The sequence below is a fragment of the Micromesistius poutassou genome (genome assembly GCF_964030765.1).
Source record: "Micromesistius poutassou genome assembly, chromosome: 8".
Classification (NCBI taxonomy): Eukaryota; Metazoa; Chordata; class Actinopteri; order Gadiformes; family Gadidae; genus Micromesistius; species Micromesistius poutassou.
Window position 1 is genome coordinate 7,608,909 of NC_140278.1, and position 112,588 is coordinate 7,721,496.

The following is a 112,588-nucleotide window of genomic DNA, read 5'->3' on the forward strand; positions in this document are numbered from 1 at the left end:
AGTCTCTGTTTATCCACAGGGATGCCCACCGACACAGCGATGTGCTCCTTGAATTCCTTCACAGTCAGCTGTACATGATAAAATACACACTGGGTCAAACATCTGACTGACACACAGACACACCCCCTACACACAGACACACACCCACACGCGCACACCTACCTGGCCGGAGACAGAGTAACTCCTGCTCTGGGAGTCCAATGTCTTCACTGTCACCTCGATCTCCGTAGTCTGCTCTTCCATGACCACCTTCTTCTTCTTCGTATCTAGCTCTTCATCATAGAAGGACAGAACAATACAGAGTTCATTTGGGATTCAACTATTGGAAGTGTTTACTCAATGATAAGCTAGCAAACGTGGCAATAACCACGAGATAAACCATTTTCACAGTAGGAAAACACAGGTGTAGCTCATTCAGTTACTTAATGGGTGTTAATGGGTCCATTTGATTTAGATACGGCAGTGTACAACTATAGACCATGGACCATGTTACGAATGACAAGAATAAAATCCAGCTATCCAGCTATAATATTACGGGAACAGGAAGGGACTTTATCCTTCTATTGACGATCTGTGAAATGGATCAATTGCCAGAGGATTTGGTACACATTTAACTTAGTTTTAAATGGCATAACTGTTATCCTTAAATATGTCATATGAAATAGCACATACATCCAGCAGTTCATAGGACGTTACGTAACTGATTGATGTAGTAACATATGTAATACCCTGGGAGTCCATTAAATAGTAAAGTAAAAATAATGAATACTATGTTGGCCTATTTATCTGTTCCAGCAGCTAAGAGAGGCTAACAGGAAGCTACAAACCGTCTTATTAAACTAGCTGGCAGATGCTGTTAAGATTATAGATTATGTCATATATTCACCAATAACATAATCTATACTAGATGTGATTAATAGTCCGTTTTACCTGTAACGATAAAGTAATTTGCAGCGTGTCCAGTGTTAATCCAATAGTTTATTTCTAAACGACTCGCAACATTTCTGACACCAGCTTCCGGAACTGTAATAGCAGGACGTGACGTAACAGGACAACAGGAAGCGTTCAAATAACTTCCGGTAGCAGAGTGACCGACGAAGAACATGGCGCAACTACAACAAGTCACATCTCAGTCTCAGTTTGAGGAGTTATTAAAGAAAGCCGGACGATGTCTGACAGTCGTTCACTTCCAGGCGCCCTGGGCCCCGCAGTGCGCCATGATGAACGACGTCATGTCGGAGCTCAGCAAGGAGCACACTACCTCCTCCTTCGTCACGCTGGAGGCGGAGGAGGTGCCGGAGGTGTCAGAGAAATATGAAATCTCCTCCGTTCCGACCATTCTGTTCTTCAAGGGAGGAGAGAAGGTAGACCGTCTGGACGGAGCCCATGCCCCCGAGCTGAGCAAGAAGGTGCAGCGGCTAGCTGTGTCCGGCGGCCCGGCAGCGGGAGAGGTAGCCCCCCGGCGGGATCTGAATGAGCGCCTGAAGGAGCTGACCAGCGCGGCGCCATGCATGCTCTTCATGAAGGGCTCTCCCCAGGAACCCCGCTGCGGCTTCAGCCGGACCATAGTCGGCCTGCTTAAGGAGCACAGCATCCAGTTCAGCAGCTTCGACATCCTGTCAGACGATGAGGTGCGTCAGGGGCTGAAGACCTACTCCAACTGGCCTACCTACCCCCAGCTATACGCTAACGGAGAGCTGGTGGGGGGAGTAGACATTGTCAAGGAGCTGGCGGAATCCGGGGAGCTGGAGAACACGTGTCCCAAGTCCCTCAGCCTGGAGGAGCGGCTGAAGGCGGTGATCAACCGTGGTCCCGTGATGCTCTTCATGAAGGGGAACAAGCAGGAAGCGCGCTGTGGCTTCAGCCGACAGATCCTGGAGCTCCTCAACGGTGCAGGTGTGGAGTACGACACCTTTGACATCCTGTCAGACGAGGAGGTGCGTCAGGGGCTGAAGACCTACTCCAACTGGCCCACATACCCCCAGCTCTATGTCAAGGGGGAGTTGGTGGGGGGAGTGGACATCGTCAGGGAGTTGTCGGAGTCTGGGGAGCTGGAGGCTGTGCTGCGCGGAGACTCCTGAGATGCTACAGCTAGTTAACTAAATCACGGGTAGTTGACAGCTAGTCAACTACACCCCAACTTGTTAACTACTAGTTAACTTCACTGCAACTCTTAATTAATCACAACTAGTCAGCTAGTAGTCAATCAATAGACAACTAGTTGACTAGTTGTCCAACTAAACCACAACTAACGCCACAATACGGTTGTAGATCAGTAATCTTCTGTTTGAGTTGCAGGTTTGAGGATAAGAAACTTCGAAAGCAAAATAAATTGTTTTCTCTTCAATTGTTGACAAATTTTGCTGTCATCCTTCTGTATTCTCCTCAAATAAAATAATGCTTTATTCATTTGGAAGGGGAGTTCATTGGTTTCGGTGTAATCTATCCCATAAATACTACACATGTAGAACCGCTACGTACTGATGCCTTCATGCCGTTTGCTGTTCTATCCAGGACACACCTTAACTCACTGTTTAAATTGAAAAAGGTTTAAATGTTTTCTTCTAAACTGATATCAAATACATTATCGAGAGCGGTATCATAATGACAGCGTGGGTGTCTGTGGTGTGTTTACCAGATCTGGGTTCATCAGACTATTGATTCAGTGTGTAACATGGGGCAGCCAGTCGGGATTTGACCCCCACCTCCTTCCCATTTTAACTTTCTAACCCTTTATTACCCGGTTATTATAATCAGGGTTTTACTTTAGGATTGATAGAACGACCAATGAGCCCGATCCGAATCAGATACATTATTTTATTCTTTCCAGACAAAAAAGGACAATCAGACAAGATTGGTGGTTGGATTCCAACAGAGTGATGGGTTAATCAGTAACTTCCTAAGCTAGGGGGGAATCATGCAGTGGTCATGACACACTAACCCACCAGAACTCCAAACAGCTCAGAGTTCCTCCAGTGTCTGGACTAGGCTGTAACCATGCCGACAGAACTGGCCTCGCTCCTGCTCTACGTCTACAGCTTGTGGTCTGCAGTCGTCCAGCCATGTCCAAACTACACCACCCTGTCCGCAGGCAGCCTCAACCCCAAGGAGGTAGGACTACCCACAACACACATAATACACACACAACACACAGACAACACACAACCTTAAGACAACTGAACACTATTAACACACTCCACATAACACACAGACCACACGACGTACACCATACAGACAACAGACTACTACTCTTAACACACACCACATAAAACAACCATACCAAACAACACCCACATATATATATATATATATAGAGAGAGAGAAAAAAAGTATATATATACATGTATACCTTTTTTTCCAACTTGGATTTAATAGCTAGATATATTCACTTGACCTGGTATCTCAGTTTTTAGAGTTCCACCTTTCACCTGACCTGCGTGGGTCCTTGCGTCTGTTGTCCTTATGAGTCACATCGGCTAATACACTGAGGCTAAGGGTTGTGTGTGTCTGCATATTTGTGTGTGTGTGTGTGTGTGTGTGTGTGTGTGTGTGTGTGTGTGAAGTACCTTGGGAGGTGGTATTTCTCTGCAGCTGTGAGTGGGAGGGAGGAGGAGCTCCAGATGTTTAGGATGATGGACAGCAGCGTGTTCACCATGCAGACAACCGCTGTCCCCCAAACCATACTGCTGAACGGGGACATGCGCATGTACGCAAACACACACACATGCACACATGCACACAGGCACACACACACACACACACACACACACACACACACAATTGAGACATTTGAGCACAGACACACACACACATATGCACACACACACATACGTATGTGTGTGTGAGATACACACGCTCACACCAAACACACACACATACACACACACAAATATATACATGCACACACTCATACACACATGCGCACACAGACAAACACACACTATACACACAAGCACACACTCACATGCACACACACACATTGAACTTTAGAATACTTTGGACAGTACTTCCTGTAGTCTAAAGAGGATACATGAACTGTACTTCATGAGGGGAAGGAGAGGGGAGAACTGAACTGTACTTCCTGTAACCCGTCTAGAGGGGAGAACTGTAAGAGAGCTTCGTGGACCTACAACACCGTCTCAGGCAGAGATGACCTGCAGCTACAAGGTGAAATATTATCATAACACATGGCACATCATACAATTCGATGTTTGATCATACTATATGGTACACATCATAATACAATATAGTGTATATCATTCTAATATGATAAAGTTATCTGACAATACGATACATATAATACAGCAGGTGCTTAAACTAAATCTCAGGAACCAAAAAACAATTCAATGTGTTCAATGTGGACTCCACCACAGCACACACTCTCAGAGTTCTCTGGGTTTGGAGTTTTTTGTCAGGCCACGACCCACTGGATCATGAACCATTTCTGGTGTCCCGACCCCAACGTTTGAGAGACACTGTAACATATGATATGATGACGACATGAACATGATAAACATGGTCCATTATGATACAAACAGGATAAAGATGTTAATCTGGGGGTGTTGTTGCGGGGGGGGGGGGGGGGTAGGACGGCCCCAGCGCCAGACGTTCCTCTGGAGCGGAGCGCAGCACAACTGCTCCGACTGCATCGTCCTGCAGGAAGTAGAGCGTGCACCGGCCGCGCTCAACAGATACATGCTCTACGGTTCGTCTCAGAGCTCCAAACCTTACTCTACACAGTTATTGTAATACAGTATGGATTATACCACATACCTTTTTTATTATATGGCTTATTATACTACAGTTTTTATTTTTCTACAGTACTTATTATTATACTAGAATAAGTATTAATATACTATAGAATAATAGTACTGTATTTATTATTATACTACAGTATTTATATGAGCAATTTGTCTTGTGCAGGTAGAGAGCAAATCGTACCTCAGGGCGTGATTAAAGATTTCCAGGAGATGTTTGCATGTCGTGGAATGACGGCGTTCGTCAAACTTCCTCAGAGCCAAGGTTGGTGTCTCAGAGACCAGGAGGAGCCCTGAGGAGGAAAACTTAACTGTAAATGACGAATGAAAACCCTGCATCAGTCAGCACTGGAATTAATATTTATTTTCTGGTTGTCTGTCATGTATTACTGTAGGATTGTATGATTTATCAACGTCATTATAGTTTTATTATTGTATTTTCTGGTCATATCTCTAAATACATGTATGGTTCTGTTGACAGAGTTGTGCAGCTAAGCTCCCTCACAGAGGTAAGAATAATGATAATGTTCTCTTTTTCCGTCCAGTTTTAACCATTCATTCAATAGATTGACACAAAGAGTAGAGACTGATGATGAGTTCTGTTTCAGGATGTGGTATGCAGACCACAGAAGGCGTACCTTGCTTCTAAGGAAAAGTACAATTCAACGAAACATTCAATTAATTAAACTGTCGCCATCGAAATAATAACAAAACCTTGAATTATTTGTATATTGTTGTCTCATTTTCTGCACTTTGTCTCTGTCGTTTCTCTTGTATTTAGCCTTTTATCAGAGATTTTAATGTTAATCTGTTGCGTCATAACATGAGTCTTGATAATAAGTGGATTACTGCGAGCCGGCCACGCGTGACACGGTTTCCCCCATCCTGCAACTCAGGAACACAACCTGGGTTACACATGAGGAACTACAGCTGCAGATCACATTAGAGATCTGTGGAGATAAACATTTGCCACTTAAAACTAATTTACCGGCTTCTATAAAATTACTGAGAACCAACATATCAAATGCCATTCATTCATTCTAATTACATTGGTTATATACTATATAAATGTATATATATATATATATATATATATATACCTTTGTACCAATCTACCAATACATTCTGAAATTATAAAATAATCAATGAATTAATGAATGAAAGTTCAGCGTGTTTAATACATTTGACATCTTTTTAAATAGTGGCATGTTATCTAGAAGTTGTGTTGGGGGTCAAAGGGCAGCAGGGCATTCCCTGCTGTGACGTCATCAGCTCTCCGTTCCCCCCATGAAGAGAGGCCATTGTTCTCCTGGAATCCGGAGACACGGCGTGACGGCACAGGTGCTACAGGACTCAGGAGACCCAAACACACACACACACACACACACACACAGGTGCTACAGGACTCAGGTACCCAAACACACACACACACACACACACACACACACACAGGTGTTACAGGAGACCCAAACACACACACACACAGGTTCTACAGGAGACCCCAACACACACACACACACACTTACACAAACACACACAGGTGCTACAGGAGCCCCCCCCCCACACACACACACACACGCACACACACACACACACACACACACACACACACACAGGTGCTACAGGAGACCCAAAAACACACACACACACACACACACACACACACAAACAGAGACACAAACATGGGCAGTCTATGTCCCTGTGTGTGTGTGTGTGTGTGTGTGTGTGTGTGTGTGTGTGTGTGTGTGTGTGTGTGTGTGTGTGTTGGGGTTGATCAGGTCTTTCCAGATGTTAAAAAACAACAGCAGTTAAAAATAGCATTGTGGGGTGTGCTTCCTGGTTTAGGAACTTCCCTCACTGGTCTAGTCTTCCTCCAATGTGCTGACATGCAGAACCGATTCCAAATGTCCCATATCACCAACACCAGCAACTCAGACAACAACAAGGAAGTGAGAATGTCATTGAAAAACCTGTTAAGGTTTGTTAAGTTTGTCCAAAGATAGTGAGAGAGATAAAGTGAGTGAGTGAGTGAGTGAGTGAGTGAGTGAGTGAGTGTGTGAGAGTGAGAGGGAAAGAGAGAGGGAGAGAGGGGGGGAGTGGGGTTGAGTGAGTTCGAGAGAGATAAGGAGTTGGTTTTAGAGAAAGAGAGAGAGAGAGATTGGGGTTCACAAAGAAAGAGAGAGAGACAGAGAGAGAGAGTGAGGTTGAAAAAGAGAGGGAGAGAGAAAGAGCGAGAGAGGGGGGAGTGGGGTTGAGTGAGTTAGAGAGAGATAAGGAGTTGGTTTTAGAGAGAGAGATTGGGGTTCACGAAGAAAGAGAGAGAGACACAGAGAGAGAGTGAGGTTGAAAAAGAGAGGGAAAGAGAGAAAGAGAGCGCAAGAGAGAGAGAGAGTGCGGGGTTGAGAGAGGGATGGAAAGAGTGGGGTTGATAGAGAGGGAGTGGGGTCTCTCTCTCTCATTGTTCTCAAGTTTCTCTGCTGCTGCTCTTACGACGTCATGACCTCACTGATGACATCACCGGGGAATCCCCACACACAGCATAAATACTACTCGCTCCCCAGCACCTGAACACACTTCACTACTGCACCAGGCACAGCCAGAGCACCCAGACACACACACACACACCACCCAAACACACTCAACCACTTGGCCACACGCACACACACACGCACACGCACACACACACACACACACACACACACACACACACACACACACACACACACACACATACACCACCAGAGCACCACATCTTCTTGTTCCATTCCAGACCATCTCACTGCGTGATGGAGATTGGGGTGGGGATGGGTGCCCCGGGGCTGGGGGAGGGGATGGTGCTGGTGGTGCAGAAGAAGTCTGCTCTCAGCTGGACGTGGAGGGTGTGTGTGGCCACCTTCATCCTGGCGCTGTGTGTGTCCGGAGCTCTGGTCCTCACTCGCTACCTGACCGGTCGACCCGGGGTCTCGGTGAGAAACTCATCCTCTCCTCCTCCTGTCCTCTCTCCTCTCATCCTCCTCTTCTCCTCCTCCTCAGCTCCTCTCCTTTATCCTCCTCTACTCCTCTTCACCTCCACTCCTTATTTCCTCCTCTTCTACTCCGCTCATCCTTCTCTCCTCTTCTCCTCCTCTGCTTCACCCCATCTTCAGTTAGTTAACTTACCTCTCTCTCTCTCTCTCTCTCTCTCTCTCTAACTCTAGGTCTCCCCTGAAGAGCATGTCGTCATGGAGAAAGACACAGGTGAGCCTGGTCTCTAGTCTGAAGCCATGAGAGTGTGAATGAAACATGTGTAAATGCGTTCCTTCCCTGACCTGTGTGGATGTTCCCTCAGCTCCTCAGCTGTCTCTGAAGCGCCTGGGCAGCCGGTCCAAGCCTGCCGTCCACCTGGAAGGTAAACCAATGTCTCCTCTTTACTCTGCACCTTAAAATAATAACAATATTAATCATAATAACGATAATGGCATATGATAATAACTCTGCATGTCAGACAGCTGGGCACGTTAAAGAGACCATAGAATGTTAGCTATGCATGTTAGCTTAGCATGATAGAGAGAGAGCTTAGCATGTTAGCTTCACATGTTAGAGAGCGTTGGTTTTTGGTTGAGTTCATAAAGCGTGTCATTCTGTCTCCAGGCCACTATGACGAAGGGGTCGATCAGTGTGTTTCAGTCTAGTCTAGTTGAGTTTAGTCTTGTCTAGTTGAGCTAGTTATGAGTGTTTTCGGTTTAGTTGATGAGGTGTGTATTCTACTCTCTCCAGGGCACTACCAGGCAGGGGCCAAGGGGGGGCAGGTGGAGTGGAGGCGGGATCAAGGGCAGGCCTTCCTCCAGGGGGGCTTCCAGGTGAAGGAGAACCAGATCCTGGTTCCTCGGAGCGGCCTCTACTTCGTCTACAGCCAGGCGTCCTTCCGGATCGCCTGTGAGGACGGGGACCAGGCGCGCGTCACCCCCCTCAGCCACCGCGTGTGGCGCTTCTCGGACTCCGTGGGGGGCCCGTCTACTTTGATGAGCGCCGTGAGGTCGGCGTGCCAACGGCCCGCACTCCGCGGCGAGGGGTGGTACAACACCATCTACCTGGGCGCCGCCTTCCAGCTGCACAAGGGGGACCGGCTGTGGACCGAGACCAACCAGCCGCGGCAGCTGGAGTACGAGGGAGGAAAGACCTTCTTTGGAGTGTTTTCTCTGTGACTCCGCCGCGGTAACGCCAGCTGCGCTGTAGCTTTAAACTGCCATTTGTGTTTTGTGGCTTTAAACGTGTTCTGTAGTTTAGGCAGGGTTAGAATGTGTTCCACAGATTTAAATGTGTTTGTTTGCTTTAAATGTGTTCTGTAGCTTTAAATGTGTTCTGTAGTTTTAAATGTGTTCTGTATCTTTAAATGTGTTCTGTAGCTTTAAATGTGTTTGTTTGCTTTAAATGTGTTCTGTAGGTTTAAATGTGTTCTGTAGCTTTAAATATGTTCTGTAGTTTTAAATGTGTTCTGTATCTTTAAATGTGTTCGGTAGCTTTGAATCTGTTCTGTAGGTTTAGATGTGTTCTGTATCTTTAAATGTGCTCTGTAGGTTTAAGCATATTCTGTAGCTTTAAACGTGTTCCATGTCATTCCTATTTGATATCTCAGTACAGATGGACTGGTTCAACAGACCATGGCTGAGTATCTCTTGAACTGCAACAGTTTGCAACAATACTGCTTTTCAAGATTGTACAAAGTACACAATGACTCTCTCCAATACTACTACAAGTACTAACTTCAGTGCAAACAATCATTATGATATCTATTTGTATTTATTTGTATTTATTAATTGTACATATTACACATATTAGCTGTCAATTGTAACATTGTAAAACATTGTATATTCTTTGTTTATTAATATTGTTCTTAAATACTTGATGCAAAACAATGTATGTGTTTATGTGTGTAATTCTCTGCTTGTGTGCGTGGGTTTCTGTAACTGTATGTGGTTGTATGGTTTGTGCTTGTGTGTGTGTGTGTGTGTGTGTGTGTGTGTGTGTGTGTGTGTGTGTGTGTGTGTGTGTGTGTGTGTGTGTGTGTGTGTGTGTGTGTGTGTGTGTGTGTGTGTGTGGTTCAGCCAGTGATGCTTATTCATCAAAAAGGGTTGCAGTGTTATTTTGGCGGAGCCACAATCTGGTTCCTGACGCAGTGCATTCTTACTGTCTGAGCTCAATGACATCACAGGGGATTCCCCTGTCTCACAGTCACCACCCCCCCCCCCCCCACACACACACACACACACACACACACACACACACACACACACACACACACACACACACACACACACACATTGCGTGGGGATAAAAATGTAATTAATAAAACAAAAGTGGCATGTTAAAAAGGGAGTTTTGACCCACACTTAAAATAATAAAAATAACAATAATAGTTATAATAATTATAACATAACAGGTCTGTTCTCCAGTGAAAAATCAACAGCTTTATTGAACCATATATTTGCATACATATAATTTGAAGTATTATAACATTTAAAGTTTGAAGATACAGTGAATACAAATATGTTGAGATCCAGCTATACCTTTATGCATGTGCAATATTAACTAACAGGTCATACATGTTGGTCAAGGGTAGGGTTTGGATGGGTTGGGGGTTGGATGTTAAGGGGAGATAGGGTTATGTTTAAGTTGAGATATGGCCTAGGGGGTTACGGTTATGGTTAAGTTAAGATATGGCCTTGGAGGTTAGAGTAATGGTTAATTTGATCTATGGCGTAGGGGGTTAGGGTTAAGAGATATGCGTTAGGGGCTTACGGTTATGGTTAAGGTCAGCTATGGTTTGGGGGTTATGGTTATGGTGAGATATGGATTAGGGTTAAGGGTTAGGGGTTAGAGGTAATGGGTATGGGTATGTGTGAAAAAAAAAGAGGTTAAGAGCTAGGTGAAGGGGTTATGGGGTTAGGGTGAGTTGGGGTATGGGCGTAAGGGATTAGGGTTAAAATGAGCTATGGAACAGAGATGGTGTGGCTTCTATCTCCAACCCTGAGCTCCATGTGGTCCAAACTATGAGATTGTGTGATTCTGTAGTAAAGTGCTTTATGAAATATAGTTTAATAAAGTCTAATAAAGTTTGACCTTTCCTGTCAATATCGCCATCAGGTATCATTGCTTTATATTTCAGGGAAACCCCAGAATAAACAGAGCAAGAGAGAGAGAGAGAGAGAGAGAGAGAGAGAGGGAGAGGGAGAGAGAGATCCTCATAAAATTGCTGTATTGCACTGTATACATATATATATTTATATTATTGTATATATGTATTTATTAATTACATTTAAGTGTTGACAAGAGTAGAGAGACAAAGTTTTCCCTGTCAGAGTTGACACACATGTACAGAGATTGTCAGTTGTGGGACCAAACCATAGTTCAGGGGTCTATAAAAAGATGAAGAGGAACAGACTCACGTTTAAGGCCCGGATATACTTAAAAAGAAATGAGCATGTTCGCATGGACTAAATGGCAGGTTTGCAACCAAAATCGAAGCGCCTCATTTGGCTGCGATCCCATTGGCTAAGCCGCACTCATCACACATTCCTCTTACACCTCCCAAATACACCGCTGCCTGCATCTGGTCAACAATACGATGTGATGATTGCATCTCGTCTCACCGTGACTCGTGTCCTCAGACAAACAACCCACACATTGCGTTGACTATAGTGTACCCTGTCCGGATCCCAGTGTCGGACATCAGTTCGACAGCCTGTGCGAACAAGTTCAACTCAGTTTAAAGTATATTGGGGCCTTTAGACCAAGGCTGGTTGTGCTTAATCAGAAGGTGGACAGGTGTGAGCTGCGCTGACCAGGGTTGAGCCCGGCTGAACAAGGTCCAGCCTGTACTCTGACATGTGCTGCAACTTGGACCATGGCTTACTACTGTTCAGCTCTTTATAAAACATCTTTATAAAAAAAAACTTTCCAATGCCAACACAATCCGAACGGTATCGAGACATCAATATTATTACAATATTATCTGATCCCAGGCTTTGAATCCAAAAGCTGTGCCAAAGAGAGGTTTAAACCAGAGGTTAACCAGATCTTAACCCGATGTTAACCCATTGATAACCAGACAAGATCTTCCACTGTCCTCTCATACAGATCGGACTCCACTCTTAGGAGAAGGAGTAGAACGAAACATTGGAAAACGATACATTGATTTGTCCGTAGGTAAAATCTATTACTTTCCAAAAGTAAACAGCATTTTGTGACTAACAGATATTCATACTACAGAACAATAAAACTCTACAATCAACAAAGTTTCAGACAAATGTCAAAGATAGCAATCACACACATCCCTGGTGTGTCCTACCTAGTCGTGGTGTTTTGCTGGGCAGTGTCTATGTAGCGAGTGACAGGTGAGGTGTCTCCAGGTATAAAACACCAAAACAAGCTCAGAAAAACCTTGTGCTACCTGCCCCAGCAGGTGTGTCCCAGTACATCATCCCAGTACACCCCAGTATGTCCCAGTTAGTCCCTGAATTCCCAGTATATCCCAATATTCATAGTATGTTCCAGTACGTCCAAGTATATCAGTGTATTCCCTGTGTGTCCCAATATGTTCCTCTATTCCCAGTATGTCCCAGTATTCCCAGTTTGTCTCAGTGCATCCCAGTATTCCCACCATAGCCCTGTATTCCCAGCATGTTCCTGTATTCCCAGTAAATCCCAGTATGTCTCTGTTTCCCCAGTATGTCTATTATGTCACTGTATTCTCAGTATGCTCCAATATTTTCCCATTAGGTCACTGTAGTCCCAGTATGCCCCAGTGTTCCCCAGTATGCACCTCTAGGCCCCAGTATGCCTCTGTATTCCCAGTATGACTCCTAGTATTTCCCAGTGTCTCCCAGTATGTTCCCAGTCTCTCCAGGTGTTGAAGAATGTCCCAGTATGTTTGAGTATGTCCCCTGCATGTTACCAGTATGTGTTACCAGTACGTTTCAGTATGCCCCAGTATATCTGTGTCCCAGTATGTCCCAATACGTCCCCGTATGCCCTGTATTCTCAGTTTGTGTTACCAGTATGCCCCAGTTTGTCCCAGTATGCCCCTTTATGTGCCAGTATATCCCAGTATGTCCCCAATTTGTTACCAGTATGTGCTACCAGTATGTCCCAGTAGGTCGCTGCATGTCCCCAGTTTGTCCCCAGTTTCTAACCAGAATGTGTATTTCCAAGCATATCCGAGTATGTCCCCAGTTTGTAACCAGTATGTGTAACCAGTCAGACCCAGTACGTCCCTGCATGTCCCCAGTATGTCCCCAGTTTGTTACCAGTATGTGTAACCGGTCAGACCCAGTAGGTCTCTGCATGTCCCCAGTATGTCCCCAGTTTGTAACCAGTATGTGTTACCAGTCTGTCCCAGCAGGTGGCCGTGTGTCCCCAGTCTGTCCCCAGTGCGGGCTACTTGTACAGCAGGGGGATCTGGCTGCTGTGGCAGTGGTTGCGGCTCATCTTGCCGTCGGCGGTGGGGTAGAGGGAGGTGGGGGGGGTGGGGGAGGCCGGGTACCCTGGAGGGGGGAGCATGGACTTGGGCTCGGTGGTGGAGGAGGGCGGGGGCGCGCTGTGGTTCTGGTTCTGGTTCTGGCCGGCGGACGGCCGGCGGCGAAGGGCTTGGCGCTCGGCCAGCTGGTTCCGCAGGGCCGAGACTCTTTCCTCCTTCTGGAACCACAGCAGTAGAACCATTCATCAATAACCAATCAAGAATCAATAGAACCGATAATCAATAGGGCCATTCAAAAATCACACATCCATGTAACTGATAATCAATAATTTTACAATATCAATATAGCTCCCATGGCATGAAAATTTCACTTTATGGGGTTTTCTAACCTTAATATGAGTTCCCCTAGCCTGCCTATGGTCCCCCAGTGGCGAGAAATGGCGTTAGATGTAAAACGAGCACTAGGTATCCTGCTCCGCCTTTGAAAAAATTAAAGCTCAGACGGGCCAATTTGGAATTTGCCCCATATGTCGTCATAAGGGGCCAGGTTACCTCCCCTTTCTCTGCTTTGCCCGCCCAGAGAATTTGGCCCGCATGAGTGCCACATGTGTGTGTGAGCGCCACATGTGTGTGTGAATACACACACTGTAAGTGTTCTTTCACTTCTCTGTTATTTGCATAACCGTTCTGCTGTTGGTGTTATGGCGCATAACACGCAACACAATAACGCAAGCTTGCATAAAGCTCCCATTTGGTGAAAATGGTGGGGTCAGGTGTAGTTACAGGTGAGGTCAGGTGAGATTACAGGGGAGGTCAGGTGAGGTCAGGGGAGGTTACTAGCGAGGTCACAGGGGACTTCATGCCAGGTTAAAGGGGAGGTAACAGGAGGGGTCAGGTGAGTCCATGTGTGCCAGTACCTCCTGGATGATCTTCTGCAGCTCCCGGTTCTCTCTCTCCAGCTGTCGGGACTTCTCCTCGTCGTTGTTGTTGGTGGACGAGCCCGTCTTCAGCGTGTCCTGCTGCTCCGACTGCCACTCGCCCCGCGTGATCAGACGACGCATCTGGACGCAAAAATAAACAACAAATAAACAAATATACAACATTGAATAAACGACACAATGAATTAAAGACAACACAGCCGGCAGAAAACAGAACAGAACGGAACAGTTTGTGAGGCGGTGGAGGGAGGAGGGGCGTTACCTTGGGAACGAAGAGGACCACCAAGGTGATGTAAGAGGAGAAAACGGTTGCCATGGAGGCAAACGCAAAAGAAGCGTCTTGTTGTGATGACAGAATCATGGTAATCGGGGCGGTGATCATACACAACACCTGGAGAAAGATAGACATAAACAGATAGAGTGTGAGTAAGAGAGAGAAACAGAGACAGAGAGAGAGAGAGAGAGAGAGAGAGAGAGAGAGAGAGAGAGAGAGAGAGAAGAGAGTGACAACCTAGCATATGACCCATCAGGATAAGCTTGCATGACTACCTAGCATATCTCCCTTGCGATGTAAACCTAGCATGTAAACCTAGCATGTCAACCTGAAATGAAATCTAGCATGATAGCCTAGCATGTCATCATATGTTGGTGTGGCCTAACTTACCGCCACGTTGTATATCGCCATGCCGACGGCGCGGTGGTCGTTGATCTTCTCCGTCGAAACAGATTTTGTCTCATAGGCCAAAAATATCCCGAGCAACAGCAACAGTCCCTTATAGCCGTACACTACACCTGGAGAGAGAGAGAGGGAGAGACATTTATAAATTATTATACAGAGAGAGAGAGAGAGAGAGAGAGAGAGAGAGAGAGAGAGAGAGCGAGAGAGAGAGAGAGAGAGAGAGAGAGACACACACAGAGAGACAGAGAGAGAGAGAGAGAGAGAGAGAGAGAGAGAGAGGAGCAAGGGAGGTCAGGAGGAACAGGAGGACTTACGTACCGAGCCAGGTGTTCATCTTCTCAGAGCTGCAATGCTCAAGCAACGGTTGGATCAGAACATCTAGATCGCCTTTAGGAGCTTCTCTGGTAAACTTCTGCTCAGAGAGAGAGGGAGAGAGAGAGGGGGTTAGGGGTTAGGGTGTTTGGGGTTAGGGCTAGGGTTAGGGATTAGGGGTTCGGGGTTAGGGCTAGGGTTAGGGGTTAGGGGTTAGGAGTTCGGGGTAGTGTACCTCCACAGTGATGTGCAGCGGGTCTACAATCTGCCAGACCAGCAAAGAAATAAAGTCCACGGCCAGCAGAACCCCCACCGTGGCATACAGCTTCCAGGGCTCCAGAAGCTGGCGGGAGACAGACAGACAGACATGGACCAACGGCAACATCTGACAGCGCTATGCCAACCACTACGGTGTGTGTGTGTGTGTGTGTGTGTGTGTGTGTGTGTGTGTGTGTGTGTAGGGGTCTTTATGTGTATGTGTGTGTGCAGGCCCACCACTGACCCCTGAGCCTACCTTCTTCTTCTCCTTCTTCTCCTCCTTCTTGGTGAAGAGTGTGTGGACCCACCAGATCTTGGTGAACATGCTGCCGTACGCCAGACTGAACCCTAGACCCAGCAGCCACAGTCTGAACTACAGGGCGAGAGGGAGACAAAGGTTAAACATAAAGGTCCAATCAAATTCACCTTATACACAGCGACCCTCTCCATCAACCGTTCCCATGGTTACCTGTCAGCCCCTTGGTAACCTGAAAGACCACATCCCCTGGTTACAGGGTTACATGACAGATCAGGCCCCCTGGTTACCTGGTTACCCTACAGAGGTAGCCCAGGTGACCTGGCAGACCCCACTCCCTGGTTACATGGTAGCCAGACAGACCACGCCCTGCGGTTAACCTGACCCGCCGGTTGACCACACACCCCAGGTCCGGTGTCGCCCTGGTTACCTGGCACACGACGGGGAACTGCGAGCGGTGGATGTGATGGCCGTCGATGCCCAGCGGGAACACAGCCGCCAGCGCCATCATGCAGCCCACAGCCGTCATGTTGTTGAGGTAGGGCTGGGAGTTCTGGATGTAGCTGGGGGGACATGGGGACCGTCAGCACCAGAACCACGACCAATACCACAGCCAGACGAGTCCCCAACCGCAGGACCTAACCTACCCCGCCACTCTTCCTTACTCAACCCCCTAACTCCTCCATCCTATCTCCACCCTCCTAGCGCCTGTATCCTCTTCCCTAACTGTGCGTTCACACCAAACACGACGGGGAGCTCTATATATAATATTATATCATATTATATCATATAATATTAAATGTCTATATAATATAATATATAATATCACAGCCAAAAGCTGTGTGCACCTCCGGATGATATTATGAATAGACTGCGTCGGGATGTTCTATGAACATCCTCACTGTACCGACAGCGATATATTTTTTCACTTTCTTCTGACAAATGTACTTATTGTAAGTCGCTTTGGATAAAAGTGTCGGCCAAATGCCCTAAATGTAAATGTTAATGTAAAGAGAGGCGGTGCTGCTGAGCTGACCAGCGAGATCCTTTTCCCGGCTACGTCTGCTGGTGGTGCTAAAGAGAGGGAGACTGACCGCACGGCTCCGTTGTAGATGTTGAAGGAGAGACAGAGGAACCCCAGCAGGATGCCCAGTCCAGCGAACACAGACACCACGGAGAACAGCTTCTGAGACAGGAAGCGGAACTCCTCTATCACCAGCGTCCTGTCAGCTGGAGGTCCCGCCCCTGGAGGGTGGGAGAGGGCGAGAGAGGGAGAGGGCGAGGGAAGGAGGGAGAAAGGTAAATTGAATTGAATTGGGAGAGAGACAAATAGATAATTATAACAATAACCAATTATGAATTAATTAATTATATTAAATTAATAAAACAATACCGATCCACACGTCGTTCCCAAACCAGGACAGGTTCCTCTGTGAGCTGTCATAGTAACCAATCTGCTTATAGCTGCCACCTTGGGAGAAAGACATAGAGATACAGAGAGAGAGAGAGAGACACAGAGAGAGAGAGCGAGAGAGAGAGAGAGAGAGGGTTGAATCCTATCTTTCTATTCCACAAGCAGACGGGGAAACTGATAGTGTAGATTGATTACCTTGGAGCTGTTCAATAAGCGTCATGGCCATCCTGGAACCCTGAGCGTCAAAAACCACATGACCCTACACACACACACACACACACACACACACACACACACACACACACACAAACACAAACACAAACACAGACACAGGTGATACACTCTTGGATATATTGCTTGAGTTCCCATCCGTTTCTGTTTTTGCTCGCTGGTTCGTGTACATTATCAGTTGGACATGCTATAGTATCCCCTTGTGTACACGTTAGTGGAGGTCAAAATGCAGGCAGCCATACAAAGATTTGTGTCATATCTCTGAGTCCGGATGTGGATCTTCGCAAACAAGGGGTCTGCAGAACAGCGAATTTAGCTTCAGAGGGTTAGAGGTTCAGGGGATAGGCTGAGAGGGTTAGAGGTCAGGTTTAGAGGTTCAGGGGATAGGCTGAGAGGGTTAGAGGTCAGGTTTAGAGGTTCAGGGGATAGGCTGAGAGGGTTAGAGGTCAGGTTTAGAGGTTCAGGGGATAGGCTGAGAGGGTTAGAGGTCAGGTTTAGAGGTTCAGGGGATAGGCTGAGAGGGTTGGGGAGTCTGGATTACAGGGTAAGAGGGTTATTGGCCGAGTCTCACCGAGACCCCTTCAAAGGAGCTGCTGTTGAGGGCCCTGTAGATCTCGGAGGTGATGTCGTGGTTGTTGTAGTTGAAGTCCTCCAGGCGTCTGCCCTTTGCCTTGAGGGGGGCCACAGTCTTGTTGAGGGCCAGAGCCAGGGCCCACACTGCGTCGTAGGCCAGCGGGGCCTCCTGGAAGCCCCCCGTGTCCTCGGGGTTCATCCCCCCGAGACGTGACATCAGAGCAGCGATGAACTCCTGAGAAGTCTGTATAAAAGACCATGCTATCGTCATGACATCATCGAATCATAACATCATCTCATCGTTACGTCGTGTTGTCTGAGAGCGTTAAGACAGCGCTCTATTTATTACATCATCTAATCATGACATCACCGAATCATTACATGATCAAATCATTACATGATTTAACTACGACTTCTAACCCTTCTAACCCTTATATAATATAATCATTACATCATCTAACCATGATATCATCCAATCATTAAATCACCTCATCATTACCTTGTGTTATCTCAAAGCACAGTCTCATTATGACATTGTGTAGTATTGTGGAGTGTAGTGTAATATTTGTAGTTGTTTTACCAGATTAGATGCTCCTTTAATGGTCTCTGGGTTGAGCATCACTATCTCCGTGGTAACGTGACCCTCCACAGCCTCCGTCATGTTCTCCACGGTGCAGTTGATGGCCGGGTCTTTGATCTTGAACCAGTTGTCAGCATACCAGCCAATCAGAAACCAGACAACCTTCTTCCCATACAACTTCTCCTTAAACACCTGCATGGGAGCGAGAAGGTAGCGTGTTAATAGCCGTAAAGGTTAGCATATTAGTGGCACAGGTTATTGTGTAAATGGTAGAGGTTAACACGATAGCTGTACAGGTTAGCATATTAGTGGCACAGGTTAGTGCGTGGGCGGTACAGGATAGCTTGCTCTCACCTCGCAAAACACCTTCCTGGCTTCTGTCTCATAGAAAAGGCCCACAATGATTCTGGCGTCCTGTCTCTGTAATAATATCAATAAACATAGAAACATTAATATTAGCATACATACAGATTCAATGTTACATTTAATGTTAAATTTGTATGTAGGGACAAAAAACAACAAACAGGACAAAAAACAACACACTTCTCAATAGTGGTGACGCATTAATGTGTCTAAAGCAACTGCTAATTTAGACAACTATGTGACTGAATTTGCTAATGTAATGTAACCAATGCTAATATTGCCTAGTCTTATGTGGCATATGCGAATAACACAATGCTATGTTAATGTAGAATTTTGAAATGCTTATGTAGCATATGCTAATGGTCAGGTAGCATAGGCTAATGCTATCAGACAGGGAGTATGGGGAACCTTGAGGTTCTTGACGGCGACGGCCGGGTCGGTGAGGAAACTCTGGCGAACGCTGATCTCAATACCAGCCTCCTTCGTCCTCTCCTCCAGGTCGTCCAGGGTCTGGAGAGAGAGAGAGAGAGAGAGAGAGAGAGAGAGAGAGAGAGAGAGAGAGAGAGAGAGAGATCATTGACTGATAGAACGGATGGAGAGAATAGAGAGAATAGATGGAGAGAGGAGGGGTACTGACGGAGGTGAAGACTTCAGTGGTCTGCTGGATGGTGGCGATGCGCGTCCACTTCCACTTCTGGAAGAGCTGCACGCGGGTGGGGTTGTGCAGCGTGGCGGAGGGGTGGGTCCGGAAGAAGGTGGGGAACCGCAGGCGGTTGGAGAGAGCGGGCGAGCTAGAGCCATACGACAGCTGGAGAGCAAGAGAGAGTGAGAGTGAGTGAGTGAGTGAGTGAGTGAGTGAGTGAGTGAGTGAGTGAGTGAGAGAGAGAGAGAGAGAGAGTGAGCAAGAGAGAGAGAGAGAGAGAGCGAGAGAGAGAGAGAGAGAGAGAGTGAGAGTGGATGAAGCCAAACTTGTCTAAATGGATAGATAGATCAACTTTATTGATCCCCCATGGTGAAAATTAAATGGCCACCACACAACAGAGGAACAAACACACACACACACATACACACAAACACACACACACACACACGCACACACAGACCGACTACATAACCACACATTAAGCAGCGCAGTCATTTACACTCAAGAACCCAACGGTTTACAGTCTTTAAAGACACTATGAAGAGGCTAACTTTCACGTGCAGCACAGTCTACAGCTTCCTTCTCAATCTCTTTTTAACGATGTGGTCAATGGGTCCACGTTGAGGCCAAAGATGGAACATGTTTTTTTAATGAGTTTGTTCACTCTGTTCCTGTCATCAGCAGTGAGGCACTTTGAGGACCTCACCACATACATTACCACTCACCACGATGTGGACCTGAGAGAGGACAGTCACCACTATGAGGACCTCACCACATACATTACCACGATGAGGACCTGAGAGAGGACAGTCACCACTATGAGGACCTCACCACATACATTACCACTCACCACGATGAGGACCTGAGAGAGGACAGTCACCACTATGAGGACCTGAGAGAGGGCACTCACCACGATGAGGACCTGAGAGAGGACAGTCACCACTATGAGGACCTCACCACATACATTACCACTCACCACGATGAGGACCTGAGAGAGGACAGTCACCACTATGAGGACCTCACCACATACATTACCACTCACCACGATGAGGACCTGAGAGAGGACAGTCACCACTATGAGGACCTCACCACATACATTACCACTCACCACGATGAGGACCTGAGAGAGGACAGTCACCACTATGAGGACCTCACCACATACATTACCACTCACCACGATGAGGACCTGAGAGAGGACAGTCACCACTATGAGGACCTGAGAGAGGGCACTCACCACGATGAGGACCTGAGAGAGGACAGTCACCACTATGAGGACCTGAGAGAGGGCACTCACCACTATGAGGACCTGAGAGAACACCCCTCACCAATATGAGGACCTGAGAGAGGACACTCACCATGATGAGGACCTGAGAGAACACCCCTCACCAATATGAGGACATGAGAGAGGACACTCACCAGTATGAGGACCTGAGAGAACACCCCTCACCACGATGAGGACCTGAGAGAGGGCACTCACCAGTATGAGGACCTGAGAGAACACCCCTCACCAATATGAGGACCTGAGAGAGGGCACTCACCAGTATGAGGACCTGAGAGAACACCCCTCACCACGATGAGGACCTGAGAGAACACCCCTCACCAATATGAGGACCTGAGAGAGGACACTCACCACGATGAGGACCTGAGAGAACACCCCTCACCAATATGAGGACCTGAGAGAGGACACTCACCAGTATGCGGACCTGAGAGAACACCCCTCACCACGATGAGGACCTGAGAGAGGGCACTCACCAGTATGAGGACCTGAGAGAACACCCCTCACCAATATGAGGACCTGAGAGAGGACACTCACCAGTATGAGGACCTGAGAGAACACCCCTCACCACGATGAGGACCTGAGAGAGGGCACTCACCAGTATGAGGACCTGAGAGAACACCCCTCACCAATATGAGGACCTGAGAGAGGGCACTCACCAGTATGAGGACCTGAGAGAACACCCCTCACCACGATGAGGACCTGAGAGAACACCCCTCACCAATATGAGGACCTGAGAGAACACCCCTCACCAATATGAGGACCTGAGAGAACACCCCTCACCAGTATGAGGACCTGAGAGAACACCCCTCACCAGTATGAGGACCTGAGAGAGGGCACTCACCACGATGAGGTTCCACATGCGCGCGGCCTCGGCCACTAGGGTGGACACTCCGCTGCAGCCGGGCATCAGGACGATCTTGATGGGCTCTGTGTAGAGCAGGTCATACAGCAGCTTCGTGGCTTCACCAGGGTCACACTGGGGGAGAGAGACCACGACATGTTTTAGTATATTCATTACACTTTGTAAGTAAGTAAGACAACGAAAAAAGGTAATTTAGCAACCCTGGTAACTACATGATTACCGGACCGCAACCTGATCTGGTCTAGTCTAGTCTGGGCTAGTCTGGTCTTGTCTTGTTAGACCTGGGCTTGTATTGCCAAGTCTAGACTTGTCTGGTGTAGTGGGGTTAGACCTGGTCTGGTCTGGTTGGGTTGGATCTGGTATGGGCTGGTTGGGTCTGGTCTAGTCTAGTCTAGTTAGGTGTAGTGTGGTCAGACCTCGTCTGGTCTGGTCTGGTCTTTTCTGGTCTGGTGGGACCTGTTCTTGTCTGATCTAGTCTGGTCTGGTCTGGTCTAGTCTAGTCTGGTTGGACCTGTTCTTGTCTGATCTAGTCTGGTCTGGTCTGGTCTAGTCTAGTCTGGTTGGACCTGGTCTGGATAGACCTGGTCTGGTTGGACTCACCATGCTGTCATAGTGGATGAGCTCCAGCTCATAGTCTGGCAGGATGTCGGTGCGGTTGTTGACCAGGTCCAGGGCCATCTGGGCAGAGGGGAGGCAGGCCTGACCCCCTGGCCAACCACCGCTCATGGGGAACAGAGCTCCGATGTACAGCTTCTTCTTACCTGGGAGGGGGAGCCGAGGGAGGGGAAGGAGGGGCAGCATGTATTGCACCATACCATTGATCATTGATCATTGAAACTAGATTTTTATGCTGTGTCTTACCTGTGTAGTTCCTGTCATCTGTGGAAATACGGAAAAGTAATAGAAAGATAATTAGGACAAATAAGATTACTAATGAAGCCAGTTGTTTACTTTATTTACTTTACTTTATAACGTTTTTTCTTAAGTCACCAAAAAGTTCCTTTATTCTATTATATAGCTCCATTATTTATAAATTAATTATTAATAATTTAATTATAGAATATTATGATTATTACTATTAAGATCATAGGGTTAGGGTTATGGTTATGGTTAGGGTTAGGTTAGGTTAGGTTAGGGGTTAGGGCTAGGGCTTATTATTATAACCATAGGATTTAAATGGAATATATATTTTTTTAAATAAATGCTAGTAAACACATACTACTATACACAATACTACTATTTATTATGCGTATTACGATGTTGATAATGATGATTAATCTCCATATGTGGGTGGTCTTACAGATACACGTGGGTTTGGGAGAGTCCCATTTCCCCAGCTTGGTGCAGTGGCTCAAGTTCCTCCCCTGCAGCAGGAAGCCTGCGTGGCAGCTGTAGTGTAGAACAGCACCCTCTACTGGCACCCCCGCAGGCTGCACCATAACGCGACCGTTCTCCAGAGACGTCCACACCCTCGGGCACAGCAGCACTGAAAGAGAGAGAGAGACAGAAGGAGGGAGGGAGGGAGATATAGGGGAACAGAAGGAGAGTGAGGGAGAGTTACAGGGAGGGAGGAAGACAGAGAGAGAGGAAGAGAGAGAGAGATAAGGGGACAGATGGAGAGTGAGAGAATTAAAAGAGAGAGGAAGAGAGAGCGAGAGAGAGCGAGAGAGAGAGAGATAGAAAGAGAGACAAGTTAAAATAAACAGTAAACAAACAAGCCAAATTGGATGATGTTCATGAAGATAAAAATGCTTCTGCTCATAATGATGATGGTGACGATAACGATGATGATGATGATGCTGATGATGAAGGCTTACAGCATCGGCTGTGGTGTGAGATCTCTGTCCACGTTCCATTGGGCAAACACTTGCGGACCTTGGGTCCCACGATCATCCTGTTACCCCGACAGATGTACTCAATCTCGTAGTCCACCGGCAGGATCTGCACACTCCGGATCTGGAAGACACTGAGACTCAGACCTCTCTCCCTCCTGGGGACCAGGCTGGGTGTGCAGGATAGAGGTTTGTGGGGTCTGTGTATGTTTAGGGTTTGCCGTGTGAACAGGGGCTTGTTGGGATAATGGTTTGTGAGGTCCAGTGTGTAAAGGGGCTTGTTGGGGATAATGGTTTGTGAGGTCCAGTGTGTAAAGGGGTGTGTTGGGGATAGTGTTTTGTGGGATCCAGTATGTGAGGTTTATTGAGGGTTGGTGGGGTCCAGAATGTGAGGTCTGTGTTAGTGATAGTGGTTTGTGGGGACCTGTTCCTGAGTCAGTCCTCGGTAGCGGATTCCTCCATCCCTGGGGGGCCGGATGATGGCACAGCCTGAAAACATAGTATTACACTAGTATTATAGTATTGGTATTATACTAGTAATACAGTATTTGTTTTACACTATTATTATAGTATTAATATTAAACTAGTATTATAGTAAAAGTATTATAGTATAAGTAGAATTATTACAAATAATAGTACAATATTAAACTAGAACACACACACACACACACACACACACCTCCTGATGAAATGTTGTGAATGGGCACAACCAGAGCAGGAAGAGACTGGAGAATGATCAGGAATAGAATTCCCTCCATCGCTCGATCTGAAAGAATACACTATACATATAAATGTAATACAAAGATACTAACAATAAACATAGTATTAACCTATATATACCTACCGGTACAATATTACCCTGTTTACCATTTATTGTGCAAACCATTGAAATAAGAGTCTGTTGACAATGCTTTGAACATTGTTAATGTCATTAACGGATATTAGAAATCCCTGTGTAAATTCCCTGTTATATTCTATATAAATCAGAACTCATTGGAATGCCTCTTGTCCAATCAAATCACTAAGTGATCACAATATTATCATGTTATAGGCTACCTAGCATGTAGGCAGAATATAGGCTAGCATTAAAACAGGAGGCCTAGGCTGGCCTACTGTTTAGTACTACGTCTATCAGTATCCTATACCTTGTACTAGAACGTGTGTACAATGTGTACAGTATAAATTGAGTGGGCCTATGTGTAGAGTCGTATTAACAAGTGTATACCGAGTGTGGATTTAAGTAGGGGTTGGATGTGCTCGGTTCATGGGTATATGTGTGCGTGTGCGTGTGTGTGTGTACATCTAGAGAGTGGGTATTTAAATGAGAGAGGGATAGTAAAACAAACATCCACATAAACAGCAGCACGGATACCACACACACGCACACGCACACGTACACACACACACACACACACACACACACACACACACACACACACACACACACACACACACACACACACACACACACACACACACACACACGCACACTATACGTCACTGTCGAGGGTCCGATAGAAGCCAGTCGGTTCAGCACCGGACAGCGACACGGTGGAGTTCATGTTCCTCCTTCACAGCCGAGTCCTAATGTGTTGATTGCGGCCCGGTTTGTGTGTTAACGGCCGGGAATCATCGTCCCCGGTCTATATTAAATTACAGGTAGGCCTACTGATCCAGTCTCCATCTGCTATTCTACCGGCTGCCAGGTGACTCGGTACAGTGATTTGAGCAGTGGGCGCCTGGAGGAGGATAGCAGTAACCTGGGTACGGTGCTGGCAAGGGCTCAGACGGGGCCTGCAGGCCGACTGTATTTACATATGTCGTCCCGGAGATCTGAACAGCCCAACTCACGGCGTTAAAGCAGATCCCATCCGGTCGTAGATTCTTCCAAGTAACGCGAACTGAAATGGTTATTGACTCCATATGAGGCCATATGTAGGGTATTGAATAATTCGATTGTACCCATACCTGCCACTGAGATGAGGGTAGGATATTCGGTATAATAATAATATTGAAGCGGATCGTAATTGAGACCTACCGTGAGTGGGGTCTTCGGCACGACGCTGGGTGGGAGTGTTTGGGATGCTTCAAATATCCATCTTCCAAAATAATATGTTCATATTCAGATGACTTTAAATCTTAAATATTACCGCGCTGCAAGGGCAGGTAGGTCTACAACCGATTCTTCTTTTGATTCCTATTTTCTAGTCACGCGCACCGGAGACTATAAATGACTCCAGTGTGTATGCACTATATACAAATCGATCCCCAAACGATTCACCAAACTCCCCTCCTCTTCCCCATCCCCCCACTACAATCTTCAGCTCACTCACAGTGACGTCATCGTGACGCGTCCGCCCCTCACGCACCGGAGGAGCGACGACAAGGCGCGTGGATCTGTCACGCAGTCTGGTCCAGGCCAAATTTCAAAAGTTATGAAAAACAAATTGATCTCTATGCCTCCGCCCTCCAGCTCACTCCCCCTCCTCCTCTTGTCAGCCCGCCACCCCGGGCCCCACCCATCTATCTCCCTCCTTCCGCCTCCCACCCACCCTCCCTCACGCTCTACCCCCCCCCCCCCCCCCTCTCTCTCCGACCTCCCTCCTTCATGCATCTATTCCTAGAGCAGCTTCGTTTATATTTCATATTCATATTTCTCTGCTGAATTATTAAACCTCAACTTTCGTTTCAGAATCCTCTAAACCATAATTTCACCTCTAATCGTGCCTGGTATTACATATGCATATGCAGCATTACACTAGTTATGTTTTTTTAGTATCACACAGTATTTATGGAATGAATCAAGCCTGTATAACAAAGTATTACTACTGTACAGTATGATGTGTCGACAGATCTTTATTGGAGTTACAACACAGCTCGACACAATACAACTAAACACACTGCAACTGTACAACTAAACAGTGTATAATCTAATTTAGGAAGCATGGTTCAGTCAGGCAATAATTGTATAACTACAAAGCTCATCTTAACATAAAAAAACTCTTCAAGTGTTTTACCAGAAACATGTCTTAATCAAACTAAATATTAGTCACAACTTTGTTTTGATGTTTAAATTAATGTGTGAAGGCACACTTCCAAATCCAACAAAAAGGCTCAATGTGATTTAAATACTATTGCCATTACAATATAAAATAATATACATTATACCGCAATATAAAATGATATATACCTTTATAATATAAAATAAAAAAACAGAAAAATTAAGAGGGTCAAGAAAGCAGCAGCAAAACCACTAGGACACACATCATCAGTCTTTGATCTTATACTGCTGATGAATACACCTGTGGGCATATGTAACTGTAGCTACACTTATACACATACACACCAGTACAGACACCTGTATACACACACCTGTAGAGACCCACCTGTACAGACACCTGTATACATGCATCAAACAGAGAGAGATATATATATATATATATATATATATATATATATATATATATTCACACACACTAAAGATATTGGATGGCTAGGAGTTATATACACTGGAGGTGTAGGATTAGCAGGGAGGATATAAACACTAAATATTATAGGGTTCATCAGCGTTGTAGTCTTCATCATCATCAGCAGGGATCATGGGAGTTGTAGTCTCCATTCAGCAGTGTTTGTGGGGGTTGTAGTATCCGTCATCAGCAGGGATCATGGCTAGTTGTAGTGCGTATCTGGGCTGCACAGATGGAGTACCAGTACTATTACTACCATAGGAGGTAGTAGTAGTACTAATGCTAGCATAGATAGTTGTGGTACTAGCATAATGAGAGTATAAGCATAAAGATAGCGACAGCAACAGTACTGGTTTAGCACTCTAGTGTTACAGACTGAAGCTGCGGTGGTGCTGTTTGGAGAAGTGTAGCTGCCGTTGTTTGGCAACCGTTTGGCTAGGGGCCTCCTCCCTCTCTGCGTCTCCGGTCGTGCTCCCTCCATCGGTCATGCTCCCTCCATCGCTCATCTCTCCCAGGTGCTCTACAGAGTCCACCTTCCCCAGGTCCGATACGATGGTCTGGAGGCTGAACACCGACGCAGAGTCCGACCCCGCCCGCTCCCTCGCCCTCTCCACCTCTCTCTCCCTGCAGGCTGCCAGCAGGTCACTCCCTCCAACGGCCCCGCCAACATCAGCCTCTGCTCCGACGGGGGAGCTCCGCCCTCCGCAGGCAGTGATTGGTCCTCCCACAGCAATCCCCCGCCCCCTCTGGGCGTGAATCTGCTCACTGATTTTCTCCAGGTTGTTCAGGGCGACGGAGTACTGGGACTTCACCTTTGACACGCTGTGCTCCAGCAGCATGACACGCCCCTTGTGCTCCTACAGAAGAATACCAGCAGGGGTCAGTAGAGCAACATCACTTACTTATTTCTTACACCCCAGTTATGCCGCTTTTCCACTGACAGTACCAGCTCGACTCGACTCAACTCGACTCGGATTGGTTCCAGGCACGTCACGTTTCCATCTAAAAAAGTACCTCTTCAACGTGGGCGGGTCGTAGAAAAGAACCTCTCCAACATGGGCGGGTCGTCATTAGGTTTTAATCACGGGAGACGCGATTCCTGGGAAATCTGAATCTGATCAAGACTATTTCATGATTCCCGGGAAAGATTACGATGGGAAATAAAATAAAATAAAAAGCGCAATGACTGCACGTCTATTGTTGTCATACGGTAACGTTGATGGAGGCGAAACGACACAAAAGAAACAGCGAAACGCTGATCCTCCGGAGCCGGTCCGTGGACTCCAGCCACGCCGGACACACAACCACGCCGGACACACACATCCACGCACAGCCTAACTCTAGCCCCGGGAAAGGAGTGACACACACGGCGAAACGCTGATCAGTGTCCCCCTCGGGAGCGGGTCCGTGGACTCCAACCACGCCGGACACAACTTAACTTTGAGTGATTATTTCCATTTACAGCCGCTGGCCAATCAGTTGCCAGCAGCCTGTTTACGTCACACAAAAGTACCTACTCCGCTCACTTGGAACCTCGATGGAGGTAGTACTAAAAAAAGTACCCGGTACTAAGTACCGGGTACTTTTTTTGCCAATGGAAACGCAAAAAAAGGCGAGGCAAGTCGAGTCGAGTCGAGCTGGTACTGTCGGTGGAAAAGCGGCATTACTGTACCATACTGATACACTGTGTTAAGGTTACTTTCATACTAACAACCATCATATTGTCTACTGATCGACGAGGACAGTAGAGCAGTAGTTTCTTGAACTTTGAATTATGACCCAATTGGAGGTCGGTCACAGCCTGACAACATACAGAAACACTCAGAGGACACCGGAATACACCACACCAATTCCTGTGCGATTGGGACTGAAATCCTTTACTGTAGGTTACACTATGGTGCAGATGCTGTACGGAACTGGTTACACAAAAATTATTACTAAATTAATCACAAATTTAATGTTATACTGGTTATACTATAGTAACATTACCATCCTACCATCAACGTCACAAATACCACATTTCACAGCCCTGCAGACTAAAAGTACTTGTTACCTCCAGTACTCCACTAGACTATATTGTTCTCTGCGAACCTACTAGTTATCCTACTTATCTTCGCTAGACTTCCTGTTTTCTATTGTTCTCTCCACTAGACTACCAGTTCATCCGAGTTACCTCCAGGATGTAGTTGAACTGGGTCTTCAGTTCAAAGTAGGGCCTGGACTTGACGATGGCCCTCTTCAGGGACTTCTGGAGACTCTGGACACGAGCCTCTGCCAGCTGGCAGGCGTGGGTCACCCTAAGGTGCTCCCTCTCACTACGCAGACGCTCCTCCTCTGCCTCATTAACCTGTAGGCACGCACGCGCACGCACGCACGCACGCACGCACGCACGCACGCACGCACGCACGCACACACACACACACACACACACACACACACACACACACACACACACACACACACACACACACACACACACACACACACACACACACACACACACACACACACACACACACACACACACACACACACACATATGAGTGTGTGTGCTCTCTGGGGGGGGGGGGGAGATGCCTGGATAGGGGGTTGCCAGGGATAGAGATTTCTAGAGTGGAGGTTCCTAGGGGAGTCGAGGAGGGCATGTTACGCGAGGAAGAGTTGCTAGGTTAGGAGGTTGCTAGGGGTTGCTAGGTGAGAAGGGGGTTACTGCTAGGTGACCTTGGAGGTAGCGTGGTTGAGCATCTCCTGCCACGTTGGGTCCAGGGTGTTCTTGCCATCAGCCATGAGACCCTGCTCCGCCACATACACCATCTCCCTGGCCGCAGAGTGCATGGAAACAGCCCGTTCGTAGCTCAGAGCTGCCTTCTGGGTCTCCTGCTGGGCCTGCTCAGCCAACCACAAATCAGCCAACAACAATCAGCCAATCGCACACCGAAAAGGACAGTTGGTCGTATAGGGTTGTGAAGGGTGTGTGCCTACTTCTTTGGGAAGGCAATGGGCCCCGTACTACTGTGGTGTAGTGTAAGGTAGAGAAGTGTAGTTTTTAGGGGGTGTTGTGTAGGGTAGGGTACTGTTGTGTAGAGTGTGTGTGTAGGGTGTGTACCTCCTTGGCCAGGCGGCGTGCCTCATAGTATGGCCTTGCCTTCTCGATGGCTCCGCCCAGCTGGGAGCTGTGGGCATTGAGCTTCCTGGCCGACTCTGTCAGGATCCTCCTGTAGCCGGATCGCGCCTCCTACACACACATATTCATTAATATAATTGTTGTACACGTGTAATGCAGTTCTATATAGTGTGTCATTATGGGGTGTGTAGTCTACTTACATCTAGTTGTAGTTCTAGTTTATTGATTTCTGCACTGGCTTCGTTCAACTGCTCCAGCTCATCCTGCGTATCAAATACAATCATTTCCTCCGTCACAAAATGTAAACTACTATTATAGCCTACATAATATTCTATTTCATATTATATACATAACGACATAAACCCCCTGCCGTCAGGATGAACGACTGACAAACTCTACGACTTCCAGTGGAAGTATTCATCTTTATTTTAGTAACCTGATCTACTGGAGTAAGGAAGTAAATACCTGAATCCGAGGGTCCAGCTCTTCTTCGTAATGAATCGGTGTTTGTTCTTTCTGTTTAAAATCACCCTCTTCGGTCGCTTCACCCTCTCCCAGACCCGTCTTCACCTCCGCCTCCACACCACGGACCTCTTCGCTCCACTCCCCGGCCTCTGAGGCTCCGGACCCGGCCGGACTCTCCCGCAAACCCCCGGGCTCCATCCCCACACAGGGATGCAAGCCCAAGGCACCTGCCTCGCTACCCGGCTAGGTAGCTAGCTTACCTTCCACACAATCCTTTTAGCAAAACATTGATGCGGTTATGTCATCTATTAATATTATCTATACTGGAAGGCCAATAAAAATCAAATGAATTGGATACGATTTTAAAATAAATCGAAAGTACGCAGCAGTGCTAGGCTAGTGGGTCCACTCGTTATATACTAACGCATTATCACCAAGTTGTATATGTTGGATTGTAATACAAGCTGGTATATGTAGTAAGTAAGCGAATGCCTATCGACGTGTCCCTTTATTAGATGGATCCAGTCTTCCATCTCACATCTGCGATGACTTAAATCTGTTAGCTCGACCAGCTAGCCGCCTAGCCATGACTCAAATTTAAAAAGTAAACAGCAGAATGGTCGAGGGAGGCTTCCGTAGATAAACCCTACCCCTCCCGACAAAAGATCGACTCTGTATCACGGATAACCAGTCATCAAATATTAGAACTGAAAAAAATAATTAAGAAGTAATTGTATTTAAAGAAAAGAAAAGGCCACATACATATTTTGCATTGCACAGCAATAAGAGCATAAAGTGTCAACTTTTTGGTAAATTGTAGAGCTAATGTATGAACAGGAGCTTTAAAACAAGAACAATTAGATTGTGTCATTACATTTCAACGGTTATAAGCCGAATCCCATCACCATTAGCAACCAAAGACATATAAACACATTTAGACAGCTGCATGTAATCTCCCAAACATTTCATATAATTTACAGTCACAAAGGCATGGCATTTCATGCATTGATTCACTTGTGCACAATTAGCAGAGTAGAAGGCCCCTTGTGTTCGTAAAACTATTTTAACATCATGAAGAATTCATGAGTGGTTTTGGCACTAGAGATGAAAGAGTTCTCTCTTTCCCCCAAAAACACAAAACATCAGAGCTCTAACAAATCAGATCAGAGTTCATACCAGTGTTCTTTGGTCTAAGCCCCGCCCCAACTCTGTGCTTAGCTCCATGTTGGATCATAGTTGCTCCACCCAGGGGGCGGGGCCAGGTAGACCCTCTGCCCTCGTGTCATAAAGCTGACCACACCCCTGTAGCCCGTCCTGGGTACTCCAGACTTGAGGTCCTCCATGACCCCCAGGCTTCGGGCCAGCCGCTTGAAGCTCTCCTTGCTAGAGTACTGCAGACGAAAAGGCCCCGCCCCGGTCACCTGACCCTGCTTCAGCGTCTCGTAGCTGACCAGCGGCGCGGCATACACCTCCTTGTCATAGTGCACGCTGTAGACGTCTTTCTGCAGGTAGGCCAGGTCCAGGGTGGTGAAGGGCACAAACTGGGAGTTCAGTTTGATGAAGCGGAGGTAGCTGTCATAGAACTGGCCCAGACTCACTCCTCTACGGCCAAAGGTCATAGTCCGAGAGATCTCAGGCCGGATGCAGGCACGATCGCGGCGCTGCTCCGGCTGACGCATCCAGTCGTCCCAGAAGGCAGCAGGCCACTTGGGCTCCAGTTCGTCCCAGAGCTGCCCGAGCATCATCCAGCCCAGACCCGGGAAGAAGTCTGTCCTGTAGAGCCGTGCGGCCTGGCCCGGGTCCACATAGCCCTCCCGCCCGTTATCATTCCAGGCTGACACACACCACAGGCTGGAGTCTCCCTGCAGGAGCGGATACAGAGCCTGGAAGTACTCAAAGAAGTCTGGCGCCACCTACAGGAGGACCAGCACACAACAAGGTTACAAGTTGTAAAATAACTCACTCTTACCCTCACCCAGTCATCATCTCATACATAACCATAACACTGATACACAAATCTAACCGGAGAGCTAAACTGAACCATTTGTAACCTAATACCTATATCTAAACATCTCTAACGTACCTATTTCTGTCCATCTCTAACCTAACTATAATTGTCCACCTAACCTGAAGTCAATAGCTAACCATCTCTAACCAACTTGTATCGGTCCATCTCTAACCTTAGACCAGTAGCTAACCCCTACCTTTATCTAACCATCTCTAACCTAAATGGGATGACCCATGGGATGTGATAAGGTACCTCCAGATCGTCCTCTACAATGATGACGGCTTTGTGTCCGCTGGTTCGGAGGACCTGGCTCAACGCCCAGCGGTAGTGGCGGGAGATCTTGTAGTAGCCTTGGAACTTCCTGTGCTCAGATCTCACCGCGATGTCCGATAGGTCGGGCTGCTGCAGGTGAGTCACCTGGTTACCATAGGAACGGATGACCTCTGCTGTCTCCACGTGTCCACAGTCCTGGCTGACTATTATGGGATGTCGCTGTGCGGAGGGGCGGTACTCCAGCAGTTTGTCCAGGCAGCGCTTCACCGTGGGTCTGTTGCACGCCATGACCAGCACAGGGATGACAGCCATGTTGTTTTGGAGGGGGGGTGTGGCCTGCAGCTGTCCTCCCCCTCCCCACAGCGAGCGATGGCTCTGGATAACTCGTAGGATCTTCTTCTGCTCCTCCAGCCTCTTCTCAAATGTGTCTGCCATGCGCAGCACATCCGCCACTACGTCCCCTAGCTCCGCTTCCCCCTGGTCAGAGAGCTTCACAGCCGCCTCGTCCCCTCCAGGACCCCCCCCAGCACCAGGGGTGATGGGGGGGGTCCGGCCCAGCAGAACCAGAACCAGGACAGCGTTCCAAGAGACAAAGAGGAACGCACCACAGATAATCATAGAACCTCGTTTAAAGAACATGGTCTAACCAGCAGGGAGCATCACAGGAGGAACAGGAGTTGGGAGTTGAAGGAAGAGGATGTGAGAGAAGGAGGAGATGGAAAAGGAGGAGCTGGGAGGAGGTGAGATGAATGGAGGTGGAGCAAGAGGTGGGAAGAGGAGGAGGGGGTGGGAGGAGGAGGCGGGAGGAAGGCTTTCAGAGGAGGGCGTCCATCCAGAGTGTTCTACCAGCCTCCATCTGAAAAGAGAAGTTGGAGCTCAAAACTGAACATTAAACAAAGCCATTTAAATGGTCACATTTGCACACGATTGTTAAATAAAAATGCAATTTCATAAGGTAATTTGATTAGTATTAATAAAGTAGTATTCTGTGGAGAATTATAATGAAGTAGTATTCTGTGGTGGAGTATTATAATAAGCAGTATTCTGTTGAGTATTATAATAAAGTAATATTATGTGGAGTAGTATTAATAAAGTTGTATAATTGCTGTGTAGTATCATAACAAGTAGTATTAATATTAGTATTAGTATATAATATAGTATTAGTATTAATAAAGTAGTATTCTGTGGATTATTATAAATAAAGCAGTATACTTAAGTATTATTAACAAAGTAGTAATATTCAACTTTAAAGTAATATTTAACTACAATATGGGGGCTGGGGGTCAGTGAACTAGCGACCACTGTCGCGATCACCTGTAGATCGACTGACCCCAGCTTCTAGAAAATAAGTCCTGTTAGAATACCAAGCATGCTATTCGGTCGAGTGATTTGATCAAATGTCTTATATTCAGATTTTATATGTTAGAACAAAAATAACGTGTTGAATGTCAAGATCGTCTGGAGTGGACTGAATCGATACCTTACCTTAAAGAAATCGAATTTCTTCAGCAAGCAGAGTTAAACTGGTGGAACAACCAGAACCAGAAGCAACTCTTTTCTTACTTTCTCAAAGATAAAAACAACTCAATGTCTTCCATTTCACCTGGTAGGTCCTGGAAGACAAAACTAAAGAGTGTATAAACTACAGACTGTATAAACATGGGTCCAACTCCACTAAGGACACGACATCCGGATGGGAGAACGAGGAAGTCCCTCCCCCAGAGAAAGCCCCGCCCACATCAAGATGTTTTATTTTATGTTGTTTTATTTAAGTTCAACTAGTTACACAAAATGACATTTAAAGATCAGTTTTCACATAAAACTCCCTCGTTGAGAAATAATAACACACTTCTGCGCCAAGTCTAGGTTTGCGCCAAAACATGCCCGGGGGCAAGAGGAGGTACTGCAACAGTAGGCCAGAAAGCCTTTTCCCCACAGACAGATAACCTAGAAAAGTACACGACGAAATAAACTGGTTACTCATCAAGTTGAGAATACAAAGTTTGTATTATCGAACCATGAGTCATTGGGTATTCACCCAACAATGAGAAAGACTCTAACAGAAACAACACACGCAAGCACACACACACACACACACACACACACGCACACGCACACGCACACGCACACGCACACGCACACACACACACACACACAAACAGACACAAAAAGAAACACTACTGACAACTATTTTCAGTCAGCTTGGAATTGGATGTTTATTTGGGCATTATTAGTTAAAGTCTATATATTATTATTATTATTATTATTATTATTATTATTATTATTATTATTATCAATATTGGGCAATATTTTTCCAACTTGTTGTGCATTCAAATCTCTTTTATTGGAGCCACTGGACATTTTAATATTACCGCCTAATATTTAATAAATAATATCAAAGATCCACTATGGTCATTTCCACTGCACGTGTTCAATGCAAGGTACAGAAGACAGTACAGTTTTACGTGTACAACAAGTACACAAGAGAGACTGGAAATCAGGGCTATGGAAATAATTGCTACTCTTACGAGAGAGGTGGCTAGTGTGCAAAGTTTCAAAGTGTCTGTTTAAAATAACTCAACCACAAGCCTTTTGGTATGTTTATTGGTTTTAGACATGACGGCCGGCCTCCCCCATTCTCTCAGTCCAACAGCATTTCTGACCCTGAAGGTTTCAAAGATCACAGCATAACATTTGTTCTGCAAACCTTGTGGACATGAAACTACCATGATACTCCTCTCTGTTTATCCTGTTACCCGGACATAGTTTCAGGAAACACACACTCCAGTTAAACCCAGTATAAAGCCCCAGGTCTGGTCAGACCAGTTGTCTTTGGTTCCTGTCCGCCCCTGTGCTGTCTATGGAGGTGGTTGGCGATTGCTCCAGCTTCCGTAAATTCCTTCCCATAGATAACATCGTCAAACAGTTGAGTGGAAAATGCAAATAAAAACAATGAATGGCTCAGCAAACATTATGAAATGGATAATTTTTCACTATATCCTGCTTTGGGGTAGGTAGATACAGAGTTAAAAAGACCAAAAATGTGATTTAAGATATTTTGTAACATTGCTTTATTAAAAGTTACATGAGATCAAATGTTTCGATATTTGGATATATACATTACATACACATATAAACATATATATTTGTATATATATATATATATATTATATATATATATATATATATATATATATATATATTTATAAAAAGGTGCAACCTATAAATATATATAATCAATCTGAAAGTAATTCATGTGCTATCTACAAGGTTGTCCATCCTTCATAACCTTTATTTCATAATTTACTTCTTATTTACCTCTAGATTTAGACATTTTAAAATACTCCACATTGTCAGTGTGGCTGTAAGGTGTGACGTAAGTTATAGAGGACATTAAAATCAGTTTCATCTTCCCTGAGTCTGCTGATTGTTGTTTGTAACTGAGTCTGACAAATAGCATGACCCTTGGTCGGTAGCAGTGTTAACAGTATTGGCAGGATTATTATTGTTGTCGAAGAGCCACGTCATGACTCAGAGACACAAGTTGTAGCCATGACCGCCTGCTTGTGAAATCCTGGCAGAAACAACTAACATGTAGTTCCTTCCTCTAACAGCCCATAGGGGACTTATGGTGGTTGGATGCAAAAGACGTGCCACCATTCAAAGTCACTGAGAACAAATAATAAAAAACATTTAATTATCTTAATACACAGCAAGTATGGCAAATAAATGCGTCTGGTCAATTTGAAATATGTAGAAAAAGCAATATTCCATGTGAAAAAAATCATGTATAGGTTCTGCAGAAAAGAGGTTGGTAAAGCCCAACCAACTGATAATACAGTGTATTGATTTCAACGCTTACATTCAATTTATTCTTGTGTTTGGCGAAAACGATGAATTAAACAACAATTAAAATCACTCAGCATCATGAGATATAATTCTTCAGTTGTACACTTATTTTACATTGCATTATAAGTAATGCACATTTCGGACAACACTACAAAACGGTGATGGCCCAAATAGTACACTTTGTAAAGAAGAAGTGCAGGATTTCGAACAAGCCCTACGTCTCTGTGAGTTTGTTACTTCTAGTCAGGGTCCGGGGCTCGGAACTCCGGTTGACGTGGTCACAGTTTGATTCAGAGGCCTTGGAGGGTTGGGTTGTCCGACTATACTGGGCACGATGACGAAGGCCAGCACCCCCACCAGCATCAGCGCCACAGTGATGGTGATGATGGCCGCCACCGCCGCGTTGTAGCAGCGGTTCGAGTGGAACATCTGCCGCAGGCGACCTCTGACCCTGCTGGGCGGCTGGCCCACGTCTATCACTGTGGCCTCCGGGGCCGCGTTCTCCAGCTCAAAGAGGCCTGGCGGGGGGCCGCGATCCGAGGCCACCTCCCCGTCCGGCGTCTTCTTCTTCCTGGGCAGCGTGACGCTGGGCCCGGCGGCCTTCCTGAGGAAGAGCTTCCCCTTGCTGCGCTTGAAGCGCACCGACAGTGCGTGCTGCATGTTGGGCGGCAGCCGGCGGAACACGTCCAGGTTGTTGCTCAGCTGCGGCAGGTCGCGGCCGTGGGGGATCTGGGTGCTCTCGCGACACACGGGGCAGGTGAGCGAGGTGATCACCTCGGAGGAGACGTTGATGCGAGCCAGACACTCCAGGCAGAAGGTGTGGCCGCACGCCAGCAGCTTGGGGGTCTTGAAGACGTTGTCGTAGGAACAGAAGCACACGATGCACTCGGTGTCCAGCACGTCGCCGTCGCCGTGCCGCGCGGAAGGCTTCCCGCCGTCCTGCTGCGCCGACGGCTTCCTGCGGTCCCGCGCCGACGCCCGCCTGCGCTCCTGCGCCGACGTCTTCCTGTGGCCGTGCAGCGGCGCTTTGGCGTCACGGCGCCTGGCCTCCGCCTCGCTCCTCCTCCTCCCGCGCTCCTCCTCGTGTCGCTCCCTCACCCGCCGCGGGGCGGCCCCCCGCTCGCTGCCGACGCTCAGCGACCGGCGGACCCTCAGGGACAGCCGGCCGCTCTTGCCGCCGTCGGGGCGCGGCTTGACGTTCTGAGAAGGGCCGGGGGAGGGGGGGCGGGGGCGCTGCTCGTGGTCACTCATCCTAGCACAGAGAGGAGGGGCTTAACAAGCTGTACTCTGACAGGAGCTACAGGGTATCGTGCTCAGGGCCCGTACGTCGTGACCTCATAGCGCAATGACCGCCTCCATTTGGGAAGCGTAGGAGAATAGGAGTGCTACTGTTAGTGTTGACATCTTGGTCATTGTTTCGTAAGTAGTCGCAAAATGATTTGTCATTATGCAGCAGAGACAGTGTGTTTGAAGCTGCCACAGCGTTTCTCATGTGAGACGTGGCAAAATAAAGATTTCCAACAGTATAGTTAGTATCTAAATAAGTATAGACAACTAAAAATAATCAACGACCCAAAATCCCATGATGTATTCTGTTGTACAAGCCCTTTAAACTTGCATACATAGTTTATATACCACGTGAAGTATATTATAGTATGAAGTATATAAACTACATGTAGTATATTCTTGTGTATTGAATGTACACTACATTATACTGTGCTATATACAGTATATATATATATATATATATATTTTGTATGGATACTACAATAGTACCAGGTGAGCTCTGTCATTGTTTTCCTATTGACATAGTGGGAGCAGTAAACATACCTGGAGCACGTAGACCTCTCTTTATTTTTTCCTTAACTTTAAAGATTACAGGCCTCTTCTCTCTCACTATAGGAAATATGTTCTCTCTCTGTCTCTATGTCTCTGTCTCTCTGTCTGTCTCTCTGTCTCTCTCTCTATATATATATGATCAGTTATCTCTCTCACAAGGTTAGATCAGTTCTCTCTCTCTCTCTCTCTCTCTCTCTCTCTCTCTCTCTCTCTCTCTCTCTTTTTCTCTCTAATCAGCCGAGATCTAGTTCTTCATGGTTAACAAGCGCTGACATTCCATCACACTCCTCATTGACTCAACCCTGCAAGAATAACAAATCCAACCCCGGATCAACACTATCAACACGTACTGTCAGTCATGACGTACAAACGTACATATTTAATATGTATAACAGTTCTCTAGCAAGCATTGTTTGATTAATCGGTCGGTAGCCTATGCTTTTTGGTGAGAGGTAGGACATGATGAGGTTATTTACCTGTTGTTGAGATCAGGCCATTAGGCGTATTCCAACATGAAGCATGAACATCTGCAGACCAAGTCTTCTCCTCCACCGCCTCTCTTCTCTCTGCTTGTGTTCCCCAGCTCAGCCTCTCACCTGAGATAAGGACAGCACTCCTCCCCTTCACTCCCGCCCTCCCTCCCTCCCTCCCGTCCAACCTGTCCAACCAGTCTCTAGTCTGTTTGGTTGGCTTTCGGATAGTGCTTCATGTTCACAGTGTTGTAGTGCTCTGGCCCTGATGACCTACATACCTCAACATATAGCCTACAATAAATATATACAGATATGCGTTATATATACAGCATTTACATTAAATACGTAAAACATCTTACTCATGTTTTCTTCCTCTGGGTTTGGGGAGTTTTTTCTCTTCAATGGGTTAGGCGGTGTCACATATTGTGACATGAAAAGCCCTTTGACCTGGAACTTTGAATATGGGTACTGATACCATTTACTTGACATGAAGATAATATATATACACATATTACAGCATATCATTACCTGAATCTTACTATCGAAAATAAGTGTTTCATTACATGGAGAATAGACAAGTTACCCTTTCTCCTCTCTCCTAACCCTCATACTTCTTTGGCCCTGATCCTCATGTTTATTTTGTCTCCTCCCTCTTATCCCTGACTCCTATCTCCTCATGTAAACTGTCGTAGCCTCAAGTCCTGTCTCCTCACCCTCATGTTTACTATCACCTAACCACCATGTCTCCCGTCTCATTAGTCTCTTCAGGGGAAGAGGTTTCTTCACATTATTACAACATTATTAACCTACTGGGTGAAAAACTAAGGGTTGTTTCATTAATATTTTCAGTGTGCTAAGTTGCCTGTGTGCTAAATATAGCAGGAGAACACTTCCTTATGGACAATTCTGATGAAAACAGAAATACAGACATTCCAGGCAGACACCGGCTTGGAAACGTTTATTAGCAAAACAATCAACGAGGACATATCAATAATAACTAAGCTAAACTGTGCTAAACTAAAACCTTGTGTAAAAAAAGATTTTTCTCGGCCTGGTTGGGAGCGTTCCAGGAATCAACCACTTCTGGTCCAACAACTTCTGGTCATGTGCATGTTTGGGGCGCACGTGAGTGCCTGTTGATAGAGGAGGATCAGATTTCTACTTCCTCCTGTAGAACGGGCTGCTGTGCTCCTCTTCACGTTTAACCCCGAGAGGAGGCGAGTAGTGGAGGAGGAGGAGAGGAGAGTTATCCCAGCTCGTCCTTGCTCTTGCCCTGCTTGCGAGGCATCTTCTTGGAGCTGCTGTCCTCCAGCTCCTTATTCTTGTAGTAGTGCGGCGCCACCTCCAGGAGCCAGGCGCTGTCGATCTCTATCACCTGGAGGAGATACAAAGGTGATGAACAGGAGACACCAGGACAACATCCCCGTCTCCATCACCTAGTTATTCCAACAATCACAGATACGTGATCACTAACGCATACCCAGTCCAGATCAAGTATCAGTGTTGCTCAACTTTAGTGTTGCTCAAAAGTTAATTAGCGTGTTATGTTGGTGTAAAACAGACCCATCTCATGGACTCCTTTGTGATAAACACCAGCTTGTGGTATGTGAGCCTTTAGCATGTAGCATGTTATTGTAGAGTGAAGCAGTGTAGCAGACCTGTCTCATTAACTCCTTGGTGGTGAACATCAGCTTTAGCATTTAGCTTGTTGTGTTAGCATGTAGCATGTTGTAGTAGCAAGTAGCATGTTGTATTAGCATGTAGCATGTTGTGTGAGCATTTCACTTGTTGTGTTAGCATGTAGCATGTTGTGTGAGCATTTCACTTGTTGTTAGCATGTAGCATGTTGAAGTAGCGTGTAGCATGTTGTGTTAGCATGTAGCATGTTATTGTACAGTGATGTAGCAGACCTGTCGCATGAACTCCTTAGTGGTGAACACCAGCTCGTGGTAGAGCCTTTAGCATGTAGCTTGTTGTGTTAGCATGTAGCATGTTGTAGTAGCACGTAGCATGTTTTGTTAGCATGTAGCATGTTGTTGTAGAGGGATGGAGCAGACCTGTCTCATGAACTCCTTGGTGGTGAACACCAGCTCGTGGTAGATGAGCCAGCGCGTCTGCTCGTCAAACAGCGAGCTGTTGGGGTGGACGTACACCGTCTGCTGGTGCTTCACCGTCTTGTAGCCCCCCTTACTGAGCCGTGCCGTGTGGTAGAAGTACCCCGCCGTCACCGCCTAGGGGGAGGATGGCACAGTTAGCCGCTGTTAGCTGCCTGCCTCACAGCTAACGGCCCACATTCATTCTACCTTGTCCTATAACATCATACTTCCTGTGCGGTTCCTTCCTTCACTTCCTATATGGTTCTACCTCTTTCTATGATGTCCTATATCTTGCTATAAAAGGTATTTCTTCAAATAACATCTATTACTTCCTACCTCTCCCTAAAATGTCCTATAACCTCCTACCTCTTCCTAACAGGTCCTAAAGCCTCCTACCTCTTCCTAAAATTTCCTATAACATCCTTCCCTCTTCCTATAACGTTTTATAACATCCTACCGACTCCCTTAATTTCCTATAACATCCAACCTCTTCCTTTACCAAACTATAACATCCCATCTCTTCCAATAAGGCCCTACATCCTAACCCAAGGCGTTTCCCTGCAGAGAAACAAAGCCCTCTGTTATCTCAAGTGGTTTAGTGGAGCGTTCACAAACACCGTCTGATAGGTCCTTCTAGATACTGCAGCTCATGACTGGAGGTGTTCAGCGTAATCTGAACTGTAGGGTGTGGATTAGATGACGCCTCTGGTGCAGAATAACCAACCAACCCAGCAAGGTTTGCTTCAAATTAAACGTTGGGCAGGAGACAGTTTTTTCTGTTATTTCAATCATAATTGAATTATTTATCCTGTCTTACAGAAAAAGTTTCATATAATGGCTTCAATGAGCAGGTAGTGGTTAGGTCATCTTGCTCTGAGAGGCCTACATGGTCGACTGCGGACAATGGGGTACTGACCTTGCGTATGGGCATGGCCTCCCCCTGGCAGCTGACCACCTCCACCTCAATGCGCTCCATCAGCCCCTCCAGCTGGTCGCGCACGTCTCGCGCACGCTTCATCGACCGGAACTGGATGAAGTTCTCGTAGCACCATTGGGTGGAGTAGCCACTCTCCGTCCACTGCAACCGTCAGCAGGTTACAGACAGTAGGACACCGTGAGAGACAGTCGGTATGATACAGTCGGTATGATACAGTCGGTAATACAGTAAGATACCGTCGTAAGATACAGTACGTAAGAAACAGGCAGTAAGCTGTAGAAGAAGACTGCAAGAGAAGATTTACATTCTGTAAGATACAGCCTAACCTCTCCGTCAACTTAAAACACTCCGCAAGATACAGTTGGAAAGATACAGTCAGCAATAGCTGACAGTAAGACAACATCAGGAAACATCAGTCATTAAGATAGACAACCAGAACCAGTCAGTAACAGCAGGCTCTCCTAAGGTGGTGTTTTGTACGCTCTCCTCACCTGGGTGTAGACGTTGAGCAGCACCAGGTGGTCTCCTCCCGGCACCACAAAGTTCATCCTGGCGTTGTCGGCGTGGACCACCTTGTCTTTGGGTCGGTAAAAGATGGAGTTGTTCACCGAGAGCATGGCGGAGATGGTCAGCACCTCCTCCGAACACTTGTACCTGGAGAGGGGAGCAGCAAGCCCTTTATTTACATTCACATCCAGGGCCTTTAGCCGGCCGCGTTATCCAAAGAGACTTACAATAAGTACATTTGTCAGAAGAAAGAGAAACAACAAAATATATTGCTGTCGGTACAGAAAGAATGTTCTTAGAAACAAGTGGCAAGCACAACGATAGCTAGGATAAGATGCTACACAATGCTAAGTACTATTTTTAAGTGCCAGGATGTAAAAACAAACAATAAGTGCGTACATAAATTGCCAGGATGTACGAACATACAATAAGTGTGTAAGAGGTTGTGTTTTCTTTTGGAGAGTAATGGAGGAGGGGTGGGGGGGGGGGGGGGGTAAGGAGGGAAATTATTCAAAGTCCAGGTGAACTCTGAACAAGTGAGTCTTGAGTCTCTTGGGGAAGCTGGAGAGCGAGTTCCTCTGGCAGAGCGCTCGTTCAACCATTGCGATACTAAAACAGAGCAGAGTGGTGACTTGTGACAGTGCGTGCGTGCGTGTCTTACTGCTCAGAGGCCAGAATCATCTTGCTCAGCATGGGGTCCACAGGGAGTTCAGCCATCCTGCGGCCGAGCTGCAACACACAACCTGTTCCTCAGATAAGGTGAACAAATACAGGCACTAGCTAGGTGGAGCCACTGACTAGGTGTATCTGCTAGCCAGGTATAGCTGGTTTCTATTGAGGTATAGCTTAGCCAGGTGAAGCCTAGTCAGGTGTAACCTGGCCAGGTATAGCCGACTAGGTGTAGCTGCTAGGCAGGTGTACCTTGGTGAGCTCCCCCAGGTGGTTGAGGGCTCCCAGGGCGTAGAGCTGCTCCAGGGCCAGGACCAGGGTCTCATGGGGAGGAGGGTCCATGAAGTCAAAATGAATGAGGTCATTGATGCCTGCAGGACAGAACCATACATGAGTCTCCTCTGGACCAATGGAAACATAGAAGAGCCTCCTCTAGACCAATGGAAACACAGAGACTCCTCTGGACCAATAGAAACGTAGAAGAGCCTCCTCTGGACCAATAGAAACGTAGAAGAGCCTCCTCTGGACCAATGGAAACACAGAGTCTCCTCTGGACAAATAGAAACACAGAGTCTCCTCTGGACCAATCAAAACACAGCGCACTCTCTGGACCAATAGAAACACAGAGCCTTCTCTGGACCAATAGAAACACAGAGCCTTCTCTGAACCAATGGGAACAGCTTCATGTAACCCACAGGAAAAGAAGAATACATCAGGACCAGCATTAACTCCCAGACTCTAGAGCAGCAGGACTGTGTTATACGAGGTCCTACCCAGACTCTAGAGCAGCAGGACTGTGTTATACAAGGTACTACCCAGACTCTAGAGCAGCAGGACTGTGTTATACGAGGTCCTACCCAGACTCTAGAGCAGCAGGACTGTGATATACAAGGTACTACCCAGACTCTAGAGCAGCAGGACTGTGTTATACGAGGTCCTACCCAGACTCTAGAGCAGCAGGACTGTGTTATACGAGGTCCTACCCAGACTCTAGAGCAGCAGGACTGTGTTATACGACGTCCTACCCAGACTCTAGAGCAGCAGGACTGTGTTATACGAGGTCCTACCCAGACTCTAGAGCAGCAGGACTGTGTTATACAAGGTCCTACCCAGACTCTAGAGCAGCAGGACTGTGTTATACAAGGTCCTACCCAGACTCTAGAGCAGGAGGACTGTGTTATACGAGGTCCTACCCAGACTCTAGAGCAGCAGGACTGTGTTATACGAGGTCCTACCCAGACTCTAGAGCAGCAGGACTGTGTTATACAAGGTCCTACCCAGACTCTAGAGCAGCAGGACTGTGTTATACGAGGTCCTATCCAGACTCTAGAGCAGCAGGACTGTGTTATATGAGGTCCTACCCAGACTCTAGAGCAGCAGGACTGTGTTATATGAGGTCCTACCCAGACTCTAGAGCAGCAGGACTGTGTTATACGAGGTCCTACCCAGACTCTAGAGCAGCAGGACTGTGTTATATGAGGTCCTACCCAGACTCTAGAGCAGCAGGACTGTGTTATATGAGGTCTTACCAAGACTCTTGAGCAGCAGGACTACGTTTCCCAGGTTGGTTCTCTGGATCTCCGGTACCGTTGTTTCCTCCATCTCGTGTTTGAAGGCCCAGGCTGTGTACAAACGGAAACACTTTCCAGCAGCCACTCTGCCTGCACGGCCCGCCCGCTGATTGGCCGAGGCCTGGGAACCAAAACACAACAGAAAGCGCAACAAGGTCAGGTTTAAAGGTGTCTAGGCTATTGTATAAGGAATAAGGAAGAAGTATAAGGAAGAAATACCATAGAAAAACATATTATAAACATATTACTTGTTGTAACTTGTTCCCGGATGGAAAACACAAATAATGAACTGATGGCGTCAATGGTCCAACTTTCCCCTAAACAGCCACATCCACAGCAGGGCTGAGCCCTCTACTGTACTGTACTGTCTGCTGCTCCACCCCATTGTGTGCTTTCTCTATTATTTTTTTATTTTCAACATGTAAGCAATAAAAAGTTAAAATAGTAAATGAATCAATACAACAAAAGCAAAAACAGACACACTTGCCACATGCGCGAAAGGAGCTAGGAGGAAGTAAGAAACATATCTAGTCCTACCCCTTAACAGATCAATTTAGCCTGTATAGTTAATATTATATTATTAACAAGTCAGTATATAAAATAAGAAAGCTATAATCACTATATTTACAGAGTTCTATCAAAATACTTATAGGAATATGAATAATAACTATAATTATATATGATAATATATATATTATAAATAACCATATATGGATATTATAAATGTCCATATATAAATAAATATTATAATTACAAATACCATATATTATGAATGTATGAATAATGTCATAGTATGAGCTTCTCATAACGAGCTGGCTGTGTATTTTATGATGCGTATCTTTATGCGATTTATGATGAGTATCAAGAATTCATATTTCTGGGATATCAGAGTACTGATATTTGCATAGTCACCCGTGAACAGGGCGTGACGATGAGTGACTCCATGCCGGTGCGGGCGTTGTAGCTCTTCTGCTTGCAGAAGCCGGGGTCGATGACATAGATGATGCCGTCGATGGTCAGCGACGTCTCGGCGATGTTCGTGGCCACCACCACCTGGTCATCACATCCCAGAGAGAGGCTATACATCACATCTCCTCCCACGCAACTATGACATCACACCCCAGAGAGAGGCTATACATCACATCTCCTCCCACGCAACTATGTCATCACATCCCAGAGAGAGGCTATACATCACATCTCCTCCCACACAACTGTCATCACACCCCAGAGAGAGGCTATACATCACATCTCCTCCCACGCAACTATGACATCACATCCCAGAGAGAGGCTATACATCACATCTCCTCCCACGCAACTATGACATCACATCCCAGAGAGAGGCTATACATCACATCTCCTCCCACGCAACTATGACATCACATCCCAGAGAGAGGCTATACATCACATCTCCTCCCACGCAACTATGACATCACATCCCAGAGAGAAGCTATACATCACCTCCTGGAGAGAAGCTATACATCACATCCCAGAGAGAAGCCCCCCATCACACCTTGAGGGCCTAGAGGAGGTCTGACCTTGCGGGCCCCGGGGGGGGTAGGGTTGAAGATCTTGGCCTGCATGTCGGAGGGCAGGTTGGCGTAGATGGGGAGGACCAGCAGCTCGGAGATCTTGGAGCCCAGCCTCCTACAACGCTCCTGGAGCATCTCACAGCACGCCTCAATCTCCTCCTGCAAATAAAGCAGAGATATACACACTCTTTATGTAGAGAGGACTTTAACCAGCAGCAGTAAAGGTCTTGGCCCACCAAATCTGATCTGATCTTTATGCAGCCCTAGCTTTCAGACGAGGTCTGATGCAAATCATATATAGCACCGGATAACTTTTTGGCAGCCAGGTTTTTTACATCCTGTAAACACCAACAGGGTCACACGGTATTTAGGGGAGGAACGGTTCATAAAACTCACAAAAGAAACCCCTAAAATGTTTTAATTGTATTTACATTTTCCATGTATTATTATATATGGATAGTTTGGCTTCCATCACCATAAACAAAACAGTTTATGGTGCAATAAGATTAATTCACACAGCAGTGCCTTCAACATGAAATCAGAGTGTGGCTTTTTGTCTCCCGTGTGCTGTAAAGAAATGTAAGGTAGCCATAGCAAGGTAGCTATAGACGTCTAACTGTCTGTAGTTGGCAAAGAAAGTATTTTGTTCAATAATGCAGACTTGGTTCTCCAAGACCTTTGAACTCATGCCCCATGATGCAGCAGTACCTGTCCAGTGAGGAAGACGAGGACGTCCCCAATGGGCTGCGTGACGTGGATCTGGAGCACGGACACCACACAGGCCTCCAGGTAGTCTGCTTCTGGAGCCTGAATCACACAACCACATCCATAGCTACTTACTGACCCGCTGTGGAGGAGCAGGGAGCGGCTAGGACATCCTGCTCGGAAGTCTGCGGGTAGGCTGCAGACATTGGAGTTCGAACCCAGAACCTTTGAGTGACTTTGATCCAGCACGGTACCTTAACGTCTGGTAACTTGGGCTGATTGTTGGTACCTTAAGGGCTTTTAACCTTTGAGTGTTGGTACCTTAAGGGCTATTAACCTTTGAGTGTAGGTACCTTAAGGGCTATTAACCTTTGAGTGTTGGTACCTTAAGGGCTATTAACCTTTGAGTGTTGGTACCATGGTATCTACACATTTTTAAAGTACAAATTTAATGACTTTCAAGACCTTTTCAAGACCTCTAAAAGGAAAATTTAATACCAATACCGCTGCAAAAAAATCGAGACTATACACTATATACTCCGTTCATTATGAGTTTTATTCAGTTTGAGTAACGAATAGTAACGACCATGGGCGTCACCATAATATAATTGGGGGGGGACACGTCCCCCCCACCCTTGAAAAAAAGTTGTTTCGACCCCCCCACATTTGCCATCAAAAATACTAGTGCATGACTGGTCTACTAGTCCAGCGTTCTTTCCATCGCTTCACAATCAAATCCGTTCCACTTTATCAGTAGGGGGAATACCCATATAAATAGAAATCCACTCCGAAGCCGACCGAAGCAAGCCTATGTTGAGAGTCGGATCAACGACAGCGACACGAGATGGACATAAGGACTTTTTTTTCGAGGAAGAGGAAAGTAAGCCAGAGTTGCCCAAGTTTTCCATTGAATGGCCAAACAGCTAAATTACGTTCTTCCATGGCCAAACACAGCCAGCTTTTCTGATAAGAATGTTAGCACCCTCATGAGACATTCTCTGGCATTAGCAATATTCAAAGTCACAAATATCAAATATTTGTGCCTAATAGCATACTTTGTTGTATAAAAAACCTAGCCTATATATCATCAAGGTATATGAATTTTTAATACATTTCATAATGTAAATATGAGCATTAAAGCTCAATAGCTTCCAGGTCATGTGACCTATTGGCTCAAAATGAGTGTAGGACAGTAGATCTACACTGCTGTATGAGACACACCTCTTTTTATAGCATTTTACTTCCCCTTATATTTTTTATGAATTATTAGTACATTTCATAATGTAAATATGAGCATTCCTTCCAGGTAATGTGACCTATTGGCTCAAAATTAGTGCAGGATCATACTTGTTTTATGAGACACAACTCTTACTTCATTTTTTTTAAATCAAATGTTAACACTTCATATTTTTTAAATAAACGTTTAATACATTTAATACCCACGTTTTATTTTGAAAACCGGAAGTTTCCACACGCTGCAGTAAACTAGCGCTGCAAAGTATTTGCCATAAAGTCAGCAATAAGGGCGCACTGGAAAATTTTGGAGCGGCTGGCTTGACCACGCGAAAACGAGGGACGGCTAGCTGGACCGCAGTGTTTGTTTAGATCCCGCTAGTTGGATACATTGCATTCTTTCGTAGTGGCGACTTCTCGACTGCAAGGAAAGCTCGGCTTCACCTACAATTTCGAAAATTAAATGGTCAGATATATACTGTTGTGTTAGCATTTCATTGATTAAAAATGCGTTAGAACACGTCCATCAAAGTCAATTGCGCCGGGCGCAAGATAGGGCCCTTCTTCTGTTTGGCGCACATGGCTAATTTGCATACGCGCACAGGACTGTCGGAATGGGAACACGTCGGACTGGCAGCATTACGGGGGCGCGATTACGGGCTGGCGGAGTTACATTTAAAAATCGCGTTCAAGTAAAAATAAATAAGAAAAACGTAATCAATTTGTGGCGCTCGTTGTTCAATCTGTGGCGCACCGCCACACATTGGCCTATGTGTGGAAAACACTGCACGGCCATCACACATGTGCTCATTCGGAGCATTGTAAATCATTTATTGTTTCATTGTTGTAGCCAGTTCATTTATGTAATAAATTAACAATGCGATCGGGATTTTTGACGTGGGGGGGGGGGAGCGATCAGGATTGTTATTGTTGTTGGATGTGTGGCGTGTGTGTAAGCAGGCAAAAGCGTGTGTCACACGGTGAACCCGTGAGAGTCACGGTGAACCCAGCTCTGCTTCAACTTTATATATATAAAAAAAACGTTCATACTCCGCGTACCACTAGAGCAGTGGTTCTCAAACTTTTTCGGTCACCCCCCACTTTGGACAAGGGGGGATGTTCAAGCCCCACCTGCCCCCATCGCCCCAACACAACGCTAACGAAATACGCCAAGCTTAACATCTCCACATTTATTGAAGTAACATCAAGTTACATCATGTTGTATCTAAATTCTAACTCAATAACGTCAAATAACAGCAAGTTCAACAACAAGAGAAAATAAAAGTGCAGCTGTGTCATGACTTGTACCAAGTTCAGAAAAAGAGAAAATAAAAGTGCCACTTTGCAATCTGTTAAAAAAAAAAAAAAAGACGAGCAATGCATTTGGCAAGACAGGTGAGCAATTGAACTCATGAGACCTATACCTGCATGAGTGGCTGCAAAGCTGCAAGCTTAAAATGTTCAAATGTAGGCCTATTTCAAATAAAAAAAAAATCATTATTAGTGACACGTCTACAAAATATGCGAGCAGCGCCCCCCCGGCCGAGAAGAGAGCTGGAGTGTCAGCGGACACGCTATGGGACGGGGAGGACTCCAGTGACGAGGCTCAGCATCGGGACGAAGCTGCTGCTCGGTTACAACACCTAAAGACGACTCTGTCGGTGTGTGATCGCGGTGGCGAGAAGCACGGTCGTTCGTTTCCCAATATCGCTCAGATTGACAGATTTATCCTCGCCACCCCTGCTCAGTGCATCCCGCGCAGCAAGAGAGCGAGACTTCTCCGGTGCTGGATCTGATATTCAGGTCGGATGTGGTTTTAAGTTGTGCGGGTATAAGGACGGGTGCGGGTTTGCAACATGAGAGCCGTGCAGGACTGCTCTGCTCACCTCTCTCTCCGTCCCGCTCTGCCTCTGGCTCACACACGCTCCCCCCCCAGCCTCCGCTCTTCCGCTCGCGTCACTTTTTAAAATCCCCTTCAGAGCGAAACATGTATTTGCCACATCTTGCTCCGACTGTTTTTGACTGACTAATTTTAAAATGTTTAGCCACCCTGGCCTACAGGCAGGTTAACGAGCACAGCGACGCGGCGCCCCCGATGTAGAATGACGAGTTGGAGCGCGGCGACAGCACTTATTTTATAGCATGTATATATCTTATAGCGACATTCTGCTTGAAAATACGAGATATGACTTGTGGTCCATATCGCCCAGCCCTACTGTCAAGCTTTCACTCCTACCATAAGAAATGTGGAGTTTTCAGTGAAATTTCCTCCCGTTTGTCGCGCCCCACCTGTCACGTCTCTGTTCCCCACCAGTGGGGCGCGCCCCACACTTTGAGAACCGCTGCACTAGAGAACGCTCCACCGTTTGAGAACCACTGTTCTAGCGTATCGGTTTGACCAACCGGACATTGTAGGTTGTAAAATGAAACGTAAAACTGAACAAATATACAAGATACAAAAATAGAAATGAAACAAAATACACCCGCTCATTAATTCTCCCCCCGATTAAATTTAATGCCGCCCACCCAATAATTCCAGACTTTTTAAGACATTTAAGGCCTTGAATATGGAAACTTAAATTCAATGACTTTTAATACTTTTCAAGATCCGCGGCAACCCTGGTTGGTACCTTAAGGGCTATTAACCTTTGAGTGTTGGTACCTTAAGGGCTATTAACCTTTGAGTGTTGGTACCTTAAGGGCTATTAACCTTTGAGTGTTGGTACCTTAAGGGCTATTAACCTTTGAGTGTTGGTACCTTAAGGGCTATTAACCTTTGAGTGTTGGTACCTTAAGGGCTATTAACCTTTGAGTGTTGGTACCTTAAGGGCTATTAACCTTTGAGTGTTGGTACCTTGGTGTAGAAGATGTCGACGGGGAAGCGTCGCCCTGGAATACGAAAGACGGGCGCATCATCAAAGAAGCAGGAGAAGCGCTCAGTGTCCAAGGTGGCACTCGCCACCAGCACCTTCAGATCGCTACGGAAACGAGCAATGTCCTTGATGAGACCGAACAAGATGTCCGTGTGGAGAGTCCGCTCGTGGGCTTCGTCGATGATGATGACACTGGGGAGACACGATTAACACTTTAGAACCCGCTCTACTAGGGAGACCTCCAGGAGCCAAGCCATCAAGTATATGGGTTGGTTCTGGTACCTGCAGCTGGTAGAGGAACCTTGACACTACAGCTAGTTAGTGCTGGTACCTGCAGCTAAAAGCATAACCTATAGCTACTCAGTACTGCCGATGATGCCTGTAGCTGGTTAGTAGTGTAGTAGTACTGGTAGTATCACCTGTACCAGGCCAGGTGCAGCTTAGCGAGTACTGGTAGTAGTTGTAGTATTTATAGGACTACCTGTAGGTGGCCAGGTCAGGCTCAGTGAGGAACTCTCTCAGCAGCATGCCGTCCGTCATGTACTTGAGAACCGTCCGCTCTGACGTACAGTCCTCGAACCGGATGCTGTAGCCCACCTACAGGAAGTCACGCACAGCAAAGAGGAAGTCACGCAAAGCAAACAGAGTTACGCAAAGTTAACAGGAAGTCACACACCGGAAACAGGAAGGCACACACCGGAAACAGGAAACACACTAACCTCGTTTCCCAGTTTGGCTCCCACCTCCTCGGCAACCCTGGCGGCTACAGACATGGCCGCCACCCTGCGGGGCTGGGTACAGCCGATCTTCAAACCACCTCTGGTGTAGCCCTGAGGGACAGTTCACAGACCTCAGTATGTAGACCTAACCCCATACCATGAGACTTTAGATATTAATCTAAAATCGGATTGTTAAAACCACCCTGAATGACCCTCGGTATGCAGAGGTTAAACGTATGTTGACCAGGTTCCTATGGACCAGGTACCTGTGACCTTTTCTTCTGACAAATGTACTTATTGTAAGTGGCTTTGGATAAAAGCCTCTGCTAAATGCCCTAAAGGTAAATCTAAAAGGTCCAGGACTCACCGCCTCCATGAGATACTGGGGGATCTGGGTGGTCTTCCCGGAGCCCGTCTCCCCCTCTATGACCAGGATCTGGTGCTCCTCGATGGCCGCCAGCAGGTCCTCTCGGTAGGGGAATATCGGTAGCAAGCGCCGCACCTCCTGGATGGACTCCTTCCTCATCTCCGCCTGCGACAGGCCTACCTCCACTCCCTCCTGGGAGACAATGGCTAGGGTCAACTACTGGGGTCACCTGAAGTCAGCTACTGCTCCTCCAGGTTCATCTAGCGCTGGGGTTAACCGGCATTGGGGGGGTACCTTCTCCGTCATGGTGCCCTTCATGGTGACCGCGCTGCTGACAAAGTTGATCATCTCGTCCTCCTCCAGGACGAGCTGGTACCGCTCCCTTTCCTCCTTCATCCCTCGCTCCCGCTCCTGCTTGGCTCCGAAGGAGAGACAGGCGGTCTTGAGGCGTTCCTCCTCCCACCTCCCTTGCTCCCCGCCCACCTCCATGGGCATCTCCTCCAGCTCCAGCTCCCTCTGGGGCACCTCCTGGAAGGAGAGAGAGAGAGAGAGAGAGAGAGAGGAGCCAGCGATAAAGGGACGAGTCATCCAAGGAGGAGCCGAGAGAGATTTGATCACAGGAACACCTCCTCCTCTTCACCTTGCTCCTCTTCTCCTCTGGCATGAAGTATCTGTTCTTCCTCTCCTGCTGCTCCTTGGCCCCAGCCTTCTTGTAGTCCTTGGCCAGGTCCCTGAGGGTGCGCTTGTATTCCAGCTCCTTGCGCTCGCGGTCCGTCATCTGGTCCGTCGAGAAGAGGTACTCCTCGTCAGCGATCTCCGCCTCCAGGTCCTCCAGTTTCTCTGCCTCTCGCTTATTGAGGTACTCCCAGCGAGAGCGCTTCCTCAACTCTGGGAGCTGGGGGGGGGAGTAAGAGAGAGAGAGAGAGAGAGAGAGACACAGGCAGACAGACAGACAGACAGACAGACAGAGAGAGAGAGAGAGTTAGGGTCTAGCCTGTTGAGGGTCTGACCCGACAAGGTCATCAGATCTTTCTCAAGGACAGACTCACTATTTTCCTCTGGTCTTCTTCGGCCATCTTCAGTCTCTTCTGAGCCTCTTCATAAGCCTGGAGGATAGAAGAAAATAAATCACACTCAGAGAACACTCACAACATCCCCATCATAGAACAGTCCTAACATTACCATCATAGAACAGTCCTAACATCCCCATCATAGAACAGTCCTAAAATCACCATGATAGAACGGTCCTAACATCCCCATCATAGAACAGTCCTAAAATCACCATCATAGAACAGTCCTAATATCACCATCATAGAACAGTCCTAACATCACCATCATAGAACAGTCCTTACATCCCCATCATAGAACGGTCCTAACATCACCATCATAGAACAGTCCTAACATCACCATCATAGAACAGTCCTAACATCACCATCATAGAACAGTCCTAACATCACCATCATAGAACAGTCCTAACATCACCATCATAGAACATCGTAGTTATAATATCACTCTTAGAGAATAGTCCCTAAATAAGCATCAGCAGTATACGTATGGTAAGTTGTATGTTAACTGTACATGACAGACTAATCTTCCACATCCTGTGTGTGTAGAGTGGTACTAGTTCAACTAACCCTACATCATGTGTGTGTAGAGTGGTTAGTGGTTCAGTTAACCCATATTCTGTGTGTGTAGAGTGGTTAGTGGTTTAGCTAACCCTACATCCTGTGTGTGTAGAGTGGTTAGTGGTTTAGCTAACCCTACATCCTGTGTGTGTAGAGTGGTTAGTGGTTTAGCTAACCCTACATCCTGTGTGTGTAGAGTGGTTAGTGGTTTAGCTAACCCTACATCCTATGTGTGTAGAGTTGTTAGTGGTCAGCAGCCCCCTAACCTTTTTGTCCGTCCTCTCAGCGATGTTGCGTGTCTTGTCTTTGTCTTTGAGTTTGACTCTCTCAGCAAACGCGTCCCTCTCTTCGATGTCCTGTACCCGCTCTCTCTCCTCACGCTCCCACTCCTCCTCCTCCTCCGGGTCAGCCTTCTGCTCCTTGAGTCCAGAGCTCCTGATGGTGAACCCAGAGAAAACGAAACACTAGACCATCTGCCTCTGGAATCTCACGGCAGTTGATACGATTCCACGCTACTCATTTTCTAAGGGATGTTTACGGTTTTTGGATTAGTCGTGGCTGCATTTGCTAGGCAGCACCAGAAATACTAGACAGTGAAACAATGGAGATGAAGATATGAATCGGGGGAAGCTTGCCACACACTGAATTAACATATACATTAAATAATACATTGAACTCACAATAAACGTGTTGTTTCCCAAAACATCTGGTCATTTATCGAATTAGTCCATTTAATTACAACTGGTTCACTATTCTCCAAAAAGCCGTCAACCCCAGAAGCTCCCACTGAGGGACTGAACTCTGAAGCAGGGCACACCCTGGCTCGCTCTGTTCTAATGGCTCCGAAGGCGTGTGGCTGAAACGTCAATGACTTCAGTCCGTTTCACAGTACTGATTCTATTAACTTATGTAGGCAACCCTTAACTGTGTTGTACGCCATTGGTGCGATGTGAAACACATTCGCTAGCGTAGACCCGACTCAAATGATGCACGTCGTAACATGCTTCTAATATAGGATTTTGAACTACATATGTGAGAAACAAACTTTTTAGGAGCTTCCCCCTCACTGGACGACTCGCTCTCCTCCTTCTTCTGCCTGATGTGCTTCCTCTTGCTTCCCTTCTCCTTGCTCTTCTTTTTCCTCCCAATCCCCTTCTCTGCGGGAACATCTATGTCTCCGTCGCTGTCCTCCAGCAGTGTGTACGTCCTATTCTTTTTCTCCATAGCCACGACCTCCCGCTCCAGAGCTCTGATGGGCTTCTCCACCACCACCTTACGGGGAACCTGAGAGAGCAGGACATGGACATGGAGACCAACACGTCATGCGACTTGAGATACATGTCACCAGACACTTTGTATCTATGCAGGCATGTTATATAATGTTATCTTTAACTTACAAACAAGATATTACGCCATGTTACAGTTTATATAGTCATATATTGAGAAATGTTATTGCATTGTGTTTTTTATATAATATTATATTTTACGCTGTTATTGCCAAGTAAGATTTCATATAAATTAATTTGCTGTGGTGTATTGGCACATTAAAGTAAACAATTATAAATAAAAAAGTATATCTTTATCTGTTATGTTATCTAGCTGTGTAGCAACTACAGAAAACTAACTAAAAGTCGCTGAGATCCTAAGGGTGGGCCTGGTTTCTTGTCCGACATGCTACCAAAAAAGATTGGATAACAGCCAAAAAATGCACTCAACAAAACGTATGGCGACCCTTTCACCCTCTCTTCCTTCCTCAAATCCATGTGAAACTGTTCTCTCACACTGCGATTTAATGACAACATTACAAAAACTAAAAATAAATATATATACAGTATATATAAACCATCACAAACCTTATTAATATTACAATGAAATCATTCCTGACTCGTACAAGCAGTATAAACGATGTGCTTACTTTGTCATAGAGCTCATGAGCGAATGAAACTACGGTCTGGTCGATGTCAATCGTCCCCGTCTTTTTGAGACGGGACACAAAGTCCTCTGGGCCAGACGACCTCTTGGCGGTTCCGATCATGAATTGGGCCACATGCTTGTCACTCAAACCTAGGATGTCATGGAGGCGGTCCTTCACCCACTGGTCGAGGTCAGCCATGATGCCTGGACACATAATAATAAACACAGGTTCAGAGTTTACAATATAACCATATACATCCATGTCATATACCTGAGACTCTTTGCTTCACTTGACTTTACTCACTTTAGTAAGCCTACGTTATAGATAGACACTTTAATTGTAATAGCCAAGCATATTTTACAACATTCTGCTTTGGTTATATGCTTATGATCTATAATCATAAAATGATATTCATACTGTATTTTGTGCTTATATTTCTAGTGTTTTTCATTATTTTTTTAAATATTTGATTTACTTTGATGTTTCTTGCTTGAGCTGAGCAACTGTAACAAACACTTTCCTCCGGGATCAATAAAGTATTCTGTAGATGTAGCTGAATACTACACACACGGCTGTATTGACAGACACTCACTAGCTGTTCATTCGTGTTGATAAGACTTACAGCTGTAATGAAACCCTGTCACTAGTATTTGTTCATTAATCTTGATACAAACACTTACTGGGCTCAAAGTTTACACATCGACCAGAGAAGATTGACAGAGCGGAATTATCTGACGACAAGCAAAACGATGAGGCACACTGTCTTCCAGTGGATATAAGACGTTGTTTCAACCAGGTTAAACAAAGCTATAATGGTATTTAAACGAGTCCTACAGGAATAATGGGTTTGATCCCTAAAAGTAGGACAAAACACCCTTTCTCGTGTAAATGCATTCTATGTGAGCCACTTCTATATTAGCCCTAGTTACTAGTCTAATATTCCTAGTTACCTTTGGATCACACATCGGGTATTTTAGCTCAACTGCCTTAGATATGAGGATTTATATTGCAGGGACAAAACGAACCTCCTGCACTGTACGTCCGTGGCAGTACAAGAACAAACCGAGTCGACCAATACAATGTAAAAGTGGACGTTCATGTGGTCTTTCGACCAGTCACCTCTTTTAAAGTCAAACGTGAGTGCTACGTTACAGAAATGACCCAAAACACTGTCTGATCTGCATAGAGATACGTTACACCAATCGACCTCATATAATGATACAATATTCAAGTATGGATTGGATCTAAGAGGCAGAATTAACTATAATGAAGTACTCCAACGGATCTAAAGTTGGCCAACATCTTTCCATCCAATCCTTCTGAGACCAAGATACAGTCAAACGCTGCATTCATAATTAGGAGGTCAAATATATTTGACTTGGTTGGTGGTTAGTTACAACAGTTGAACACTGAAATGTAAATACCTTCTGTATGTTAAATATTTATGTCCTAGAGAAGGCAAATATATAATGCCATGTTGTTTTGGTACATAGCAGCAGCGGACCAGGAGGAAACGGAATCACGTCTTAAAGCACGTGTAGAAAGAGTGGGCCAGTGGGTGCAGCGCCCTTTAGCGGTCGGTGGATGAACTGCATCCACCCAACACATGGTTCCTGTTTCACCGGTTCTACAATCAGACCAATCAAACGTGAGGCTATCTGACAAGACATGAGAAGCCCTGTATTCGCCATCAAGAAAATATGCACACATGATTCTGACAGTGACAAACTCACAGTCGCCTGTTGAATGTGGAATAAACACACGTTGCCAATATGAGGAATTAATGCAAATGTTTTGTTACATGTTGAAGTGAGGACAACGTTTGAGCCTGAATACATGGTTGCGGTAACGATGGCAAGGATGGGGGAAGTAGCCTACACTATCGGTGTTTTAACCCGCAGATAAAACCATCAAGTTCCTTAAATTCTCCAGCATCGACACATTGATAACCTCAGCTCCAGTTATAACCTCTTATCAGCTTCAGTGATCAGAGGTTTCTAGGCCCAGAGCTTTACCAACCCAGGGTGGTCCGTGACGATGCGAGTGGTCGTGATGGTGATGATGCTGCTGCCGCTGGTGGTCGTGGGGGTGGCGGTGTTTGGGTCCGACAGGGCAAAAGGCTACAGGCCCGTAGTGATTGTTCACGGTATCTTCGATGGACCGAAGCAGTTCAGAACGCTGACTCGCTTCATAAAAGAGGTAAATATCATATATCGGAGTTGCAAAATAAAAATGTGATTTGGACCACATTGGTCGGTTTGTTAACAGCAATTTTGTTGTTAGTTTTTTTTTTAATATCATTATGTCCATTGACGTATTGTTTTGTCGAAAGTTGCATGAAGTAGACGCAACAGTTATAAAATATACATTGTGATTAAATATGTCCCCTTGCCATGACTATCAAAAACAAAAGCATCTACAACATTCCACTGTAGGCTACAAATAAAAAAAGATCAAAACATAAAGTGATTATCCTTCAAGTTAGCGACTGCCGACCAACTTCCGCAATTTGTCAGTCACACCAAATTTACATCTCTGCTCTCTTTGTAGCATAAACTGTATCTTCTTGGAACGTTTGCTTTGATATTGATTTTTCATGTGGGCTATATAGTCATCCTTCCATTTTACCATGAACTCGTTGAAGAGAGATAACAGAGATAACCAGATCATCTGGTCTGATCTGGTCAAGATCAAGAAGTGAATCCATTGAATCGGTTTCACACAGAACTGAGAGAAAATATACATAGGCTACAGCTCATTATTTGTTCCTCACAGTCTGGTACAACATTGAGCTGAGATTCAGTGGCTGAACGGTGTGTGTGTGTGTGTGTGTGTGTGTGTGTGTGTGTGTGTGTGTGTGTGTGTGTGTGTGTGTGTGTGTGTCAGGCCCACCCTGGTACAGAGGTGGTGACATTAGCCATGTATGACTACATGTCCAGTCTGCATCCGCTGTGGCAGCAGGTCGGGGGCTTCAGCAGAGCCTTGACATCCATCATGAGTCGTTCCCCTGCTGGGGTACACCTGCTCTGCTTCTCTCAAGGTACACACACACACACACACACACACACACACACACACACACACACACACACAATGAATGCATGCAAACACGCACACAACAATATAAAGACACATTTTTTTATAATTCAAATCTCCTGCCATTTCCTCAATACACAAATTGTAAACCTTTGACCTGAAATCCTATGAAGTATGTGTTGTTGTCTGTCTGTCGGTGATCATCTCTCCAGGAGGTCTGATATGTCGGGCGTTGCTCCACACCCTTCCGCATCACAACGTCCACTCCTTCGTCTCATTGTCCTCCCCTCAGGCTGGCCAGTACGGAGGTCTGTTTACACCACCACAGCACGTACATAACAACATGAACACAACCTAGAGACCCACCTCATCTCACAATGTCAGTAGTGGGAACAGGTTTTGGGTTTTAATACGTTGACTTGTGTTGTGAGGCACTCCACGCCAGATACAAAATACAATTGTACTAACATTTACCTTATTCCGGCTGCTACTCTCAGGTTTTTTTAAATCCTAAAATCCTATAAAATCCTAAGTGTTAAAGCTTTTTTCTCATTGTGTTATTAAGATAAATGAAAATACCATTCATAAACAATGATTAAATTCAGTAAATTAATACAAAATTCCCAATATTGATGACCTATGACCTGAAGCTTGGACTGTTCTCAGCTTAAATTGTAAGTCTCTGGGTGGACTCATCGAAATGATTAAACCTACCACTAGACTGAGCAGTTTTCATCTCTATAGACACCGGTTACCTGTAGTGTAACTCTTTCTTCCAGTGTTTCCTAAACTATGTATTGGGACCTAAAATGTGTTGGGATAATTTTGTTTCGAAGGATAACCAATTTCATCCTGCTCCGAATTGAGTGTGGTTTGGTTTGAGTGGTCGTTGGGTTTAACAGACAAAGTGTGAGGTGGTTGGGTTCAACTGACAAACTGAAATTGTCATTTGGGTCCCGACCCCAGACACCCACTACCTGCGCTGGCTGTTCCCTGAGCGCTTGAAGAAGAACGTCTTCCACATCTGCTACAACTACTTCGGCCAGAAAATTTCTATTTGCGACTACTGGAACGGTAAATAACCCTGCCCGAGTTCTTCGCCGGAGAAGCGCTAGCTGTTATGATTCTAACAGGACGTTCTCCTTCCCCCCCCCCCCGACCCTTACCACTAAGAACACTACCTGTTCTGGTTCTAACCAGATGTTCTCCTCCCCAGATCCTCACCACAGAACACGCTACCTAGCCAGGAGCAGCTTCCTGCCTCTCATCAACGCAGAGCGGCACCATGCTTTGGCACAAAGTAAAGCACACATCACACTTCAATCAATTTCTTTTAAAATAATAATTGACTTTGCCAAAGCAGTTTAAAAAAATTGACAGAGGAAATAAAGTAATTTAAGGTAGAAAACAAGTCAAATATATACGGTACAAGAGGAGTAAAAAAAAAATGCAAGGGATACTATTGTATACCTAACCCTAACCCTAGCACTTTTAATATCAACCTGAACGTATCATTTATCCTATATCATTATCCTACATCATATTTCACCCCACTGCTCTTCTCTTTCTCCTCCTCATTGCCAGACTGGAAGGAGAACTTCCTCCGCATCAGGAAGCTTGTGCTGATTGGAGGACCAGACGATGATGTCATCACACCGTGGCAGTCCAGGTAACCCTCTGACCTCCGACCTATGACCTTGAACCATAGCCTGGAGCTGTCAGTCAGCAGATGTTAAATTATATAAATAATACTTTTGCGATCATCTCAGAAACAAAAAAAGTAACAGATTCAAAATTGTCAAATTTAGCTTTCAATTGTAAAATACTGGTAAAACATGTAACATAATTTATAAGTCAGCAAGTATTGGTTAGCTCGCTATAGTTTATAGGTTAGCTATTGTTTGTTAGTTTGCTAGCATTGGTTTGTAAGTTTTTGGCTGTTTGTTCTTTGCTAGATTAGTGTTGGTTACTTGGTTGTGTGGTTTAGCTATCTAAGTTAGATAGCTAGTATTGGCAAGCTAGCTACTAGTGTTGGTTAGCCAGCTTGAGTTGGTAAGCTACAGTGTTGGCAGCCAGCTAGTGTCAGTGAGTGTTGTTTAGGTTGCATTGTGTTTTTGATGTGTTCCATGTTTCCAGTCACTTCGGGTTCTATGATGGTCAGGAGAACATTGTGGACATGAGAAAACAGGATGTGAGTTGTTGAAGTAATAATTATTGTGTTTGTGCATTAAGCATGTTTTTCAAGCCATCCTATTAGATATGTTTTTTAGCAGTACTACCACGTATAGGGTTTGTTTTTAAGCAGTACTACCACATATAGCGTTGTTTTTAAGCAGTACTACAAGGAGGATGGCTTTGGGCTGAAGACACTGGATGGTCGCGGGGACGTGGAGATGTGTCTGCGCTCTGGGGTCAAGCACCTGGCCTGGCACTCCAACTACAGTGTCTTCACTGGCTGTATAATGCCCTGGCTCACCTGAGGAGCTACACCTTTCCTCTACACCTTTCTTTGATGTTTTACTTTGGATGTAGCATAAAATACAATTGTTTACTGAAATGTTTAGATTACTTTGCTAATTCTTCTTATTTAATAAAACTTTTGTGAACTTTGCCTTCTGTTTAATGACATTTTGATACATGTTTATTTTTATAACCTTCAACAATGAAGCATAACTTTTGCATAATTTGAAAAACGGATTTTTTGGTGAAACGACGCCTACATCATTTCAGGCGGTTCGTTATATAACAATGAACCGCCAGTGCGCGTCCCTGCTTGTTAAATGTTGAATCATTACGTAACGTGGAATAAATGATTAGTTCCTTCTGAAGCCTCAACAGCTGCTGACGCTCATAACAGGTAGGGCCGGTGACGTCATCAAGGTAGCTTCCTCTAGTGGCCGCGCTCAGCTCCCGGTGGTGTGGTAAGAAACTAACTTTATTCTTTAATATGATCTAGTATGACTGAATACCGCTTAGGTTAAGCGTCTTGTATAACTACTTCAGTCACCTAAAATCAACTTGGGATAACTTCGTCGCTTTAATCCGACCGTTGAACTTTAATCTCGAAGAGTCGCGGATTTATTTGGTAGACATATCAAACTTAGTGTTTCATTACAACGACAAGGTCTACACGGACGAACAAGACGACATCTAGTGTAATGGCGAGGTGGAATAATGATAACGTTTAACTTTGGTTGTAACATGGGCGGAATCGCTACAGATCGACTGCTGAAAATAGCCCCAGATCCACGGCGTAATGTTATGTCTCAGTGGGACCAGGATAAAAGCTGTTCCGTAAACGTAAAGCTTGTCAAGTCACTAGTCAGGTCACTAACAGTACTCGGTGGCTGGGAGGTGTTATACATTATGTGGGTGAAAGCTTTGTGAGTTTAAAGCGGAGAGGGAGGTAAAAACTGAGTTTAGAACGGAAAGTTAAAAAGTTGCACACGGGACGTTTCGTGCTGACAGCGTGGCTCGACGTGAACGCGCCGACAGCTCCAGGCCGGCGCGCGCCTGCGGACAAACCGATGTACTGATATAATTTCCTTACATAACAAACTGACAGACTGTCTGACTTAACTTACTGACGGACAGACGTAACCTTTTGACAGACAGAAATAGCCTACTAACATAACTCACAGAAATAATTTGTGTGTGTGTGTGTGTGTGTGTGTGTGTGTGTGTGTGTGTGTGTGTGTGTGTGTGTGTGTGTGTGTGTGTGTGTGTGTGTGTGTGTGTGTGTGTGTGTGTGTTAAGGGTTCCAGGCTGCGATGTCATCCAAAGGTGTGTGTGAGGAGTGCTGTGTGTGTGGTGGACCCCTCCAGGGTAACCAGCGGCGATGGCTGTTTGCGGGTCAGAACCGACGCGGTGGCAGCAGGGGTCCAACGCCGACCCCTGGGGAGTCCCAGAGAGGGGGGAGATCAGCCTCCTCATCCTTGCAGAGCAGCCCGTGGGGTGAGTACATCGCTGGTAACAACAGATCACAAGACCCAGTCTTTACAGTGCGGACACTTCACCAAATGAACTGATTCCTCTGACAAAACGGATCATTTGGAGGAATGAAGCAACATCTGAAAACCAAGGTTCTGTGCTGGAGTGTTCTTTTGTCTTTTTCTGCTCTAGTTTGTGGTTTTGTTTCAGATTTTGGTATCGGAGCGTTCTGGTTTTTTTCTGTAGTCAAATTTGCAATGACCAATTAAAAACTAGCTGGTCGTAGGTAAATGGTGTGGAGAGCAATCTCTGAACCCATCGGCTGACCACGATTAAGCTTTTTATTAACTTTGATATCTGAATATATTTGCATGTTGTCTGGACCTGAAACACCAATAAAAAATATTGTAAAGTCTTATTCATGATCAAGCTACACCGAAACCCCAGAAAAATCGTCATCAGACGATAGCCAATGATTACAGCGACTTGAAACATCATTCAAAGTCATGATGTTAATGAAAGGTCGAAGAATGAGTCGGTGATGTTTATGAAGTGGTGATGTTTATGAAGTGGTGATGCTTATGAAGGGGTGATGTGTCTTCAGGTAGCTCATGGTCTCTGGGCTCCTCCGCCTCGCTCTCCCGGTACCAGCTGGCTCTGAGCTCCCCTGCTAAGGGCTTGGACCTGCTCTCCGTGCTGAGCCACATCCTGGGTCGGACCGTACCACGAGGCGGCAGCCGGGGGGAGTTCCTGTGTGGTAAATGCGTGGCCATTCTGGAGCGAGTCTTTAAATTTGACTCTGTGATCGCCCGCGTCAAGGTGCTGTCTTCAGAGCGCCTGCAGAAGCTGAGGGAGCAGCGAGACCGCATGGGGTCCTGGGTCCGTTACGCGTATGGCCGCGGACCAGCGGGGGAGGGGGAGGGGCCCGGCGAGGAGGAGGGGCCAGGGTACAGGGAGATGCTGCAGGACAACATGTCTCTGTCTGAGTACGAGTGCTGGTCGGAGCGTTGGGACGCCTGCCCCCACTTCATCCGCACCGGCAAGCGCTGTGGGCGGGGCCCGGGCTGCGAGGGCTGTGATTCGCTGCGTGTGTCCGACTCGGACTACGAGTCGGTGTGCGGCGTTCCTCGCCACCTCCCAGCCCACGTGACGTCCTCGCTGGCCCTGTCCAGGACCAAGTCAAACAGCATGCCCCTGCACTGGTCCAGCCAGGCCTCGCTGGGCGGCTCCTCTCTCTCCTCAAGTCCCAGCTCCAGAACCCAGTCTGTCCAATCACTGGACTCCCTGGAAGGCGGCGTAGACGCGTTTGATGGGCCGGAAGGCTACGTGGACCTGCTGCTCAAAGAGCTGAAGAACCTTGAGGGCAAGCCGGTCTGCTCGCCCTCAGGAAGTAGAATCCCTCTTCTGGACAGGAGTGAAGGCCGCTTGTCCAATCAGAAGAGAGCGCTGGTGGAGACGTACGCAGTGAACCGGAAGCTGAGCTTTGAGGAGAACGGACAGAATGGACAGAACGGAGAGAAGAAGGACAAGGAGGTGAGAGATGTTCCCCTGGATCTGACTGATGACTTCCTGCCTCTCCATCTCCAGGTGAGTCCTCTTCTACATCGAGTGTTCTTTTTTCGCTTCTGTAGTACTGGTTCTAACTGTGTCTTCCTGTCAGGGGTCTGCAGGGCGGCTGCAGCAGGCCCTCGGGCAGCTGGGAGGGCGGCTAGACGAATTCCTGATCGAGAGCCAGTCTGCCCAACTGGGACCTCCCCAGGAGTCGGAACCCCCACAGAACCCAGGGATCCACAGCTCAGAACAGGTGGGGCCCACTTAAATACACCTTTTCTAATGCTTGCTCACTAAAGGCCTGGATATTATTAAATCAAAACTGGTGTGCTGTTTGCACAGACAAAATGGCAGGTTAACAGCCAAATAGAAGCGACATCCGCATTGTGCTTTTGTCACTGCAGTGTGCGCAGGGTACTCGGAAGAACTAGTCAAACTCAGTGCGACTCATGACATTAAACCAAAGCCCACACATTTCAGTGACTATATCGTGCCCTGTGTTCGCTGTATTGGACAGCAGTTCGCGACAGCCTACGCAAACAGGATTTTAATTTGAAGTGCACTAGGTCCTCTATAGCTTTGAGAAGATATGCAGTAGCAGAAGATATGGTGGAGCAGGAGGAGGAGTCCATAGCGTTATGGGGTTTCTGATTTTACTGGAGTGGTTTGCAATCTTGTACCAGTTATATTATATGCAAACTTTACTGTTATTGGATGTTCTGGAAGATTACAACTGGCCAGTGTTGGGAACGTTAATTAAAAAAAGTAATGAGTTATAGTTACTCACTACTTGTTCCAAAAAGTAACTGAGTTAGTAACTGAATTACGCTATAATAAAAGTAACTAGTTACCAGGGAAAGTAATTATTTGCGTTACTTGCGTGTGTCGTTGTGAGATGCTTCATTAAATTAGAATTTGCTTACAATGGATGTCGACTAAGTCTTTGCTCCTGGACATAATGTTCACTTTACATGCACATTCTTGCCTTTGACCTCAATGAATTTGAAGTAGTGCTTATATCTCCACCTTGAAAATGCCAACTTTTTATCGGATTGCTCCGGACTCGCCATTTCTACTGCTTCATCAAATCTGTTTGGTGTGAGTGTGTGGGGCGCGCGTATCCTGGCTTGTGTGTAAAAACACTGGCTCCAGTTGGCTACCATGAAACATGACTCTGCCTTAGCCAATAATAATCGCTTATCTCTTTGTTAAACCACTCAGTCTCCTCACTATCAGTTTGTGTGGAGCCAGGGGTGCGTTCGGATTACGCAGTTTATTCAATCAATTCATAGTAATGCATAGTAATGCATCGCATTTAACTGTCAGTAACGGTAACGGCGTTGTAACGACGGAAAAAGTAATTAGTTAGATTACCCGTTACTGAAAAAATAACGGCATTACCTAACGCTGTTATTTTAAACGGCATTATTACAAACACTGCAACTGGCATTACAAATATGATAATTATATTGTATATAATATTCATATTGTTTGTTTTGAAACAGAGCTACCCATGCCGAGTATGGATTTTATGGATCGGCTGAATCGGCTCTGGTGCTTTATGGGTGTATCTAGAGTGGGTATCTAACCTAGTCTCAATTGAACCCATCTTAACTCTCCTGGACACTCTTTGCCCCCTCCTTCCTTCAGTCTCTCTCGCTCTCACACACTCTCTGTCTGTCATACTAAGACTGATGACATCAGGACATGTTCTATGCAGGTGTGGCTGGCTGCCCTGCGCTCTGACTGCAGGGCTGGATGGAGGATGGAGAGAGAGATGGAGGAGATGAGGAGGGTGGGGAGAGAAAGAGACGGGGACCTGCACACCCTCTCTACCGTGCTGCAGTATAACCAGGACCTGATCAATGTAACACCCACACACACCTTTAATAACATGTAAATGTATTATTCTATATGCAGCATCATATCCTCATATATATTATCTGTACCTGCAGGACCTGCGTCTGTCCCTCCGAGAGAAGGACCGGGTTCAGGAGGAGTGGGAGAAGGAGAGGGAGGTGTGGAGGAGCAGAGAGGAGGCGCTCACTGCCCTGCTGCAGGAGAAAGAGGCTCTGCTCCTCAGCCAGAAGGTGGTGCTAGAGTGCTCCCACAGGGAGGTCCTGGTGAGAAGACATGCTCCTGTTTCAATGGTTAAATCCTGATTCTGTTCAATCCTAATCCAGTTTCAATGATTTAATCCTAAACCTGGGTCATTATAATCCTGGTTAAATGGTTTAATCCTAATCCTGTTCAAGGGTTTAATCCTAATCCTGTTTTATTTGTTTAATCCTAATTCTTACTGCTGTTATTCAGTTACTGATAACCCTGTCTTTCTCCAGGAGCTGACAAACTCTGTGATTGGACAGGGGATGTCAGGGGGCGGAGCTGAAGTTGCCTTAGCCAATCAGCTGAGGGAGAAGGAGGTCTTGCTGGCTGCCTGTCTGAAGGACAGAGAGGACATCAGTGCCACCTTGTGGAAGGAGATCAGCAAGATGTCTGCTACTCTGCAGGAATATTCTGAAATACACAAGGTCAAACACAACACAATGCAACACAACTAGAAACAGCAATGCAAGTCCCTCCTAGGGCCTGACCAGCGGCTCCTGACCCTAGCCCCTCCTAGGGTCTGACCAGTGGCCCCTGACCATAACCCCTCCTAGGGCCTGACCAGCGGCTCCTGACCCTAGCCCCTCCTAGGGTCTGACCAGTGGCCCCTGACCATAACCCCTCCTAGGGCCTGACCAGCGGCCCCTGACCCTAGCCCCTCCTAGGGTCTGACCAGCGGCCCCTGACCATAACCCCTCCTAGGGCCTGACCAGCGGCCCCTGACCCTAGCCCCTCCTAGGGTCTGACCAGCGGCCCCTGACCATAACCCCTCCTAGGGCCTGACCAGCGGCCCCTGACCCTAGCCCCTCCTAGGGTCTGACCAGCGGCCCCTGACCATAACCCCTCCTAGGGCCTGACCAGTGGCCCCTCCTAGGGTCTGACAAGCGGCCCCTCCTAGGGTCTGACAAGCGGCCCCTGACACCTGGCAATTAACACTTTGTTCATTTTTTCCTTTTGTCCTTTTGTTTCCTTTTGTCCGAAACAGACGGAGTGTCGCAGTGTGGCGTTAGGAGGCGGGAGGCAGAGGGAGGAGGAGCCAAGAGAGGTGGAGGAGGAGCGGAGGAGGGAAGAGAGCAGGGAGCGGCGTGGGATGGAGCGGGAACTGAAGGAGGTGCAGCGCAGCTGGGAGAGGGAGAAGGAGGAGCGAGAGAGGGAGGAGAGGAGACTGAATGAGGCTCTGCAGATGAGAGACAGGCTGATAGAGGTAAGTGTCTGGCCACAACTACAACACACTCTCATAACACAGGCAAACAAACCACATGTTAACATTACGCACATTACAACAAGCACACGCTAAAGGCCAAATTACCTTTCAGCATTTATATGAATTGAAAGAGCCTCAACTTTTTTCAGTTTTATTTGGACACACCGACCAATTTTCTGAGGTACACTTCAATGATATTGGGGACTTGGTCTCTTGATTCCGTTTCTGAAGTTGCTCATTGTTATGTACATTTGGGTTTGGAATAATAATTTTCTTACTGCTCTCTTGTGCACACATTTATGTAACAAAGGTATAAATGGAGGCAGTTATGCAATGATCTGCATGAGATCTTAAGATCTCTGAGTCACTTCTTTCGGTCTTCACAAACAAGCTGAACACTGAACTGAAAATCCAGCTTAAAATAACAATCGCTACACCTACCACACACTAACATGACACACGCTGTCCAACTTCTGGAATTTACTTTGCTGATCTCGATCCAATGTTTTTACTTTCCCGCAGAAAATCTTGTGGGATTCAGCGGAGAGGGACCGACTCTTTAGAGACGTGCAACAAAATCTGCTGAATACATCGGGCTCTGGTGTTCAATACACTTAATGTTATTCTGGTCATGAAGTCACTTTGGCTAGTGCTAACATACTTTGTCATAGTTACTTACAGAACTCTACTTTATAATGAAATAATTTGCACTTCTTCAATATATTTAGGGACTGATTGTGGGGGACTGGTAGTTAGGGACTGTTTGATAGGGACTGTGTGATAATGACGTTGGGTACACTTAGTTCTGGACAATTTGAAAGGTACTTTAGAGGTTAGTTAAGAGAATTATATAAACTTTTTGATGGGAATGTTCACAAACATGGGGAATGTTTGTGAAGGAATGTTTGTCAAAAGATTGATCGTTACTAAATGTTCATTAGGGTATGTTTGTTAAGAGAATGATTGTTACTAACTGTTCATTAGGGTATGTTTGTCCAGAGAATGATTGTTAGGGAATGTTCATTAATGATGGTTTGTTGGAGAATGTTCTTTTAAAGACAGTATTGCTCCTTCCTATTCTCAACAAGAAGGGACCAACAGAGGAAAGTGATTTGGTCAGAGGTGTTGTAAAGCGGCTCCTAACATTTCACAGTATATCCAATCTAACCGCAGATGAACTGCATTACTGTTGATTTGTGTATGGGAACTGGAGGAGGCACCAAATTTAATTCCATGGGATGCAGACCTGAATCCGGATGTTACCATGGGAGCGGTCTTTCCAGAAGGAATCCTCCTTCTTTTTAAGTTGCTATGGAACTCTGCTTGTTTGTACTTCAGAGAACAAGCAAGGGGGTAGGCCCACACACTCTTGACCAAAGTAATTTATTAATCCACATTCTCCTGCCTAATTTAGTGTGCCATTTTTTTAAATACTGGATTGAATGTGTTGGGTTTGTTGTATTTAATTTCTTTTGATTAAAGGGAATAAAATCCTCTGACCAACATTGCCTGTTTTAACGTCTCATCTCTATTAATTCAGTTTATTACTATAATCGCTTGTATGACCTTTTTTTGTGTTTGCCATGGCAAACACAAAATAGGAATGTGTTCTTCAAATATCAGGTTTCCCTCAGCAGTGTCCCGATCCGGCTGGTCAAGTTACCAAATGGTTGCTATGGTACCGGCCCTCCAACACTTCAACGTCTGGGTCGGGATCACAGAAGGCGCTGCGGTTTTCTTTCAGTGTGTTGCAGTCCACCCGAGCAAGGTAAACGAGAGACATGCCTGTTCAGTCGGTACCGCTGGGGTCCGTTACAATCGGGGCTCCGGCCTGGAGGGAGAGCACCGAGCTCAGCCTGCGGCGAGCGGAGCGCCTGGTGAGGCAGACCCGCGCGGGGCAGGGCAGCCCCGCGACAACGCGCCCCCGGACTGGCATCACCCCCGCCGCGTGTTACCCCAAACACCCCAGCACGGAGGACAAGACCATGAAGCCCAGAGAGACCACAGAGGCCCACGGCAACGGGACGGACGGGGTGGACAGCCGTGGTGTTGGGGGCAATATCTCTAGACCCCAGACAACCGGGACCACGGTGAGATAGATATGGAGTCCATCTAGGACTGTTCAGTGAGAGGCCGATGCCTAGCTCTATAGAACTGTATATATAGAACTTATATTGTACTTATGGCATCCAAGAAACCTTCAGGAGGTTTGATTCAATGTTTTGAAGTCAGTTTAAAGGTGAACATTGTAAACATTAGTGGCATCTAGTGGTAAGAATGCAGCTTGCAACCCCCAGCCCTTATCCGTTACACATGTTATTAAAATGCTATTCAATTGAATCATGCAGAGGCAAGGTAAAAGATCATCTGAGGAGTACCAGGATTTGTAGTTTTATTACAAATATTGCATTTTCCTATATTTTTAGTTTCCACGTGCTTCCAAAAGCTCAACTTTGGTGCCTTTCCAGGCGGCCAGTCTGCGTGAGCGTTGCGCGCGGCAGAGCACAGCAACAGCCGGTGAATACATGCGCTGGGTGAGAGAGGTAGAACTGCGGCTGCGCAGACAGGCTGGTCGATCAAGCCGGGAGATCACCAAATTGGGGCGGGAGCGCGCACACCTTGAGATGATGCTGCGCAGCCTCAGAAACGACCTGCAGGTTAACCGGGAGAGCACTGAGCAGCGGGCCGAGAGGAGGCCTGTATGCGATCCTACTACATTATAATGAGATCTTTACTTTTTCTATTCTTTGCACACACTTTGAATTCAATCTAAGATGGTGGAAGTGTTTAATCCTACTGTCAGAATTGGCTTCAACAGTGGCATTAGCTGCTTTTAATAATATTTTTGACTACGGTATTTAATCATTACTAGCATGGAGGTACACCGCATTATGGCGCCCTCTGCTGGTGTGTTTAGCAGCAGGACGGTGCTGATTTGATGCTGGCCTGGGAGAGGCGTGAGCTGGCAGAGATGAAACATGATGTTGAGGAAACGCTGAGAAAGACGCAGCGTCAGCTACAGGTACCCCTCCCCTTCCTACCCATAGTGCAGCGGTCTTAAAGTTTTCCATCACAGGACCCCAACCAGAATTAGTGATCTTTTCGATAAAGGATCAAGAGTATTTTGTGTGTTCCTCCTCCAAATGGTATTCCATTGTAATACATGCTGCTGCCTTAAAATATAAATACTATACCTAAAGATGACATTTGAGAAGTATTTAATTTAGCAGAAATCAAGTGTAGAAGAGAACAGCGTCAGGGAGTTTGGTTCCTCCTGGTTCTGCAGGTTCTGGAAGGGTCCAGCAGGGACCTCCAGATGTGGTCCAGCCAGCAGGCCCTTGTTCTGGACCTGCTCCCCCATCGCGGCTCCGTTCCTGCCCCACACCCCCCATCAGCCACGACCAGAACACCACCACCGACCTACGGCTTCACCTCAGGTAAACATTGCAAGCAGCAACAACGACCTCCCGCAAAACTCTGAGGCGTCTTATCCTAGCTTAGTTGTATACAGGAAAGGGTTAGCCTAGCAAGTGCTTGGCATTTGTTTCTATGAATATCTTAACTGTACCAACAGCGATATATTGTTGTTTCTCTTACTTCTGGCAAAAGTACTAATTATATTGAAGAGGTTCATTCGGCCTACTGATATATATTTTAAAAACAGTTAATCTATAAAGGGGTGGGATGGATAAATCCATATAACACATCACAGACGACGTCACACTAACATCATGTGACACCTCTGATGAAGGCTGCAGAGGCTTAAGGTAGCCGAAACTTGGTACAAACTAGGTACAAAACTGTTTACCTTACTGGCCTTTATAGACAAACCGTTTTAAAAGTACTAATTGTAAGTCTCATCAGATAAGAGTGACTGCTAAATTCCCTAAATGTTAATGTAAATGAAAATGGAGTACTTTGGTTTCACAACTGATCTGAACAGGCAAGTCTCTTTTGCACGTTGCAGACCGTTGCAGACGCTTGCGTCTGGAGAGGCTGTAAATCATAAACAGCCGGCTTGGCTCATGCAGAGTAGCTTTCTGCTTCATTGTTGTTTACTTGTTGTTGTTGTTGTTCTTCTTGGTCCATCAGAGTCTGAGCAGGTTCTGGACTTCGCCTCACTAGCCGTCAACAAATCACAGCGCTTACGGGAGCAGATCAGACACACGCTGAGCGAGGTGGTTGCCAGGCAACGGGCGTCACAGCATGTGGTCAATGGCGGTCTGGTGAAGAAAGTAGCGGAGACCGTCACGCTGGAGGTGCTGATCAGATCACCATCCTGATCTTTATCATTTATTGATCTTTTTTTATCTTTATTGAAGATCCTGGGGCCAGGACAGCAGTCGTCGGTTGGGGGATGAAAAATGCATACAATTTGGGAGTAAATATAAATGTAATCCATAGAAGACACATCATGACCAAACAGGAAGTGGCGTTCTCTTTCAGCGGAGCCTGGCGCTGACGGCAGCCGCCACCAGACACGCGGCGTCCCGCAAACAGCGGGAGGTCGACTCCATCCGCCTCAGCTACGGGAGGGCCCAGGTCTGTCGCAGTCAGTCTGCTCTTCATCACTGTAGTCTGGTCGTTATCGGTTAGTCTGGTCTTAATCACACATAGCCTGATCTTTATCAGTTAGTCTTCATCGTGTGTGTGTGTGTGTGTGTGTGTGTGTGTGTGTGTGTGTGTGTGTGTGTGTGTGCAGGGCCCAGAGTCCAGTAGCGATGTGTTGTGCAGGGAGAGGCTGGGCCGCCCTGTGGTCCAGGTGTACCAGAGACACCCCGGCACCCAGCTCCCCGAGGCCACCCACCTGCTACAGGTGAGGCCGGAGACCGTGCCAGATCACCCCTCCAACCTCTGACAAACATGAAGTGGCCTCCCCCTATAAATTACTATCAATTATTTCTAAATAAATGATGTAATTAAAAAAATATATTTAATAGAAGCCGAACATTTTAAAGGTTTGGTTTGTGTCTGTATCCTGCTCAGTGGGCTGAACCGTTGCATATGATTGGTTAGTTAGTAACGTTATAATTATATTTTCAGAGAATTAATGGTGCTGCATTTGTGGATGTGTGGCTCTGTAAAATAGGTTTGATTTGATTTTATTTTATTTGAAAGGGACCATGTGCAATTAAAAACATAAATGTAAACATTTGATGCATTGCACCAGTTAGCCTTAGGCTAATTTGCATCTGCAGTCCCCAGGTACAAATAAATACAGCACAGATAAAAACATCAAACATTATTCAAAGATATGTAACATATCAAACATCAACCATCAAACATTATTCAAGGACATGTAACATATAGCAATAGATCACACTGGTCAATATGTACAGTGATGATAGCCTAAAAGTGATTCATTAAAATATATTTTAAGCTACTATAATGGCTGTGTGTCTGTTACAGATAATTTGATATACTGTACGTTGGTGATATTAGTCTTCAGACCACACCTGGTGTGTGTGTGTGTGTGTGTGTGTGTGTGTGTGTGTGTGTGTGTGTGTGTGTGTGTGTGTGTGTGTGTGTGTGTGTGTGTGTGTGTGTGTGTGTGTGTTCGCTCGCTCGCTCCAGGGCAGTGCGGTGTTGGGCTATCGTTTGGGTGAGTCTGAAGACGACGCAGCCCGTCTGCGGCGCTGCTTCCTCCAGCTGCGTGCAGAGGCGCGAGGGAAGCGTGCGGCCGCGCGTCGCGACACAACCGTTGTGCGCATGCGACTGCAGCGTGGCGACAAGCGAGTAATACCTCACATCCTCCAGCAGGGGGAGCCAAAGGTGACGCAAGAAGATTCATTGCGTCATAGAAGTATAGAATAATAATAAGGACCTCAATACTAAGGACACTGTTTATTTTAGGTACTTGAAATATTACGTAGAAGCAACAGCAGAAGCAACCATGGTTATGATTGCTGGCTCCCATATTCATGATCATAGGGCGCACTATGTAGCCTAATAGTTTTGAAGTGATGCGTTCTTAAACGAATAAAACAAAGACATATGATCTTACTGGCTCAATATCCATGTTTCACCTTGGGGTTTGAAGTGAGGGGTTGGTAGTGTGTGGGGACCGAAAGGGGAGGTGTGTGTGTGTGTGTGTGTGTGTGTGTGTGTGTGTGTGTGTGTGTGTGTGTGTGTGTGGTGTGTGTGTGGTGTGTGTGTGTGTGTGTGTGTGTGTGTGTGTGTGTGTGTGTGTGTGTGTGTGTGTGTGTGTGTGCCCTCAGATTTAATTTAACCATGGTTAGCCCTACATTATGTCGCATTTATAATATATATGATAAAAATAGGACTATCAACGCTATTGTGTTTTACGTGAAAGGCATCCCATAATGGTTGCTAGAAGTCGAGACGCAATGATAGTTTCAACCTCCTCCGTATGCCTATCGTGGCGCCAATTAGGGACCGTTTCCCGCCAGAAGGTGTTATTAATGAGACCCTTGACGTCAGCAAGTCCTGCGTGCTTGATCGTACCTGAGTGCAACATACCTGTCCACGTGCTATGGGGTCCGCTGTTATTCTCAAGGTCGTTACGCTTTTGATGTGGTTGCTTTCCGCTGGAGCAACAGAAACATCCAGAAGGTCTAGGAAGAGCTCCGGTGATCAGATCCTGCCCAGGTCCTACCTCCACATGCCTGGCATGCTTCATTTCAGGAACCCGCTGCTCCCCCCGGAACATTTCGCACCATCACGCGGCACCGGCTCCGAGCCGCTTCCCCCCCGGGTCCGAGATCTTCTCCTTCCGGTTACTCCGACGCCTGACCCGCCCGCCGCTGCACTTGAGCCCGGTGGTATACACACGCACTGTGACGGGGACAAGATGACCGTGAAGGTCCACACAAGTGCTTTGGGTTCGGGTGGATCAGCGTCTCATCTCTCCCTCGGTACTTGTCGACCTACCGGATCTAGGCCTACTGGAGAGTTTATCAATTTAGAAATAAGATTCAACCAGTGTCGAACTGTCCGGAAGGTAATTAAGATTTCCGCTTGCTGAGTTCAGTTTTCAGGGCAGGTTTGATCTGAACTTTTAACTTATGCTGCGATCCATTGCCCGCCCGTACGAGTCGTAAGGTGTAAATCTCCAAGTTTTCTTGCGGCATTTCACGGAGGAACGCCCTCTTTTGGTCAGCCCCACTCGTGATTCTGAGAGTATACCAAGTTCAGTGAGGCTGATCGTACGACTTGACAACAAAGATGGCTGTACCTGTAAAGAGATTGATTTTCTTTGTATTTGTACCACGTTGGTCATTTTAATGTCATTTTAAATCCTCTTACACACTTGATTACATTGCTACTATTCCGGTCACCAATTCATGCATTGCACGTTCTTGCTGTGCGTGCAATATGTAAAGTTGTGGTGTTGTTTGTTTTCAAACTGGTTTGCTAAAGAGGCTAATGTAGCTAACAATGACTAGCCAATGAGAAACGGGAATGCAATAAGTGCTGCAAGCCAGGAAATGACGTCACGTTCTCACTAGAGCAGAGTCGGACTTACCGGCGTACCATACAAAGGGATCACTGCATAAATTGTTTTTCCGGAACCAGGTGATCAACAACCAGATAGTTTATTCCAACACCCTTATCTACGACCCGCCGGCCCCCCTGGGGCAGATCAGAACAGTCATACCGTTCACGTGGCCAGTTTCGTGTCAATACGACCGGTAAGAAGATGTTGTGAATGCATCCGATGAAAAAGTTTTAGTCACCACGTCCATCCGAAAGCTGAACCACTATGTCTGTTCCAGGTACCACTACTCTTATAAAATAGGTTACATCCCAAAAATGGAGACGCAAGGGGTGTTCATACCGATGACCAGCAGGGAAGACATCATCCTGACTCCTCGGAATGGTGTCTGAGTTTAACTACCAACACATGGAGCCTAGCATGTAAACAGCAAATTAATTAACTGGTTAAATGTACTGTGTGTGTAGCCAGGTGGGAACGGCTGGCCCCCTGGGAGCACTATGTCCTGGGGAAGCCCATGTTCTTTGAGGTGGTGGCTCGGAGCCTGGCTCCAGGCAGACAGCTGTACGCCCAGAGCTGTCATGCCACCTTGGGGCCCTCGGCCACCTCCACGCCCAGGCTCTCCATCGTGGACAATTTTGGGTATTTTTTCCATTCAACTTTTCAACTTAAACGTGCCGATGGCAAGATTGAAGAGCTATAGTTTGAGTGTAATGTATTAACCTTCTATAGGTAGTAAAATGCTAATAACTGTTCTGGTTCACTCGTTATGAGGCCTTTTTAGATGGCTCCCCATTTCTGACCAATCAGGGCATCTATTCCTTCAATCACAGGCTGAAATCACAATGTCTCAATGTTGAAGAAACATAGAGAGGGAGTGAATATTTTTTGAGGGTGGTTCATTTTCAAAACCTTGTTCTTTTCTCTCTGGCTGTCCAACTCTAAAATCTTACCTACAGCAGCTTTAATTGTACACAACTTACAGTCTGCCCCCAGTCCCATTGATGGGATAATGAAAGGTTTTTGACTTCATAGGTGTATGGGCAAAGAGATCGGTCGTTCCCGATTCATTCCGTCCAGTAAGAACAGGGTGAGGTTCATTGTGGACGCCTTCCTGTTGGATGCTACAGTCCAGGTGAGCTGTTAGCCAGGCGAGAACACTGGCCAGGTGAGAACACTGTTGGCCAGATAATCTGTCAGATACAGATAGACCTGGAGAATGGATGTTTTATGGAAATGAGTACACTGGTCAAGAGTTAGTTTTAGTGTAGGACTTGGTTTCTGTGTATACTTGTTTATGACTTGGTTTGGGTGTAGGACTTGGTTTAGCTTGTAAGGCATTCCTTTTGTCCCCTCACAGCCCATGTACATGCACTGTTCCATGTCAACAGCTGACTCCACAGTGACTCCTACAGCCAAGGCCTGTAACTACGACTCTGCATCTGCACGGTATGCTCCACGGGGAAATGGTTTATTACCCAGGGTCCAGGGAGGCCAATAGCCAGCCAGTCATTCATGTGTTTTGTTTACATTATTGTAGAGGCATGTCCGTTTTTATATGCACGGTAACATAGTAAATGATGGAGCTGGTGTTATTTGTCAAGAGCTCAAATTTGGATTTTTGGTTTGTCTTGGGCCCCAAATCAACTGCTCTGTATTATATTTACTGCAAAGGAATCCATCACATCATGACATCATGTCCCACAGATTCCATTTAATTCAGGTTGTGTCTAAAGGGTAAGAAGCTGAAAGGGTTTGACGGTTTTGTGTTCAGGTGGAAGGAGGTGTCTGGTCTGGAGTCGGTGTGTTTCTGCTGTGAGACCAGTTGTAGCTCTGCCCCCTCATCAGGTGGGTTATCTGTGACCCAGTTACAAACATACCTGCTTAATGTTGTACTGGAGAATCTGCTCAAACCATCTGATTTGATGTAAACGATACGGCAGGCAATTGTTTTACGTGTCCTATTCTACATATTTTGGGTATTTTTTTACGTGTGGATTTTAGCTGTAAAACTTTAAATGTGTCACGGTTTCCTAGAGGGAAGGATTACAATATAACTTTACCCTAGCAGCACAACCTCAGAAGTAACCGAATTTACTCTGAATTCCAGACATGATGGTAAGGAGCCGATCCTGGACCGTGGAGCGCAGAGGCAAACCTTCTGCCCATGCCAAGAAGAACATCTACACGACCGCAGCTACCACCATGACACCGACAACAGTCAGGATGATGACCAAATTTAGAACTTCCCAACAAGATGCCGCTGCAGTCAGTCCTGTGAATGTATATGCCCCAAAGTGGGAGTGGCCAGAGAAAGTTCTGAGGGGTTCCAGTGTTGATGGTCAAGTTCTGAAGGATTCGGGTGGAGTCAAGGAGGTTCTGAAGGGTTCGGGTGGAGTCAAGGAGGTTCGGAAGCAGTCTGGTGGAGTCAAGGGGGTTCTGAAGGGTTCGGGTGGAGTCAAGGAGGTTCGAAAGGGTTCGGGTGGAGTCAAGGGGGTTCTGAAGGGTTCGGGTGGAGTCAAGGAGGTTCGAAAGGGTTCGGGTGGAGTCAAGGGGGTTCTGAAGGGTTCGGGTGGAGTCAAGGGGGTTCTGAAGGATTCGGGTGGAGTCAAGGAGGTTCGAAAGGGTTCGGGTGGAGTCAAGGGGGTTCTGAAGGGTTCGGGTGGAGTCAAGGGGGTTCTGAAGGGTTCGGGTGGAGTCAAGGGGGTTCTGAAGGGTTCGGGTGGAGTCAAGGGGGTTCTGAAGGGTTCGGGTGGAGTCAAGGAGGTTCGAAAGGGTTCGGGTGGAGTCAAGGGGGTTCTGAAGGGTTCGGGTGGAGTCAAGGGGGTTCTGAAGGGTTCGGGTGGAGTCAAGGGGGTTCTGAAGGGTTCGGGTGGAGTCAAGGAGGTTCGAAAGGGTTCGGGTGGAGTCAAGGAGGTTCGGAAGCAGTCTGGTGGAGTCAAGGAGGTTCTGAAGGGTTCGGGTGGAGTCAAGGGGGTTCTGAAGGATTCGGGTGGAGTCAAGGGGGTTCGGAAGCAGTCTGGTGGAGTCAAGGAGGTTCGGAAGCAGTCTGGAGTCAAGGAGGTTCTGAAGGGTCCCAAGACAGTAAGGGAGGGTCTGAAGGGTCCCGAGACAGTAAGGGATGGTCTGAAGGGTCCTGAGACAGTAAGGAATGGTCTGAAGGGTCCTGAGACAGTAAGGAATGGTCTGAAGGTTCTGAAGGGTCCTGAGACAGTAAGGGAGAATCTGAAGGGTCCTGAGACAGTAAGGGATGGTCTGAAGGGTCCTGAGACAGTAAGGAATGGTCTGAAGGGTCCTAAGACAGTAAGGGAGGGTCTGAAGGGTCCTGAGACAGTAAGGAATGGTCTGAAGGGTCCTAAGACAGTAAGGGAGGGTCTGAAGGGTCCTGAGACAGTAAGGGATGGTCTGAAGGGTCCTGAGGTGGTTTTGAACGTATTTAGTGGAGAGAAGGATGCCGTGAAAGGTTCTGGTGTTGCTGGAAAGGTCATGAAGGGTTCTGAGGGAGTTGAGGATGTTCTAGAGCGTTTTGGTGTTGAACCGCACAGAATATTTGAAACTTTCTTTGGTTTGGACAAATAAAACTCTTTTCGCTTTTCGTTTTCGTATCTGTTGCTCTTTTGCATTAAAGTGGCATGCCTTGCTTTGTGCAGAAGAGGGCGCTGTACTAAGGGTAACTTAATTTTACAGCAGGGCCTCTTACACATTTTAATCTTGGGACCCAAAATACAATTTCAATCACACACTCCGGAAACTCTAGTGCTGTGTTCCGATATCCATACTTCAATGAGTACACTTAAACGTAGAACACTATCCGCACTCACTAAGTGTGCTGATTTTCAGATGTCAGTGTTGTTCCAAATCAAATACTCCATGGTGCACTGACCGGAAATTACGATTGAAATTGCCGCCGCGGCTCCTCCCCCGCAATAAACATCCCGCTTTGAACGGTGAATCCTTTACGCATGTGTATGAAATGTGTACATCGATCCACACTCACACATTTTCACCGTTTTGAGTACACCATCCGGGTCCTTTAAGTACCTTTTTTTTTTTTTTGCCCCGATCATAATTGGATTGCCCTACGTACTCAAAGTATAGTAAGTATGGATATCGGAACACAGCACAGGATCACCAATTCCGGAGTGCTCTGTGCATTTTCTGGATCATGACCATATTTTTTTATCCCAACCCATGGTTTAAGAAACACTACACTAAATGATCTCTGGAATACATTAAGCATGTTGCATACTAAAGAATCTTGACATTTTCCACTAAAGGAGCAACAAGTTGCATACTAAAGTATCTTATTTCATAGGAATCTCAAACGTGTCTAATTCATGTATTTTACAGTGTAAAAAGTGAATACACCAAGACCTGGCTCACTCTTTTCATTAGGTGAGTTTCAGATCAAGCATGCGTTGCGTTGCCTCGCATAACATAATGCATTCTGGGATAAAAAAAACATAAGAAATACTGGTGATAACTTCCCTATGTGACATGTCACATGGCTTGAGTTTGGAACGACTAGCTAGTGTGGAAGCACTTCTGCTTCTGCTTAATACGGCTCCGGTGGTAAATTGGAATAGTTGAAATTGTTATTGGCGACAGTATTTTGTTTAAACACCAGCTACGTACATATTAAAACAAATCAATCCATGCAAAATATAGCCTATCATTTCGTTGTAAAAACATTTGAAAAGAATTGCACAGGTCTTTAAGCTTAATTTTTTGCATTTACATGATGAATCTATAAAAAGCAATACGCACAAAATATTTCCAAGTGTTCTCAACATTAGAACAGTGCTTGGCGTTCTATGATGTAGCGTCCTTAAAAGGGCGGCCGTTGAGCATGCTTCCTTCCCATTGGGAAACAGCCATGGTCTCAAATAAATGCAGACATAAGACGCTGCCCTCAACATATCAAAACGTTGCCCTAGTTGGTTGGAATAGAGCGTAACAGTGACCGCACCCTTTTTTAACAGCTCTGGTTCCGGAAGTAAATTTCCCATGCATTTTCACCGTCCACTTTTCGTAAAATCGTTCTATAAAGAGTTTTAATGCTGGAACCAAGCCAATTGTCAAGGTAATCGTAACCAGAATACGTTTGATTCGGGGCAAAAAATAATTTGGAAAATGGAAGAAAAGGCAAAGGTACAAGACTGTGTACATTCTTTTTGTGAACGAGGGAGGAACTCCTCATCCCATAAACCATTGCGGACCTTTTCGCAAGGTTCCAACCCAATAGTTTAGTGCTTTTCTTACATCTTATAACCTTTGTCATTATTATATTGTTTATATTGTTAAAAAAGTTGTGTCATATATTATATGTGTGTTAGTGTGTGTGTGTGTGTGTGTGTGTGTATGTTAGTGTTTTATATAGTGTATAGCGTTGTCATCGACATAGTATGTCCCTTTGCTGTCTGCGGTCACCACGTAATAGCTCGTAGTTACTCGTTTTTAATATATGTGAATTCAGTCCTGGATTCCAGTTACGTATTCATTCAACATTATGTATTCCTTTGCTTTGATACTACCCAAATTACTAAAAAGCACTGCTAGTGCCATATATTTGTACTTTTATTTTTATCATATATTCTATATCAACATATTTTTCAACCATTACAGCTCATTTCATCTACCTCCTAACCACAACTCTTGCTTTCCATCAATATAAATCATGGTTGCTGTGGTAAGCGATCGAGTTCAGTAGCAGCAGAGTGTCTAATAGGTATTGTACTGGAAGTGCCCAGATCAAAATATAAACACTGGGGTGACCGAGCCTTTTCCGTCGCTGCTCCCAGGCTCTGGAACAAGCTCCCCACCGAGATGCGTCTCATCTCGGACCCGGGCCTTTTTAAATCCAGGCTAAAAACCTACTTATTTAGGATGGCTTTTAATACCCAGTAGCACGATGGCGCTTTTATCTTATTTTATTTTATTTGACTTTGCTGTATTTTATTGCTCTCACTGTTTTTATTGTTTTTAAATTGTTTTTATTTCTGCTTCTGTCTTTTTATTGTTACACTATGTAAAGCACTTTGGTACTCCGAAAGGATTGTTGTAAAGGGCTGTATAAATAAAGTACATTTACATTTACATTTGTCCCCATAGTAGACGGCTCTGGTAGCAGTAGCAGTCATTCACTTTCGCGGGTGCAGTAAACGTTTCCTGGTAATGACGAGCTCCACAAATCAGAGACGTCATGTCACACTTCAGGACTTATGGGTAGTGTAGTGGCGTTGTGACATTGCGAATAAAACATGTTTTTCTAAAAAACTAGATGTTGCCCCGATTAACGTGTGGCTTCTACAGGAGCAAATACCATCGATTCACAATATAACGGGGCGTAGTATGTATAATTTGGATGGTTACGACATTAAGGCTTTTAATCAAAATCTCTATGATGAAAATGAATGGGATTTTTACTTTGGGAACCACACTATTGCACTCTATTACCACGTGGAATTTCCCATGTGAGAAATTACATAACTCCTCTCGAAGAGGCGTGCCCTCTCCCAAACTATGCTTATTAAAAATAGACGACTTTGTGAACTTTCACTTTGTCACTCATGTTATTTTTTTTAAAGAAAGGGGCTTCAGACTTTTTCAATGAAAGTACAGTTGGCAAACAAAATCCTTTTGCTGCAGAAAAGTTGACCTCCATTGTGATTACTTATTTACTCGGTGGGCCATCTTCTTTGTTCAAACTACGAGAAGTGCACCTGTGTCTGACTTGACGTGGTAGGAACTTGATGTGTTTCTGACTAGTTCCGGCAGATCTTCTCAAGTCTCGTGCATGCATGTGTTCAAATGCAGGCGATCTGAAACGCAGCCAATATTGAAACCTTAAACGGCTGATATCAGACTGATAATTCTAAATGATTATTTTGAGACAATGCAGTACAGGTATAATCTTTATTGGGTTTATGCCTAAAAATGTTTTATTACTAAATTGTATGAAACATTCTGTACAATGAAATCTTTACAAAAACCAGGCAAGTGAATATAAAACGATAAGAAGCACTCCTGTTATAAGCAGTCTTTACAAGTTATAACTGTCAAAAGGAAAGGAAAAAGAAACACAATTATCACTGTCACCTGACTACTAGTAGGCTACTTATATGACAGGTACTCCACAGCTCAGGAGAACTTGTGGTACGATTGATCTGAACTCGTTCATTCTTCGTATTCTCATAAAAAATACATTTACAGGAAACCATAGCGTCGGTTCACCTTCATTTCAGGGGATCCCTCCAATCGGATGCATTCTGGATGGTTGTGTCTATAGTCTGGACCACGGGTTCACTAAACTTTTCATCTCGGGACCCAAAAGACCATTTAAGTGTATCCATGGGACCCAACCAAAGAACACTCAGAGTATACCGGAATTGGTGACCCTTGTACTCAGAGTTTTCGGAGTGGTCTATGCGTTGTCAAGCCGCAAACCACTTCCAACTCGATCACAACCCATTTTGGGTCCCAACCCCACAGTTTAAGAATTCAGGTCTAAGTTGGGTTCTGGACCTTAAAGGGCCAGGGTTCTCAGTAGTAAGAGCTGAGGTGGGGGTGGGTGGGGGGGTGGCGTGGCATGGCTGTCCCGGTGTACAAGGAGCTGTTGGGGGAGTTCCAGTAGGGCGTGCCCGGGAAGTAACTTCCTGGGGACACAGGCATGGGTGCTGGATGGGCAGCCATGAAGTTGAGTTTGGGCTGGTGGCTGTGGTACGGCTGAGTGTACGACATGTCTGTCTGGTACTTTCCCATACCGCCCTCCGCCGAGTGGTTCTGGTGGGCCTGTGAGATGCCGTGGAAGTCAAACTTGTAGGCGTAGCGCTTGCCATGCACCTTGGTCATGATGTTCTTGTCGTAGTAGTAGCGCAGCGCACGGCTCAGCTTGTCATAGTTCATGTTGGGTTTGCTCTTGCGCTCGCCCCAGCGCTTGGCCACCTCGTCCGGGTCGGTCATCTTGAACTCTCCATTGGTTCCCTCCCAGGTGATGATGGTGGCGTTGTTGCTGTCCGACAGCAGCTCCAGCAGAAACTGCCACAGCTGGATCTGTCCTGAGCCTGACACAGCAAACACTCTGACATTTAGCATGAAAACTGGTTATCAGGCTATGCATTGTCTGATATACGGTTTATTCAATACTTTCTACCTTGGTCTCGGATTCCTTTCTCTGCACCATTTTGGAAACTTTGGAAAACTGGGGCCGTATTCACAAAGCTTTTTATCTTACCGCTAGGAGTGCTCCTAACTCGCGCTAAAACATTTTACGTAGGAGTTTTTTCTTAAAAGCTGAGACCTACTCATACTAAGGATAAATCACTAAGAGTGAACTAAGAGTAACGCCCCCTAACGCCCCCTTACGTCGATTCTCGTGCATGAGTTTTGAAGCGGTCAGTACGGTGATTGGCTGTTGAGTGCCGGCGGTCTCCGTGAAACTCATTCGCAACTTCCCACAAACAAGCCCACTAAATCAACGAAAAATAAGGAAATAGCCTAGGCTACAAATGAAGTCCTATCAAACAGTTATGGACAGTGCAGTTAGCAGAATACACGCATGATGATAAGTTTGTGAAGACCACGATAATGACGTTGTATGCACGTTAAAAAGAGAGCCAAAGCAAACAATAAAATACGTAAATTGCATTATATCAAGGAAGTAATTAAAAGCACCCTGCAAACTATTATCCAATGAGCATATTTCCAGCACTTAAAGTTTGGGCGTAGCCAGAGATTGTAATTAAGGTGCGCCTGTGAGAGTTTGGGTGGCCTTAAGTTCACGGTGATTTACCGGAACGCTGTTAGAATAACTGCTGCAAGTGTCCAGGGTCCGGAGCGATCGATACGACGATCCTGAAAGCAGCCCTGGCTCTCCACTAAATCACTCCACGCTGTACATGGGGGAATGAAATGTATGGATATAATCGCAAAATCCAATAGGGGGGTTTCTGTCACATTTTGCTTTAAATCGAAAGAAATCTTTGTAATGAATTAATTCTCAAAATATTTAGGTGTGCCAGGACCACGCTTGGGTGTCCCAGGCACACCCATGGCTACGTCACTAAACACTTTAAATATCAGACCATACCACCGTTCAAGTCCTCCTATCATGATGAATGAAGGAGAAGACAACGTGAAACGCAAGCGAAAGCCCAACTGGTCCGACTCCCGACTGAGAAGATTATAAACTCAATACAATAAATGATCTTACAATAAATGATTAGATAGTAATCATAAGTAAGAGTAGTTATAGGCCTATTATTTTTTACTTCAAACCATTTATTTTTATTTGAAATAAATAATGATGATTAAAGTGTTGTATTACTATTAATACATGAGACAAATAATGATGGGTTAAGTGATTTATTTATATTTATATATTAAATAATTAAGGATGATTAAAGGTAGCCTACATTTGTAACATTGCCCCCGTGTGTTTTAACCATCACTGATGGTTGCGATATTCCTAAATCGTCGTCATTGCAAAGTTGCATTTTCCCTGTTGCTAAATATCGGAGTGTTATTCACTAATTCCACAACAAGTTTGATACCCTCACGATTTTGCCTATATCGCCTTATCAATTCACAGTCTTCCATTGTCTCCAAAACATTTAGTCTCGCAGCCATTTTCCGATTCTTTGTGAATAGGTCTTACTGAGTTAGGAGTCCTCTCGAGGACTTTTAAGCTCTCCTAGACTTAGGTGCTACTTTGTGAATTGCTCTTAGTGAAAAAAGTTAGGAGTCCTAAATTTAAGACTGACACGCCCATTATTTTTAGGAGTTACTCCTAAATTTGCCACTTATGACCTACTTTTAGCCCTAAGATTCTTTGTGAATACGGCCCCTGGTCTAGGAGTAGTCAACGTTTTTATAGTAACTGCAATATGGTTTGCATTTACTTTTGGATGAAAGCATCTAAATGATGTAAATCGTCCATGTTGAATGCATCCAAATGTACATACTTTAATAGATTGTAAAATGCTGATGTTGCAAGGTAAGCATGAATGTTGATCTAAAGGCTTGAGTTCACTCCCATTAAGTAAACTTTAAATCCACTCCTATTTCTCCACTGAGGTTCCCAGGTCTTTTTCAAGAGAAATATCCCTTCAAAGCCAGCACTGTGATTCACAAAATGTTGTTCTTGTTTAAAGGTCATTGCTGTCTGGTGGAAGGGACATGGAGCACAACGTTAACAACGTTAGGGGTCTGCTCTAGGGTTAGGGGCAGGTTTTGGGTGAGGGGTCAGGGTTAGGGACTATGGAAGCTTCTAGAAAACGTACCCCCAGGCCTGTGAGTCCTGGGGTCGGGGAGCCTGGAGGAGGAGGTGGGGTTGGTGGAGGAGACCAGGGCTTCTTCTGGGAGGAGGAGGAACCAGACAGACCAGTTATCCTGACTGAAGCCTCCGGGCCAAACTCTCCTTCATTTGTTTGCCGTCTCGTAGGTTTCGCCAAATCAAGGTGCTAAGGCCCCAATTTTGTACTTGTACTTTGATGCTATTGCCAGCCTTGAACTAGCAGCCAGGGTAGCGAGGCCAATTCTAACGTAGGTTAATGCTCTCCTGGATACGCTAGTGGCTAGGTTAGATAGGCTTATTCTTACCTAGGTTAGCCACTAGGTTGGCTCATTTTAACCTGGGTTAAGTAGTCATTATGCTAATGTAGGTTCATGTATTCCTGAGTTAGCTTGTGTGCTAGGCTAATGCTTACCTGGATTGGCTAATCGACTGCTGATGGGTCCTAATGTCTGGTATGGGTCTGGTAATGGAAAAGAAAAGAAATCATTATTAATCAGTTTTGTTGATGAGCTCTCCCTTGAACATGTTAAGGATAACAGTAGAACAATATGTTTAGTACTGGGGTTGTAGGGTATGACTAGGGGGACAAAGGCCAAGACTGGGGAGTCGTAGGTCAATATGGTCGGTTGTTGTTCATTTAGGAGGTTGTAGGCGAGTTAGAAGGTTGTACGTCACGACTAAGCTGGGTGAATAGTCGGTACTGGGGGTGTCTTACCCTGGGTCATCCTGGCTGCTGGTTCCCGGCTGCTGTGCTGATGGTCCAGAGGAGGAGCTGCGGTCAGAGGGCATAGTTAGCTAGTTACCAAGCAATACCCATGTGCATTAATTATTATTTTTATTCCTATTCCAATTATTATTGATAAAGTAGTTCAATTCATTTTGTTAGTAATATTATTATAATGATCATCTCACCTTTTGGTGCAGCAGCCATGGGGTTGTTCTGCCAGCTGCTTCTACTGCGACTAATCTCGTCAAAACTGTTTTCTGTACAAACCAAAAAAACAACACCAACAACAACATCAAAAACACAAACTTCACATTTCATGGAAGAGGTTGTGCAGGTATAAAGTAGGACTCTGTGAAGAAGCGGAGATATCAGCAATTTGTGTCCGATCGTCTACTGCTAGCCTCTGCATCCTGTGCGGGCGCAGCTGTTTCCTGTCTGAAGGGGGTTGTTGAGTTGTAGACTGTTTGTTCTGAGTAACACAGCCTTGAAATATACAAGCCTGTTTCATACAGATAGCAGTTATTGTAGTACTAGCGAGCTCACGTTGTATTACATACCATTTACTATGAACTACTACTGAATACCGTACAATGTATTCGCCGGCTAATGGCATTTAGAGAGGACATAACAAACCTTAGGGTGAGTTGTTGGGGGTTGGGGTTAGAGGGTCAGGAGAGGGTACCTGCTTTGATCTGGACCCGGGACTGCTGGGGGCTGGGGGTAGTGGGGTTGGTGGCAGCAGAGGTGTAGGAGAAGGTTGGACTACCTGCAGAAACACAGTGACCATAGAAACAGTTACCATCACACTGTAGACAAATGGAGACAGATGGGCGGACCTGTGTTTTCAATTTATTATAAACTGGAGAAGACATTTCCATTCCAAATTATATGTGAATATATTTACAGGGTTGCCAACTTTGGGTTTTTGGCTGTGAGACTCTGGGGGGGGGGGGGGGTGGTGGCTATAACGCCGCTGCTATATAGCGCTCATATATAGCGGTCTGGTCTAGTCAAGTCATCTACAGAAAATGAACCAGAGTTGTTGTTTTTTTTGGCGTGACATTTGTTGCGTGTGCATGAGAGTGTGAGTGTCACACCAGATGCGTGACAGTTGGCAACCCTGTATTTATGAAACAAAATCATGCTTTTCCGGTAGGTCGGCCCACGTCATATCTGGGGCCAAAGGAAAGACCAAAGATGTTCTGGTCCTTCTCACTAGCAGGGCTGAAAGGAGAACTCTCCCGCCTCATCCCTGAGGTGTCCAAGCTGGGATGATGTTTCCGTTACCTGATTGGCTTACACTAGAAAAGAGTTGTCACTTCACTCATGGTGAAACAGCATGAGTGTGGGCTGTGGTCTTACTCTGTCTGAGGTAGTTGAGGTGGGACAACAGAATGTCTGCGTTGTAGGCTGACGTGAGGCGCATCATGTCCTCCTTGCTCATCTTGCAGAGGTCCTTCCCATCCAGCGTGTGGAACACCAGCACGTCCAGCTGCTCCAGGACGTACTCCTTGATGGCCCAGTCCAGCCACTGGCGAACATGGTCCTGGCTCCACACCTCTGGGTCTGAAACACACGGTGAAGCTGGGATCACATCGGTCGCATTGGCAGGTTAGGGTGCTTTGGTTAGCATGGTTAGCATGGTGTGGTTAAGAGCCTCTTGGGGTAAGACATTATCATAGCAGGGGTTAGCATATTATCGTTAGCATGGTGTTACTGGTCAAGTTTTGTGTTATACACAATGAATTAACCTGGAGTGCCAATCTGCAAATTGACCTGGTGTTGTAAGCGTGGTATTGTAAGCGTGGTTAGTGTGGAGTAGGTTAAGCGTGTCAGTAGGTCCCCACTACCTCAACAGGAGCAGAAGTAACAATGTCAGAAGTGAGCCAGGCTGCTGACCTGCAGGGACGATGACTCGTTTCTCCTCCGTGGTGATTGGAGGAGCTGGGACCGGGTCTGGATAGGAGTTCTGGTAGCCCACCTGGCCAGGGTCGGCGGCGCTGCTGTGTCTGGAGCGTTTGGTCACGCTGCAGTCCACCGGGGACGCCCGACTGCAACCCAAACAGGACAGTCTAGACCAAACGTCTGATGGGTCCAACCAAACACTCCAACTCAAACTCTGAGCACAGCCGAAGTGGTGCTCCTTTCGTTATCCCCAATTCCAGTGTGCCCAGAGTTTTCTGTGGGTTTCAGTGTGCTGACAGGCCACCACCCATCTCCAACTGGATGATGACCCATTTTTGGTAGGCCTACCGACCTATACTTAGAGAAGAAGTGGTCTGCAAGGTTCTGGGTTCAAACCCCTAAGGTCTGAAGTGTACCCAGCCTCGACCTGCTCTGCATGAACATTAAAGGTGCTTAATGTCGGTTTGGATGAGTCTACCAGGTGTACCGGACTCTGCTGGGACTCACCTGCTCCCGTTCACCTGTTCGACCCGCCTGCTGCTCTGGGTCACGGCGCCCGACCACTCGGGGGGGTCTGCGTGCTCGGGGCTGGGCTTGGTCTGGCTAAAGGCAGACACCATGTCAGTCTTCAGCTGCATGATGGGAGCTGAGTATGGGTTCTCGAAGATGGACTGGTCGTCACTCACCACCGACAGGGCTTCCTGTTCACAAAAGCACAGGAGAACGGCTGGTCAGCATGGGCGGCTAGGTGGCGGTAGTATGAGGTCATTTTTGGTAGATAGGAGTAGTATTTGAGGTTTGTTTCGCTAGTAAGGGTCCTATAAGGGGTTGGTTTGGGTAGTTTGAATAGTAGATACACTGAGAGCTTGAGTTAAAAAAATCCCTTCAGATTACTATTTTGTGTGTGTGTGTGGGTGTTACCAGGGTGTGTGTGTGTGTGTGTGTGGGGGGGGGGGGGGGGGGTGTGTGGGTGTGGGTGTAATGGGGGGTGGGGGGTTGTTTTTTTCAAGTGTATTGTCTTTGGTCCTTGGACGTCAGTACAGAGATTTCTGAGGACCTACAGGAAACCAGGCCCATGTGTTCAGAAACCTTTTGGCACCGACCAACGGAGAGGAAATGGGGGGGGGGGGATCATTTAAAGCTGGAAAACAACCCTGCGACCTGGGAGGACATTTTACATGAATTCATGACTCCAACGTTGGCATTTCCCTCCCTTGTGTGTGCAGCAGGAAGCAGTACCATGTACAACCTATAGGGGCAGAGTTGGGACTTCTTGAACCAGCTCTCACTAGTGAATCAGTTTGCTCATACTTTTTTAGATCAAATGCTCTGATTATCATCCAAATAAGGGAAATTAAAAGTAAGTAGACTCTGATACTTGGGCTGCTTTTGTAGTGTGTTTTGTCAACGTTGTTCTCTCTCTCTCTCTCTCTCTCTCTCTCTCTCTCTCTCTCTCTCTCTCTCTCTCTCTCTCTCTCTGTCTTTCTCACTCTCTCTCTAATAGTGTTTCTTCTTGTCTCTTGACCACGCCTGCTCACCATGGAAGTGAAACTGACCTGCCTGACACTGTCTGACTGGTTGACTGACTGGCTGGTTGACTGACTGCAATCAGCAACTTCAAGCTGAAACGTTCTTGTCGCCTTTGGTGCTCACAACCACAAACACATACTATCTCTCTCTCTCTCTATCTCTCTCTCTCTCTCTCTCTCTCCCTCTCTCTCTCTCTCTCTCGCTCTCTCTCTCTCTCTCGCTGTCTCCTCTCTCTCTCTCTCTCTCCATTGCTCTCTCTCTCTCTCTCGCTCTCTCTCTCTCTTGCTGTCTCCTCTCTCTCTATCTTTCTCTCTCTCTCTACACAAACACTCTCTCCATTGCGCTCTATCTCTCTCTTGTGCCACAACTGACTTCCTGTTTAATCCGAAGTTGAAAACATTTCAAGTTGACTTTCAAAACGTTCTTACTATGGTTTATATACATCACATATAACTATGTACCTTTACAGAGTATGGTTGATATAAGAAACCATACAGTATAAAATATACGTCAAAATATGTACTGTGTAACTGTATATTTTGGGATGTATTACAGCATAACAAACTCTTTGGAATCGACATAATCTAACTTTTATCAGCTGCATCAGTAAAAGAGCTTCATGAGAACATGTAGTTACTTTATTTATTTAGTACAACATAAAGTTTAACATAACATAAAGAACATAAAGTTTAGTCTTCTGCTAAAAGCCTTATTTCAGTCTCAAAGAGCTTAACACATCCACACCCTAACCCCCCATCCCTCTACCCCTCAGTCTCTTACCTTCTAACTCTCTAACCCAACACCCTTCCCAAAACCATTCAACCCTAAAGCAGGCAGCATACTTCATAAGAAGTTGATTGTATTTCGACTGGCCTAGACCAAAGACAAACTTATTTCATACTCACTGCTTTGGTGATTTGAAATTAGCTCAGATCAGTCTCCATGGAGACTACAAAACAGAAATCTGAATGTGGAAATTGACTCACTCTGACTTATTAAACACCATGATTGCACTGCTGTCATCATTGGAGATTTCAGAAAGTAAATTATCTTAGTGATCACACAATTTTGTTCCTATGGCCTTGCCCCAACTTATTTTCTGCTGCAAGTATGCTTAACAATATAAATATATTGTCTGTGTTTGTAGACTACTACAATCGAGTTATGATTGTTTTGAATAAGCAACTACTCTGAAAACATTGGAAATCTTTGGGAAGTAATTCAAAGTGTTTCCCCTCAAGTGAACCGGTGCTAGGCTTCAGTTACTCTAAAGTCAAAGGAAGCCGCTAACAGCAAGCAAATGCTAGCCCAGTGATACCCTTCTGGACGCACAATAATGAATTTGGAATTAAACAACTGGTACGAATCTTGGTAACGCAAGCAAACGCCAATTTACAGGTATTCCTTAACCCGACAATCTCTAACCCAACACTCTCTAACCCTCTCACGCAACACTCGCTAAGCCTCTAATCCTTTAACCCTCTAACCCAACACTCTGACCCCCCAGCCCAACACTCTGACCCTCTAACCCAACACTCTGACCCTCTAACCCAACACTCTGACCCTCTAACCCAACACTCTGACCCTCTAACCCAACACTCTGACCCTCTAACCCAACACTCTGACCCTCTAACCCAACACTCTGACCCCCTAACCCAGCGCTCGCTAACCCTCTAACCCAACACTCTGACCCTCTAACCCAACACTCTGACCCTCTAACCCAACACTCTAACCCTCTAACCCAACACTCTGACCCTCTAACCCAACACTCTAACCCTCTAACCCAACACTCTAACCCAACACTCTGACCCTCTAACCCAACACTCTGACCCTCTAACCCAACACTCTAACCCCCTAACCCAGCGCTCGCTAACCCTCTAACCCAACACTCTGACCCTCTAACCCAACACTCTCTAACTCTATAACCCAACACTCTCTAACTCTATAACCCAACACTCTAATCCTCTAACCCAACACCCTCTAACTCTATAACCCAACACTCTCTAACTCTATAACCCAACACCCTCTAACTCTATAACCCAACACCCTCTAACTCTATAACCCAACACTCTAATCCTCTAACCCAACACTCTCTAACTATATAACCCAACACCCTCTAACTATATAACCCAACACCCTCTAACTCTATAACCCAACACTCTAATCCTCTAACCCAACACACTCTAACTCTATAACCCAACACTCTCTAACTCTATAACCCAACACCCTCTAACTCTATAACCCAACACTCTCTAACCCTCTAACTTAACAGTTTCACAGTTTACTACTTCTGCCCGAGTTTATGTTTGCTTACGCACCACACCTCAAGCAACTTTATTGGTTGTAACAAATATGAATGAATATAGGCCTACAATTATTTCTGAAGTCTGGCAGACGAGGTTAAATATAGTATGGCACTTTCTTGTGTTAGAAAGTGCCAAGAGTGTTACGTTAGAGGGTCAGAGTGCTGGGTTAGTGGGTTAGAGTGTTGGGTGAGAGGTGTATATATATAGTACATGGTAAGTAGGCCCTATCAAATATAACATAACATAATTACATAATGGACATAACTTTGGTCAAGGCATATCGATAGTGATTTCAATAATGTTATCAATAAAATCACGTCCTATAACTGATATATTCTTTGAATAAAAAATGCTGAACAGCCCTTTGTTTACGATAATCTTACTATGGACTCTCCCTAAACCCCTCCCACTCCCACCACCCAGCCAGCCTAGCAACTCTAGTTGGTGTCACATGGTTGCACAGCCAGTTGGAGTGGACAGAATGCTGTTTTAGAAGTCTCTCCTGCTAACTGGGAGGGGCTCAATCGTACACATTGTGACTTTAAATGTTTGACTTAGTTTATAAAATGTTCTATCTTCGTTCAGTTTTACTTTTTTTGTGTTCAATACTATGAAACTCCTGAACTGATTTATTTTCAAAACTACATCTAGCTGGAAATAAACTCACTGATTTTGTGTTATTGTCAAATAAATTATAAATAGTGACAGTAGGCTATAGTATTAGTATTATCTTAATGATATTCAATATGATAATAAGTTAAGTATTATTATTAACTATTCATTTAAGATGTTGGTTGGTTATTTTCTTTTCTGGCTCTTAACACACAAACAACAACACCGTGTGCACCGAAGGAGTCCGATGTGTTGGTGTGTATTACTGAAGTGTGTGTCGGTGTGTGTTCTGGGCCAGAGCGGAAGTGTGTGCGGAAGTGTTTTGGTTTGAGACCGGAAGCCTGCGGAGGAAAGATAACGGCACCTGACGCGCTCGTGTTGGCAACTATAAATTACTCTTTAAATAACTTTTTTCTTTTAATATCTGAGCCTCTTATATTGAGTCTGTTATACTCGTATAATAACTTTAATAACTGAATTAAAACAATAAATTAAGATACTCTTGAAATATCTATTTGAATAACAGGGTTAATATTACAAAGTAGCCTAGGATAGGCCTACTCTTTTAATAAGTAGGCTATAATACAAAAAACAATTAAAACAATTAGCCTCTAAATAAACGGGCTTTTTAAATATATGTAATAACTGAGTTAAAGCTATCCATTATTCTTTAAATAACGTCATTCTTATATGTTACTCTTTTATAACTCAAGTTCAAATTAATATTTTTTTAAACTGATCTTATAACTGTACTCTTATAATATCTTTACTATTTGAATAACTTTAGTCTCATAATAATAATAAATTCCTAAACGCATAATAACCACTCATTTAATAACCTTACCCTTATACATTTTTAGAAAACAAAGTAAGTAAATAATACAAAAACAAAGAAAACTTCTCATAAACGAAGGCAATAGGTAGGTATTTGGAATCATACCGGTTTAAATTTGACCGAAATCTCTAATATTTATAATAACTCCTCTGGATTAGGCCATAATCAGGTGCACGCGCGCGCGTAAAATCATAACGCACCCACCCAACCACGCACACACACACACACACACACACACACACACACACACACACACACACACACACACACACACACACACACACACACACACATCATCATCATCATCACTGTTACTCTCATCCTACATTTAAAAAGGGTCGAATTAAATTCACTCGACGCGCGTCAAAACCATCGTGAACAAAAGGTCGAAAACGCAAAGAAAATGAAATATATAGGCCTAAATATTGATTGAATAATGAACGGAGTAGGAGACTACTCGGAGTGGACCGCCTATGTGCTTCCACCGTAGAACAAAGAAATACGTTTTTAGTTTACTTCCCTAAATTATTTCGTAATCATTCGTTTGTTTTAAACAATTGAAAACGAAAAAGGCCAGAGTGCTAAAACTCCGCTATGCATCAGGCCTGTCGCTGGTGAACGGTCTCTTCCCCTCATCCTCATTACTTAAGTTAGGCTACTTAAAATAAAAGACATATTTGATACTAAACAACTTTAGTTATGGATAACTATTAACAGTTCGTTTCAACTATTTGTAAATCCAAAAGCGTCTCATTCGAGTTTATTTCCTAACGAAAGTTAAGAGATTATTCAGACTCTAGCGGATGAATGTTTCATAATAATAGTTGAGTTGATCGTAAAAAGGCCTACCACCACAGACCCCCTCCTCCCGTCCACCCAAGCCGCTCCCTGGGCCCCCGGGGGCCGCAGACACCTGTCGCACACCCCGGCATAATGTTCGTTATTCTCCGTGCTTCACAAAAAAAAACATAAAGTCTTCTGATCTGTAATTCTCCCGCCGCTCTGTGAGTTTCCATTGGTAATGTGATCTTCGGGGTGTGATCAAATAACGAATAGTGATAGCTGCTGATAATACTAATGAGGATCGTGATGAATAATACTGAGGACAATAAGTGAGACGCGCTGTTGTCCTTCGGCTGTGAGCAGCTCTCAGACGTGTGGTGTTTAGTTGTGTTATTCTAGAGCCGACATACAACCACGAACGGGAAGGAAGAGGAAACTTGGTAGCAGAAGGAAAGAGCGGGGCTCGCCTCTCAGAGCTGTGGGTGGAAAAGCAGATTAAAGAGTTGCGAGACGCCCCGGCTCCCGGAGACTGCGGGTTTGAATCCCGGCGGGCCAGACACCTACCTTTATGGTGCAGTCCATGGGAGCGCGGTGCGGGTCCTTCTCATCCAGGAGCTCAGGCTGCTCGGGTCTCTTCGCTACGCGGCCTCGGCTTCTGCACGCTCGAGCCTCTGGCGCACAGCATCGCGCGCACAGTCAGAGGACCGGATGAAGACTTTTTTTCTCTCGCGCTCTAAATTGGGAAGTGAAGTCACTTGTAACTTTGTTCCTCCTCGAGACGCTTTCACATGCTGGAGAAAAGTCTCTCAAAACGTTGGATTATGACTGATATCCTTATTAGTCATATTTATATCATAACCTGTCATATGTTAAATAGTTTTGAGGCTCAGAGCGGTGCCTTATTTATTGAATACATTAAGTGAAACTTCACCGGGTTACACGTCAGTAGTCCTAACGGTCCTATCAGTTCTGATCTGAGAGCAATCATTCGTTGAGGCATAACAAGATGACATGTATGTATTTATTTGTAATTATTTAAGATATTCTTTTGTTCAAATTTCAAATGTCATTAAGAGTTGGATTATTAATGATTATTAATTAATGTGCACATTTGACAGAAAGTATAGCCTACATCAAACCTGTCCCTCTGGCCTATAGGCCACTCATATATAGGCTATAATAGGCCTATATATAAAGCAGGTCCAGGTCTCGTATAGACGTAATTATTTTATTATTTATTTATTTATTTGTCTTAGTCATCGGTTTATTAGTCTATGTATTAGTCTATGTATTTATTATGCATATGGGTGGCCTTCGTTGAACGAACTAAAGGGTGCAATCATTTGTATATGAATGTATTCATTATGAATGTGTTTATTATCAATGTATCCATCATTAGCTCCTCTTGTAAAGCCTCTCAGCTCCGTGTCGTCGGCTCGGGCCCCCACGGGCCCCCGTCACGACTCTCTGCTCCACGCACGACTCCGCGCCCTCGCATTCCTCCAGATGTTTAACAGCGCGTGTTTAGACAGCAGCTTATCTTGCCCGGACACGCACTCCGTGATTTCAGACTTGTGCACTAAGTACTTTTTAAGGGCCATTGTTTCGTCGACTGGCTTCTAAAGATATACTCCCCTCGCCCCCCCGGCCCCTCCCCCTCAACACACCCCACCACCCTGGGGCCCCCACCCGCCATCCAGGGGCCAAATCTGATCTCTGCCCCCGCCCTTTCCGTGATTTTAAATGTTCATATAGTTTTTCTTGATATTTTAATCTCTGTCAGCCTACCTTATCCGCTTTCATAGCTATTAGGTGATTGTTGCATTTTTACTCATATTTGTATGAGGCCTACTAAAGTAAGATAGTCATATCCAATAGGCCTAACAATAACCTTTAATAATTTAACCCGGCATATAGCCCAGTTTATGTCCTATAGGCTAGCCAATGACGTAATAGCCAGCAGCAATATTCTAGATCCTATATCAGTGATTAATAGTTATATTCGACACACACACACACACACACACACACACACACACACACACACACACACACACACACACACACACACACACACATATATATATAATTTTCTAGTGATAGGCCTACATTTAGGCTATATTTTATAAAGTTTGTTAATATAGGCCGCTTCGAAACTGGCCTATGAGCAGAGGCTGTTTATTGGCCTACTCCATAACAAAGTATATCGTTATTCCATCGTTATATTCGTCGTGGCGAATCGATTACTTTGTAATGAAAGTTTTTTTTTATGAATGAGAAAGTTGGTCGTGAGTGGTGCTGACGTCACGCCCTATTAACCGCAGCTAGGGCTGTGGTCACGACGCGGCCACGCCCCCCGGGGCTCGAGCTCTTTATAACGGAGTGACCGCTGCAGAGCGGAGAGTTGAGAAAACGTCATGTATACCCAGAGAGACGAAAACACCGAGAGTAAAGACTTCAAAGTGAAGGTACGACTATTTTTATATGTACTTATATATGATTGCATGTATATAGTTCTATATTTATAGTTCTAACTCTTATCTTATAGAAATAGGCTCGACTTTAGGGATTTTTGAACTGTTGGAGTTACATTAATGAAACATTAGGCTACACTTCAGTATTATGTTTAAGTTTAAAAGATAAGCATATTATTATCATTGCTATTAGTTATTATTGTTAATATTTTACCATATAATAATCCTAATCTAACCCTGGATAATTCCCAGATGGACTATCAGTCTGGATATTATTCAGATGAACTCAGGGTTCAGGAGGTTCCAGCCTCCTTTGACTTCATATCATACGGTGAGTTCAAAATTATTACAATATATTTGATTATAAATCAAATGGTGGGTTAATATTTCTAATTGTCTAATTGATCATATAGTGAGCTAATATTATAAATTATTGATTTGACATGACTTGCTTTCATGGTTAACCCTAACCCTATGGATTCTAATATTACTCATTAGCCAGGCCTGCACTGGTTTCAAAAGTAACCTATGACTAACATCATAATGTAGCACTAGCAAACTAACCAAGGACCAGCATGCTGACTTATAGAACTAGCATGCTAACCAGACATGTTTTACGATTAATGACCAGTTGTGCATGATGACCAGTTTCCTCTGAGACCGAGGAAGTGAACAGGAAACAGAATCATCACATCAGTCAGAACGCCCAGACCATCAGACCTTGAAACACACTCTATGTCTGTCTGTGGGTCTGTCTGTCTCTCTGCCTCTCTGTCTCTTTGCCTGTCTCTGTTTGCCTGTCTGACTGTTTATTTGTCTGCCTGTCTGTCTGCCTGTCTCTCTGTCTGTCTGTTTATCTGCCTCTGTGTGTGTGTGTGTGTGTGTGTGTGTGTGTGTTCTCTAATCCCTTCCTCCAGACTTCCTCCTCCAACAGATTTAGAGCCCCCCACCCCCGCCCCCACCAACACACACACACACACACACACACACACACACACACACACACACACACACACACACACACACACACACACACACACACACACACACACACACACACACACACACACACACACACACACTCTCTCTCTCTCTCTCTGCTGATTGTTAGTTTGTCCTTTCCTGTCAACATTCAAGTGTTGAGTGGAAGACTTCATTAACTCTCAACCTCCATCTTGTTTCCATGATAACCTGTCTCTCTCTGACTCCTGTCTCCTGACCTGTCTTTCTCTCTGTCTGACCCCCACAGTTACCATGAATACCTGTCTCTCCCCATATAGTTACCATGACGTCCTATCTCTGTCTCTCTCGCTCTGACCCCCAGAAGGTTACCATGACGTCCTGTCCTCTCTCGCTTTCTGACTCCTTAATTGGTAACCATGACGACCTGTTTCTCTGACTCCCAGAATGTTACCATGACGACCTGTCTCTCTCGCTTTCTGACCCCAAGATTGTTACCACTGGCTGTCTCCCTCTGACCCCAAGCATAACGGCCTGTCTCTCTCTGTCTCTCTGTTCCCCAGACGGTTACCAAGATGACCTGTCTCTCCAGTTGGACAGTAAAATGATCCCTGCCCCCACCTACCTGCAGCCCTACAGACCATCTGACCTCCACCTCCACAAAGGTAACCAACACACACATGCACACACGTTACAAACTTCACACACTAAACACAATGTGTATTAAGTGTGTGTCCTATGTCCTCCAGCCAGTCTCCTCGACCTCGACACTTACCCAGAATTCAACTGGGTCTCCTCGTACCCCAATGGTGATCTGGAACCTCCGTCAGACCTCCAGGTCTCCAACCCAGCCTTCTCCGGCCTGCTGCCTCAACACGGAACCCCAAGCCCAGCTGCAGAGCCCAGCAACAGCCCCTTCCTGCCTGGAGCACCAGGGAACACTCTACTAAGTAGGAATGCCATATTCATCCACAAAGAAATACAAAATCATCTCTAACCTAGGCGTTATCAAACGCTTTGATCTTGGAAGAAAAAAGACAGTTTTTCCGAGGGACCCATCGACACACAGAAAACTCCAAGCACACTTTAATTGTGGATCCGTTAGTTTAAACTAAAAGATCTGTGTGTTGTCGGTCTGTGACACACCTCCAACTGGATCCCAATCCGTTTTGCGTTCCGGCTCGTAGTTTAAGAATTGCTGCACCAACGTTGACACTGGAAGTGGGAGGATAAATGAAGACGCTGTGTTGATCACATAGTTTAAGTATTATTCTATCAGTGATACAGCTTATGATATAGTTCTATAAGTGTTTCTAATGAGTGACTCTATTGCAGTTCCAGACGACAGTGAGCAGAGATACTCGCACCGAGCCGATCTTTACGACACCCAGAACCAGCCCTTCTTCTGGGCCGATTACCAGCCTCTCCAAGCCACTTCCTGTCCACTCCAAGCCCCTTCCTGTCCGCTTGATGCACCGCCCAGGGAGCAGCACTGCCTCCGTGTTGCCAAACGCAAAAACACACAAAGCACACACTTACAGAGGACCGACCGGGACAGACAGCATGTGGGGATGTCAGCCTACCCTGGTGAGACACACACACACACACACACACACACACACACACACACACACACACACACACACACAGCAGCCAGTGTTATCCTCAGCAAAAGGATAAAGAAGATATATAATACATTTATATATATATATATATATATATATATATATATATATATATATATGAAGCGAGGGTTTATGTTATTGATGTGGTATTGACCTCCAGGCTCGGGACCCATCCAGCTGTGGCAGTTCCTCCTGGAGCTGCTGCTGGACTCAGCGTGCCGCAGCTTCATCACCTGGACCGGAGACGGCTGGGAGTTCAAGATGTCTGACCCCTCAGAGGTACCATACACAAACACACACGCACAAAAACACAAACAAAAGAGCAAGCATGCATGCTCACACACACACACACACACACACACACACACACACACACACACACACACACACACACACACACACACACACACACACACACAAAACACCAGTAAACACACCACCAAGTAGTGAATGCCAGGATGGTTTATCAACCAACAGACCCAAGGTTAGGTGAGGTCCAGAGCATGACGCGTTGTTTGTGTGTTGTCAGGTGGCTAAGCGATGGGGTCAGTGTAAGAACAAGCCCAAGATGAACTATGAGAAGCTGAGCCGCGGCCTGCGCTACTACTACCACAAGAACATCATCCACAAGACGGCGGGGAAGCGCTACGTCTACCGCTTCGTCTGTGACGTGCAAGGCATGCTGGGTAGAACAGCGCAGGAGGTGTTGCAAAGTTTGAACGTTGTGCCGGCGGCGTCGTGGCAACAGGAGGCGGAGTCAACGTCAGAGCATAGCAACCAAACATGGGGCTCCCAGTAGGGGGCGCTGCCGGACTGTCGTCGCTCTGCGGACACGCGACCAGCAGATGTGTCTGACCTGCTCCAACACGACTCCAATTAAAGTACTGCAAAGGAAAGTTGACTTTAATACTGCAACATAAAGTCTAGTCTACTTGAAATTGCAACATAAAGTTTACTTTAATCCTTACGAATAAAGTTGACCTTAATACGGTTACATAAGTTGACTTTAATATTGCAACATAAAGTTTACTTTAATAGGCCTACTGCCACATAAAGTGTACTGTAAGCACTGGGCTAGGATGGTCAGTACAGCATCTGTATTTGTAATTTATGTTCATATGTTTTCTAGGTGCAACTATCTACCTCGATGAGTAATAACCTTCCTGTAAAGAATAATGTGTAATTTGTATAAATAAATAAATAAATGAATAAATCAGAAAATAATGTTTATTCTTTCTTCACAGTTATTTCGTTATATTTGCAAATCCGTTTATGATACAATAATAACAAACTAAATGGTTGACCTGTGTGTTCCTTTACCGCTGTCATCAGGGCTAATCCAGTGCAACATAAAGGCTGTATAAACCGTATAGGGACTATTTGTATATCTGTATTGCTTTGCTTTGATGTGATTACCGATTGATACGCGTAAGTGACGCGATGCGACCGAGCAACTTCGCCTACATTTGAGTGGTCTGGAATGTTGTACAACAGCTTGACAGGGCAATGCACAGTACAAAAGAAATCGACTGGGTGTCATAGTGTAGTAGCTTACGTCTGCTATCTTTGGCTCTTCCTGGTCTAGTGTAGGCTACGTTGGCGGTTTCAGACAACACTTTGTATTAACGAATAATATCTAAATATATTTAACTAATATTTAACTAAGTGGTGTGAGCTATGGCCTCAACGATAAGTTCCGTTCTGGAAGACAGTCTGGAGGATCTGGGAAAGGAACAACTGAAGAAGTTTTGCACCAGACTGTTGGACCGTAAGCGGGAAGGAGAGCCTCGGGTCAGGCGCAGCGCACTAGAGGACCAGGACCGAATCGGTGTTGTCAATGTTCTCGTTTCAACCTTCACTGAAGCTGAAGCTGGAAGGGTAGCGGTGGAATTGCTGCGGGCTATCGGCTGTAACAGCGACGCCGTGAGCCTTGAGGCCAAACTGGACGGTAAGTTGACACATGGAGATAATAGTTAGGATATTAGGATTAAGAGTAGATCGCTGTTAGACCACAGTGGGCCTACACACTCTCGATTTAGGTAATAATTAATCACGAATCGTCATGGAAAGTGAATTCTCAGACATTGCGAATTACTTCCAATGGAAATACTTTCACTGGGTCATCCCACCATTTTGTACATCAGACTCCTGTGAGCTGCCCTATGACAGTGCAATGTTCAGAATGTGAAGACACGAGCGCATTTATATCGGCTCGTTCCTTACTTCTTGTGATCAGCGGTTCCCAAACTTTTTTTCCTGCACCCCCTTCTACGTCCCAACCGGGTTGGCGCACCCCCGATCCCCACTTCAAAAAGATGGAAAAAAACTGCAACATGTTTAATCATGCGCAAATAACCAGAACACGCATGACAATAACAACATCAACAAATATCCAACAAATAGGACAGCCAAGGGACACGACTGACGTTGTGTGCAAGATCTGCTCACGTGTGATCCGCGCAATAGACGGGCCGATCTACACGACCTCGCATGGCCTCGCAGAAGTTAATAGAAATGATGATAAACAAAATATCACAGAGCAGGATTGTGAACGTTTACAATGTCTCATGTCAATTTACAGCAAAATCTGCAAAATGTGTCTGCGTTGGCCGACTTACTTTTAGTTAGGATATTGATGCTGCGCGGGGGGGGGGCCGGCATCACATGGTGGCTCTCCATCGTGATGACATCGTCCATCGGCACGACCCTAATCATAACACAACGGTTATGGAAATTAGAACGACAGTACATTGAATTAAATTGCAATGAAGTTACAAACAATCCACAACATTAAAAAGAATAGGCTCCGAAACAGATAAAATAAATAAAAACGAGGTAATATTACACCAGACCGTTTTTTTCATCTTTCATCTCGCGCACCCCCTGGTAGCAGCTCGCGTACCCCTGGGGGTGCGTACCACACTTTGGGAATCCCTGAGATATTTGCCATTTATTTATTTTTTCTACTGGTGCAGAATTGAAGCGGAAGGCGAGTCGACCTAGTGCCAACAGTACGTCCCCACCGTCCACAGGTTAGTGTGTGTGTGTGTGTGTGTGTGTGTGTGTGTGTGTGTGTGTGTGTGTGTGTGTGTGTGTGTGTATATGTGTGTGTGTGTCTCTCTCTCTCTTTCTTGGTCCCTATCTCTCGCTCTCTCTCTCTGTCCCTATCTCTCTCTCTCTCTTTCTTGGTTCCTATTTCTCTCTCTCAGTCCCTATCTCCCTCTCTCATTCTCTCTCTGTCTGTCCCTGTCTCTCTGTCTGTCCGTCTCTCTCTCTGTCCCTGTCTGTCTGTCCGTCTCTCTTTCTGTCCCCGTCTGTCTGTCTGTCCATCTCTCTCTCTGTCCCCGTCTGTCTGTCTGTCCGTCTCTCTCTCTCTGTCCCCGTCTGTCTGTCTGTCCGTCTCTCTCTTTGTCCCTGTCCGTCCCCCTCTCTCTCTCTCTCTCTCTCTCTCTCTGTCTCTCTGTCCCTCTCTCTCTTTCTTGGTCCCTATCTCTCTCTCTCTGTCCCTATCTCTCTCTCTCTTTCTTGGTTCCTATCTCCCTCTCTCAGTCCCTATCTCCCTCTCTCATTCTCTCTCTGTCCCCGTCTGTGTCTGTCCGTCTCTCTCTCTCTGTCCCAGTCTCTCTCTCTCTCTCTCTCTCTCTCTCTCTCATAATTTATATATAATAATTTAACACAAAGAACGGGACATGAGAGTGTGAATGTTGTCATTCTAGCCCAACCTGTTGTGCACTTTGTGGACCAACACCGGACTGACCTGATTCAGAGGATCGGAAGATTTCCGCCTATCCTTGATAAACTGCTGGACCACGGCGTGCTGAGTCAGGAGACGTATCAGTCCATCATGGCCCAACACACCAAGCAGCAACAGGCCCGAATGCTGTACAGCGGGGCCCTGACATCCAGCGGAACCAGAGGAAAAGACATCTTCCTCCGTGTGCTGGAGGAATTAGAGCCCTTTCTTATCGAGGACCTGAAGAGATCTTGAGCCATGAGGTGTGTTACATATAATGCCAGACATAAGCAGCATGGTGAAAACAATAATGTAGGGTGCTGATTGATTAAGGTATTTTTTCATTCAATCTTAACTAAATGTTTTGTTGTGTAATTTTGTTAAAAATAAATAAATAAATAAATACTGTGGCGACCACTGCCATGGACACCTATGGGGGTCCTGCGCAAGGGATGCTGGGGGGGTGCACCTCTGGTAGGGGTCTGGACCTTCTCGGCGCCCCCTGGATCACATTGGGGTTGGTGGTTGGGGGGTTGTTCATTGTGTGGTGTTCCCTTACTGTGTGATGTGCAGTGTGTTCATGACCGTGAGTGAGAGTGTTATTTGTGTTGGTCAGTTGTGCCGTGTTTCTGTGTCATCGTGTGTGTTCAAATAAAGGCTACTCCCGGAGTCGTGCGGGGTATGGGGCATGGGAGTTGTTTGACCGCATAAACCTGGGCTCCTGTCTCATTCTTTCTGTGCCGCGCGCCACACTGAATGGCCCAGCGTTTCACCTCCTGGCATGTCACCGGTCGCGACAGGTGCGACTGGTGCACAGCACCACCCAGTGGCCGACGGGGGAGTGACCACAGCCGGGAATTGCTAACCGGCCGCCACCGCCAGGAGGGGGAATGTTTGGGGGCCTACGCCGCGGACGTTCTGTTGTACGCCCAGCGTGGGTACCCCGCCCACCCTGCTGCGGTTAAGGAGGACCGAGGACCTAGCCCTACACGCCTTCCTTCGGGGACTTGCCCCGCAACGGCTAGGACAGCATGTCCGACTTACCAGGCCCCCAACCCTCGGTGCTGCGCTCGACGAGGCAGAACGAGAGCTTTCCGACCAACCCAGCCTGCAGCCGCCCAGTGCCTCCCGACCTCACATCCGGCGGGCGGACTACTGCGAGCAGGATGAGGAGGTGAGAGGAGAGGAGGTTTTCCAGGCCTGGACTTCGCCCCAGCGCCCCCGGCAGCGGCCACCGCCCCCCGACCTCCCCCGTGCGTGAATGAGTAAATGAATGGACGTGTATGTGTATGTGTATGTGTGTTGCGGGCGTGCGCCATTCAAAGTAAGTAAGTAACTAACTAACTTAAAGACGACGCATGCATCTAATATATACTCCTACTATTCGTTAAATTGTAACAAAACAAATCAAAAACGGAGTCGCTTATTCGCTTCAAACCAATTATAAATAAATCAAAAACGGCGTCGCTTATTCGCTTCAACTTTCTTTTATTTTCAAAACTTGCTTAGGTTATATGCGTTGTGGTACCGAGCGATTGAAAAACAATTTCTGTTGGCGTCTCCTGTCAACTATCGCATCTGCGTTCAATTACTTATTTAAGGCCCAGGACACGCAGTGATTGCGTCATTGATTAAAAAAAAAAAAAGTGGTCGCTTGTAGTTCTCTAAATCAAATGGCTCCAACACTATGCCTCCATTGTTTCTCTATCCATTTTTATGAATCAGGCTGTTTTTAAACATAAGACGTTGATCCAGGATTACATGTAGTTTTTTTTTTTTTTAAACACGTTCCCGACCGATCGAGAGGTCGGAACAATGGAGCTTCGGAATTTGTTGTTGCTGGTGACGTAAAGAGGTCAACCAGTGGCTCTATTACCACTAGTTGAAATGGGTACAGTGCCACCTATGGTACCGGGGCATGACACGTTTCGGCCAATGAATCGATTTACTCACCGCCATGTATACCCAGACAATTGCAGTTGTCCAATTGCGGAGCATAGTCGAACTATGGCTTTAATCGGATTAAGCTGTGCATGTAAACCAGTGGCGATTTCTCTAAGACTGCAAGGGAAGCTCAGCTTCCCCTAAAATTTCAAAAATTAAATGGTCAAATATATACTGTTGTGTTAACATTTCATTGACTAAAAGTCCATCTCGATGACGAGTCTGTTCAGAATCAGCTGCTTATCGCAGGTCGACTGTCTCGATTTCCTTCTCATACATTCCTGTAGCGTCACAGTGGATTTGCCTGTTGAAGCTCAGCGTCCATCCACTTCAATGGGGCTGCATAGAACAGCTTTTTTTTAGTGCGTTGAAAGTCGACGGTCACGTCTCCGGAGCTCTCTTCAGTCCTCCGTCCCATCGCGGATTTTGCAAGGGAGTCAAAAGACAAACTGCAACCTATTTCTTGATATTTGCTTGGCGAAATTGCTGGACAATTTTCATCGTACATTTCATACACAATTCCTTGCTTCAGTTTAACATAATTCCCACATTTCCTTGTTCAAGTTTAATATCGTTTTGGTAGTCATCACTTTGATTCAGGAAGCCTGAGGTCTGAACTTCAAGTCCTGTATTCAGATCAGGACTTGCAGGGTGACAGGGGAAAGCTGTGTGATTTCTTGGTGTTCCTTAAAGACATGGAGTTGGACAGTGCAATGCCTCAGCTTTACAAACTGTTCTTATTAGTGGCAACAATTGGAGCTATATCTGCAGGTGTATAAAGGAGCTTCTCCTGTTTAAAGTGGCTCAAGTCCTACGCCCGTAACACAATGGGCCAAGGCCGTTTAAGCAGCCTAGCTCTGCTGGCCATTGAGAGGACACTGGTCAAGTCACTAGAAAAGACAGCTAGTTGGTATGACAGAGCATTTCATTGAAAAGGAACAGAGAGGATAATTTACATATACATAAATTGACAATTTATATGCTCCTCAATTGGACAACTGCAATTGTCCGCGTATACATAGTGGTGAGTAAATAGATTCATTGGCCGAAGCGTGTCATACCATGTGGTAATAGAGCCACTGGTTGACCTCTTTACATCACCTGCAACAACAAACTCAGGCGGCATTCGAGAAAGATGTTTTCAGTAGACAGCTGTCAGTTCACTTCGGGTCCCTATCATTTAGTCTCCGTCATATGTGGACTCCTGCGGCTGCTCTGCCAGCGGAGGAGTCCGCATACAGCCGAGAGGTCGAAACAATGGAGCGTCTGAGAAATGATATGGATCCGAAGTGAACTGACAGCTGTCTGCTGAAACATCGCTTTCTCCTCCATGTTTGTTTCAATCTGGACTTCAGAGAGTCAAAGCCAAAATTAATTTCCCCCAATTCCTTTCCCCCCATGGTCGAGATAAACCCCATTAGGAGTCTTTAATTGTTGTGGAAGTACCAGAGTCTGAGAACCCGACGCAGTCTGTAAGATTCATAATATCAGAGAATACCCCCGTCAGTTCGGCCGCGGCGCAATGAATGAATAAAGATCGTAGTTTAGTTATTTTACAACCTCGTTGATGAGAAACATTTAGAAAAACATGTACTTTTAATTCAGCCTTGGGTGAAATCGAAGCGTAGTGTGTACTGAATGCATGTTGATGATGATACACTCCTTATAGGGGGTAACTACATTGGCACGACACCGGCTTCCTTCATCTTCTGCGCCAGCTTTTTCAATAAATCGCCTATCCGAAGTGAGTTGACAGCTGTCTACTGAAAACATCTTTCTCCCACCGGGGCAGCCCCTCTGCTGCCCGTCCGTAGATAGCATTCCCCACCGCATCGCAAGGAATGAATAAAGATCGTAAACACGTCGGGAGAAAAAAACATTTATTTTGACAGATGTGCCCAAAGTTACTACTTTACAACCTTGTTGATGACCCACATTTAGAAAAACATGTACTTTTAATTCCTTGGGTGAAATCAAAGTGTAGTGTCTGTGTGCTTCCACCTTTAATGAATGCATGCCATGCACGCTCCCGCGGCCGGGACACAATTCTTACACATTCACCGGCTTCCTCCATCTTCTGCGCCACCTTTTTAAATAAATCGCTGTTTCTCGTTTTCCAACAGCGACAACAACAACAACACGACTATCGTCTCCTTCTACTTCCAGCTCACGGCCCAGGGAAAAGATCTTGAGCATGCTTAACTCGATGAATCGCATTATCTAGGGGTCTTAATTCGACTATGAGTAACCCAATTAGATTCGAGTATAGCTCGACTAAGGTGTATACATCCATCTTAGTAATCCAATCATAGTTGGACTAAGCCAATAAGTCGACTTTCTTGAGTGTCATGTAAATGCACTGAATGACAAAGGGACAGGGCCCTCCCCACCCAGTTGACCCGGTTATTTTCTACTATTATTCCAAGCATATGGCAGAGATATCCTTTTAAACCTTCATTATTTTCTACCATAATAACAACTATATTAATACAGGGGTGGATGACCCTCTCAATGGGGCCCCAGATCAAATACAGAATGTGATATGTCTTAATAGGGCTTCCTTAATCATACAAAATGGGTTATGGGTTGATGTCAGAATGGGGCCCCTCAGGTAAATATGACACGATATGTGATGTGATATATCTAAAAGCCCTCTAAATCATGAAATTCTGCTTATACCACAATGTCTGTGTGGAACCCTGAATGTATCTAATAAATAATAAACCTAGTGCTACATTAGTTTGCTTGTGCAGGCCCTGCAAGTCAGATTATAGACTATGAATCTGAACATATTAAAGTATTGCCCATCTCCAGCTGGCCATCCCCAAGATGCACCAGAATACAGGAAATCACCCGCCCCACTCCCCCATTTACACCCACTTTTGTACAAATTGGAGGAGGGTTTCTTTCTGAAGCCCAGGAAACCTGGTTCTCCATGAGGGGCAAGGGGGATCTTGCGTTTGTGTAGGTCCAGCAGCAAGTTTTTTTGGCAATGTGCACATTGGCAAACAGGTGTTGGAATTTGGAGAGGGCTATGTCCTGAACTGCCTGAAGTTTCATACAGGTCGGCAGGGGGCATTGATCTATCAAATCCAATCTGGCAGAATATTCATTGCAGATGTCTCCTATCTGTTCTTGTCATTCACCTGCCCCCCCCCCCCCCACACACACACACACACACACACACACACACACACACACACACACACACACACACACACACACACACACACACACACACACACACACACACACACACACACACACACGTAGTGAATGCCAGGATGGTTTATCAACCAACAGACCCAAGGTTAGGTGAGGTCCAGAGCATGACGCGTTGTTTGTGTGTTGTCAGGTGGCTAAGCGATGGGGTCAGTGTAAGAACAAGCCCAAGATGAACTATGAGAAGCTGTGCCGCGGCCGGCGCTACTACCACAAGAACATCATCCACAAGACGGCAGGGAAGCGCTACGTCTTCCGCTTCGTCTGTGACGTGCAAGGCATGCTGGGTAGAACAGCGCAGGAGGTGTTGCAAAGTTTGAACGTTGTGCCGGCGGCGTCGTGGCAACAGGAGGCGGAGTCAACGTCAGAGCATAGCAACTAAACATGGGGCTCCCAGTAGGGGGCGCTGCCGGACTGTCGTCGCTCTGCGGAGACGCGACCAGCAGATGTGTCTGACCTGCTCCAACATGACTCCAATTAAAGTACTGCAAAGGAAAGTTGACTTTAATACTGCAACATAAAGTCTAGTCTACTTGAAATTGCAACATAAAGTTTACTTTAATCCTTACGAATAAAGTTGACCTTAATACGGTTACATAAGTTGACTTTAACATTGCAAATATAATAATAATATATATTATATTTGCAAATCCGTTTATGATACAATAATAACAAACGAAATGGTTGACCTGTGCGTTCCTTTACCGCTGTCATCAGGGCTAATCCAGTGCAACATAAAGGCTGTAGAGAACCGTATAGGGACTTTGAATATCTGTATTGCTTTGCTTTGATGTGATTACCGATTGATACGATACGCGTAAGTGACGCGATGCGACCGAGCAACTACGCCTACAGCTTGACAGGGCAATGTGTGTAGGTTACTAGTGTTCATAGTGTAGGTTACTTCCGCTATCTTTGGCGCTTCCTAGTCTAGTGTAGCCTACGTTGGCGGTTTCAGACAACATTTTGTATTAACGAATAATATCTAAATATATTTAACTAATATATAACTAAGTGGTGTGAGCTATGGCCTCAACGATAAGATCCGTTCTGGAAGACAGTCTGGAGGATCTGGGAAAGGAACAACTGAAGAAGTTTTGCACCAGACTGTTGGACCGTAAGCGGGAAGGAGAGCCTCGGGTCAGGCGCAGCGCACTAGAGGACCAGGACCGAATCGGTGTTGTCAATGTTCTCGTTTCAACCTTCACTGAAGCTGAAGCTGGAAGGGTAGCGGTGGAATTGCTGCGGGCTATCGACTGTAACAGCGACGCCGTGAGCCTTGAGGCCAAACTGGACGGTAAGTTGACACATGGAGATAATAGTTAGGATATTAGGATTAAGAGTAGGCCTAGATCGCTGTTAGACCACAGTGGGCCACACACTCTCGATTTGGGTAATAATTAATCACGAATCGTCATGGAAAGTGAATTCTCAGACATTGCGAATTATTTCCAATGGAAATACTTTCACTTTAGCTAGGGTCATCCCACCTTTTCGTACACCAGACTCCTGTGAGCTGTCCTATGACAGTGTAATGTTCAGAATGTGAAGACACGAGCGCATTTATATCGGCTCCTTCCTAGTTGTGATCTAGATATTTGCCATTTACGATATTTGTATTTTCTACTGGCGCCGAATTAAAACGAAATTGGGGCGAAATTATTTTCCCAAACAGGTTTGCCTTTTCTCGCCTCTGATTGGTTAGAATGGCTCCTCCGATTGGTTAGGGTTAGGGTTAGGGTTTGGGTGAGGGTTACCCTAACCCTAACCCTAACCATAACCTCCCGCAAACAGCTAGGACTAATCGAAACACGATCTAAAGAGGCGGCCGGGGAGTCTACCTAGTTCTTTTTTCTCTCTCTCTCTCTCTCTCTCTCTCTCTCTCTCTCTCTCTCTCTCTCTCTCTCTCTCTCTCTCTCTCTCTCTCTCTCTCTCTCTCTCTCTCCATATCTCCATATCTCTCTCTGACCCCCTTCGTTTTTATCATTTATCATTCTACTGGTGCAGAACTGAAGCCGAAAGCGAGTCGACCTAGTGCCAAGAATACGTCCCCACCGTCCACAGGTTAGTCTCTCTCTCTCTCTCTCTCTCTCTCTCTCTCTCTCTCTCTCTCTCTCTCTCTCTCTCTCTCTCTCTCTCTCTCTCTCTCTCTCTCTCTCTCTCTCTCTCTCTCTGTGTTTCCCATACATAGACCAATGTGTGGCGCAGCATATAAATATCTCACGCACACGCAACAAATGTCACGCCAAAAAAAGAAAAATACCCGTTAAGATCTCTCGTTGCTTCGGACGAGCGCTAAATTGCGTAAGTATCTTACTTCTGCGTTTCCCCACATGCGCAAAAAAAGGCAAACGGAGCCGGAGCGCTGTGTGCGCTGTGCACCGCGCACCCACACTGGAGAACTGCGCAAAATCAGCTGATAGGAACGTCCGTTACTGTGAGACATCCTATCGCGCCGTGGCAGCGACGAACTGCACCCCCCGTCAACAACTCCACCCGCGGTGGAATCGCCTTATCAATATCAAAACGAGCTACGTGTGGAGTGCGTACCGAACACCATCTCCTGATACTCAAATGAGTAACTCACTTAAAAAGTTATGTGCACCCCTGGTTATAATGTAAGCATTATAAGATTCTACAGAGTCTCACTCCGGCCAAAAACCAAAAGTTGCCAACCCTGCAGGGGGGCACCACACATTGCTACCTGGTCTGTGGGAAACACTGCTATCTCTCTCTCTCTCGCTCTCTCTCTCTGTGTCCCTATCTCTCTCTCTCTCTTTCTCAGTCCCTATCTCTCTCTCTCTCTTTCTCAGTCCCTATCTCTCTCTCTCTATCACTATCTCCCTCTCTCATTCTCTCTCTCTCCATTTTATCATTTCTCACTTTCCTGTTTTGTCTATTATAATTGATATATAATAATTTAACACAAAGAACGGGACATGAGAGTCTGGATGTTGTCATTCTAGCCCAACCTGTTGTGCACTTTGTGGACCAACACCGGACTGTCCTGATTCAGAGGATCGGAAATTTTCCGCCTATCCTTGATAAACTGCTGGACCACGGCGTGCTGAGTCAGGAGACGTATCAGTCCATCATGGCCCAACACACCAAGCAGCAACAGGCCCGAATGCTGTACAGCGGGGCCCTGACATCCAGCGGAACCAGAGGAAAAGACATCTTCCTCCGTGTGCTGGAGGAAGAAGATCCCTTTCTTATCGAGGACCTGAAGAGATCTTGAGCCATGAGGTGTTACATATATTGCCAGACATAAGCAGCCTGGTGGTAATGAAAACAATACTGTAATGCTGTTTTTTTGGGGTCTTTTTTCACTTAATCTTAACTAAATGTTTTGTTGTGTAATTTTGTTAAAAAAATAAAATAAAATACTATGCCTCCAATGTTTCTCTATCCATTTTTTAAAATTAGGAATCAGGCTGTTTTTAAACAGAAGATGTAGAACCAGAATTACATTTAGTTTTTACGGTCATATATAGGTAATTCATGTCATTCATTGTAATTTGTTGGAGTTGTATGTAGCCATCAGCTGTCCCCCGGCCCAGGGTTTGAAAAACACTGAGGTACGGCCTGGGGGGGTGCATTGTTGCGGCATCAGTTGCAGGGGTTACATTGTATTGAGGAGGAGGGGGGGGGGGCTCGCGCACGGACCACCAGATGTTACACATGGCAGACACAAAGTAACAAGTCTAAACTGATTTAAACATGCACTCATCTCGGAGAAGTTCTCACTCATGGATTTTTGATACAGTTGTAAAAAATGACAGAGGTCCGGACCTCTGTGACTTCATAGCTGGCTACATAGCTGGCAGCTGGCATCAATAGCTGAGCATGTGCTCAGCTATTGCACGCACGCACGCACACACACACACACACACACACACACACACGCACGCACAGTACCAGTAAACACACCACCAAGTAGTGAATGCCAGGATGGTTTATCAACCAACAGACCCAAGGTTAGGTGAGGTCCAGAGCATGACGCGTTGTTTGTGTGTTGTCAGGTGGCTAAGCGATGGGGTCAGTGTAAGAACAAGCCCAAGATGAACTATGAGAAGCTGAGCCTGCGCTACTACTACCACAAGAACATAATCCACAAGACGGCGGGGAAGCGCTACGTCTACCGCTTATGGTGCCTTCTATTTGTCTCGTAATCGCGATTTGCAGCTCGGGTGTGACGTCACATCCGTCTCGTAAAACGAGTGACCCCGGGTTTTTCGTTCTATTTGGCACACAACAAGACGAGTCGGAGCTCTGGGCCCCGTTTCCCGATAACGATGGATCCACGCTCGTACGATCCATCGTACGATGGATCTCACGCAGCATCGTTAATTTTAGGGGAGCGTTTCCCGAAACTCATCTTAACATGAACGCGCGTGCTCTGCTCTTACGACGTCGTAGGATCGTAGCTGTCTACTCACACGGTGCTGAAATGGGCTCCGTAGGAGGGGGAGACGCAGGAATGTTGTTGGATTAAACTATATTTTGTGGCAGCAAAAAAATATCTCCCCATCAAGGCCAACAGCAGAGAAGCCTACGAAAAGAATAGACTAAGATGAATGCTACAAATATTAAAACACAATTTATAAGGTCTAGGCCGACATATGCTATATCAGTCCTAATCCCGAACGCACCGTGCGTACATTGTTTCACGGCATTTT

General features: G+C 45.8%; 16 protein-coding genes across 20 annotated transcripts in view; 9 read left to right on the forward strand and 7 right to left on the reverse strand.

Moving 5' to 3' along the window:
• The window catches only part of LOC311351569 (large proline-rich protein BAG6-like), a 16,870-nt gene extending 15,834 nt beyond the window's left edge, over positions 1–1,036 (reverse strand). Inside the window, exons 1-3 of the mRNA XM_084471735.1 lie at positions 931–1,036; positions 163–272; positions 1–68 (exon numbers count right to left, since the gene is read on the reverse strand). The exon at positions 1–68 is cut by the window's left edge and continues 50 nt beyond it. Of these exons, the coding sequence (XP_084327861.1) occupies positions 1–68; positions 163–243 (149 nt within the window). The 5' untranslated portion in view covers positions 244–272; positions 931–1,036. The remainder of the gene's footprint in view (positions 69–162; positions 273–930) is intronic.
• Positions 1,037–1,062: 26 nt separating this feature from the next.
• glrx3 (glutaredoxin 3) lies at positions 1,063–2,410 on the forward strand. The gene has a single exon (XM_084471736.1). It carries the CDS (start codon positions 1,104–1,106, stop codon positions 2,079–2,081), a length of 978 nt encoding a protein of 325 aa, XP_084327862.1. The 5' UTR covers positions 1,063–1,103; the 3' UTR covers positions 2,082–2,410.
• A 366-nt stretch (positions 2,411–2,776) lies between these two features.
• On the forward strand, positions 2,777–5,482 carry apom (apolipoprotein M). The gene is made up of 7 exons (XM_084471288.1): positions 2,777–3,111; positions 3,564–3,706; positions 4,097–4,167; positions 4,589–4,705; positions 4,924–5,022; positions 5,239–5,266; positions 5,366–5,482. The coding sequence occupies exons 1-6, from the start codon at positions 2,998–3,000 to the stop codon at positions 5,250–5,252; spliced, it is 558 nt and encodes a 185-aa protein (XP_084327414.1). The 5' UTR covers positions 2,777–2,997; the 3' UTR covers positions 5,253–5,266; positions 5,366–5,482.
• A 1,005-nt stretch (positions 5,483–6,487) lies between these two features.
• LOC311352174 (tumor necrosis factor-like) lies at positions 6,488–9,569 on the forward strand. Its single transcript, XM_084472394.1, has 4 exons — positions 6,488–7,723; positions 7,955–7,994; positions 8,086–8,145; positions 8,514–9,569. The coding sequence occupies exons 1-4, from the start codon at positions 7,544–7,546 to the stop codon at positions 8,939–8,941; spliced, it is 708 nt and encodes a 235-aa protein (XP_084328520.1). The 5' UTR covers positions 6,488–7,543; the 3' UTR covers positions 8,942–9,569.
• Positions 9,570–13,172: 3,603 nt separating this feature from the next.
• On the reverse strand, positions 13,173–24,190 carry gabbr1a (gamma-aminobutyric acid (GABA) B receptor, 1a; the record flags this gene model as incomplete). The annotated part of the gene is made up of 23 exons (XM_084471310.1): positions 13,173–13,430; positions 14,130–14,273; positions 14,413–14,541; positions 14,815–14,942; positions 15,148–15,241; positions 15,377–15,484; positions 15,656–15,772; positions 16,086–16,218; positions 16,750–16,900; positions 17,049–17,126; positions 17,265–17,328; positions 17,872–18,117; positions 18,454–18,645; positions 18,808–18,873; positions 19,225–19,326; positions 19,454–19,624; positions 21,580–21,714; positions 22,201–22,361; positions 22,462–22,479; positions 22,901–23,086; positions 23,418–23,556; positions 23,857–23,921; positions 24,112–24,190. 23 exons carry the CDS (start codon positions 24,188–24,190, stop codon positions 13,173–13,175), a joined length of 2,964 nt encoding a protein of 987 aa, XP_084327436.1.
• A 2,735-nt stretch (positions 24,191–26,925) lies between these two features.
• LOC311351637 (SH3 domain-binding protein 5-like) lies at positions 26,926–31,057 on the reverse strand. The gene is made up of 6 exons (XM_084471814.1): positions 30,489–31,057; positions 30,224–30,286; positions 30,006–30,134; positions 29,621–29,785; positions 29,073–29,246; positions 26,926–27,756 (listed from the first exon to the last, which is right to left on the reverse strand). The coding sequence occupies exons 1-6, from the start codon at positions 30,684–30,686 to the stop codon at positions 27,268–27,270; spliced, it is 1,218 nt and encodes a 405-aa protein (XP_084327940.1). The 5' UTR covers positions 30,687–31,057; the 3' UTR covers positions 26,926–27,267.
• Positions 31,058–31,203: 146 nt separating this feature from the next.
• mgat1a (alpha-1,3-mannosyl-glycoprotein 2-beta-N-acetylglucosaminyltransferase a) lies at positions 31,204–34,448 on the reverse strand. The gene is made up of 3 exons (XM_084471813.1): positions 34,255–34,448; positions 32,749–33,625; positions 31,204–32,401 (listed from the first exon to the last, which is right to left on the reverse strand). The coding sequence occupies exons 2-3, from the start codon at positions 33,406–33,408 to the stop codon at positions 31,703–31,705; spliced, it is 1,359 nt and encodes a 452-aa protein (XP_084327939.1). The 5' UTR covers positions 33,409–33,625; positions 34,255–34,448; the 3' UTR covers positions 31,204–31,702.
• Positions 34,449–36,861: 2,413 nt separating this feature from the next.
• On the reverse strand, positions 36,862–37,869 carry rnf183 (ring finger protein 183; the record flags this gene model as incomplete). The annotated part of the gene is made up of 1 exon (XM_084471898.1): positions 36,862–37,869. The coding sequence occupies one exon, from the start codon at positions 37,867–37,869 to the stop codon at positions 36,862–36,864; it is 1,008 nt and encodes a 335-aa protein (XP_084328024.1).
• A 2,017-nt stretch (positions 37,870–39,886) lies between these two features.
• dhx16 (DEAH (Asp-Glu-Ala-His) box polypeptide 16) lies at positions 39,887–57,180 on the reverse strand. The gene is made up of 21 exons (XM_084471377.1): positions 57,101–57,180; positions 55,677–55,879; positions 54,807–55,045; positions 54,028–54,196; positions 53,186–53,242; positions 52,777–53,031; positions 52,431–52,664; positions 52,137–52,328; positions 51,770–51,880; positions 51,532–51,647; positions 51,032–51,242; positions 46,948–47,046; positions 46,246–46,398; positions 45,623–45,763; positions 44,669–44,831; positions 43,392–43,510; positions 43,132–43,199; positions 42,455–42,617; positions 41,943–42,104; positions 40,988–41,161; positions 39,887–40,305 (listed from the first exon to the last, which is right to left on the reverse strand). Exons 2-21 carry the CDS (start codon positions 55,872–55,874, stop codon positions 40,177–40,179), a joined length of 3,153 nt encoding a protein of 1,050 aa, XP_084327503.1. The 5' UTR covers positions 55,875–55,879; positions 57,101–57,180; the 3' UTR covers positions 39,887–40,176.
• Positions 57,181–57,608: 428 nt separating this feature from the next.
• LOC311351058 (lysosomal thioesterase PPT2-like) lies at positions 57,609–61,260 on the forward strand. Its single transcript, XM_084471140.1, has 8 exons — positions 57,609–57,875; positions 58,563–58,716; positions 58,925–59,020; positions 59,679–59,786; positions 59,929–60,012; positions 60,297–60,381; positions 60,849–60,903; positions 61,049–61,260. Exons 1-8 carry the CDS (start codon positions 57,714–57,716, stop codon positions 61,190–61,192), a joined length of 888 nt encoding a protein of 295 aa, XP_084327266.1. The 5' UTR covers positions 57,609–57,713; the 3' UTR covers positions 61,193–61,260.
• A 317-nt stretch (positions 61,261–61,577) lies between these two features.
• On the forward strand, positions 61,578–68,949 carry LOC311351128 (uncharacterized protein). Of its 2 annotated transcripts, none has more exons than XM_084471226.1 (9): positions 61,578–61,633; positions 62,477–62,666; positions 63,247–64,229; positions 64,303–64,446; positions 65,914–66,060; positions 66,149–66,316; positions 66,533–66,724; positions 67,285–67,503; positions 68,026–68,949. In XM_084471226.1, the coding sequence occupies exons 2-9, from the start codon at positions 62,483–62,485 to the stop codon at positions 68,119–68,121; spliced, it is 2,133 nt and encodes a 710-aa protein (XP_084327352.1). In that variant the 5' UTR covers positions 61,578–61,633; positions 62,477–62,482; the 3' UTR covers positions 68,122–68,949. The 2 variants fall into 2 exon arrangements, with proteins under 2 accessions (XP_084327352.1, XP_084327353.1); XM_084471227.1 differs by having other exon boundaries at positions 61,579–61,633; positions 62,469–62,666.
• Positions 68,950–73,996: 5,047 nt separating this feature from the next.
• zp3d.2 (zona pellucida glycoprotein 3d tandem duplicate 2) lies at positions 73,997–78,627 on the forward strand (the record flags this gene model as incomplete). Its single annotated transcript, XM_084471899.1, has 9 exons — positions 73,997–74,464; positions 75,040–75,155; positions 75,240–75,343; positions 75,427–75,601; positions 75,995–76,094; positions 76,320–76,408; positions 76,734–76,807; positions 77,070–78,073; positions 78,610–78,627. 9 exons carry the CDS (start codon positions 73,997–73,999, stop codon positions 78,625–78,627), a joined length of 2,148 nt encoding a protein of 715 aa, XP_084328025.1.
• A 3,230-nt stretch (positions 78,628–81,857) lies between these two features.
• Positions 81,858–94,645, reverse strand: fli1rs (Fli-1 proto-oncogene, ETS transcription factor-related sequence). Of its 3 annotated transcripts, none has more exons than XM_084471455.1 (10): positions 94,516–94,645; positions 88,393–88,586; positions 87,880–88,031; positions 87,343–87,546; positions 86,663–86,746; positions 86,166–86,237; positions 85,969–86,025; positions 85,666–85,713; positions 85,240–85,314; positions 81,858–83,022 (listed from the first exon to the last, which is right to left on the reverse strand). In XM_084471455.1, exons 1-10 carry the CDS (start codon positions 94,531–94,533, stop codon positions 82,502–82,504), a joined length of 1,425 nt encoding a protein of 474 aa, XP_084327581.1. In that variant the 5' UTR covers positions 94,534–94,645; the 3' UTR covers positions 81,858–82,501. The 3 variants fall into 3 exon arrangements, with proteins under 3 accessions (XP_084327581.1, XP_084327583.1, XP_084327582.1); XM_084471457.1 differs by lacking the exon at positions 94,516–94,645 and adding an exon at positions 94,018–94,174; XM_084471456.1 differs by lacking the exon at positions 85,240–85,314.
• Positions 94,646–96,363: 1,718 nt separating this feature from the next.
• Positions 96,364–100,167, forward strand: etsrp (ETS1-related protein). Its single transcript, XM_084471796.1, has 7 exons — positions 96,364–96,419; positions 96,678–96,756; positions 97,949–98,050; positions 98,135–98,335; positions 98,721–98,972; positions 99,171–99,289; positions 99,540–100,167. The coding sequence occupies exons 1-7, from the start codon at positions 96,369–96,371 to the stop codon at positions 99,807–99,809; spliced, it is 1,074 nt and encodes a 357-aa protein (XP_084327922.1). The 5' UTR covers positions 96,364–96,368; the 3' UTR covers positions 99,810–100,167.
• Positions 100,168–100,593: 426 nt separating this feature from the next.
• LOC311351401 (apoptosis-associated speck-like protein containing a CARD) lies at positions 100,594–103,150 on the forward strand. Its single transcript, XM_084471540.1, has 3 exons — positions 100,594–100,958; positions 101,986–102,042; positions 102,727–103,150. Exons 1-3 carry the CDS (start codon positions 100,688–100,690, stop codon positions 102,996–102,998), a joined length of 600 nt encoding a protein of 199 aa, XP_084327666.1. The 5' UTR covers positions 100,594–100,687; the 3' UTR covers positions 102,999–103,150.
• A 5,595-nt stretch (positions 103,151–108,745) lies between these two features.
• Positions 108,746–111,307, forward strand: LOC311351297 (apoptosis-associated speck-like protein containing a CARD). 2 transcript variants are annotated; one of them, XM_084471412.1, is made up of 3 exons: positions 108,753–109,206; positions 109,917–109,973; positions 110,876–111,307. In XM_084471412.1, exons 1-3 carry the CDS (start codon positions 108,936–108,938, stop codon positions 111,145–111,147), a joined length of 600 nt encoding a protein of 199 aa, XP_084327538.1. In that variant the 5' UTR covers positions 108,753–108,935; the 3' UTR covers positions 111,148–111,307. The 2 variants fall into 2 exon arrangements, with proteins under 2 accessions (XP_084327539.1, XP_084327538.1); XM_084471413.1 differs by lacking the exon at positions 109,917–109,973 and having other exon boundaries at positions 108,746–109,206.
• The last annotated feature ends 1,281 nt before the right edge of the window (positions 111,308–112,588 follow it).

Bases quoted from the DNA above. Each gene is read 5' to 3' on its own strand.
- glrx3 (XM_084471736.1), top strand. From the start codon at position 1,104: ATGGCGCAACTACAACAAGTCACATCTCAGTCTCAGTTTGAGGAGTTA.
- apom (XM_084471288.1), top strand. From the start codon at position 2,998: ATGCCGACAGAACTGGCCTCGCTCCTGCTCTACGTCTACAGCTTGTGG. The intron at 3,112-3,563 runs GTAGGACTACCC...GTGTGTGTGAAG, and splicing joins GCAGCCTCAACCCCAAGGAG to TACCTTGGGAGGTGGTATTT. The intron at 4,168-4,588 runs GTGAAATATTAT...GGGGGGGGGTAG, and splicing joins AGATGACCTGCAGCTACAAG to GACGGCCCCAGCGCCAGACG.
- LOC311352174 (XM_084472394.1), top strand. From the start codon at position 7,544: ATGGAGATTGGGGTGGGGATGGGTGCCCCGGGGCTGGGGGAGGGGATG. The intron at 7,995-8,085 runs GTGAGCCTGGTC...ATGTTCCCTCAG, and splicing joins CGTCATGGAGAAAGACACAG to CTCCTCAGCTGTCTCTGAAG. The intron at 8,146-8,513 runs GTAAACCAATGT...TACTCTCTCCAG, and splicing joins GCCTGCCGTCCACCTGGAAG to GGCACTACCAGGCAGGGGCC.
- LOC311351637 (XM_084471814.1), bottom strand. From the start codon at position 30,686: ATGGAGCCCGGGGGTTTGCGGGAGAGTCCGGCCGGGTCCGGAGCCTCA. The intron at 29,786-30,005 runs GTACACACCCTA...TTGGCTGAGCAG, and splicing joins CACGCCGCCTGGCCAAGGAG to GCCCAGCAGGAGACCCAGAA. The intron at 27,757-29,072 runs GTAACTCGGATG...ATTCTTCTGTAG, and splicing joins AGTTCAACTACATCCTGGAG to GAGCACAAGGGGCGTGTCAT.
- mgat1a (XM_084471813.1), bottom strand. From the start codon at position 33,408: ATGTTCTTTAAACGAGGTTCTATGATTATCTGTGGTGCGTTCCTCTTT. The intron at 32,402-32,748 runs GTACCTTATCAC...GTCCTCCTGTAG, and splicing joins TTGTAGAGGACGATCTGGAG to GTGGCGCCAGACTTCTTTGA.
- dhx16 (XM_084471377.1), bottom strand. From the start codon at position 55,874: ATGGCTGACCTCGACCAGTGGGTGAAGGACCGCCTCCATGACATCCTA. The intron at 53,032-53,185 runs GTGAGTCTGTCC...TCCCCCCCCCAG, and splicing joins AAGAAGACCAGAGGAAAATA to CTCCCAGAGTTGAGGAAGCG. The intron at 43,511-44,668 runs GTAAGACCTCAT...TCTGTCCTGCAG, and splicing joins CCTGCTGCTCAAGAGTCTTG to GCATCAATGACCTCATTCAT.
- LOC311351058 (XM_084471140.1), top strand. From the start codon at position 57,714: ATGCGAGTGGTCGTGATGGTGATGATGCTGCTGCCGCTGGTGGTCGTG. The intron at 59,787-59,928 runs GTAAATAACCCT...TCTCCTCCCCAG, and splicing joins TATTTGCGACTACTGGAACG to ATCCTCACCACAGAACACGC. The intron at 60,382-60,848 runs GTAACCCTCTGA...CCATGTTTCCAG, and splicing joins ATCACACCGTGGCAGTCCAG to TCACTTCGGGTTCTATGATG.
- LOC311351128 (XM_084471226.1), top strand. From the start codon at position 62,483: ATGTCATCCAAAGGTGTGTGTGAGGAGTGCTGTGTGTGTGGTGGACCC. The intron at 64,447-65,913 runs GTGGGGCCCACT...TGTTCTATGCAG, and splicing joins GGATCCACAGCTCAGAACAG to GTGTGGCTGGCTGCCCTGCG. The intron at 67,504-68,025 runs GTAAGTGTCTGG...ACTTTCCCGCAG, and splicing joins TGAGAGACAGGCTGATAGAG to AAAATCTTGTGGGATTCAGC.
- fli1rs (XM_084471455.1), bottom strand. The intron at 88,032-88,392 runs GTGAGTCCCAGC...TTTGGGTTGCAG, and splicing joins GAACAGGTGAACGGGAGCAG to TCGGGCGTCCCCGGTGGACT. The intron at 86,238-86,662 runs GTACCCTCTCCT...TGGTTTGTACAG, and splicing joins CCGGGTCCAGATCAAAGCAG to AAAACAGTTTTGACGAGATT.
- etsrp (XM_084471796.1), top strand. From the start codon at position 96,369: ATGTATACCCAGAGAGACGAAAACACCGAGAGTAAAGACTTCAAAGTG. The intron at 98,051-98,134 runs GTAACCAACACA...TATGTCCTCCAG, and splicing joins TGACCTCCACCTCCACAAAG to CCAGTCTCCTCGACCTCGAC. The intron at 98,973-99,170 runs GTGAGACACACA...ATTGACCTCCAG, and splicing joins GGGGATGTCAGCCTACCCTG to GCTCGGGACCCATCCAGCTG.
- LOC311351401 (XM_084471540.1), top strand. From the start codon at position 100,688: ATGGCCTCAACGATAAGTTCCGTTCTGGAAGACAGTCTGGAGGATCTG. The intron at 100,959-101,985 runs GTAAGTTGACAC...CTACTGGTGCAG, and splicing joins CCTTGAGGCCAAACTGGACG to AATTGAAGCGGAAGGCGAGT. The intron at 102,043-102,726 runs GTTAGTGTGTGT...TTGTCATTCTAG, and splicing joins TACGTCCCCACCGTCCACAG to CCCAACCTGTTGTGCACTTT.
- LOC311351297 (XM_084471412.1), top strand. From the start codon at position 108,936: ATGGCCTCAACGATAAGATCCGTTCTGGAAGACAGTCTGGAGGATCTG. The intron at 109,207-109,916 runs GTAAGTTGACAC...CTACTGGTGCAG, and splicing joins CCTTGAGGCCAAACTGGACG to AACTGAAGCCGAAAGCGAGT. The intron at 109,974-110,875 runs GTTAGTCTCTCT...TTGTCATTCTAG, and splicing joins TACGTCCCCACCGTCCACAG to CCCAACCTGTTGTGCACTTT.